The sequence below is a fragment of the Anas platyrhynchos genome, chromosome 35, assembly GCF_047663525.1.
Source record: "Anas platyrhynchos isolate ZD024472 breed Pekin duck chromosome 35, IASCAAS_PekinDuck_T2T, whole genome shotgun sequence".
In the NCBI taxonomy this organism is placed as follows: Eukaryota; Metazoa; Chordata; class Aves; order Anseriformes; family Anatidae; genus Anas; species Anas platyrhynchos.
Window position 1 is genome coordinate 69,867 of NC_092623.1, and position 134,838 is coordinate 204,704.

Sequence of the window (134,838 nt, forward strand, 5' to 3'; positions counted from 1 at the left end):
TCTTGTGCTCAAGGCCACCGGACGCGTTTAGTTTTGACTTTCGAGCGATGCTTACAGCTGACTGTGTAGCACAGTCCACCGAGGGAATAGTTACTGGTTTCCTTGTTGTGTTGATTTCGGAGGGAAGGGTCTGCCAAGGCTGCAAGCGTTTCTTTTGAGGTTGCTTTTCATCCCTGTCCGCAAGGTGTCAAGCGTGAGTCCGCTCTGGCGTGTCAGTGATACCTGAAAAGATGGACCGAAAACGCGGAGGCCTGTTTTCATTGAAATTCGCTTAAAGTTTTACATAGATCACTTGGGGGTGGGGGAGGGGTGGGGAGTAGCAATTTGAGTGTATTTCGAATGCAGACCGTTGATTCATGTTTTGCGTCGTTGGGCCTAACTACCTCCAGTAGTTTGGAGTTCACAGACAAAACCTGCTTTTTGATCCGATGTTGGGAGCTCGGATTTTAAATACATATTTAAAAATAGCTTCTACCTTGAAGTTTTTGCTTGTGACTTTGTAGTTCTCTAGCTCTTTCCTTTGACTCATTTCCTCCTGCCCGTGCTTCTCCCATCTTGCCCTCTTGCTTGCTCAGTTTTCTGTTTTGCTTTTTCTCGCTTTCGTTTCCTTGTTTTATTCCTCCTTAAATACCTTTCGTCTTTCATCCCCAGAACAAGTGTGTTCAAGCTATCTCAGACTGATGACATCAGAAATAAATTACTGTATTGATGCATTTTGTATATAAACTGAGAGTAGGTGGGATTTCTTAGGTGGGAAGAAAACATTTTACCTATATTGAAACAGTTGTGAGTGATATGTACTAGACCAGGACTAAGTACCATCTTTTTTGTTTACTCTGTCAGATTTTAGGGGTTCTTTTTGCAACATTGTTACATTGGGGGAAAAAAACAGGCTGTACTTTAAATGTAGCAGACTCTCTTCTACTTCTTCTACACTCTTCAGTAAGAAGTGGTTGTGAAATGTCACAAGTATTAAGGCTTGTTGCTTGCTTCACCAGTAACCTCAATTTCACGTTTGTAGCCTTGGCCAGTTACAGGAAAAACATTGTTTTCCAAATCCCACATCTTTCAAAAACAAAACTTTGGTTATGAGGAGCGGACTGGAGCTGATAACTAGTTATCAAATTCAGTCTCTCAAAAAGTATCAGAAGGGTCTTCCTATGCAATTACTTTGAAAGTGTTGTACATCTAAAATGTGCTTGTTGTGTGTTTTCCATTCAGAAATCGTTGAAAGGATTCCAGTTCGCTAAGCTGTATTTTGAAATAAAGGAATATGAACTTGCTAAAAGGTAATACGCGTTGCTGTATTCTGCTATTCTGTTCTCTAAAGTACTTTAGAAAAGCTAAGTGAATATGAAGTAGACTGGAGAAATCAAGATCACTATCATGCTGCTTTACAGTAGCAGTAGATGTGGGTATCAAGTGCTGTTTAAATCTTTATAAAACAGCAACTTAGATAATTAGTTACGTGATATTGAAAAACTTGCTGTTTGAAATGGCTTTTATTCCATTGTATTATGAAGCAATTACAGTTACAGTTTCTTTCTCTTTTTTTTTTTTTTTTTTTTTTTAATAAATACCAATACTTGGTGGCAAATAAGTAGCGTCTGTACATGTAAAAATAATGTTCTGTACTTTAAGGTCCAGACCAGGTATCTGGAACCAACCATGACTGCATTTCCTGTATCACATGTTAAATTCCTGCCCCGCTTCCGTGGACACTGGGGGGGGGCGGGGGAGGACAGAGGGACTCGTATTATTGAGGAATATTGATCCTTTTTTTCCTGCTCCATAGGTATATATTTACATACCTCAGTGTGCAAAAGAGAGATGCGAGAGCACACAGATTTCTTGGACAAATTTATGAAGCTGAGGACAACATAGAAGAAGCTTTTGGATGTTACAGGGTAAGTACTCCACCGACCTCCGATGTCCTGCTTTAATCCATTGTAAAGGGACTTTTAAAATCATTCTGTTCTGGACTTTTCTTAAATGCATAGAAGAAAACATGTTTGTGGAAAAAGTGTAATATGTATGCTTTCTGTTGCCAAAGGTGTATATGACGTACTGCAGAGGGGATTCTTCATTTGATGTGTTTTGCTTCATCAGTATTTTTTTTTAAGATGATTCTTTTGTGACCTAGACTGGGTCTTTGTGCTAGCTGCTACTAAATTCTTTCCATATCTTACATTGCCCTTTGGATTAGGGAATTTGACAGCAGTGACAGATTCTTAGCAAGGGCTCAGGTGACAGCAGTAATCTAGTTGCTACTGGAAGACTAGACCTAGGGTGTTTTCTAGTTGTTCGTATTTATTGCTTTTTTGGGGGGTTTTGTTTGGGGGGGTGTGAGATGGGGCAGGGCGAACATAATTGACATTTATTTATATGATTGCCCAATGAAAAATTCACCATCAGAATGCCTTTGTTCAGGTTTTGGGGAGGGAGAGGATGTGCTCAAAAGTTTTGCTGCCAATACATCCCAGCTTGTCGTAGGGTGTGACTTAATTATATATTTCTTCAAAAATGTCTATATGGAGTTAGACTAAAGGTACGTAAGAGTCCAGCTGCCTGCGTATAGCTGGTGGTGGGGGCAGAGTAGCTGGCTTCTGCGTTTTTTCCCTTGGAAATTCTTTCTTTTCTGAATTTTTGCTCTTTTGAGTTGCAGCAGATGTATCTGGGTGCTGTAGACTAGTGATGCATTTAGCAACTGAGGTCTTTCTTAACTCATTCAAAAAGTATTTACTAATAGATCTGTCTAATTTGAATACCTGTGTCTTTTCAATTACTGTTATAATTTTCTTTCCCATTCTGTGTGGATTGCAAGATCAAGTTACCTTTTTTTTCCTGCCTTTTTTTCCGGTGTGCGTGCATGGGGAAAACTAGCGTTCTGTGGAGTTGAACCCAATGCAGAAAGATCTAGTACTGAAGATAGCGGAGTTACTGTGCAATAATGCCGTCACTGATGAAAGAGCAAAATACTGGGTTGAAAAATCTGCTAAGTTGTTTCCTGGAAGCCCTGCTGTTTACAAGTTGAAGGTAAATGCCAATTTCCAACCTCTGTTCTGTGACGTTCAGAAGCTTCTAGCGTCTGACTGGAGGAGCACTTTTCCCGTGTCATCTTCTGTAAAACTTCCTGGCTAAATTATTTTAGAATCTTGAGTATTAAATCTAATGGAATTAATATTCTTTAGATGTAATTCTTCTAGAATTTATTCTATTTTTCTAGATTTCCTATTCTTCTATTTAAAGAAATGTTAATTTCTCTGCCATTTGACACTTCGGTCTAGCTTTCAAGAAAACTGCAACTGCAGGCTTTCGTACACTTGTCAAGGTTTCAGGGTTGACAGTCTTCAAAAATGCAGGAAAATCATGCTAGTAGTCACATCCAAGAAGTTAAGACTAGGTAGGCAGTTCTCTATTTATTGTGTGACTGGCAGGAAGGTATCAGGCCTGAGAACTCAGACTTCCTTGCCCTCTATGCTGCTTGTTTGTTTTCTAAATTTGGATTAAATAGAGCAGAAAGTAAGGAATGCTCTAACTCTCGATTGCTGCGTAAAAGCCTTCAGTTGCACAGTCTGACTTTTGCACAGGTATTAGTTTTGTGTAACACAGCAGCAATGACACTTAGTCTTAAGATGTTTGTTTTAGACAGGCTATTCTGTGGCAGGGTATGCTGCCTTTGAACCAAATGGTTTCACAAGCTGAACATGCCATCCATAAGAGACAAATTCTGATTTTTTTTCCCTATTTTAAATGTTTGAGTGTTTCATTAAGCTTCGTAATAACTGGAAGCTTTTCAGCTTTAATAGTTTAAGTAATGTAGTTTGTGTGGTGGAGGCAAGAGTTGTCTGTTAATGTAGTTGTTGAAAAGGCCCACATGCAAGATGAAATATTAATGTGTTGCCTTCATGTTCAATAGGAGCAGTTGCTGGATTGTAAAGCACCATCGCTAGCGGAACTTCATAAATATGATGTTGGTAAGAGGCGTTACTCTCTGAAACTCAGCATAAACATGACTGTCTGTACCAGAGGTTCTTCTAGAAATACTTCGTATTGCAGTAAGAAGACAGATAGCAACACTGAACAGCTAGTATGGCCCTAATCACTCCAAAAGAGGAGTGAATATGTAAGGAGTTCCAATTTATGCTGTAACATGTTGCTGAGAAGCAGTATTGTTATGCTTGGTTCTTAAGAATCTGTCACATACTTCCCTACTTCTATCCTTTCTGTGTTCTCTAGTCTGTTCTGATCCGTTTTCATTTGCTGCTGCCTGTTTAGCTCTTTGTGTTTGGACATCGGTAAGCGTCAATGGGAAGGCAGGTCTGTCTTCCTATGTGACCTATGAATACAGGCTCCGAATATGTTTCTAACCATCTAAGAATGAATTCAGCTCTGTAATAATGGCAGTGTCGGACTAATACTGGTTTGGAACAATGGGCAGTAATGTTTGTGTTATCGTCATTTGTGCCAAAGATGTACACTTGGGTCTTCAAGACAGAACAAGGGAGGACCAGGAATGACAAAAAGGAATTTGCATTGGGGCTATATGGGTGCTCATGCTCATTGCTAATGTAGTCGGTTAGGTAGGACTAAATATTCGAGCAAGAGGCGTATCTATTAGTATTTTTAGAGTCGAGTGTGAGGCAGCCTTTATCAGAAATGAAAGTGCTCAGGTTCCCTAAATGGTGGACTGGCTTCTCTTTATTCTAAACTAAATTCTTAACAGAGAAACTGTGACTATTGTACATCAATTCTCATTGTATACAACTAAATTCCTCTTAATTTACTCAGTAGCAATTTGTTAAATTGCAGTTCTGAAGTGTTTCACTCAACGGGAAATAGGAGAGGTCCGGGTCTATTCAGCAGTTAATCACTTTCCTGAAGCCATAACAAAAAGGAAACTTTGGCTACCTCATGTTTCAGTCCGTGCATAGATTGATTCAAACAAGTCATGGAACAAAACTTTGAGCATTTCTCCGTAATTCTTTAGGAGATTACTTTTTCATTTCAATATGTCTTGCTTTATGCTGGTCGCTGTAAACGCTTAAAATACACTTTCGCTGGTTTGGATAAGCAGTCTTTATTTATTTAAGACTATATTTTTAATGTAAAGTGTGTTCTTTTTCTCCACAGATAACACCTTACCATCCCATTTAGGTAAAAGTCAGAGTAATAGCGAACTGCAAGTCGCCCGTCAGAATCTCCAGGTAGGAACTGTAATGGCCTCAGACATTTTGTAATGATCAGTAATGTTACAAAGATTCTCACTTTTGACAGAGAATTCAGAAATTACTAACTATATCACTGTCATCATCCACCTCTTCCCCTAAATTAGTTCACTGACTTGGTAATGACATGGGTAGTGGTTAGATCAGATATTTGCTCTGCTGAAGGGAGTTTGAACACAGTGCTATTATTCCAAGAGTTGTGTCTTGTGATGCGGTGTTGGCATGGAGAGAAACACCTGCAAGCACTGCTTTTCCTGACAGCACCTGAAACTATGCTCTTCACTCTGGGCATTCAAGAGCACTTGCCCTCTTGACTTGATCTTCTGTGAAGACCATCCCTTCTGCCTTTACTTTTCTGCTGCTGGTGACTCCCAATAGTTTATCCACCAGCAGGCTTGGGCCACTAACTAAAGAGCTCCCAAACCTGCATTGGTTTTATTCTGTAACAGCTTCTGTGCTTCTGCTAGATTTCCTGCTGGGACTGTCTTTTGCACCATCCAAGATGAAAAGAATTGTGCGTATCTTTTTTCTCACCACTTTCCTAGAGGTGCTTTCCACTAACTGAAGAAACAATACAGCAATCTAGTGTTTAGGGCACTGGACTCTTTTGTCTTACAGATAATAGCATTATCCAAAACTTCTGGAAACAAAATCCTACTTTTAATTGTCTATGCTGTTACTTGAACAGCCATGCAGAGTTGAATTCTGCATTTTGGAAGGCCAAGCAGTCCTGCCGCAAATCCAATTGAATGTAGATGGCCATTAGGATACTTCTAATTAGTCAGCTATTGTGTAACACTATAATTAAAAACAAAACCTAAGCATATCTGCAGAGGAAAGAATTCTAGTTCACTATAAATCGGTAATTTCATGTGTTTCGAAGGCGTTTCAACATTTTTTTTCCTTGGTATAGAGGGAGCGTTCAGCACAGGAGAAATATGCACTGGAACTTGAGAGACGAGAACGTGCTCTAGTTGAGCGAGAAGAATTGCTTCACAGATGTGAAGCAGCTTTCGCTGCAATAAAAGATGCTGATGAAGACGTTTAGGCAGTACTTGGAACTATGAAAAAAGTACAATAACTTACTTAGTGATTCTTATTGCTCCCCATACATTTTAACTTGCTTGTAGTTTTCTTAAGCCATCATATGTTTGCTGGATATAATGCTTATTTCTTTAAAGTGTTTGAAACCCCCAAATGAAAGATTTAGCATAAAAAGTGCCAAACTGTTGTTAGTGAGTTTGGTGTGGTTTCCAGTTCAGAATGGTGCAATGAATTGTGGGATGTGTAGGTACAGATTACTGTTGAAATTTGGGAAAACTAGATTAAAATGAAGCAGTTAACCACTGGGTTAGAGAGGTCAGTAAGACTGGTGCTTCCAGTATTTGCAGGTCTTCGGAACAGACTAGACAAACATTTGGCAGGAATGAAGTGATGCACTTTATTATGATACAGATGGTACCCGATTTGATAATGGAATTGGATGGTTTAGACATCCTGGCACCACCTACAACAGCCCTGTGGTCTGTGAAATTATTGCCAAATCCCTGAAGAACTGTGAAATTATTGTCAAAACCCCAAATATGCAAGCCTTATAAAGCATTGTGTAATGTGGTTTGGAGAAATTGAGAATATTAATTCTTTTTTATTTCCTCTCAAAACCTTTCACTTATAATTCTGCTGTCCCTGACTGTTTTGAAAGTTTATGGTCAATTTCAAGCCACCTTGCTCCTGTTCCATCCCAAGCTGGGCAAGCTTTTCCAAGGCTTGGTTAACTCTAAAGGTTTGGCCTTTTCAATGGAAGTAATTGAGCACTCCGTTTGGAGCCTATCTGTAGCATTTTCTTTGTTGATGAGATCATTTCTATATTTACCGCTTAAGTCCTTTTTGCAGCATGATAACAGTCTGAGAGTGAGGCTTAAGAAAATGTAGTAGATGGTTGAATTCCTAGTGCAGAAGACAACACTTCTGAACAAAAAGCTATTTTCACATAGAAGATTCTCACGGTTTCTGAGAAATGGAATGTTACTTTCTGAAAACATTTGTTTTATACTCGGCTTCAAAGCCTCAGTGTTGTTTTTTTTTTCAGAATCTGCTGGAAAATATTTAATTATATTTCAAATTTCCAGTGAAGGGGAAAAAAGACACATTCCTTGGTTTCTTTTTCAAGGCACGCAGGTTTTTGACTGTTACAAGTAATTGTCGCTTCAATTTTCCTTTGTTGCAGTTTCTTTTGTCTGTTTTTGCTTATATTTTAATGGTATGTACTGGTATTAAATTATATTGTGGACTAATAATAACAACAAATATTAAAAGATTACTATCTTGAGTTTCACAATTATTTTTTTCCAATTCGATGAAATGTAGCACGTATTGGATACATTGCTGGACATTGCAGGACAGGTGTTTAAGTACAGGTGAACTAAAGCGTCTTAACTATCAGCAGTGAATAGTTAGAATATTTGAAAGATTCAAAAAAGGGAGAATTGGGCATATTTGTGGTTAAAATGGATGCTAAAAAAAAAAAAGAGCTAAGTGTAAACAAAAGCTTTGACATTTGTTTTCATTCACAATTCTTTCCCACACCTGACTTAACTGAGGAATGTACAAGAGGATCAATGAGAAGATCTAGGTATTTTCTGGAAAAAAAAAAAAAAAGATCCATAGGCTGTACACCATGGCTCCCATTTTCTTTATATTTCTTCTTAATATGTGGTGTGGATGTTGCTTTCTTCACTACTGGTGGTATGTGCAGATTGGACCATGAAGAATTACAAATTTGATCTTTGAAAGTTTGTCCTGTTTTTTAACACTGAAATGGAACTTAGTTGGGAATTATTTCTAAAAAGACTCTTGTTAATCACGTTTTAAAATTTGATATTTCTCTAGCAGCATGAGACAAAAATGAGCCAACTGAGAGAAACCTTGAGAAAAATGACTGATGAAAATAACGAACTGAGGTCATCGCTTAACTCTCTGAGGGAAAATAACGAATTGCTAAAAACCCAGGCAAGATTAATTATTTCCTGTTACTAGCTTTACGAGTTACAGTCAAGTAGTCAAGCAGTACAGTCAAGTTTATAAGTAGCTTTGCAAGTTACAGTCAACAATTTTAAATGTTTGAACAAGTTGTTTGCAAAATTGCTGATTTTGTTTCTTTAAGACAAGAATTGTGTGAATGGTTGTAAATACTTTCTGCTTCGTTTTCTAGTACATGAAATTTAGTCTCTCAGAGCTTTTGCAGTATTAAAGACTTTAGAGTTAGTTATTTTTGAAAGTGTTAATTAAAGGAGTATTTTCTCTGTTCTTAAAGGCACGCTGAGACAGTGGTTCACAAGAATACAACGTTAAAGTTTTCTTCTCACTTGACTTAAATCTGACCTAAATGCTGACAAGCAAATTGCTGCCTAAACTCTTTTGACCGTTGCTCCTTCAGTGAATTGCAGTTCTGATGGTCTTGAGTATGATTAAAATCATCTGCTTCCTAGTCTCAGTAAAATCTTTCTTTCTCTTTCTCTTTTGTGCAAACTGAAGTATTCATAGAGGACTTACATGATGATCAGGATGCTTGTTGTATCCATAGAGTATGCTACTTATATCTAAATGGCGGTTATAGTTTGCCCCATATTGTTTTCTCACAGGTCATGCTCAGTAACAGTGTTATTTTCTGAAAACATTTGTTTTATACTCAGCTTCAAAGCCTCAGTGTTGTTTTTTTTTTCAGAATCTGCTGGAAAATATTTAATTATATTTCAAATTTCCAGTGAAGGGGAAAAAAGACACATTCCTTGGTTTCTTTTTCAAGGCACGCAGGTTTTTGACTGTTACAAGTAATTGTCGCTTCAATTTTCCTTTGTTGCAGTTTCTTTTGTCTGTTTTTGCTTATATTTTAATGGTATGTACTGGTATTAAATTATACTGTGGACTAATAATAACAACAAATATTAAAAGATTACTATCTTGAGTTTCACAATTATTTTTTTCCAATTCGATGAAATGTAGCACGTATTGGATACATTGCTGGACATTGCAGGACAGGTGTTTAAGTACAGGTGAACTAAAGCGTCTTAACTATCAGCAGTGAATAGTTAGAATATTTGAAAGATTCAAAAAAGGGAGAATTGGGCATATTTGTGGTTAAAATGGATGCTAAAAAAAAAAAAGAGCTAAGTGTAAACAAAAGCTTTGACATTTGTTTTCATTCACAATTCTTTCCCACACCTGACTTAACTGAGGAATGTACAAGAGGATCAATGAGAAGATCTAGGTATTTTCTGGAAAAAAAAAAAAAAGATCCATAGGCTGTACACCATGGCTCCCATTTTCTTTATATTTCTTCTTAATATGTGGTGTGGATGTTGCTTTCTTCACTACTGGTAGTATGTGCAGATTGGACCATGAAGAATTACAAATTTGATCTTTGAAAGTTTGTCCTGTTTTTTAACACTGAAATGGAACTTAGTTGGGAATTATTTCTAAAAAGACTCTCTTGTTAATCACGTTTTAAAATTTGATATTTCTCTAGCAGCATGAGACAAAAATGAGCCAACTGAGAGAAGCCTTGAGAAAAATGACTGATGAAAATAAGCAGCATGAGACAAAAATGAGCCAACTGAGAGAAACCTTGAGAAAAATGACTGATGAAAATAACGAACTGAGGTCATCGCTTAACTCTCTGAGGGAAAATAACGAATTGCTAAAAACCCAGGCAAGATTAATTATTTCCTGTTACTAGCTTTACGAGTTACAGTCAAGTAGTCAAGCAGTACAGTCAAGTTTATAAGTAGCTTTGCAAGTTACAGTCAACAATTTTAAATGTTTGAACAAGTTGTTTGCAAAATTGCTGATTTTGTTTCTTTAAGACAAGAATTGTGTGAATGGTTGTAAATACTTTCTGCTTCGTTTTCTAGTACATGAAATTTAGTCTCTCAGAGCTTTTGCAGTATTAAAGACTTTAGAGTTAGTTATTTTTGAAAGTGTTAATTAAAGGAGTATTTTCTCTGTTCTTAAAGGCACGCTGAGACAGTGGTTCACAAGAATACAACGTTAAAGTTTTCTTCTCACTTGACTTAAATCTGACCTAAATGCTGACAAGCAAATTGCTGCCTAAACTCTTTTGACCGTTGCTCCTTCAGTGAATTGCAGTTCTGATGGTCTTGAGTATGATTAAAATCATCTGCTTCCTAGTCTCAGTAAAATCTTTCTTTCTCTTTCTCTTTTGTGCAAACTGAAGTATTCATAGAGGACTTACATGATGATCAGGATGCTTGTTGTATCCATAGAGTATGCTACTTATATCTAAATGGCGGTTATAGTTTGCCCCATATTGTTTTCTCACAGGTCATGCTCAGTAACAGTGTTATTTTCTGAAAACATTTGTTTTATACTCAGCTTCAAAGCCTCAGTGTTGTTTTTTTTTTCAGAATCTGCTGGAAAATATTTAATTATATTTCAAATTTCCAGTGAAGGGGAAAAAAGACACATTCCTTGGTTTCTTTTTCAAGGCACGCAGGTTTTTGACTGTTACAAGTAATTGTCGCTTCAATTTTCCTTTGTTGCAGTTTCTTTTGTCTGTTTTTGCTTATATTTTAATGGTATGTACTGGTATTAAATTATACTGTGGACTAATAATAACAACAAATATTAAAAGATTACTATCTTGAGTTTCACAATTATTTTTTTCCAATTCGATGAAATGTAGCACGTATTGGATACATTGCTGGACATTGCAGGACAGGTGTTTAAGTACAGGTGAACTAAAGCGTCTTAACTATCAGCAGTGAATAGTTAGAATATTTGAAAGATTCAAAAAAGGGAGAATTGGGCATATTTGTGGTTAAAATGGATGCTAAAAAAAAAAAAAGAGCTAAGTGTAAACAAAAGCTTTGACATTTGTTTTCATTCACAATTCTTTCCCACACCTGACTTAACTGAGGAATGTACAAGAGGATCAATGAGAAGATCTAGGTATTTTCTGGAAAAAAAAAAAAAAAGATCCATAGGCTGTACACCATGGCTCCCATTTTCTTTATATTTCTTCTTAATATGTGGTGTGGATGTTGCTTTCTTCACTACTGGTAGTATGTGCAGATTGGACCATGAAGAATTACAAATTTGATCTTTGAAAGTTTGTCCTGTTTTTTAACACTGAAATGGAACTTAGTTGGGAATTATTTCTAAAAAGACTCTTGTTAATCACGTTTTAAAATTTGATATTTCTCTAGCAGCATGAGACAAAAATGAGCCAACTGAGAGAAACCTTGAGAAAAATGACTGATGAAAATAAGCAGCATGAGACAAAAATGAGCCAACTGAGAGAAACCTTGAGAAAAATGACTGATGAAAATAACGAACTGAGGTCATCGCTTAACTCTCTGAGGGAAAATAACGAATTGCTAAAAACCCAGGCAAGATTAATTATTTCCTGTTACTAGCTTTACGAGTTACAGTCAAGTAGTCAAGCAGTACAGTCAAGTTTATAAGTAGCTTTGCAAGTTACAGTCAACAATTTTAAATGTTTGAACAAGTTGTTTGCAAAATTGCTGATTTTGTTTCTTTAAGACAAGAATTGTGTGAATGGTTGTAAATACTTTCTGCTTCGTTTTCTAGTACATGAAATTTAGTCTCTCAGAGCTTTTGCAGTATTAAAGACTTTAGAGTTAGTTATTTTTGAAAGTGTTAATTAAAGGAGTATTTTCTCTGTTCTTAAAGGCACGCTGAGACAGTGGTTCACAAGAATACAACGTTAAAGTTTTCTTCTCACTTGACTTAAATCTGACCTAAATGCTGACAAGCAAATTGCTGCCTAAACTCTTTTGACCGTTGCTCCTTCAGTGAATTGCAGTTCTGATGGTCTTGAGTATGATTAAAATCATCTGCTTCCTAGTCTCAGTAAAATCTTTCTTTCTCTTTCTCTTTTGTGCAAACTGAAGTATTCATAGAGGACTTACATGATGATCAGGATGCTTGTTGTATCCATAGAGTATGCTACTTATATCTAAATGGCGGTTATAGTTTGCCCCATATTGTTTTCTCACAGGTCATGCTCAGTAACAGTGTTATTTTCTGAAAACATTTGTTTTATACTCAGCTTCAAAGCCTCAGTGTTGTTTTTTTTTTCAGAATCTGCTGGAAAATATTTAATTATATTTCAAATTTCCAGTGAAGGGGAAAAAAGACACATTCCTTGGTTTCTTTTTCAAGGCACGCAGGTTTTTGACTGTTACAAGTAATTGTCGCTTCAATTTTCCTTTGTTGCAGTTTCTTTTGTCTGTTTTTGCTTATATTTTAATGGTATGTACTGGTATTAAATTATACTGTGGACTAATAATAACAACAAATATTAAAAGATTACTATCTTGAGTTTCACAATTATTTTTTTCCAATTCGATGAAATGTAGCACGTATTGGATACATTGCTGGACATTGCAGGACAGGTGTTTAAGTACAGGTGAACTAAAGCGTCTTAACTATCAGCAGTGAATAGTTAGAATATTTGAAAGATTCAAAAAAGGGAGAATTGGGCATATTTGTGGTTAAAATGGATGCTAAAAAAAAAAAAAGAGCTAAGTGTAAACAAAAGCTTTGACATTTGTTTTCATTCACAATTCTTTCCCACACCTGACTTAACTGAGGAATGTACAAGAGGATCAATGAGAAGATCTAGGTATTTTCTGGAAAAAAAAAAAAAAAGATCCATAGGCTGTACACCATGGCTCCCATTTTCTTTATATTTCTTCTTAATATGTGGTGTGGATGTTGCTTTCTTCACTACTGGTAGTATGTGCAGATTGGACCATGAAGAATTACATATTTGATCTTTGAAAGTTTGTCCTGTTTTTTAACACTGAAATGGAACTTAGTTGGGAGTTATTTCTAAAAAGACTCTTGTTAATCACGTTTTAAAATTTGATATTTCTCTAGCAGCATGAGACAAAAATGAGCCAACTGAGAGAAACCTTGAGAAAAATGACTGATGAAAATAAGCAGCATGAGACAAAAATGAGCCAACTGAGAGAAACCTTGAGAAAAATGACTGATGAAAATAACGAACTGAGGTCATCGCTTAACTCTCTGAGGGAAAATAACGAATTGCTAAAAACCCAGGCAAGATTAATTATTTCCTGTTACTAGCTTTACGAGTTACAGTCAAGTAGTCAAGCAGTACAGTCAAGTTTATAAGTAGCTTTGCAAGTTACAGTCAACAATTTTAAATGTTTGAACAAGTTGTTTGCAAAATTGCTGATTTTGTTTCTTTAAGACAAGAATTGTGTGAATGGTTGTAAATACTTTCTGCTTCGTTTTCTAGTACATGAAATTTAGTCTCTCAGAGCTTTTGCAGTATTAAAGACTTTAGAGTTAGTTATTTTTGAAAGTGTTAATTAAAGGAGTATTTTCTCTGTTCTTAAAGGCACGCTGAGACAGTGGTTCACAAGAATACAACGTTAAAGTTTTCTTCTCACTTGACTTAAATCTGACCTAAATGCTGACAAGCAAATTGCTGCCTAAACTCTTTTGACCGTTGCTCCTTCAGTGAATTGCAGTTCTGATGGTCTTGAGTATGATTAAAATCATCTGCTTCCTAGTCTCAGTAAAATCTTTTTCTCTTTCTATTTTGTGCAAACTGAAGTATTCATAGAGGACTTACGTGATGATCAGGATGCTTGTTGTATCCATAGAGTATGCTACTTATATCTAAATGGCGGTTATAGTTTGCCCCATATTGTTTTCTCACAGGTCATGCTCAGTAACAGTGTTATTTTCTGAAAACATTTGTTTTATACTCAGCTTCAAAGCCTCAGTGTTGTTCTTTTTTTCAGAATCTGCTGGAAAATATTTAATTATATTTCAAATTTCCAGTGAAGGGGAAAAAAGACACATTCCTTGGTTTCTTTTTCAAGGCACGCAGGTTTTTGACTGTTACAAGTAATTGTCGCTTCAATTTTCCTTTGTTGCAGTTTCTTTTGTCTGTTTTTGCTTATATTTTAATGGTATGTACTGGTATTAAATTATACTGTGGACTAATAATAACAACAAATATTAAAAGATTACTATCTTGAGTTTCACAATTATTTTTTTCCAATTCGATGAAATGTAGCACGTATTGGATACATTGCTGGACATTGCAGGACAGGTGTTTAAGTACAGGTGAACTAAAGCGTCTTAACTATCAGCAGTGAATAGTTAGAATATTTGAAAGATTCAAAAAAGGGAGAATTGGGCATATTTGTGGTTAAAATGGATGCTAAAAAAAAAAAAGAGCTAAGTGTAAACAAAAGCTTTGACATTTGTTTTCATTCACAATTCTTTCCCACACCTGACTTAACTGAGGAATGTACAAGAGGATCAATGAGAAGATCTAGGTATTTTCTGGAAAAAAAAAAAAAAGATCCATAGGCTGTACACCATGGCTCCCATTTTCTTTATATTTCTTCTTAATATGTGGTGTGGATGTTGCTTTCTTCACTACTGGTGGTATGTGCAGATTGGACCATGAAGAATTACAAATTTGATCTTTGAAAGTTTGTCCTGTTTTTTAACACTGAAATGGAACTTAGTTGAGAATTATTTCTAAAAAGACTCTCTTGTTAATCACGTTTTAAAATTTGATATTTCTCTAGCAGCATGAGACAAAAATGAGCCAACTGAGAGAAGCCTTGAGAAAAATGACTGATGAAAATAAGCAGCATGAGACAAAAATGAGCCAACTGAGAGAAACCTTGAGAAAAATGACTGATGAAAATAACGAACTGAGGTCATCGCTTAACTCTCTGAGGGAAAATAACGAATTGCTAAAAACCCAGGCAAGATTAATTATTTCCTGTTACTAGCTTTACGAGTTACAGTCAAGTAGTCAAGCAGTACAGTCAAGTTTATAAGTAGCTTTGCAAGTTACAGTCAACAATTTTAAATGTTTGAACAAGTTGTTTGCAAAATTGCTGATTTTGTTTCTTTAAGACAAGAATTGTGTGAATGGTTGTAAATACTTTCTGCTTCGTTTTCTAGTACATGAAATTTAGTCTCTCAGAGCTTTTGCAGTATTAAAGACTTTAGAGTTAGTTATTTTTGAAAGTGTTAATTAAAGGAGTATTTTCTCTGTTCTTAAAGGCACGCTGAGACAGTGGTTCACAAGAATACAAAGTTAAAGTTTTCTTCTCACTTGACTTAAATCTGACCTAAATGCTGACAAGCAAATTGCTGCCTAAACTCTTTTGACCGTTGCTCCTTCGGTGAATTGCAGTTCTGATGCTCTTGAGTATGATTAAAATCATCTGCTTCCTAGTCTCAGTAAAATCTTTCTTTCTCTTTCTCTTTTGTGCAAACTGAAGTATTCATAGAGGACTTACATGATGATCAGGATGCTTGTTGTATCCATAGAGTATGCTACTTATATTTAAATGGCGGTTATAGTTTGCCCCATATTGTTTTCTCACAGGTCATGCTCAGTAACAGTGTTATTTTCTGAAAACATTTGTTTTATACTCAGCTTCAAAGCCTCAGTGTTGTTTTTTTTTTCAGAATCTGCTGGAAAATATTTAATTATATTTCAAATTTCCAGTGAAGGGGAAAAAAGACACATTCCTTGGTTTCTTTTTCAAGGCACGCAGGTTTTTGACTGTTACAAGTAATTGTCGCTTCAATTTTCCTTTGTTGCAGTTTCTTTTGTCTGTTTTTGCTTATATTTTAATGGTATGTACTGGTATTAAATTATATTGTGGACTAATAATAACAACAAATATTAAAAGATTACTATCTTGAGTTTCACAATTATTTTTTTCCAATTCGATGAAATGTAGCACGTATTGGATACATTGCTGGACATTGCAGGACAGGTGTTTAAGTACAGGTGAACTAAAGCGTCTTAACTATCAGCAGTGAATAGTTAGAATATTTGAAAGATTCAAAAAAGGGAGAATTGGGCATATTTGTGGTTAAAATGGATGCTAAAAAAAAAAAAAGAGCTAAGTGTAAACAAAAGCTTTGACATTTGTTTTCATTCACAATTCTTTCCCACACCTGACTTAACTGAGGAATGTACAAGAGGATCAATGAGAAGATCTAGGTATTTTCTGGAAAAAAAAAAAAAAGATCCATAGGCTGTACACCATGGCTCCCATTTTCTTTATATTTCTTCTTAATATGTGGTGTGGATGTTGCTTTCTTCACTACTGGTGGTATGTGCAGATTGGACCATGAAGAATTACAAATTTGATCTTTGAAAGTTTGTCCTGTTTTTTAACACTGAAATGGAACTTAGTTGAGAATTATTTCTAAAAAGACTCTCTTGTTAATCACGTTTTAAAATTTGATATTTCTCTAGCAGCATGAGACAAAAATGAGCCAACTGAGAGAAACCTTGAGAAAAATGACTGATGAAAATAAGCAGCATGAGACAAAAATGAGCCAACTGAGAGAAACCTTGAGAAAAATGACTGATGAAAATAACGAACTGAGGTCATCGCTTAACTCTCTGAGGGAAAATAACGAATTGCTAAAAACCCAGGCAAGATTAATTATTTCCTGTTACTAGCTTTACGAGTTACAGTCAAGTAGTCAAGCAGTACAGTCAAGTTTATAAGTAGCTTTGCAAGTTACAGTCAACAATTTTAAATGTTTGAACAAGTTGTTTTTAAAATTGCTGATTTTGTTTCCTTAAGACAAGAATTGTGTGAATGGTTGTAAATACTTTCTGCTTCGTTTTCTAGTACATGAAATTTAGTCTCTCAGAGCTTTTGCAGTATTAAAGACTTTAGAGTTAGTTATTTTTGAAAGTGTTAATTAAAGGAGTATTTTCTCTGTTCTTAAAGGCACGCTGAGACAGTGGTTCACAAGAATACAAAGTTAAAGTTTTCTTCTCACTTGACTTAAATCTGACCTAAATGCTGACAAGCAAATTGCTGCCTAAACTCTTTTGACCGTTGCTCCTTCAGTGAATTGCAGTTCTGATGGTCTTGAGTATGATTAAAATCATCTGCTTCCTAGTCTCAGTAAAATCTTTCTTTCTCTTTCTCTTTTGTGCAAACTGAAGTATTCATAGAGGACTTACGTGATGATCAGGATGCTTGTTGTATCCATAGAGTATGCTACTTATATCTAAATGGCGGTTATAGTTTGCCCCATATTGTTTTCTCACAGGTCATGCTCAGTAACAGTGTTATTTTCTGAAAACATTTGTTTTATACTCAGCTTCAAAGCCTCAGTGTTGTTTTTTTTTTCAGAATCTGCTGGAAAATATTTAATTATATTTCAAATTTCCAGTGAAGGGGAAAAAAGACACATTCCTTGGTTTCTTTTTCAAGGCACGCAGGTTTTTGACTGTTACAAGTAATTGTCGCTTCAATTTTCCTTTGTTGCAGTTTCTTTTGTCTGTTTTTGCTTATATTTTAATGGTATGTACTGGTATTAAATTATATTATGGACTAATAATAACAACAAATATTAAAAGATTACTATCTTGAGTTTCACAATTACTTTTTTCCAATTCGATGAAATGTAGCACGTATTGGATACATTGCTGGACATTGCAGGACAGGTGTTTAAGTACAGGTGAACTAAAGCGTCTTAACTATCAGCAGTGAATAGTTAGAATATTTGAAAGATTCAAAAAAGGGAGAATTGGGCATATTTGTGGTTAAAATGGATGCTAAAAAAAAAAAAGAGCTAAGTGTAAACAAAAGCTTTGACATTTGTTTTCATTCACAATTCTTTCCCACACCTGACTTAACTGAGGAATGTACAAGAGGATCAATGAGAAGATCTAGGTATTTTCTGGAAAAAAAAAAAAAAGATCCATAGGCTGTACACCATGGCTCCCATTTTCTTTATATTTCTTCTTAATATGTGGTGTGGATGTTGCTTTCTTCACTACTGGTGGTATGTGCAGATTGGACCATGAAGAATTACAAATTTGATCTTTGAAAGTTTGTCCTGTTTTTTAACACTGAAATGGAACTTAGTTGAGAATTATTTCTAAAAAGACTCTCTTGTTAATCACGTTTTAAAATTTGATATTTCTCTAGCAGCATGAGACAAAAATGAGCCAACTGAGAGAAACCTTGAGAAAAATGACTGATGAAAATAACGAACTGAGGTCATCGCTTAACTCTCTGAGGGAAAATAACGAATTGCTAAAAACCCAGGCAAGATTAATTATTTCCTGTTACTAGCTTTACGAGTTACAGTCAAGTAGTCAAGCAGTACAGTCAAGTTTATAAGTAGCTTTGCAAGTTACAGTCAACAATTTTAAATGTTTGAACAAGTTGTTTGCAAAATTGCTGATTTTGTTTCTTTAAGACAAGAATTGTGTGAATGGTTGTAAATACTTTCTGCTTCGTTTTCTAGTACATGAAATTTAGTCTCTCAGAGCTTTTGCAGTATTAAAGACTTTAGAGTTAGTTATTTTTGAAAGTGTTAATTAAAGGAGTATTTTCTCTGTTCTTAAAGGCACGCTGAGACAGTGGTTCACAAGAATACAAAGTTAAAGTTTTCTTCTCACTTGACTTAAATCTGACCTAAATGCTGACAAGCAAATTGCTGCCTAAACTCTTTTGACCGTTGCTCCTTCAGTGAATTGCAGTTCTGATGCTCTTGAGTATGATTAAAATCATCTGCTTCCTAGTCTCAGTAAAATCTTTCTTTCTCTTTCTCTTTTGTGCAAACTGAAGTATTCATAGAGGACTTACATGATGATCAGGATGCTTGTTGTATCCATAGAGTATGCTACTTATATTTAAATGGCGGTTATAGTTTGCCCCATATTGTTTTCTCACAGGTCATGCTCAGTAACAGTGTTATTTTCTGAAAACATTTGTTTTATACTCAGCTTCAAAGCCTCAGTGTTGTTTTTTTTTTCAGAATCTGCTGGAAAATATTTAATTATATTTCAAATTTCCAGTGAAGGGGAAAAAAGACACATTCCTTGGTTTCTTTTTCAAGGCACGCAGGTTTTTGACTGTTACAAGTAATTGTCGCTTCAATTTTCCTTTGTTGCAGTTTCTTTTGTCTGTTTTTGCTTATATTTTAATGGTATGTACTGGTATTAAATTATATTGTGGACTAATAATAACAACAAATATTAAAAGATTACTATCTTGAGTTTCACAATTATTTTTTTCCAATTCGATGAAATGTAGCACGTATTGGATACATTGCTGGACATTGCAAGACAGGTGTTTAAGTACAGGTGAACTAAAGCGTCTTAACTATCAGCAGTGAATAGTTAGAATATTTGAAAGATTCAAAAAAGGGAGAATTGGGCATATTTGTGGTTAAAATGGATGCTAAAAAAAAAAAAAGAGCTAAGTGTAAACAAAAGCTTTGACATTTGTTTTCATTCACAATTCTTTCCCACACCTGACTTAACTGAGGAATGTACAAGAGGATCAATGAGAAGATCTAGGTATTTTCTGGAAAAAAAAAAAAAAGATCCATAGGCTGTACACCATGGCTCCCATTTTCTTTATATTTCTTCTTAATATGTGGTGTGGATGTTGCTTTCTTCACTACTGGTGGTATGTGCAGATTGGACCATGAAGAATTACAAATTTGATCTTTGAAAGTTTGTCCTGTTTTTTAACACTGAAATGGAACTTAGTTGAGAATTGTTTCTAAAAAGACTCTCTTGTTAATCACGTTTTAAAATTTGATATTTCTCTAGCAGCATGAGACAAAAATGAGCCAACTGAGAGAAACCTTGAGAAAAATGACTGATGAAAATAAGCAGCATGAGACAAAAATGAGCCAACTGAGAGAAACCTTGAGAAAAATGACTGATGAAAATAACGAACTGAGGTCATCGCTTAACTCTCTGAGGGAAAATAACGAATTGCTAAAAACCCAGGCAAGATTAATTATTTCCTGTTACTAGCTTTACGAGTTACAGTCAAGTAGTCAAGCAGTACAGTCAAGTTTATAAGTAGCTTTGCAAGTTACAGTCAACAATTTTAAATGTTTGAACAAGTTGTTTTTAAAATTGCTGATTTTGTTTCCTTAAGACAAGAATTGTGTGAATGGTTGTAAATACTTTCTGCTTCGTTTTCTAGTACATGAAATTTAGTCTCTCAGAGCTTTTGCAGTATTAAAGACTTTAGAGTTAGTTATTTTTGAAAGTGTTAATTAAAGGAGTATTTTCTCTGTTCTTAAAGGCACGCTGAGACAGTGGTTCACAAGAATACAAAGTTAAAGTTTTCTTCTCACTTGACTTAAATCTGACCTAAATGCTGACAAGCAAATTGCTGCCTAAACTCTTTTGACCGTTGCTCCTTCAGTGAATTGCAGTTCTGATGGTCTTGAGTATGATTAAAATCATCTGCTTCCTAGTCTCAGTAAAATCTTTCTTTCTCTTTCTCTTTTGTGCAAACTGAAGTATTCATAGAGGACTTACGTGATGATCAGGATGCTTGTTGTATCCATAGAGTATGCTACTTATATCTAAATGGCGGTTATAGTTTGCCCCATATTGTTTTCTCACAGGTCATGCTCAGTAACAGTGTTATTTTCTGAAAACATTTGTTTTATACTCAGCTTCAAAGCCTCAGTGTTGTTTTTTTTTTCAGAATCTGCTGGAAAATATTTAATTATATTTCAAATTTCCAGTGAAGGGGAAAAAAGACACATTCCTTGGTTTCTTTTTCAAGGCACGCAGGTTTTTGACTGTTACAAGTAATTGTCGCTTCAATTTTCCTTTGTTGCAGTTTCTTTTGTCTGTTTTTGCTTATATTTTAATGGTATGTACTGGTATTAAATTATATTGTGGACTAATAATAACAACAAATATTAAAAGATTACTATCTTGAGTTTCACAATTATTTTTTTCCAATTCAATGAAATGTAGCACGTATTGGATACATTGCTGGACACTGCAGGACAGGTGTTTAAGTACAGGTGAACTAAAGCATCTTAACTATCAGCAGTGAATAGTTAGAATATTTGAAAGATTCAAAAAAGGGAGAATTGGGCATATTTGTGGTTAAAATGGATGCTAAAAAAAAAAAAGAGCTAAGTGTAAACAAAAGCTTTGACATTTGTTTTCATTCACAATTCTTTCCCACACCTGACTTAACTGAGGAATGTACAAGAGGATCAATGAGAAGATCTAGGTATTTTCTGGAAAAAAAAAAAAAAAGATCCATAGGCTGTACACCATGGCTCCCATTTTCTTTATATTTCTTCTTAATATGTGGTGTGGATGTTGCTTTCTTCACTACTGGTGGTATGTGCAGATTGGACCATGAAGAATTACAAATTTGATCTTTGAAAGTTTGTCCTGTTTTTTAACACTGAAATGGAACTTAGTTGGGAATTATTTCTAAAAAGACTCTCTTGTTAATCACGTTTTAAAATTTGATATTTCTCTAGCAGCATGGGACAAAAAGGAGCCAACTGAGACAACCCTTTAGAAAAATGACTGATGAAAATAATGAACTGAGGTCATCGCTTAACTCTCTGAGGGAAAATAACGAATTGCTAAAAACCCAGGCAAGATTAATTATTTCCTGTTACTAGCTTTACGAGTTACAGTCAAGTAGTCAAGCAGTACAGTCAAGTTTATAAGTAGCTTTGCAAGTTACAGTCAACAATTTTAAATGTTTGAACAAGTTGTTTGCAAAATTGCTGATTTTGTTTCTTTAAGACAAGAATTGTGTGAATGGTTGTAAATACTTTCTGCTTCGTTTTCTAGTACATGAAATTTAGTCTCTCAGAGCTTTTGCAGTATTAAAGACTTTAGAGTTAGTTATTTTTGAAAGTGTTAATTAAAGGAGTATTTTCTCTGTTCTTAAAGGCACGCTGAGACAGTGGTTCACAAGAATACAACGTTAAAGTTTTCTTCTCACTTGACTTAAATCTGACCTAAATGCTGACAAGCAAATTGCTGCCTAAACTCTTTTGACCGTTGCTCCTTCAGTGAATTGCAGTTCTGATGGTCTTGAGTATGATTAAAATCATCTGCTTCCTAGTCTCAGTAAAATCTTTCTTTCTCTTTCTCTTTTGTGCAAACTGAAGTATTCATAGAGGACTTACATGATGATCAGGATGCTTGTTGTATCCATAGAGTATGCTACTTATATCTAAATGGCGGTTATAGTTTGCCCCATATTGTTTTCTCACAGGTCATGCTCAGTAACAGTGTTATTTTCTGAAAACATTTGTTTTATACTCAGCTTCAAAGCCTCAGTGTTGGTTTTTTTTTCAGAATCTGCTGGAAAATATTTAATTATATTTCAAATTTCCAGTGAAGGGGAAAAAAGACACATTCCTTGGTTTCTTTTTCAAGGCACGCAGGTTTTTGACTGTTACAAGTAATTGTCGCTTCAATTTTCCTTTGTTGCAGTTTCTTTTGTCTGTTTTTGCTTATATTTTAATGGTATGTACTGGTATTAAATTATATTGTGGACTAATAATAATAACAAATATTAAAAGATTACTATCTTGAGTTTCACAATTATTTTTTTCCAATTCGATGAAATGTAGCACGTATTGGATACATTGCTGGACATTGCAGGACAGGTGTTTAAGTACAGGTGAACTAAAGCGTCTTAACTATCAGCAGTGAATAGTTAGAATATTTGAAAGATTCAAAAAAGGGAGAATTGGGCATATTTGTGGTTAAAATGGATGCTAAAAAGAAAAAAGAGCTAAGTGTAAACAAAAGCTTTGACATTTGTTTTCATTCACAATTCTTTCCCACACCTGATTTAACTGAGGAATGTACAAGAGGATCAATGAGAAGATCTAGGTATTTTCTGGAAAAAAAAAAAAAAGATCCATAGGCTGTACACCATGGCTCCCATTTTCTTTATATTTCTTCTTAATATGTGGTGTGGATGTTGCTTTCTTCACTACTGGTGGTATGTGCAGATTGGACCATGAAGAATTACAAATTTGATCTTTGAAAGTTTGTCCTGTTTTTTAACACTGAAATGGAACTTAGTTGAGAATTATTTCTAAAAAGACTCTCTTGTTAATCACGTTTTAAAATTTGATATTTCTCTAGCAGCATGAGACAAAAATGAGCCAACTGAGAGAAACCTTGAGAAAAATGACTGATGAAAATAAGCAGCATGAGACAAAAATGAGCCAACTGAGAGAAACCTTGAGAAAAATGACTGATGAAAATAACGAACTGAGGTCATCGCTTAACTCTCTGAGGGAAAATATCGAATTGCTAAAATCCCAGGCAAGATTAATTATTTCCTGTTACTAGCTTTACGAGTTACAGTCAAGTAGTCAAGCAGTACAGTCAAGTTTATAAGTAGCTTTGCAAGTTACAGTCAACAATTTTAAATGTTTGAACAAGTTGTTTGCAAAATTGCTGATTTTGTTTCTTTAAGACAAGAATTGTGTGAATGGTTGTAAATACTTTCTGCTTCGTTTTCTAGTACATGAAATTTAGTCTCTCAGAGCTTTTGCAGTATTAAAGACTTTAGAGTTAGTTATTTTTGAAAGTGTTAATTAGAGTATTTTCTCTGTTCTTAAAGGCACGCTGAGACAGTGGTTCACAAGAATACAACGTTAAAGTTTTCTTCTCACTTGACTTAAATCTGACCTAAATGCTGACAAGCAAATTGCTGCCTAAACTCTTTTGACCGTTGCTCCTTCAGTGAATTGCAGTTCTGATGGTCTTGAGTATGATTAAAATCATCTGCTTCCTAGTCTCAGTAAAATCTTTCTTTCTCTTTCTCTTTTGTGCAAACTGAAGTATTCATAGAGGACTTACATGATGATCAGGATGCTTGTTGTATCCATAGAGTATGCTACTTATATTTAAATGGCGGTTATAGTTTGCCCCATATTGTTTTCTCACAGGTCATGCTCAGTAACAGTGTTATTTTCTGAAAACATTTGTTTTATGCTCAGCTTCAAAGCCTCAGTGTTGGTTTTTTTTTCAGAATCTGCTGGAAAATATTTAATTATATTTCAAATTTCCAGTGAAGGGGAAAAAAGACACATTCCTTTGGTTCTTTTTCAAGGCACGCAGGTTTTTGACTGTTACAAGTAATTGTCGCTTCAATTTTCCTTTGTTGCAGTTTCTTTTGTCTGTTTTTGCTTATATTTTAATGGTATGTACTGGTATTAAATTATATTGTGGACTAATAATAACAACAAATATTAAAAGATTACTATCTTGAGTTTCACAATTTTTTTCCAATTCGATGAAATGTAGCACGTATTGGATACATTGCTGGACATTGCAGGACAGGTGTTTAAGTACAGGTGAACTAAAGCGTCTTAACTATCAGCAGTGAATAGTTAGAATATTTGAAAGATTCAAAAAAGGGAGAATTGGGCATATTTGTGGTTAAAATGGATGCTAAAAGAAAAAAGAGCTAAGTGTAAACAAAAGCTTTGACATTTGTTTTCATTCACAATTCTTTCCCACACCTGACTTAACTGAGGAATGTACAAGAGGATCAATGAGAAGATCTAGGTATTTTCTGGAAAAAAAAAAAAAGATCCATAGGCTGTACACCATGGCTCCCATTTTCTTTATATTTCTTCTTAATATGTGGTGTGGATGTTGCTTTCTTCACTACTGGTGGTATGTGCAGATTGGACCATGAAGAATTACAAATTTGATCTTTGAAAGTTTGTCCTGTTTTTTAACACTGAAATGGAACTTAGTTGAGAATTATTTCTAAAAAGACTCTCTTGTTAATCACGTTTTAAAATTTGATATTTCTCTAGCAGCATGAGACAAAAATGAGCCAACTGAGAGAAACCTTGAGAAAAATGACTGATGAAAATAAGCAGCATGAGACAAAAATGAGCCAACTGAGAGAAACCTTGAGAAAAATGACTGATGAAAATAACGAACTGAGGTCATCGCTTAACTCTCTGAGGGAAAATAACGAATTGCTAAAAACCCAGGCAAGATTAATTATTTCCTGTTACTAGCTTTACGAGTTACAGTCAAGTAGTCAAGCAGTACAGTCAAGTTTATAAGTAGCTTTGCAAGTTGATTCAAAGATCGAAGCTGAAATTCCTTTAAGTGGTATATTCTTTATTGCAGCGCTGGATGCACGGGGGATCTCTCCACCTATCGTGCATACCCAAAGCGGAAAGCAGTCTTGAATTTATACAATCAATCTATCAATATTCTACAAGCGCCTATACATATGCATTACCTATCCCCGCCTTCCCTCGCTTCTCATGCTAATTAGCCTTTTGGCACCTTGCGCCTGCGTAGAGCCTCCCAAGAATTGTGGGCAGGGGTCTTTGGGAGGAAGACCCCGAGTCTTCCTCACAGTGTACTTTTCACCTTTGGTCAGGAATCTGCTGAATTGGCACGTTTCTTAATTGCGAGAGCTGGTTGTTGCCAATTCTTCCGTTTGTTGTATCTTTATAATGAATTCCAATGTCCAATTTTGAGATTTATAGTCCTTACATTTGTTTCTCTGTCCGTCTGCCGCTTCCTTATCATGAGTTCCAGTGTCTTGTTTTGAGATATACTGTCCATGTCTGGGGATTGTCCTTGCCTCCCCAATGCCTCCCCAATACCTCCTTAATCAATCCCCCCTTTTCTTTTCCCATGCAAATTCTTTTGCATCAGATACTTTCATTATTTACAGTAACACAATAAAGCAGGCATCTAAACAACATGCACACAAATATTCCTAACACTACTAATGTGATAAGAGCAATGAACACTTGTTCCAACCATTGGAAGTTGGGCAACCAGGAGGTTAACTTATTCCATATTTCACTAAAACTCCATGAAAGATCATCTTTACTGATCTCATGTAGGACCCTTGTCTGCTTCCATATTTCTTCCAGGTCGGTAGAGATCCTTCCACTCTGATCTACATACATACAACAACTTGTATTTATTACTGTACAGACTCCCCCTTGAGCGGCCAGTAACAAGTCTAGGGCCATCCGATTTTGTAATACTACCTGTGATAAACTAGATATCTCTTCTTGTTGAGCCTTTATAGCATCCAGAGTTTTGTTTTCTAACTTCTCTATAATTGCAGAAATATTAACTATTGCCTTTTCCAATTCATTCACTCCTAACCATGGGATAAACCATCGAACAAAACTATGAAAAGCGGTGTGTCTCTCTATCAATGGATTGTTAATTTTTCGTCTAATTCTCCAGATATGATTTCTCAAGTAACCTCGAGGCACTACATCATGTACTGTCATACTGGGGACTACTGCTCCAAGAGTGCAAGTTCCCTTCCAGTTCTCGGGCAAGACCTTACGAGCTGTATCATTGCATAGCCAATACCACCCTTTTCCTTCTGGAACTGGCCAGCTGGTTGAATTTGCCCAACTGCTAGTTGTACTAATATCAATTGTTTGATTACAAGATGTCTGATTTCCCACATAAGTAGTACCCGTATTTATACAATCCTGTTTTCCCATACCCTTAGGCGGGTTACACCTTTGTACACATACATAGTAAGATTCCAATGGCACGAAGCTACTAACTTCTAGTTCCAAAACTTCTTCATATTTTTGACCCCAAGATGTGTTTTCCCACAAATTAGTCCAAGGTAAGTTTGCAGGCAAGGGAATCCTGATTAACGATACACCCTTATTCCCATGCTGTGGCAGATGGGTGCATACCCAACAGTTCGTCTTATTAATTACTTGAGAAATTGTTTGTATCAGGGACAGGTGTAAGTTCTCATCCCAAACTGCCCACCCCGAATCTGAGAACCACACCCCTGCAATCATTAGGATCTGGAAAACCATAATTTTGTTGGTCCAATTGGGGTCATGGTCCATATCCTTGCCAGGGCCTTCTTCACCCTTGAATCGTGGATCCAAGCTGCTTGCTCCTTAATCTTAATGGCGGTGCGTGTTGTCAGTAATACCTGGTATGGTCCCGTCCACTTTCCTTCCGTTTTTCCTCTAGGGGTTGTCCTGAAAAAGTCTTTATATATATAATCCCTGAGCTTAAAAGGGTGGATTGGTTGATCCAACCATCTAGCCCAGGTCCTGAGAACAAATTTATGTACTTTATTTAATTATTTCTGAAGTTCAGTTATATATGCATATAAATATTCTAATCCTAGCTGCATTAGATCCTCTCCACTAAATATAAATTGATATGGCCTTCCATATAAAATTTCAAAGGGACTCAAATTCCCTTATATTCTAGGTTTAACTCAAATTCTAAGTAATGCTAAAGGGAGGGATTGAGGTCATGACAAATTAGATTCTTGTCCAATTTTAGCTATTTGTTGTTTAATTAAATGTTTCATTTTTTCTACCTGTCCACTTGCCTGCGGTCTATAAAGAGTATGCAGTTGTCTTTAGAATATCTTTAGAATCTTATTTATCTGTTGTACCACTTGCACACAAAAATGTGAAACTCTATCAGAAGACATTGCTACTAGAATCCCAAAGCATGGTATTATTTCATTTAACAAGACTTTAACCACTTCTTCTTGCTTTGTTTGTTTGACAGGGAAAGGCTTCAGGCCTTCCTGAAATCATGTCAGTCAGAACCAGTAAATAACAATACCCCCCTTTTCTAGGGAGTTCTGAAAAATCAATTTGCCACAGTTGCCCCGAATAATTCCCTTTATCAATGACACCAAATGTCACCCTATTTCCTGTATTGGGATTATGACGCATACAGGTGTCACATTGTTGGGTTACCTGCCTTATTGTGGTATACAGATTTCTTGCTACCAAGACTCGATTTAATAGTTTATACAGGGCATCGGCTCCCCAGTGGGTTTTGTTGTGTTCCCCCAAAACCATAGGCCACACCAAATTAGAGGGCATAACAACCCTGTTGTCCTTCAAATGAGCCCACCCATCAACATTCAGCTTCCCTTTTAGATCCTCGATCAACTTTAAATCTTCTTTTGAATATTTAGGAGCCTGTCCTTTCTCTAATGTCTGAATTTTACCGTCTGGTATTAAAGCAAGCACTTCCACTTGACCTCTTTCCGGCTCCCTTCTTGCCTCTTTATCAGCCAATCTGTTCCCAATCTCGAAGTCAGTGGATCCTCTTTGATGCCCTCGGCAATGCATAATAGCCACTTTTTCTGGTTGTTTTACAGCCTCTAACAATTTTAAAATTTCTTCAGCATGTTTTATCTGTTTTCCCTGAGCAGTCAGTAATCCACGTTCTTTCCAAATCGCTCCATGAGCATGTACCATGCCGAATGCATATTTAGAATCTGTCCAAATATTTACCCTTCTTTTTCCAGCTGCCAGTTCCAATGCTCTCGTGAGAGCAACTATCTCCGCCTTTTGAGCTGATGTTCCAGGGGGTAAAGGCTTAGACTCAATTACCTGCTGAGTAGTTGTTATAGCATATCCAGCTTTACGTTGTCCTTGTGTAACAAAACTGCTCCCATCCGTGAACCAAGTTTCTTCTGCATCTTCCATGGGCTCCTCCTTAAGGTCTGGTTGGCTGGAATACACAGTCTCCATAGTTTCTAAACAATCGTGAATCACAGGTTCCGCCGGAGCATCACTAAGAAAAGAGGCTGGATTCACAATATTAGTTATCACAATTTCCACATCGTCCTGTTCTACCAATATTGCTTGATATTTCAAAAATCTCTGAGGAGATAACCAATGAGCCCCCTTTTGTTCTAAAACTGCTGACACAGTGTGTGAGACAAACACTGTTATCTTCTGCCCCATTGTAAATTTCCGGGCTTCTTGTATATTCATAATTACGGCTGCCACTGCTCGCAGGCAGCCTGGCCATCCTTTACTTACTTCATCCAATTGTTTAGAGAAATAAGCCACTGCCCTTTTGTAAGGTCCCAACTTTTGTGCTAGTACCCCTAAGGCCATACCCTGTCTTTCATAGGAGTATAACCAAAAGGGTTTAGACAAATCTGGTAAACCAAGAGCTGGGGCTCGCATCAACTCCATCTTAAACTTCTTAAAGGCTGCTCGGGCTTCTCCTGTCCATATTAGTCTTATGCAGTTATCTTTAATTAAATCATACAAAGGCCTTACAATTAATCCATAATTGTTGATCCATAATCTGCACCAACCTGTCATTCCTAGGAAAGTTCGTAATTCTTTAACAGTCTGTGGTTCTGGGGTACGACAGATTGCTTCCTTGCGTTCCGTCCCCAGTTCACGTTGTCCTCCTGAGATCTCAAATCCTAGGTATGTCACGTGGGTTTGAACCAATTGTGCCTTCTGTTGTGAAACCCGGTATCCATTCATTCCTAGGAAATTAAGGAGGCTCACCGTCCACTGTATGCAGCTTCCCCTGTCTTCGGTAGCAATCAAGAGATCATCAACATATTGCAGCAGGACCCCTGCAGAATTGGGGGCTTCCCAGGATTCAAGTTCCTTTGCAAGTTGATTACCAAAAATCGTAGGGCTATTTTTAAACCCCTGAGGAAGCACTGTCCATGTCAACTGGACTTTTCGTCCTGAGTCAGGATTTTCCCATTCAAAGGCAAAGAGGTTTCGGCTTTCTGGGGCCAAGGTTAAACAAAAGAAGGCATCCTTTAAATCCAGTACGGTAAACCAGACCAACTTGTCCCTTAACTTGGTCAATAGCGTATAAGGGTTTGCTACCACAGGGTGTATGTCTTCAGTGATCCTGTTTATTGCTCTCAAGTCCTGTACTAACCTATAACTCTTCCCATCCGGTTTCTTAATTGGTAAGATGGGAGTATTATATTCTGATTCACACTCGACCAGTAACCCATATTTCAAAAACTTATCTATTGTATCTTTTATTCCTCTTCTATCTTCTATTCTAAGGGGGTACTGCTTAACCTTTACTGGCTTCTCTCCTGGTTTTAATTTTACCATTATTGGTGCAGCATTCTTTGCTTTCCCAGGGACATCAGATTCCCACACCCCTGGATAAACCTGATCCTGGATTTCCGGAAGGGTTTCATTAAAAGAATCAGTTTGGATCAATACCAAACTTAGTGCACTTATAAGTCGGTCTTCTTTTACTCTTAACTCTACCCTTCCCTTTTCAAAAACAATTTCAGCTTCTAATTGCTCTAATAAATCCCGTCCCAATAAAGATCTAGGAGATCCCGGCAAATACAAAAACCTATGTATTCCCATTTGCTTCCCCAATTCATATTCTAATGGCTTTAAAAAGAAAGCTTTTTCGTGTCTACCCATTGCCCCCACCACTGTCACAAAATCTTTATCTTCTGGCATCAACTTCTGATTTAACACTGAATATGTAGCTCCTGTATCTACTAAAAATTCTACTTCCCGACCCAATTTCCCTAGCTTAATTTTAACCAGTGGATCTGCTAGGGTAGAGTCCCCCGGTCTCCTTCATTGTTTTGTAGCCATTAATAGCTTATTTTCCTCTTGCCGCTTCGGGCATTCCCTTTTCCAGTGTCCTATCTCTTTACAATAGGCACACTGTTCAGCCCGCAAGGGGAGTCGAATTACCTTCCCCCCCCCTTCTCCTGCCTCGAAAAGATTCTTCCTGCTTTCGCAGGGCTGCCACAGTGGCTGCTGCAATCGTCTCACCTAACTTTTGCCTTTCATTCCCCTCACGATTTCTAAACACTCTCCAGGCTTCTTCTACTAATCTTTCCAAATCCCTTACGTCTGGTTCTTTCATTTTCTGAAGTTTTCGTCTAATATCTTCCGCCGATTGACCCAAAAATAGAGATACTAATTGAAGTCTACCCCCCCTCAGAGGAAGGGTCTATAGTGGTAAACTTCTGCATTGCTGCCCTCAGCCTTTCAAGAAATTCGGATGGGGTTTCTTTTAGACCTTGTTGGAAGCATATTCTCAATTCCCAATTCATCCAGATTTTAGTATTTACTTAGCCGTTCATAATTTTAGGGATGATTAGGGTCTCAGTGGGGTCGGTCAGGGGAATGCAGTTGTCCACAGTTCCCTGAGCGGTCCCATCGGTAATCTGAGCTCACACATGAATTCAGGTTGTTTTAAGAGTTAACTGTTTTTCTGTTTCCATAACAACTCTCTCTCGGACCCATCATGATCCATTTGCCCCAAAGGGCTAACACCCATGATTTTAAGATCTCTGCCTAGAGCAGAGACAGAACTATTAACATTCCTACATCCTCTTTCCCTGCTCATTCAACTTCAAACACCTTTAACACTTTCAACAACCCTTTTAACACTTCCTTTATCTTTCTCCAGCCTGTACTTCTCTAATGCCAACATCAAAGGCTCAGTCAGGGGCCAACTTAATTCCGTACCTTTTCCCACCAAGATGCTGAAACAACATCAGTATACAACATTTCATCCTATTCTCCTTCTCAAAACCAACATTAACTGTAGCAAAACATTAGAGTTTAAAGTTCCATTTAGGGGCCACTTTTCTCCACATTCCAGCTTACAAAGCGGCCACCATTGATTACAATATTTTATCAATGTTTTCCTGTTCACACTTCCACCGGCAGATCCTCCAATATCCTTCCAGTGACTCAAAACACATCCTAACGCACTTTTCTTAGGAATTTCACTGCTTACTCGCCCCCCCATTTTCCAGTTTACACTTTCAGAATACACGTGTTACTTACAAAAGCGTATCACAAAAACGTATCACTCACAAAATTACAGGCACGCAATATCTTTCAGTAGCGATGTCACAAAGCTACTATTACCAGCAATATTGCTAAAATCACAATAACAATAGTCAGAGTCAAATTCCACATGCGATAAGTCAGAAAACCGAACTGTGTAACACCATAACGATATCTTTCTTATAACAATGCCACGAACCTACTATTACCACCAGAAAAATAGCCAAAATCACAGTAACAATAACCAGAGTTAAATACCGTACTCCATGAGTCAGAAAACCGAAATAAACAACACAATTCCAGATGGACCTTAAAGCGAGCTCTTTCCTTAAGGTCCCCAAATATACTTATGGTGCTTACCACAAAGTATATACCAAACACTGCCTCGCAGAAGATCACCTTCTGACTTACAGACAGTTCCAGATACAGATGGACCTCAAGGTCCCCAGATATACTTGTGGTACTAACCACAAAGTATATACCAAATACTGTCCTGCAGAAGTCACCTTCCGACTTACTGGACAGTCCCAGATGACCGGTCTACCAGAAAACCAAACCAGAATAAAGAATATACTCACTCACAATGATGGGGTCCTTGTCTGCCTCCGCAGTGATCCGGTGAGTCGAGGAGTCCCTCCGGGAAATCCCGGGGGTACCCTAGGGAGTCCTGTCCCCAGCGGGTCCTGCGGACCGGCAGAGAGGTAGTCCCATCTGGGGTGCCAGATTGATTCAAAGATCGAAGCCGAAATTCCTTTAAGTGGTATATTCTTTATTGCAGCGCTGGATGCACGGGGGATCTCTCCACCTATCGTGCATACCCAAAGCGGAAAGCAGTCTTGAATTTATACAATCAATCTATCAATATTCTACAAGCGCCTATACATATGCATTACCTATCCCCGCCTTCCCTCGCTTCTCATGCTAATTAGCCTTTTGGCACCTTGCGCCTGCGTAGAGCCTCCCAAGAATTGTGGGCAGGGGTCTTTGGGACGTGGGCAGGGGTCTTTGGGAGGAAGACCCCGAGTCTTCCTCACAGTGTACTTTTCACCTTTGGTCAGGAATCTGCTGAATTGGCACGTTTCTTAATTGCGAGAGCTGGTTGTTGCCAATTCTTCCGTTTGTTGTATCTTTATAATGAATTCCAATGTCCAATTTTGAGATTTATAGTCCTTACATTTGTTTCTCTGTCCATCTGCCGCTTCCTTATCATGAGTTCCAGTGTCTTGTTTTGAGATATACTGTCCATGTCTGGGGATTGTCCTTGCCTCCCCAATACCTCCCCAATACCTCCTTAATCAAAGTTACAGTCAACAATTTTAAATGTTTGAACAAATTGTTTGCAAAATTGCTGATTTTGTTTCTTTAAGACAAGAATTGTGTGAATGGTTGTAAATACTTTCTGCTTCGTTTTCTAGTACATGAAATTTAGTCTCTCAGAGCTTTTGCAGTATTAAAGACTTTAGAGTTAGTTATTTTTGAAAGTGTTAATTAAAGGAGTTTTTTCTCTGTTCTTAAAGGCACGCTGAGACAGTGGTTCACAAGAATACAAAGTTAAAGTTTTCTTCTCACTTGACTTAAATCTGACCTAAATGCTGACAAGCAAATTGCTGCCTAAACTCTTTTGACCGTTGCTCCTTCAGTGAATTGCAGTTCTGATGGTCTTGAGTATGATTAAAATCATCTGCTTCCTAGTCTCAGTAAAATCTTTCTTTCTCTTTCGTGCAAACTGAAGTATTCATAGAGGACTTACATGATGATCAGGATGCTTGTTGTATCCATAGAGTATGCTACTTATATTTAAATGGCGGTTATAGTTTGCCCCATATTGTTTTCTCACAGGTCATGCTCAGTAACAGTGTTATTTTCTGAAAACATTTGTTTTATGCTCAGCTTCAAAGCCTCAGTGTTGGTTTTTTTTTCAGAATCTGCTGGAAAATATTTAATTATATTACAAATTTCCAGTGAAGGGGAAAAAAGACACATTCCTTTGGTTCTTTTTCAAGGCAGAGAGGTTTTTGACTGTTACAAGTAATTGTCGCTTCAATTTTCCTTTGTTGCAGTTTCTTTTGTCTGTTTTTGCTTATATTTTAATGGTATGTACTGGTATTAAATTATATTATGGACTAATAATAACAACAAATATTAAAAGATTACTATCTTGAGTTTCACAATTATTTTTTTCCAATTCAATGAAATGTAGCACGTATTGGATACATTGCTGGACATTGCAGGACAGGTGTTTAAGTACAGGTGAACTAAAGCGTCTTAACTATCAGTAGTGAATAGTTAGAATATTTGAAAGATTCAAAAAAGGGAGAATTGGGCATATTTGTGGTTAAAATGGATGCTAAAAAAAAAAAAGAGCTAAGTGTAAACAAAAGCTTTGACATTTGTTTTCATTCACAATTCTTTCCCACACCTGACTTAACTGAGGAATGTACAAGAGGATCAATGAGAAGATCTAGGTATTTTCTGGAAAAAAAAAAAAGATCCATAGGCTGTACACCATGGCTCCCATTTTCTTTATATTTCTTCTTAATATGTGGTGTGGATGTTGCTTTCTTCACTACTGGTGGTATGTGCAGATTGGACCATGAAGAATTACAAATTTGATCTTTGAAAGTTTGTCCTGTTTTTTAACACTGAAATGGAACTTAGTTGAGAATTATTTCTAAAAAGACTCTCTTGTTAATCACGTTTTAAAATTTGATATTTCTCTAGCAGCATGAGACAAAAATGAGCCAACTGAGAGAAACCTTGAGAAAAATGACTGATGAAACTAACGAACTGAGGTCATCGCTTAACTCTCTGAGGGAAAATATCGAATTGCTAAAAACCCAGGCAAGATTAATTATTTCCTGTTACTAGCTTTACGAGTTACAGTCAAGTAGTCAAGCAGTACAGTCAAGTTTATAAGTAGCTTTGCAAGTTACAGTCAACAATTTTAAATGTTTGAACAAGTTGTTTGCAAAATTGCTGATTTTGTTTCCTTAAGACAAGAATTGTGTGAATGGTTGTAAATACTTTCTGCTTCGTTTTCTAGTACATGAAATTTAGTCTCTCAGAGCTTTTGCAGTATTAAAGACTTTAGAGTTAGTTATTTTTGAAAGTGTTAATTAAAGGAGTATTTTCTCTGTTCTTAAAGGCACGCTGAGACAGTGGTTCACAAGAATACAAAGTTAAAGTTTTCTTCTCACTTGACTTAAATCTGACCTAAATGCTGACAAGCAAATTGCTGCCTAAACTCTTTTGACCATTGCTCCTTCAGTGAATTGCAGTTCTGATGCTCTTGAGTATGATTAAAATCATCTGCTTCCTAGTCTCAGTAAAATCCTTCTTTCTCTTTTGTGCAAACTGAAGTATTCATAGAGGACTTACATGATGATCAGGATGCTTGTTGTATCCATAGAGTATGCTACTTATATTTAAATGGCGGTTATAGTTTGCCCCATATTGTTTTCTCACAGATCATGCTCAGTAACAGTGTTATTTTCTGAAAACATTTGTTTTATGCTCAGCTTCAAAGCCTCAGTGTTGGCTTTTTTTTTCAGAATCTGCTGGAAAATATTTAATTATATTACAAATTTCCAGTGAAGGGGAAAAAAGACACATTCCTTTGGTTCTTTTTCAAGGCACGCAGGTTTTTGACTGTTACAAGTAATTGTCGCTTCAATTTTCCTTTGTTGCAGTTTCTTTTGTCCGTTTTTGCTTATATTTCAATGGTATGTACTGGTATTAAATTATATTGTGGACTAATAATAATAACAAATATTAAAAGATTACTATCTTGAGTTTCACAATTATTTTTTTCCAATTCAATGAAATGTAGCACGTATTGGATACATTGCTGGACATTGCAGGACAGGTGTTTAAGTACAGGTGAACTAAAGCGTCTTAACTATCAGCAGTGAATAGTTAGAATATTTGAAAGATTCAAAAAAGGGAGAATTGGGCATATTTGTGGTTAAAATGGATGCTAAAAAAAAAAAAAGAGCTAAGTGTAAACAAAAGCTTTGACATTTGTTTTCATTCACAATTCTTTCCCACACCTGACTTAACTGAGGAATGTACAAGAGGATCAATGAGAAGATCTAGGTATTTTCTGGAAAAAAAAAAAAAGATCCATAGGCTGTACACCATGGCTCCCATTTTCTTTATATTTCTTCTTAATATGTGGTGTGGATGTTGCTTTCTTCACTACTGGTGGTATGTGCAGATTGGACCATGAAGAATTACAAATTTGATCTTTGAAAGTTTGTCCTGTTTTTTAACACTGAAATGGAACTTAGTTGAGAATTATTTCTAAAAAGACTCTCTTGTTAATCACGTTTTAAAATTTGATATTTCTCTAGCAGCATGAGACAAAAATGAGCCAACTGAGAGAAACCTTGAGAAAAATGACTGATGAAAATAAGCAGCATGAGACAAAAATGAGCCAACTGAGAGAAACCTTGAGAAAAATGACTGATGAAAATAACGAACTGAGGTCATCGCTTAACTCTCTGAGGGAAAATAACGAATTGCTAAAAACCCAGGCAAGATTAATTATTTCCTGTTACTAGCTTTACGAGTTACAGTCAAGTAGTCAAGCAGTACAGTCAAGTTTATAAGTAGCTTTGCAAGTTACAGTCAACAATTTTAAATGTTTGAACAAGTTGTTTGCAAAATTGCTGATTTTGTTTCTTTAAGACAAGAATTGTGTGAATGGTTGTAAATACTTTCTGCTTCGTTTTCTAGTACATGAAATTTAGTCTCTCAGAGCTTTTGCAGTATTAAAGACTTTAGAGTTAGTTATTTTTGAAAGTGTTAATTAAAGGAGTATTTTCTCTGTTCTTAAAGGCACGCTGAGACAGTGGTTCACACGAATACAAAGTTAAAGTTTTCTTCTCACTTGACTTAAATCTGACCTAAATGCTGACAAGCAAATTGCTGCCTAAACTCTTTTGACCGTTGCTCCTTCAGTGAATTGCAGTTCTGATGCTCTTGAGTATGATTAAAATCATCTGCTTCCTAGTCTCAGTAAAATCTTTCTTTCTCTTTCTCTTTTGTGCAAACTGAAGTATTCATAGAGGACTTACATGATGATCAGGATGCTTGTTGTATCCATAGAGTATGCTACTTATATTTAAATGGCGGTTATAGTTTGCCCCATATTCTTTTCTCACAGTCGCAAGTGATATATGAGCAGTATCAGTAGTTAGAATTCTGAGTGAAGAGAAGAACAGTTGTCTGAAGGTAGATACAAGAAAACTTGTGAAGGTTTTAGAGAGATGTTCGTGTAGTTTGTCTTCAGGAACGTCTGGATACCTTTCACAGAGCTTTTCTGTACAGTTGTAGCAGAGGGACAGAATGACAATTTCACGAAATCTTTATTCTTCCAACAATGCTAGTTACACAGTTAAAATTTAGCCTAAGTAGATTGTATGAAATAAAGCAAAGGAGTGTATTAAATGTATTAAAATGAGGATCATGCACAGATCATTAAATATTTTCTTTCTCCTATGATCCATTTAGTTAGAATTATAAAATAGAGTGATTTTGTATGTGAAAATCTCTTCCCAAGGCTTTCATAAACATTTGTTTAAGCACAAAATAAAGCATGTGCGTATTACTAATGTACTCGTATATTTTAGTCTATTGGTATTGTGGTTTAGAAAATCATAGACTTGAAAACTGAAATAACTGATGTTGTGGATGTGTTACAGTTACTACGGATTTCAAAAGTTTACGACCCCTTAACTATTCTTATGGACTGGATCTCAGACCAACACCTTAGCAAAATAGAAATACAAGAAGAGAGAGAGGGCAGTGAGAAAGCTCAGTGTGCTAAAGAAAACTACACTCTAGAAAATTGTATGAAGGTAAAGGCATTTGAATTTGTTTAGGTTGAAATGTTAAGATTCTTTGTATTATTTCTGAGTGTAACAGGTCTGCCTGTTTTACACACGCTTTGAATACATGAATTAAAAGAAAACAGCAGTTAATCCATCAGTATTAATTCCAACAGTGAGATGTAATAGATAATTTTTCATACAGATATTTATACAGATCATTTTTAAGGAAATGTGTAGTGTGCAGTCTGACCTTGAGATTCCACCTGTCTTTCTATTTTAAGTCACTTTTCTCAGCTGATAATTTATCTCGTGTTTTATCTGTAATACTGTATGTAATTCCTTTTTCCTAAGGAGATACACACGTCTAATTTAAAGTATTTTAGTGCTGATACTAGGTATTAAAAGTTCAAGTTATGTCTTATAAAAGATGATACCGTGCTATACTTGTAACGCTTTTTTGGGATACCGAGGCTTGGAAATCAGTGAAGCGTTCAGGAAATCTGCTTTTTCTGTTTGTTTGTTTGTTTGTTTAATTATTATTCTATCTAAAATTTGTAGCCCTTGGTATTAGACTTCAGAGCTTGAGCTCACACAATGTCTTTCCACTTTTTGTGTAAACCTGTGTAAAATGTAAATTCAGTATATAATTCTGTTACCTGTACCAGATCTGCCCAGTGAGTATTTGTACATGTAGTCTGTTAAACTCCGGGAATACGTTGATTTTAGTTTGGTTTAGTTTTGCTTAGTTTGCTTTTTACTTGTGGTTAGCTTGTACTGTAAGTTCGTATACTGCACGTAACTTTGCCATTCTGTATTTTTACAGCTTTTGCCTATGGTCACTGGACAGCTCCAGTGGATGCCATTTGTGGATCCTAAACTACATATGTCTGTGATTCAATTTATCTACTGGTCTCTAAGGCAGATAGACACTGGTAGTCAGGTAAATTCCCAAGAGATATTTTGTATTATAAATGAGTATGAAAAGTAGATATTTTCAGGGAGTATATATAAAAGAAACTTTGCTGTCTTTGCAAAGCATACATGCCTACCACAGATACATAGCAAATGAAAAACTAATTCTCACCAAATTAACTTTCTCACATTCGTTGTAATATTTTGCACTGTGTCTGTAAACATATTTTTGCACACATATGTGATCTTTGTTGCAGTAGTGTGTAGCATCTCAGAAATGGTATTTTCCATATGTGCTTACAAAACTTGTGAACTAGGAAAAGAAATATATTTTTGTTCGCTTTATGCATGAGATTTGTTGAAATTGATGGCAACGTGTGGCAAAGTAGCAAAGGTATTTTGATTTCTTTGTTCTCTACTCAGTGTCTAACTGAATAGAACTAAGCTGGTGGTTCCAGTGCTAATGAGAAGGTATTTTAAATGAGCTTGTTATTAAGTTTGATTCTGAAGTAATATTTCTGCACCGGTTTTTGAAAAGTCCAATACATCTTACCTGTACAGTATTCTTAAGGGTCATGTTTAGACCTTAGTTCTGTAAACGCTTTTGTAGGACCTAGCTTCAGGCATCTTCACAAAAGAGGGTAGTGTAGTAGGCAGCACTGATTAAAGCTGAGTTTGAACTGACTTTATTCTGGAACCAGAGGCAAATTAAATAATGTCAGCATATCAGGGGCCCTGACTACCTTGTTTCTTTGTGAAGTGTGTGTTGACTAGGCCCTGTGCTAATGTTGTTCAACTGCTTGTGGAACGCAAAGTAGTATCCCATGTACAGACTATATTGCAATACACGGTCACGACATCTGCTATTTAATATTTAATCCTTAGGGGAACATACGTACTTAGCAGACAGGATTTTCATGTATTTTAATGTTTACGCTAAATGTGCACGTTGTTTGAAACAGGATGCAAGCATGACAGCAACAATGGAGAGACTTGCAGAAGTTATTCTCAAAGGCGCAGTACAAAAGGGAAGCATGCAAAAATGGACTAAAAAGTCTACACGGAGTAAACCAAAAGCTGCACATTTCTTTAAAAGCTCCTCTATGCCTTTGAGGTTTCTGTCAACTTTAGTTGTGCTTAGAACAGCAAAACGAAGTAAGTTCTGGTTTTTATTATGTCTTTTTTAAATTATCTTTTTCTTTTTCTTTTTTTTTTTTTTTTTAAATCTTATTTTCAGGTATGTGCCCAGACAAAAAAACAAATGTACAAAATGCAGCAGTTCAATGATACTGTAGCATCTGTAATGCTTTTGTAGTAAAGGATGTTTTATTTGAATTTTACCACCTGATGAAGCATAATATAGGGAAGCAAGTATGAACCTTGCTATTATTCATGTCATAATTTGTGTGGTCATTTTAATATGCTTTATTTATGTCAGTGAGATCAACGTATTTTGTGACAAAGGGGAAAAGAGATGTTGGTAATTCTCTCAAGCAATCACCGTAGCAGTGATTTGTTTGTCAAGATCTGCACTGCATATAATGGTACAGCTAATTGCTCCTCAGTAAACTGAAATCAGTAGCAAATTCAGAACAGTTCTAGAATTTCATTGCTTTGTCAAAGTTTAATGTAAAGCTCATACTCTATCTAGCTCTTACCTCTCTGCTGTCTCCCCTTTTCTCCTACCAAGTCTGTCACTGCAAGTGGCTACCCATAAACATTATCAGCATTGAAGAATGCTACCATATGCTGATGCAGTATAGTAATGTATTTTGTTAACAGGCAAAAGCAAATGAGGTCGTACTTGTCTGGAGATATCGCAGTTCTTAGTGACTTTTGCTTCAGTTCATGAGAGTTACTCCGCTTGTGCAATTTCCAGGATGCCGTAGTATCTCTTCTCAGCAGCAGTTTCTTTAAAAACAAACAGGGCCTGAAAAGACAAAAAACGTTTTCTTTGAAGTGATGACAAAAATACTGACCTGTGCAGTATTTATACTGGTAGTACTTAGAATAAGTAGGATTTAAACATTCTGGAAGACCACCCTGTCACCATTAATAAACAAATACAGTATTTCAGCTGTTGGAGGGAAGAATCAGTGTATTTTCAATTTCAGTATCATATAGTTTCAGTCAGAATATTTTGGTGAAGCATGATTACCCTGAAATTGAAACTCACATTTCTAGAAATGTTTGATGAAAATGATGCAAATGAATTACAATACAAAAAAAGTACTTATTGCAGAGATTAACTATAAGCAGATGAAAGCTGTTGATCAGAATGAATCAGTTTAGCTTCTCATGGTCGGTTTTTACTGCGAGCCTATAGAACATGGAAAAAAATTACCTGTTAAATTTATGTTGAAACTTACCGTGTATGAATTTTCATCACTGACCACATGTCTAATGATCTAGCGATGACAAAGCAGCACATTCAGTTTAAACATATATATCCTGTTCCCTTCAAGATGCTAATATCCAGCAGATGGCACTGTAATTAAACTTTTGCTATGTGATAAATTTTTCCCTTACTCTTAATTTTCTGTGCTCCAGATGATCAATGCTATTCCAAGATATTGAGGAAGATTTGACATCATGAAATTAAGAAAACTGAATTGATTCACTTAATCTAAATTCTCTGAATAATTTAGTGTTCTCCAAAATGGATGCATATATAACGTGGATGCATATATAACTTAAACTACAGCTTTTTATGGAAAGGAATGTGAATAGTTGCTGTCATGGCAGTAATTGCAGTTATTCAGATGAATGAGCCTTTTACTCCTTTATTAGAGGCTTCCCAGATGTTGAAACCAATATAGTCCCAAACTATGCAGCTTGTGATTTCTTTTCTCTCTTAAGGAAGAGATTAGAAAGGTGTTATATTTGCAAATATATTTTGCTCAATTTGTGAGTTGTAACTTGTCTTTTTTTCCACTCACAACAATTTTTGTAAGGAATAAAAATAGGCAGAAGATGCATTTAAACAAATAAGTAAATTAATATTTTCAGCCATTTAATTTTTTTTTTTAATTAGTATATATCTGCAACAGTAACTCTTAGGATAAATATTCATGTATTTGTGATCATCTAATGGAACTGTGATTACATAATTTTTATTCCCTGTTTTCTGTTATCTTTCAGTGGATTACCTGACTCAGGCATTTCATTCCCTTTGCGTGGACTTGAAGACAGATGAAGGAAAGATCTTATTTTTGCAATACCGATGTGTGCCTATCATACTAAGCCACTTAACTATATCCAAAAAATGTCTCCTTTTTATTGCACTTAATACATTAGTTGAGATGGCCATGAACAACGATAAAAGTGAGTAATTGAAAAAAATACATACAAAGTTATGATGAAAGTAGGTGAGGTAAGCATAAATACCAAATCAAAAATAACGTGCTGCTTCTCTATAAATAACCTGATCTAGCATTAGCATTCATTTGTGTCATTTAAATTCATTAGAGATATAAAGTATGTTTCTGAATTGTCCGTCTCTTCTCACTGTCAGCATCCAAGCTTTACATCTTGTCCTGGTTGCTTTCTTAGTGGTGTGATTTTTTTTGATGTTTAGTTTAGCTTTTCTGTTTATTCCACTGGTTTACCTTGCTGATGTTTTGCCAATGAGTAATTTTCTTTTGAAGTAAGGCTGTGCCAGGGCAGCCATTTCATGAAATCCTGTTAGCAGGTGGAGATAAAATAAATAAATAAATAAATAAATAAACTTTTATCTTTTTTTACCCCCCTAATGTGAACAGCTCACCCCTAGCCATTTTTCACTTTAAAGTAATTGGAAATGGCACATCTGTAAGGGATGGTTATGTTTCAATGAGTTGTACTGTGGTGTGGTCCTATAAAAGGGTTAATAGTCTCCTTCACAGTGGTTTTCCAGGTGACACAGGCAAAGAATCAGTTGATAACAATCTGGATGAACACACAAGTAGTGAGCCATTCCAGTGTCATGTGGAACAATCCTTGTTAATTTTCTTAAAATAAAAAGTATTCATTGTTTTTTGGAACAGAAAAGGGAAGGAGAAGGGACTGCTGCTATTTGTGAAATGTATATTGTTGGCTTGGGGTATTTTGTTACCATGTACTATAGGGGCAAAAACAGAAAGCGTGTTTGACTTGGGATGGAACAACGTTGAGTTAGAAGGCATTTTGTAGTGAGATAAGTGGCAGAAAGATTTACCTGATGTTGTTTTCATCCTTTTTAAGACCGTGTGGTTAGTTTATCTATTTGTTTTTTTTACACTAAAGTATTTCTAATCATCATAATTTTGATCGGTATAGTAACTGGGAAAGAAAAACCTAAGCAGGGTTGATGGTATCTGACATTACTTTGAAGAAAAATTCCACTAACAGTACATGTTCTGTTATCTAGTAGTAGTCATTTCGATCTGCTGGATGCCTAGATTTGGAAGAATAATGGAGATAAATTGTGACAAGTTCACATTTTGCCATGTTGCTTGTAACCTTGTTGCATGTCAAATGTAACCGTTCAGGTATTGGTACCATCTGTTTCCTATCTATACGTAGTATCTTAATGACAAATTAGAATTAATAGTCTTATTGCTGTTCATCTTTACTGGCACGCAGCTTTTCATGTACCACATCCCTGTTTGGTTCAGGTGTTTCACATCCAGAATCCTGTCAATCTGTCTTGTTATAAAGGTAGTTCCTGGCTTCCAAGGTGTAGGTTTTTGTTCTGGTCTTTTCTGATCTTTGTAAACTTCTGTTCAGTCCAACTTACTTCTGTGACATAAGGAATCCTGTTCTGTTTTTAACCTTTTTTATTGCTTTTTTTTGTGTGTGTATGTTTGTGATGGTCATTTAAGAATGATGGTGGCCTCCCGTACATCCTGTGTCATAGCTGCGTGAAGGTCTTGCACATCTAGGAAGCTGAAGAACAATTGATACCATCCTGAGGTCAACATGTACTGGGTGATGGGCTGGACCTGTCCTTGGGCTCTCTTAACTCGGGGTCACCCACGAAGGCATCCACACTCGAGGGGCCTTGCACTGACTGTTACCTCGCCTGCCCTCCGTTGTGCTATAACCACTGGCTCTTACCAGGCCCAGCTGTTGACGACGAGAATCAGTTAAACTCAGCAAATGGTTCCAATCTTGCCAGTGACTGTGTAAGAGACAGCAGCTCATCAGCAAGCTGTTCAGTGTAGTTACTGGTTCTTTTTCTGTGGTCCTTATGTAACTTTTCCACGAGCTAACTCTCTATCACTCTGTTGGGTTGGTCCGGTCTCCTGGCAGATCCACATGCAATTAGAAACGAGGCAAAACCGTAATGGTTAATTTGTTAAAACATGAACTTCAAGCTGGTGTTCCTGACAGTCTTCATTTTCTGAGGTGACAGAGCTTTAGCTATAAAACAGAAATTTCTGAATGACAATAGCTGGTGAGACTTGATGCTGTGAGTGACTGATCACTTTGAGGGTAAATTTCAGATGAGTTCTGTCAACAGTGATAAATTGCTCATTGTTCATTACAGTCTACCAATGAAGTTAAGTTAATGTAACTACCAAATGCTGCAATTTTTTATGGCTCCTATGGGAGGCTTTTGCAGATTATTTAAAATTGTGTCAAATCCTGACCGGATAGATTCCAAGTTAGTTTTTCTACAGTAGTTAATAAAAACAAAATCTGTGCAGAGATGATGCAGAAAAATATGTAAAAATACACAGTTTTTATTCTTCTAGTTCATCAGATAGACAGGCATTTAAATTATATGCTTATTTTGTACATTTGTGATGATTTAAAATCTATTCTGCAAAAGCTTATTTGAAATGAATATATAAAATGAATAGATAAACAATGTAGGAAAAATCTCTTTAAATGCATGTCTTTATCAGTTTGCTTTCATGTGATTGAACTTTGTGAAACTTGAGGTATTATTTCCACTTTGGCTCTTCTGCTTTATGGTAAAATTCCCTCAGCGTATTTTTTATATTGTTTTATAAACCTCACAGTTAAAACATTTTACAGTGTATCTGTATGTATATGTGTGTGTATATATATTAATAAAGTTTTCTTCAGATACCTTAAGACCGGTATTTTTAATAATAAAATAATACAGTATTATTGAGACCAGTAAGAACAAGCCAGCAAAGAAATGCCCAAGTAAGCAGAATATGGTATTTGTTTACACCTACAAAAAGGAATTTAAGGCATTTTTAGATATTTATAGGAATAAATTGTAGGACCTCCTTCTTCTACAGTAAAAGTAGAATAATATTACAATAACTATTAATTTAATGGCATATTCTAAGTAACTATATCCTGGGGCATACCAAGTGTGTTTATACGCTAAGGGCAGAGTGCAGTGAATAGTGACTTGTTTTGTTGGATTCCTAACAAATGTGTTCAGTTCTGTGACCTATTAAATCGGTACTTATGTTCTTTATGGTGTTGCTCTAAATCAGTCTGTACTATTAGAATCAAGAGTGAAATAACACAAGGGAACAGATTTTACTTTATTCTGAATTGACTAAGCTTTGGGGAGCAGGATAAATAGAAAAGATTATACTATATGGCCATGTTTAAAAATTATCCAGCATTTTACAGGAATTGTTTTGATATTCAGGTGTTCTTATCCAACTCTGACCTCTCAATTACGATTCTGCCTGTCTTGAAACGGTACGGTGACAGTTTTGATAATGAAAAGCTGTCTAGTCATCAGTGTCTACATGTACTATTTCCGTACGTCATTTTGCAGCAGCTTAAAATATTTCCTTGTCAGTTTTTTTAGCATAGCTTAGTGTTCTCCTCATGTCATCATAAGAAAAGGAGCATTGAATAAACATGTTGAAGATGAGATTTTTTTATCTGAGTTTAAAATTGCTCAGTGTCCTGTTTTCCTTTGTTCTCAAGGGAATAGGCCTTGTTTTAATACCACAAGTGCTGGTAATATCAGAATTCTTAGGAACTTGGGTGAGTTTTGTTCGCGGTTTTACCTGATTTTTGCATCACATGCCTAGAATATACCCAGTTAGTACATTGTTCTCATGGTTGCACAGCATGAGGCGCATATAAAACCCTCAAAAGCTATAAATCAATGATTTAGTTTTCCATGAGCCAAGTGCTGTGATTAAACTTTTTAACTATTTTCTTTTACAGTTTACTTAAAGATTTTCCTGGAAGACTGCAGTAATGAACGCTTTTTCCATACTTTGGCTGCATTGCTTCAGAATCGCGACCTAGACATTTCGATTTTGGAAAGGATTTGTTTTATATTACAGAAAGTCTCTGAAATAAAGTAATCCTTTACTACCGTTTTTCTGTTAATTGCCATTAGATCACTGAACTTGGGGACCTTTCTCTTTTTTTAAAAGCGCATCTCTGTTTTGACGTTCATTTGCTCCAATACAAATAATGCTGGACTTTCATTGTTAGCAATTATGTTTAAAATGTTTGTCACAGATATGTAAGATGAATCTCTCAATTTGCCTATATATCTGTGTAGTTCAGAATATGAACTAAAAAATAACTAGCCTAAAGAACATATATTCCTCATTTATTTAGATGACGAGAATGCTTAGAAGAAAACCCTTCTTTTCTTCCCCCGACCTTCGGTTTTACTGAGTTACTTGGTAAAAATGTCCTCTGAAAATTGTTTTGTATGTGACTTAAATTTCAGTTTTGTCAATTTTCATCTCTATCAAAACAAACAAACAAAACAAACAAAAAAACAACACACGGTTTAAAGTCTTGAGCCATTTAAGACTTTGGGGGAATGTTAACCTTTACAGAATAGGTTTCTGTTGCTTACTGGTTACTAATTTATTATAACAAAGACCTTCAGCATGTCAGTGGTAGAATGCTGCTGAGTTCCGTTGATGTGCATTATTTAATGGGATTGTTTCATTTATAAAAGCAGGTATTTACACTAAACTGTTGCTTACATTAGAGTTAGTTATTTACAAAACTGAGGGTTTTGTTTGATTTTTCTTAGGAACAAAATTGAACTCTGGGGGAAAAAAAAAAAAAACTTCCTGTAAAATACTCTAATTTAAATCATATTTTTCATCGGAAATAAACTAAAAGTGTATTCAGAAATCCAGATTTTTTAATTTGTTTAATTAAAAGACAACCTCACAGGTGGTGCCATAAATCTTAAGAAATGAACCTTGAAATATTCTTTAATTTTTTTATCCTTGGTTTTGTAGTAGTTCATTACTGTATTTGCCTCGATGTTATTGTGGATTTTCTGTACACATCCTGTTTCTGAAATCTTGCTTCTCACTGGGGAAATCCTTTTACAGGTTTTCCTTGATCTTCCACTGTACTACATGTAAATACCATTTAGTCAAGAGAAAGCATAGTTCTTGATGTGAGGAATGTTTTAAGAACTCCAATTCGTGTCCATAAATTCGTGTCCATAAAGAATAATTCTGTTTGAATCCTGTCTGCCTCTGGGCCCTGCACTGGCAATTTAGTTCTTGAACCACAGATGCAGTGTGTCCCAGTCTCCCCCTCATTCCAGTCAATTTATCACGTCTTCAGAAAACACTCCTTAAATTTATGAACCTGTTTGCTTTTGTTATTCCTGACTTCTAGTTCTAACAGTTACAGTTTTTTTTTTCTGTCTTCTTCGAGATTGATTTAACACTGCTATAGATGTTATGTAGATGACTGTAAATAGCTGGGAAAGAATGTTTTAATTGCTCGTGAGTCGTCAACCTGTTTGGGAGTTTCAGAACAACTGATAATAACTGGTGACTGCTGGTGACTGTTATGAGATCCTTGGTATCTGGCCAGGGGGGCCAAGAGATTAAGAGGAAGAGAAAAGAAGCTGAAGGACGGTTGGGAGACAAGACCTGTGGAGAGTGTACAGAGAGTGTTCCATAAACTTGGAATAGTGCCGAGTAAGTACAAAGGGTGAGAGGAAGACTACAAGCCTTCAGCATGAAAGACCCCTAGAGACCCCCAGAGGAGACTGATGCGCATGCTCCAGTAGGAGGAACTGGACCCCGGAAGCTAATTATAATAATCTATTTTTTTTTAGAAGTAGTAATGAATATGTATTAGTCTAGGCGCATGAAAATCAGCTGCTTGATGTAACTGGTGTGCGTCCTGGTGGAGCAGAGACTCCCGGTGCACCCAGCGCTGTTTGCTTACCTCTATTCCTTTATATTCTTTTAATAAATCCTATTTTTTTATTTAATCCTAATTTGAATCCTGAGCCATTTATAACAATTTGGGGGCTCGTCCGGGATGGTTATAGTTCCTGAATTCTGATTTAATCTAGGAGAGGTGCCCCACCATTTGGTGGCTCCTGTTTGAGTCAGATCGGGACTAATGCCATCCTGAACCTGAATAAAGGTAAGCAAAGAATTTGATTTTTTTTGAGCTCCCTTGTTGCCGGCTATTTTTTGCCCGTAATTCTGCGCGCGAAGATTCGGACGAAGACGACAGAGTCGTTTGGATACCGTTCGGTTGGATTCCGGTGCCCGGAATCGAACCGGATGAAGACGACAGTCGTTTGGATACCGTCTGGTTCGATCCCAGACGAAGACAGCAGAGACGCTGGTGGATACCGTCCGATTGGAGTCTGGACGAAGACGACTGATTCGTAAGATACCGTCCGGTTGGGTAAGGGTACGGTTGCCAGTTTTTGTGTGTGAGAGTGTAACTGAGACTTCTAAAGTCAGCGTGGAGGTCTTTTTGTTTTCTCACTGGTTCTAATCTCCTGTCGGGGGGGCTGGACTGGTGAGAAGAGGGATACGTGGGTGGGTGATAGGTCCTAAACCCCCTGCAAGACACTCTCACTGGGCAACCAAGGGCTGTGCCACTAGTAAAATTCCCGGATGGGTCAGATAAAATCGAAGACCAAGGACCAGAAAGGGAGCAAATTACCAGATATATGACCAAAAAGTCCAATATGAATAATGATTAGAAATTGGAACAATAGGGGCCCCAGAAAATTAAAGAGTAAATTAAAAATGATCCAGTATTTTATGACAGAATGACCAAAAGAACCCTTAAGACCCCCTGTATTTTGATCCATGGAGGACGGGGTCTGTCAGGCTTTGAACATTAATAGTAGAATACCCGTGGATCCAGAAAAGAGCAAGCTGAAACATTGGAATTAGAAATTAGAGAGCAATTGATTAAGGATGAATAAGTGCTCCATTTGTGCCTGTGCTGCGCTTATACCACCAGATAACAGGAGCCTCTCGGACCCCGAGAACCAGATCAAAAACAACCTCATGGTTCAGACTTTAACCAAGGGGCCTAAGATAAGGAGGACTGTTCACAAAGGGACAGGTTATGTATATGTATAGGAATGTTTATGTATATGTAACTTTTTACTAAAGCAACGTTAGGCCTGCACGACTTTGGGGGGGACTACCCGCCCCGTGCTGCACGGCACTGAGTAAACATACCTACTTTACAATCCTACTGATTGTGGAGTCAGCTTTCTGAGAGTCATTTTGGTGAGCCAGGCAGGAGACACTCTGCTCGGCTGCGGGATCGGCTGCAGCATGGACGCCCCTAGGTGCACCCTGAGTGTTTTTGCTCGGAGGGGACTCCACTCTCAGCTGCTCACCGCAGGAGCAGAGATCTCCTGAAACTGCAGACAAACGGTATGTTTTCGGCTGCTGGAGGGATACTAACTGGAGTGTTAATAATTGTATGTGTTTTTATGTATGTATTTTGTGTTGAAACTATTTGTGTAAATGTAAGGGTTTGAAACTGATTCAAAGATCGAAGCCGAAATTCCTTTAAGTGGTATATTCTTTATTGCAGCGCTGGATGCACGGGGGATCTCTCCACCTATCGTGCATACCCAAAGCGGAAAGCAGTCTTGAATTTATACAATCAATCTATCAATATTCTACAAGCGCCTATACATATGCATTACCTATCCCCGCCTTCCCTCGCTTCTCATGCTAATTAGCCTTTTGGCACCTTGCGCCTGCGTAGAGCCTCCCAAGAATTGTGGGCAGGGGTCTTTGGGACGTGGGCAGGGGTCTTTGGGAGGAAGACCCCGAGTCTTCCTCACAGTGTACTTTTCACCTTTGGTCAGGAATCTGCTGAATTGGCACGTTTCTTAATTGCGAGAGCTGGTTGTTGCCAATTCTTCCGTTTGTTGTATCTTTATAATGAATTCCAATGTCCAATTTTGAGATTTATAGTCCTTACATTTGTTTCTCTGTCCGTCTGCCGCTTCCTTATCATGAGTTCCAGTGTCTTGTTTTGAGATATATAGTCCATGTCTGGGGATTGTCCTTGCCTCCCCAATGCCTCCCCAATACCTCCTTAATCAATCCCCCCTTTTCTTTTCCCATGCAAATTCTTTTGCATCAGATACTTTCATTATTTACAGTAACAAAACAAAGCAGGCATCTAAACAACATGCACACAAATATTCCTAACACTACTAATGTTATAGACCAATGAACACTTGTTTCAAACATTGGAAATTGGGCAACCAGGAGGTTAACTTATTCCATATTTCACTAAAACTCCATGAAAGATCATCTTTACTGATCTCATGTAGGAACCTTGTCTGCTTCCATATTTCTTCCAGGTCGGTAGAGATCCTTCCACTCTGATCTACATACATACAACAACTTGTATTTATTACTGTACAGACTCCCCCTTGAGCGGCCAGTAACAAGTCTAGGGCCATCGGATTTTGTAATACTACCTGTGATAAACTAGGAATCTCTTCTTGTTGAGCCTTTATAGCATCCAGAGTTTTGTTTTCTAACTTCTCTATAATTGCAGAAATATTAACTATCGCCTTTTCCAATTCACTCACTCCTAACCATGTGATAAACCATCGAACAAAACTATGAAAAGCGGTGTGTCTCTCTATCAATGGATTGTTAATTTTTCGTCTAATTCTCCGGATATGATTTCTCAAATAACCTCGAGGCGCTACATCATGTATGGTCAAATTGGGGACTACTGCTCCAAGAGTGCAAGTTCCCTAGTTCCCTTCCAATTCTCGGGCAAGACCTTACGGGCTGTATCATTGCATAGCCAATACCACCCTTTTCCTTCTGGAACCAGCCAGCTGGTTGAATTTTCCCAACTGCTAATTGTACTAATATCAATTGTTTGATTACAAGATGTCTGATTTCCCACATAAGTAGTACCCGTATTTATACAATCCTGTTTTCCCATACCCTTAGGCGGGTTACACCTTTGTACACATACATAGTAAGATTCCAATGGCACAAAGCTACTAACTTCTAGTTCCAAAACTTCTTCATATTTTTTTGACCCAAGATGTGTTTTCCCACAAATTAGTCCAAGATAAGTTTGCAGGCAAGGGAATCCCAATTATCGATATACCCTTATTCCCATGCTGTGGCAGATGGGTGCATACCCAACAGTTCGTCTTATTAATCACTTGAGATGCAGTTTGTATTAAGGTCAGGTGTAAGTTCTCGTCCCAAGTTGCCCATCCCAAATCTGACAACCATATCCCCACAATCATTAGGATCTGGAAAAACACAATTTTGCTGGTCCAACTGGGGTCATGGTCCATATCCTCGCCGGGGCCTTTTTCACCTTTGAATCGTGGATCCAAGCTGCTTGCTCCTTAATCTTAATGGCGGTGTGTGTTGTCAGTAATACCTGGTATGGTCCCGTCCACTTTCCTTCCATTTTTCCTCTAGGGGTTGTCCTGAAAAAGTCTTTATATATATAATCCCTGAGCTTAAAAGGGTGGATTGGTTGATCCAACCATCTAGCCCAGGTCCTGAGAACAAATTTATGTACTTTATTTAATTATTTCTGAAGTTCAGTTATATATGCATATAAATATTCTAATCCTAACTGCGTTCGATCCTCTCCACTAAATAGAAATGGATACGGCCTTCCATATAAGATTTCAAAGGGACTCAAATTCCCTTTTTATTCTAGGTTTAACTCAAATTCTAAGTAATGCTAAAGGGAGGGATTGAGGTCATGACAAATTAGATTCTTGTCCGATTTTAGCTATTTGTTGTTTAATTGTTTCATTTTTTCTACCTGTCCACTTGCCTGCGGTCTATAAAGAGTATGCAGTTGTCTTTAGAATATCTTTAGAATCCTACTTATCTGTTGTACCACTTGCACACAAAAATGTGAAACTCTATCAGAAGACATTGCTACTAGAATCCCAAAGCATGGTATTATTTCATTTAACAAGACTTTAACCACTTCTTCTTGCTTTGTTTGTTCGACAGGGAAAGGCTTCAGGCCTTCCTGAAATCATGTCAGTCAGAACCAGTAAATAACAATACCCCCCTTTTCTAGGGAGTTCTGAAAAATCAATTTGCCACAGTTGCCCCGAATAATTCCCTTTACTGATTATTCCAAATTTTATTCTATTCTTGGTATTGGGGTTATTGTGTAAGCAAATGCTACATTGTTGAGTTACTTGTTTTATTGTTGTATATAAATTTTGTTCCACTAATGTCTGACTCAGGCTCTTATGCAATGTGTCAGCTCCCCGATGTGTTTTATTGTGTTCTGTAAGAACTATGGGCCATATCAAATTAGAGGGTATTATTACACAGTTATCTTTTAAATATACTCATCTATCTGGTTTCATTTTACCTTTCAAATCTTCAATTAATTTTAAGTCTTCTTTTGTATAATTTGGCTTTTTGGTTCATATATATAGTTTGGATTTTACCGTCTGGTATTAAAGACAATGCCTTCACCTCAGTTATTTCAGCTGCCTGTTTAGCCTCCTGATCTGCCAATCGATTTCCAATTTCAAAATCAGAGTTTCCCTTTTGGTGTCCTTGACAATGCATCATAGCTACCTTTTCTGATTGTTTTACAGCCTGTAATAATTTTAAAATTTCTTCAGCATGTTTTATCTGTTTTCCCTGAGCAGTCAGTAATCCACGTTCTTTCCAAATCGCTCCATGAGCATGTACCACGCCGAATGCATATTTAGAATCTGTCCAAATATTTACCCTTTTTCCAGCTGCCAGTTCCAATGCTCTCGTGAGAGCAACTATCTCCGCCTTTTGAGCTGATGTTCCAGGGGGTAAAGGCTTAGACTCAATTACCTGCTGAGTAGTTGTTATAGCATATCCAGCTTTACGTTGTCCTTGTGTAACAAAACTGCTCCCATCCGTGAACCAAGTTTCTTCTGCATCTTCCATGGGCTCCTCCTTAAGGTCTGGTCAGCTGGAATACACAGTCTCCATAGTTTCTAAACAATCATGAATCACAGGTTCCGCCGGAGCATCACTAAGAAAAGAGGCTGGATTCACAATATTAGTTATCACAATTTCCACATCGTCCTGTTCTACCAATATTGCTTGATATTTCAAAAATCTCTGAGGAGATAACCAATGAGCCCCCTTTTGTTCTAAAACTGCTGACACAGTGTGTGAGACAAACACTGTTATCTTCTGCCCCATTGTAAATTTCCGGGCTTCTTGTATATTCATAATTACGGCTGCCACTGCTCGCAGGCAGCCTGGCCATCCTTTACTTACTTCATCCAATTGTTTAGAGAAATAAGCCACTGCCCTTTTGTAAGGTCCCAACTTTTGTGCTAGTACCCCTAAGGTCATACCCTGTCTTTCATAGGAGTATAACCAAAAGGGTTTAGACAAATCTGGTAAACCAAGAGCTGGGGCTCGCATCAACTCCATCTTAAACTTCTTAAAGGCTGCTCGGGCTTCTCCTGTCCATATTAGTCTTATGCAGTTATCTTTAATTAAATCATACAAAGGCCTTACAATTAATCCATAATTGTTGATCCATAATCTGCACCAACCTGTCATTCCTAGGAAAGTTCGTAATTCTTTAACAGTCTGTGGTTCTGGGGTACGACAGATTGCTTCCTTGCGTTCCGTCCCCAGTTCACGTTGTCCTCCTGAGATCTCAAATCCTAGGTATGTCACGTGGGTTTGAACCAATTGTGCCTTCTGTTGTGAAACCCGGTATCCATTCATTCCTAGGAAATTAAGGAGGCTCACCGTCCACTGTATGCAGCTTCCCCTGTCTTCGGTAGCAATCAAGAGATCATCAACATATTGCAGCAGGACCCCTGCAGAATTGGGGGCTTCCCAGGATTCAAGTTCCTTTGCAAGTTGATTACCAAAAATCGTAGGGCTATTTTTAAACCCCTGAGGAAGCACTGTCCATGTCAACTGGACTTTTCGTCCTGAGTCAGGATTTTCCCATTCAAAGGCAAAGAGGTTTCGGCTTTCTGGGGCCAAGGTTAAACAAAAGAAGGCATCCTTTAAATCCAGTACGGTAAACCAGACCAACTTGTCCCTTAACTTGGTCAATAGCGTATAAGGGCTTGCTACCACAGGGTGTATGTCTTCAGTGATTTTACTTATGTCCCTCAAATCCTGAACTAACCTATAGCTTTTTTTCATCTGCCTTTTTAATTGGCAATATGGGTGTATTGTATTCTGATTCACATTCAATCAATAATCCATACTGTAAAAATTTATCAATTATCTCTTTAATTCCTTTCCTATCTTCTATCCTCAAAGGATATTACTTAACCTTAACGGGTTTCTCTCCTGGCTTTAATTTAATAATTATTAAGGTCACATTTTTGCTCTTCCAGGGACTTCGGTAGCCCAAACTCCTGGACATATTGATCTGTGATCTCTAAAGGTATTTCACTTTTAGGGTCAGTTTGTATTAGTGCCAAGCTTAACACATTTATTAGTTGTTCTTCTCCTATTCTTAATTTCATTTTCCCTTTTTCAACGACAATTTCTGCTCCTAATTGCTCTAATAAATCTCTACCTAAGAGTGCCCATGAGGAGTTAGGCATATATAAAAATCTGTGTATGCCCCATTGTTTCCCTAACTTGTACTTCAAAGGTTCACAAAAATAAGCCTTTTCGGTTACACCTTGTCCTGGTTTCAGTTAGAACAGAATTAATTTTCTTCCTAGTAGCTGGTGGAATGCTGTGTTTTGGCTTAGGATGAGAAGAGTGCTGATAACACCCCGATGCTTTAATTGTTGCAGAGCAGTGCTTATACCAAGCCAAGGACATCTCAGCTTCTTGCTCTGTCCTGCCAACGGGCAGGCTGGGGGTGCAGTAAGAGCTGGGAAGGGACAGACCCAGGACAGGTGACCCAAACTAGCCAAAGGGGTATTCCATACCATCTGACGTCATGCTAAACAATGTATAGGGGTGGCTAGCCAGGGGGAGGGGGCCGGACTGCTCGGGGTTAGGCTGGGCATTGGTCAGCGGGTGGTGAGCAATTGCATTGTGCATCACTTGTTTGTACACATTATTAGTAGTGGTACTATTATCATCATTGTATTATTACTATTATTATTATTATTATTATTATTTTGTCTTATTAAACTGTCTTTATCTCAACTCACGGGCTTCACTTTCCATTTCTCTCCCCCGTCCTAGAGAGGGAGGGGGAGGGTGAGCGAACGGCTGCGTGGTGTTTAACTGCCAGCCGGGTTAAACCACAACACACCTTTTACCCTAACATAATAATTCTGTGAGGGCATTAATGCTTGATTTAGAACTGAATACGTTGCCCCATATCAATAAGAAATTTCACTTCCATTCCTCCCCTAGCTTCATTATAATCAGTGGAGGATCCGCTAGGGTAGATTCCCCAGGTCCCCGTTATTCCTGTTGAAATCAGGGACCAATGATTACCCTAGAAAAAGGCTAGTCAATTTGTCCTCCGAAGCCAGGTCCAAACCATTTTGTTTTATTTATTTATTTATTTATTTTCATTACATTTCAGAGTTGGTCCAAAAATTCCGTAGGGGTTTCTTTTAGACCTTGTTGGAAGCATATTCTCAATTCCCAATTCATCCAGATTTTAGTATTTACTTAGCCATTCATAATTTTAGGGATGATTCGGGTCTCAGTGGGGTCGGTCAGGGGAATGCAGTTGTCCACAGTTCCCTGAGCGGTCCCATCGGTAATCTGAGCTCGCACATGAACTCAGGTTGTTTTAAGAGTTAACTGTTTTTCTGTTTCCATAACAACTCTCTCTCGGACCCATCATGATCCCTTTGCCCCAAAGGGCTAACACCCATGATTTTAAGATCTCTGCCTAGAGCAGAGACAGAACTATTAACATTCCTACATCCTCTTTCCCTGCTCATTCAACTTCAAACACCTTTAACACTTTCAACAACCCTTTTAACACTTCCTTTATCTTTCTCCAGCCTCTACTTCTCTAATGCCAACATCAAAGGCTCAGTCAGGGGCCAACTTAATTCCGTACCTTTTCCCACCAAGATGCTGAAACAACATCAGTATACAACATTTCATCCTATTCTCCTTCTCAAAACCAACATTAACTGTAGCAAAACATTAGAGTTTAAAGTTCCATTTAGGGGCCACTTTTCTCCACATTCCAGCTTATAAAGCGGCCACCATTGATTACAATATTTTATCAATGTTTTCCTGTTCACACTTCCACCGGCAGATCCTCCAATATCCTTCCAGTGACTCAAAACACATCCTAACGCACTTTTCTTAGGAATTTCACTGCTTACTCGCCCCCCCATTTTCCAGTTTACACTTTCAGAATACACGTGTTACTTACAAAAGCGTATCACAAAAACGTATCACTCACAAAATTACAGGCACGCAATATCTTTCAGTAGCGATGTCACAAAGCTACTATTACCAGCAATATTGCTAAAATCACAATAACAATAGTCAGAGTCAAATTCCACATGCGATAAGTCAGAAAACCGAACTGTGTAACACCATAACGATATCTTTCTTATAACAATGCCACGAACCTACTATTACCACCAGAAAAATAGCCAAAATCACAGTAACAATAACCAGAGTTAAATACCATACTCCATGAGTCAGAAAACCGAAATAAACAACACAATTCCAGATGGACCTTAAAGCGAGCTCTTTCCTTAAGGTCCCCAAACATACTTACGGTGCTTACCACAAAGTATATACCAAACACTGCCTCGCAGAAGATCATCTTCCGACTTACAGACAGTTCCAGATACAGATGGACCTCAAGGTCCCCAGATATACTTGTGGTACTAACCACAAAGTATATACCAAATACTGTCCTGCAGAAGTCACCTTCCGACTTACTGGACAGTCCCAGATGACCGGCCTACCAGAAAACCAAACCAGAATAAAGAATATACTCACTTACAATGATGGGGTCCTTGTCTGCCTCCGCAGTGATCCGGTGAGTCGAGGAGTCCCTCCGGGAAATCCCGGGGGTACCCTAGGGAGTCCTGTCCCCAGCGGGTCCTGCGGACCGGCAGAGAGGTAGTCCCATCTGGGGTGCCAGATTGATTCAAAGATCGAAGCCGAAATTCCTTTAAGTGGTATATTCTTTATTGCAGCGCTGGATGCACGGGGGATCTCTCCACCTATCGTGCATACCCAAAGCGGAAAGCAGTCTTGAATTTATACAATCAATCTCTCAATATTCTACAAGCGCCTATACATATGCATTACCTATCCCCGCCTTCCCTCGCTTCTCATGCTAATTAGCCTTTTGGCACCTTGCGCCTGCGTAGAGCCTCCCAAGAATTGTGGGCAGGGGTCTTTGGGAGGAAGACCCCGAGTCTTCCTCACAGTGTACTTTTCACCTTTGGTCAGGAATCTGCTGAATTGGCACGTTTCTTAATTGCGAGAGCTGGTTGTTGCCAATTCTTCCGTTTGTTGTATCTTTATAATGAATTCCAATGTCCAATTTTGAGATTTATAGTCCTTACATTTGTTTCTCTGTCCGTCTGCCGCTTCCTTATCATGAGTTCCAGTGTCTTGTTTTGAGATATACAGTCCATGTCTGGGGATTGTCCTTGCCTCCCCAATGCCTCCCCAATACCTCCTTAATCAAAACAAAGTGTTACAAGTCACTTCACGAAGAACACAGTCAGAGACAATACTTGTTTGGTTAGTTATCATTCTAAATTATATTCCTGTGGTATGAATGAGATGTGCTGGAGGCCTCCATGTGCGATTGTGCTGTGTGAGTGAGACGCAGCGTTGCTGCAAAGCGAGTGCAGAGTTCCGATCTGTTGTTCCGTACTCTCCGCAAGGGGAGTGGGCAGAGACGAACAAAGTGCTTGACAGACTGAAAAGAAGTGCTGTTTTATCCAAGTTTTGAGTGGTGGTGCCTAATATATGGGCCCGGTGTATCTTGTGTATCCTATTTTTGCTCTTAAATGTTTTGACTGTGACAAGAAAAAGGCAGGAGCATGATATGACATGCTTCCTGCAACATATGAGGCCCGCACAGGGCGAGACCTGGACTCGCTGAGACCTGAACAGGCCGAGACCAGAGCAGTGCTGGGAGACCCGAGACACTACGGAGGGACTACCGCTGGACGGAGAGAGCCCTGAGAGACGCTGCGGAGCCACGGACGGCTCTGAGAGACACAGAATAGACCTGACAGAAGCTGCAAAACGCGGGGAAATTGAAGTAATTGCGGAACATCCGAGATCGAGTTGCTACGGGAGACCAGAGGCGTCAGTGGACACCGGTAGCTGACCCTCACCGTGTGGCGAGTCGGCACAGAGCAGAGGGGCGGACATCAGGACCCTGCAGCCTGTCTGACATAACCATGGAGGCAGCGGCAGCAGCGGCTGTGCTGCTTCACTCTGGCATTCTTTTTATAAAAGGTTTATCTTGCAATGCAAAAAAAGACTATTCGTCCCCAGATCGGTGTTATAACTATTACTAATGACGACTTAGCTCTATTGCAGGGCAGGAGTGCAGAGACGCAGATTACACTGCCAAATGACCACCGGCAGGCTCTTTCACAAACCTAAGGTTGCAGCTGGCACTGCCTGCAGCCGTATAGCAGACGTTCCACTCTCTTTCCTAACTAGTAATCATGTGTCTCATCCATTTGTGGTGAATGGTCAGTGGCAAAAAGAAAAGGAGGATGCCACTGACACTAACAGCATGGGTAATAGGAGTAGTATAAGTGACACAGGTGACGGTGCGGGGTGCTGGGTGCTCTGCCTGCTGCTCACCTTCGCCTGACTGTGCACTGCTGCCGACGGTGCTAGAGTAAAATGTGAAGACTGCTCAGATGGCAGTGATGAGAGTGCTTGTGTGAAGAAGATGTGTACTGAATCTGACTTTGTGTGCATAGATATCAATAAAGTGTGTAACCAACAGAGAGACTGCAAGGACTGGGGTGATGAGCCCCTGAAGGAATGCAACAAAAATGAATGTGACTGTCCAGCTGGGAAACTGTGGAGATAGTGATGAATGCCAAAACCCTGGTATCTGTAGTCAAATCTGTATCAACCTGAAAGGCTATCAGATGAATCCTGCTACAGGAACCTGGAAAGGGCCATACGGCAAAGCAAATTAGATAACTGTTATTTAACTTGTCAGAAGATAAAAAAGAAAGTGTTTCAACAAGCAGCCACGGGAGGGAAGAATCACTGAACCCTCGGTGTGAGGGACTGTACCTTGTTTTACTGACTACTGAAACAGCTGTGAGAACCGCAGAAAGGGACCCATGCATCCAGAATAAAAGGACCAGTAACTACTGAAACTCGGAGGGTTGAGTCCGCTCCTGGGAAACTGAAACTCAAGCTAAGGAAGAACTAATATTCTGGCAACGAGGCTCTGCAGGCTCTGCATGAATTAAGGATGCCAAATAAAGGGGACAAGCCTGAAGGGAGGAAAGGGAGAAGGCAAGACCAGGGCAGGACCCTCCACTGTGGTGTGTATGGTCTACCGAGGGAGGCAACCCCTATGGGTATTGACTGCCGAGTGAGAGGGCCTCGACTGGACTTCTCCCACACTAAGGTCAGGTTGTCCTGAGAAAATAACATAAGAACCTTTTTTTTTAACCTATATAAAATTGTGATTCATTTTCCAGGAGCTGGATCACCCTGACAGGCCGAACGGTAACACAAGCCTGAATCAACCCTGAAGGTGTTTGCCTATTATGATCCAGATACGTGGGCAGAAGACAGATCGTGGGACTATAGGACCCCAGTATATATACTTAATAGAATAATTAGGTTATTAGCTGTAATAGAAATAGTTATAAATGATGAGAACTGCTTTGTATCAAAATTGCCTAGCTTTGGATTATTTACTAGCACAAGAAGGAGAAGTCTGTGGAAAATTTAGCTTTAGTAATTGCTGTTTAAAGATTGATAAAAAGGGTGTTTCTTCCTAGTAGCTGATAGAATGTTATGTTCTGGTTTAGGATGAGAAGAATGTTAATAATATGCTGATGTTTTAATTGTTTTTAATTGTTACAGAGCAGTGCTTACACCAAGCCAAGGACCAAGCCAAATTCAGCTTCTCACTGTCCTGCCAGCAGGCAGGCTGGGAGGAGGGCCGGACTGCTCGGGGTTAGGTTGGGCATCGGACAGCAGGTGGTGAGCAGTTGCATTCTGCATCACTTGTTTCGTATACATTATTACTAGTAGTAATATTATCATCATTATTATTGTTATTATTATTATTATTATTTTCTTGTTAACTCATAGGCTTCACTTTCCCATTTCTCTCTCCCATCCCAGAGAAGGAGAGGGGGGAGGTGAGCGAGCAAACACAAACCTGGAAGGATATGGAATGGGATTTATTTTCATGGCTGCCTGGTGGACCATGGGTTAAAAGAGTGTTATTTTTATTGTTATGTGGTGTAATGACGTTATTATTTGTACCTTGTATGATACCTTGTTTTACATTATCAATACGCCGGGTGATAAATAGTACATTGGTAATAACTTCATTAAAAAAGGAAGGGAATATGTCAATTATGATGCTTAAGGATTGGACCCTCCAAGAACAAACTGATGAAATCCAATTATTAATAACAGAAGAGACACGAATTGGGGATAGTAAAAAGAAGATAAGGGATTGTGAGGAATGTTTTAACAATTCCAATTCGTGTCCATAAATTCGTGTCCATAAAGAATAATTCTGTTTGAATCCTGTCTGCCTCTGGGCCCTGCACTGGCAATTTAGTTCTTGAATCCCAGATGCAGTGTGTCCCAGTCTCCCCCTCATTCTAGTCAATTTATCACGTCTTCAGAAAACACTCCTTAAATTTGTGAACCTGTTTGCTTTTGTTATTCCGGACTTCTATTTCTAACAGTTACAGCCTTTTTTCCTGTCTTCTTCGAGATTAACTTAACACTGCTATAGATGTGTCTGTGAATGGCTGGGGAAGAATGTTTTAATTACTCGTGAAGCGTCAAATAAGAAAGCTGTTTGTGTTTGATGTCTGGGAGTTTCAGAACAACTGATAACAACTAGTGACTGTTATGAGATCCTTGGTATCTGGCCAGGGGGTCCAAGAGATTAAGAGGAAGAAAAAAGAAGCTGAAGGACGGTTGGGAGACAAGACCTGTGGAGAGTGTACAGAGAGTGTTCCATAAACTTGGAATAGTGCCGAGTAAGTACAAAGGGTGAGAGGAAGACTACGAGCCTTCAGCATGAAAGACCCCTAGAGACCCCCAGAGGAGACTGGTGCGCATGCTCCAGTAGGAGGAACTGGACCCCGGAAGCTAATTATAATAATCTATTTTTTTTAGAAGTAGTAATGAATATGTATTAGTCTAGGTGCATAAAAATCAGCTGCTTGATGGAACTGGTGTGCGTCCTGGTGGAGCAGAGACTCCCGGTGCACCCAGCGCTGTTTGCTTACCTCTATTCCTTTATATTCTTTTAATAAATCCTATTTTTTTATTTAATCCTAATTTGAATCCTGAGCCATTTATAACAATATTTTCTGCTTTTTAAAAGAAAGTTGCTTGCATAGAACTCTCCTCAAGTTTTCTGTTGATCAATAGCACAAAAGACAGATCTATCAGCTCCTCCAAAGGGGAAAAAAAAAAAAAAAAACGCATCAGATTTTGAAGGACAGGTTTTGGTCAGGAAAAAAGGTGTTCCTGAAGCCAAACGCTATTCCTCTTCAAAGAGAAGTTACCTTCTGTCCTGTATTTCAGTTATTTACAAACTGATTTTTTTTTTTTTTAAATAAATGCCTTTAGAGGTTGATGGTACTTTACATTCAGACGTCTGGTGCTTAGCTTAACAGCTGCATGCAGAAACATCCTCAAGTCTGTTTCCTGTGGCAGCCAGCACCTTCTGTTCTCCCTAGATCAGCAGGAGCTAGAGGCCTGCAGCACTTACAGAATCAGATCTTTAAGATAGCAGGGACTAACAGTCATAATTAGAACACGCAATCTATTATGTCAAACAATAAAAAAGGATCAGGAAGCAAATCATTGATACATCACTACAATATGGCAGTTAAACCTTAGTCATTTAGTGAGAATTAGAAGTTAAAAGCAAGTGTCACCCAGTAACACCTTCAAGTGTGGATGTTTACACCCATTTTCCAACTGGCAGGGTTTGTGGCTGGTAAAGTGCTGAACAATTTCCAATTAGCAATTCAGTAGTATTGCCTTACCCTGATGCTTTAATGCATTCTTCTCCATGGCTCATACAATTTGTATACAAGGGAAAATGCAAAGGAAAATTTTACAAAAAACAAACAATAAAAACCAGACTTTATAAAGAACAAATCGAGATGCTAAGTTCCCACTCTTACCTTTTGTACAAGACTACACCGGTTATCAAAATCACATTCTTCTTTGCAAAAGAAGCCCTTAGGGGAAAAAACAAACACACAGAGTTTTACCTTTGCTGATGGTAGGTATGTGGTACCAGCAGGTAAGGCGGTTTGACCTCTGATACAGTAATGCCCTGTACGATCAGTAGATATAAGACTCCAAATATGTGGCAGCTCTAGGGAGAGAACCCACGGGGAGAACAAGGCCCTGCAAACCCCTAACGAAATAGTCAAGCAAAAAATAGCAGCAGCTCCTGTGTGCTCCTCCATGGAGCGCCACCCAGTTCCTACAGTCCAGGTATCAGCAGAAGCTGAAAACTTGTAGATGATGGACCACCTAAGGAACATTTCCATTCTGGTATCTATACTGAAAATATTTGCTCTTCCTTATGATTTTGTCTGTCTCGTTGCATCATGCCACATTTTGCACAGTTACGTAGTTAAGTATTAAAACAAAACAAAACAAAACAAAACAAAACAAAACAAAAAAACTTTCTAAAAAGCAGCAGTATTAAAAAACAGGTATGTGAATGAATGACAGATACCGGTATCTTTACAGATTAAAGCTTTAGAAACACATCCCACTGGTGACAACTGCCAATCACCCAATCACAGGATACTGGCATGGGATCAGATCCAATTTTTTCAAATACCACACTACCCCCATGACATTTTGGGTGAATTACAAATAATACATTTGTATTTGTAATTTGGGGTGAAATACAATAATTCCACTTAAACATTTTTAACTTATGATATAACGTAAGTTTAAGTAACTTGTCTTTAAGTAACTTTATGTTTGTGACCAAACCTAAAGTAGTGATAGAATAAAACACGTAAACCTGTTTCAGTTCCTTGCTCTGACCATTATAATGCCTCTTGAAAGAAGTAAAAGCTGCTCAGTAAAGAAAACAAAGCGAGCTCCCTACAGTACAGACAGCTCCCCACTTGCCCTAAGATTCTCCATGTAGTTATGTACAAACTACTATGTGTTGATCACAGAAGACAGCTTTGTGATCTTGGTTCTGTTCAAGGAGATGCATTGCTACCCTTACCAATGTAGAGAGACATTACTTTGAGATAAAGTACATGCATTCCAGATTTCCTGACACTTACTAAAGCTACTGAAGGGTCCAAATTCATGATCTTCATTCTATGTGGGGCTTCCTGGCAGTGGAAACTCTCATCGTCAACCGTGCCATTTTCTTCTGAATCTACAAAGCTTTGAGTGGTGTGAGGGTCCAGATAGATCAGCTCATTGCCTGGATGGGTAAAAGCCGTATGTTAAAAATAAGCAAGTGACATTAATAAGCACTTGGTCCAGAACTGTAAAATAGAAATTAGATTGCCATCGCAGTCAGTATAATCTAGACTTTCCAGCTAGGGATTCTTTAAGAGAATCGGAAGGTTTAGACACAACGTTTCCCACAGGGTATTTAGTATAACTTCCTATTGTGACCTATTACTGTAATTTTTTGGTTGGTTATGTTCTATCTTTGTCACATACTTTTATTTTTCCATGTGAGATCCAGTACTTTTTTTTTTTTTTTTTTTTTTAAATCTCAAGTGTTGTAAACACTAACATTTGACAGATTAAAAGGTACAGGATGTTCACAGATGCAATCTGTAATCCCATTAGGCATTTATTCAGAAATTGGAACAAAAAAGCCTAACTAAAACAGGTTAGGTTTTACAAAAGGACAAAATAGGGTTGCAAAATTTTGGCCCAAAGTGGGGTGAAATCTGAAGGAATGCATTTTAAATTAATTAGAGCAATACTTAATAACAGAAGGTATGCAAAAGGTGAAAAAGATACTGCTATCAGAAACAGTTTTGAAATACAAGAAAATAAAAGTGACATTTGACCAATACACTTGTCAAATGCTATCAGCTATTCTTAGTATGCTGCTCTTGTTGATGTCATCACTTATTTTTACACCTAGCTTTGCTGTTAACTTTCTGCTCCTGTTAAGGATCATCTCATACTGTTTCTAAACTCTTTTAGATATGCTTCTTCATTTATTTTATTCTATTCTCATCTTTCTTTACTTCTAGAGGTTCACGCTTAGACTCCTTACTATTTCCCCTTCAAAAAATGTTCTCTTTTGATCATCTGCACATTTGGAATAAGTTTCTTTTTTCCTTACCTAAAAATCCTATGGAATAATAGGCATTATTTGGTTTCCCTCCTAATGCTCCCAAAGACTGTGGCATCTTAAAGCATTCCTAGGAGTTCAAAAGGAATAAAGGAAATTGTAATTCATTTCTTTACTGACATCACAGATACCCAAACTTATTTGACAGTAACGAGCAATGAATCGAAAGAAAACCTTACTTTAAATGCATCAATATATACGGGATTTATGTGATTTATCCCTAGTCGTAGAGGTATAATAAGCAAGAGGGGTTTCCAGCCTGTGCAGAGTCCTCCTGCGTTCTTGCTTCGGCCAAGAGCACTTCCGTGCAAATGTGCACTGCTGTGGGACGCGCTGCTGCTCTGAGGAGGGCACCAGCACATTTTTTCTGCGGGAATAAAACTAGAAATCAGTCAACGCACAGAGGAACACAAAGCAGATCTTCCTCTCAGTAGTGAATTAAGCTAGTTTGCCTGGGATCTTTATAGGGCACCCAAGACAAAACGAGCCGGGCATGGCAATTACAGCTATTTAGTAGAAGTGATTCTAGCAGACAGTATGTGCTGGCACGTCCAAGTGAGACGTTAGATAAATGATTGGGGGATGACAATTTAAGACTGCAGTGACATGTACTATTAATGTTATTAATAGTGTCAAGCTTTGCCTATAAAACGGCAGAGAAATGAAATGGCAGCAATGATGACAGTAGAAATTCTTCAAGGAGCTCTTCACATCCAGTGATGTGAGCACGAAGTTGGCATCAGGGATCAAAAAAACACAACTGAGTTTGTATGTCCTTCTTCCCTCTTCTTACCCTTGCAAGACAGAGCCATGGCCCCCCAAGTATTTGTTCATGTTTAGATACATGCTGGCAAATGGAGTCAAATCAGAAACTGTTACCAGAAAACTGATGAGGTGTCACTTCCTGATGTCTTCAATGACCACCGTATTGCCCATAGATACATAAACTGCTAATGAATTCCATTCATCAAATAAAGCAAGCTTCCTAGAAAACATTAAGGTACTAATTAATATAAACTAGTTGGATCAAAAGGGTAGCTTTACACTCAGAACCATTTGATTTATTTATTTTTTTTTCTTAAAAAAAAATTTCTTTCTGCATTTTTTAAAGTCTCCATGTAAGAAAAAGAAAACTTTAAACATTAAATGTTTAATATCTTTAGAAAAATAGGTACTGAGTGGTACCAGGAAAAACATATGCGCTGCACCATGTGCAAACTGTTTTGTCTTACTGCTAAGTGCAGTGACAGTAACAGTCCAACTACATCAAGTTTATTACTTTTTATTGCACTCGACAGTCTCTGCAATGGGTTCTTGCCCAGTTGTGTCTTTTCTCATCTGGAAAAGAAAAAAATTCCTATGCCAGTTTTGCAGATTACTTTTTGCTTAAGAAATTCCACTGAATTCAGTGGAATTACTTCTGCCTGAGCCTGCGTGCACAGCAGAAATGGGGCATTAAAAGCTAAATCAGCTAAGGGTTTGGGGCACCAAAACTTCAGTGGGAGACAGCAGCACACAGTTTTATGTCCACTTCTGCAAAATCCAAACCTTTGGGGAAGGGAGCTACACTCTTAAGCTGCACTGGCAGAATTAGCTGTTTCAAATAAGCCAGAAAGAAATGGGGGTGAGCGTTTCACCATGAAAAACTTGGCCATGAAAGATCTGGAGTCCAGGGCATGCTTCAGCTCCCCTCCCTCTTCAGATCATGTGCCTGTTCCAGGGTGTCAAAGACTTGCTGCTGAGCTCGCAGGACCTGTAGCCTAGCCCCTGCCTGAGGTAAGACACCTCCACGTACCCCTGGAGAACTGAGCAGCCTCAGTTCCTTTAAGTGTGGCTCCCAGACTATGAGGAGCTGCCCATCTTTATCCAGTAGCCTTGCTGGCAGAACTGCTGCTCAGAAAGGGAGGAATTGCAGCTCAGTTCCCTCCTCAGCCGAGATGGCTTCTCTCTGATGTTTCACACCACCACTCCGACCTACACGGTGGCACTCTCGACCTGCCAGAGCTGTGCCACTGTGCAGAAAGGAATATACATCTGTGGTGTGACTGGTGAGGGCATGCAGACGGCATAGCAGGAGACTTTCCTGCAGTTTCTTCTCCTCAGGCTCTTCCTTTATTAAAATTTAGAGGTCACCCATTCCCAACTCAGTACCTGCACACCGAGCTGTGGCATGACATTCCATGCTGCACTTGTAAATAGATGGCAAGTACATTCCTGACTGTGGGACAGGGGGAGATGCAGCCTTCAAAACTCTGCCTGGGCCTTCTCTTGGCTGCCCCAGGGGAGTACGTTCTGAATGAGACTGGTATGATCTCACTTACTTTAGTACTTGAGCAACTGTATTTGGTCCAAACCATTCTCCAATTGACTTCCCCTCTCCAACACACACCTGTGCTGTTTTCACAGTGAAAAAAAGACACACGTACACAAAATCAAAGAAAAATGAGACCATAAAGAATGTGGGAACAATATACAGTAAATACCGTGACTGTCAAACATTCTAGAGTAACTGCAATCTGTATTTAGCAATAACAATTATTTTCTCAATCTATGCTCTTTTCAAAACTTAGGGAGTGCCAGTTTCTTTAATAAACAAAAGGCTTCTAAACTATAATGAGAATTACAAGTTAACAAATGTTAGTGCCCCTTATTACAAATTACAGCAATAAGCTACAAGACTGTCTATTCTAGCATTACTGACTCTGGTACCCAAGGCTTACAGAGTTTATCAAGAGCTAGATTCTAGTACATGGCTTTATTTAGGTCTCAGGGAATGTTTCTGTACTACTAGTCTTTGCGCCCATCTGCATACCTTTTTATTTTTGTATAAGCATACACATTGTCTTCACATCCACTTCTTAAAATTATGAATTAACATACTGCAAATTAGTGATTCAACACAGTAGAAATTTCAGTGGAAAAAACCTGAAAGTTTATGTTTGTTCTTACCCATCTGGTGGATTGAATAACAGCAAGCCTTCCTGTCGAGAAAGCATCGTAGGATTCTGTGATATTCTTCTGGTTGTTTTTTGTGTTTTTCCCATTGCCAATCTGAAAGGAAAAATTGATATAGAATAAAAAATGGTGACGTTTTCATTACACTGATCAAATGTCTAGACAGCAGAAAGCTTTATAATGAGATGTTAAAAGACATTTCAATTCATCTCGAATATTTACATTTTGTGTAGAGCTCCTAGAATTCCAAGCTTGTTATTTATCATCAAGCTGCACTTTATCATCATAGGCTAGATTGTAAAAACAGGGAAAATAAAACAAAACAAAAACATCAACTGCAAACATATTCTGACGGATCATGCTGCGTGTTGATAGCCATTCCAGTATCTCTGAGCTTCCAAGATTATTTAAAACTACAGGCTGTGTTTAGACCTTGTTGGATTTCTAAGCACCCATTAAATAACAACATAAGATCCATACAGAAAGTCCAAACACTCCACTGGCAGCATCCTGGGATGTGACATGCATGCTTAAGAGCTTGCACCAGGGGGGTTTGGACCTCGTGCTGCTGACAAGTGAGTAGTGAAGAGAAGGGTAAGAGCACTGTCCCACGGTGGCAGGTTTTCCCTTGGCCTCAACTTGGGTGTTACACTAAAAGGTTTATAAAATAATGGCGACAGGATTCCCCATTTGTTCTCCTTCTATGCCTATTTCTCTGCTTCAGGCTGGGATGATTACACCCAGCTGAATATGAATCGATTCATTAGGAACTGTTACCAGGGCATCAAAGAAAGTCTCACTAATAAATTCAGGGTTTGTGCTTTTAATGGAGTACTTACGAAGAAGCGTCTGCAGACAATACCGAAGTTCCCTCAGGACCAGCACTCACCTCTCCCTAAGTGTCTGCAGATCAGTGCTTGGGCCAGCATCATCTGCCCGCATCGCAGCATACATCCCCAGCCAGCGTCTGACGAAGGACCCGTGCCTCCTGTTAGGAAAGTTCAGCACAATCAGTGCAGGCTTTCAACTGGGTGCAGCACCACAGAGGACATTTCAGAGTGCTAGAAAACAGATAGGGCTGCTGAAGCCTCCATGAACTGTCCTACAGATAAAAGGCACAGAGCAAGACTTTGGTTCCATGCTGTTGGTCTAATTCTAATCTCTGCATTGCACAAATGAACAAAATTCATTTATTCCTTGTGGAGCTGACTTACTCTTCATTCTTCAAGCAGCATTCACAAACCATTTACTGCATGCTATACAACATGATCACCTGTTTACATACAGACCTAAATAAACACTGATTTTAATAATCTTCATGTTTGCATAAACAGTTAAAATGATGCTCAAAATGCGCTAATACTCTAGAAATATTTTCCCAGCCTACGATGCCATCACTTATCTTGCTATTTAATTTAGAACAATGCAGCAAATCTGCAGTATACTCACCAATAGGCGAAAACTTTCTTCTATACGTAAACCACACGTAAACCACAGTAAACCACACGTGAACACACCTTGGCTTATTGTCTGACTTTGGCTTATGGTGCGTCTGTTGCTGTGTCCAGCACAGTGCAGCCCCTAAATTGCTACCAAAACCTTGCCACAAACCTCAATCCCCCTGTTAAAAGAGACCCTCTTGTTTGTTGCCCTTCTTTCGACACTCTCTAACAGTTTTATGTCTTCATACATAAATATACAACAAAACATCAAAGAGCTCAGCAAGGTCCACCAAGGAGAGGAAGCAATGCAGGAGAAAGAAGACAGGACAACAGGGAGAATGGGCAGCATAAGGGAGGAGGCAGCCAGTGGCCTTAAAAACAAAGCCTAAAAAATAACTTCCACTAGTGGGACATAGTGAATTGGAGCTCTGGGGTCTGCATCTAGAGATGTCTTTTCTATTTATCGTGTTGTTGCGGAGATGGGTCCTCTGGCTTTGGTTGTGTTTTTTCATGTTGGGCAATTATCTCCCAAGAAGAACCCCCTGTTGGACAGAAAGGTAGAGGTGTGCTCCAGAAACACAGTGATGGCAAGGAGTCCTCCACTTCATTCTGGCATTTTTTTCCAGCTGGAAGCATTCCCAGTTGTCAACGGAATTGGTTTTGAGGAGTAGGAAAGACAGCATTGCTGGATTTCTGCTTTCTCCTCCATCCTATCAGACCACATCATGAGAGTTGTCTTTGTTTGATGTTCTTATGTCGCGTTCTGTTATTCTATATTTTTTTCTCTCTTATGTGATTTTATGTTCTTCTGTTATGTTATGTTCTTATGTTCACAACAGGACTCCTTGCCAACACCGCCTCACAGACACCTGGGCCAAAGAGCAGGGCCTTGAGCGGCTAGCTCACCATGACAGAGCTCATTTCCTTCCCAGTAGCTGCCAGGTGCCCTCTGGGGGCATTTCGGGGCTACAGCATGGGAAGACTTCCTTGGGGTGGGAAGCCATTGGGCTAGGAAATGGGCAATGTTCCCTAGGAAGGAAATCCCTGGGAAGCAAAAGCCTTGGGATGGGAAGTCTTGAATGGGGTGGGTACCATTCCCTGGGGAAGGAAGTGCTTGGAGAAGTCCTCCAAGAGAGAGGACTCTCTTTGGGACGAGGTCTCTTTGGCTGAAGAAACGCTTCGTGTTGATGGGGCAGATTTCGTCTGGGTTGCTGGGAATGTGCCATGCGGTGAAATGGCAAGGATGGGCACTGCCGCTGAGGCCGAGAAGCTGGTCCTGGGCTGGGCAAGCCTTGGGCCGGGCAAGTGGTGGTGTGGAAGCGTCCTGGGCATGGCAAGTGCTGCGTGGGAGGGAAAGCCTGCTGGGGATGGCCAAGTCTTGCGCTGGGCAGCCTGCTTGGCTCCAAAGCCTGCAGTCCTCCCCAAGATGTCGGCGAGGGGCTGGTCAGCCGTTGGGACGGAACCCCCGTTGCCCGCGTTCCCCAAGCAACCGCCCCACTCTCCAGCCACCATGGCAGGTCCAGCAGCCGGCTCCCGCTCCTCCCGGGGCTGCGGCCCTGCTGGCGAGCCCAGCGCCCCAGAGCTCAGCCCAGCGCCCTTTTTCCCACAGAGGGTTTCCCCAGACGGCTTCTGCGGGTTGCGCAGACGCAAAACTCCCCCTTCGTCGTCCCAGCCGTGCCGCCAACGGTGGCTGCCTGGCTGCTTCCCTCCCTCCCCGGAGCGATGGCGCTGCCCTTGCAGCCCCCCCAGGTACCCACCCTCCCCTCCGCACTGCCCCAGGCCACCGTCTGGCACGTGGTGCCGGGGGTCCAGGGGCAGGTGCTGCAGCTCCCCGCCAGGGTGCAGCTGCCACCTGGGGGGCACCTCCCAGCCCAGGGGCACCACCTGCAGCTTAGGCAGCTCCCCGCCGGCAGCTCCCTGCTGTGGGGCAGCTCCCCCACAGCGCTCCTGTGGGTGCCCCCAGTGTCTCCCAGCCCCTGCTGATGTGGACGGGGACGCTGGTGCCCCAGGATGGTGCTCCCCTCTGCTTGGGGCCCAGGGCCGTGCTCCATGGGGAGCTCCTGCACCCCGCAGGCACCTGCCTGCTGCAGGCCCCTGCCTACCCCGGCCCCCCACCACTCCTCATGACAGGGCCTCCGCTGCGGGGGCAGGCGCTCCCCGCGCCCCGCACCCTCAGCAGCAGCCGGGGGCAGCTGCCGGAGCCCTGCTTGCATGCCGTGGGGCTCAGCGAGGACCAGGGGCCCCCGCTGCCCGGCCCCACTCCCCCCGAGCCTGCCCAGGCTCCAGCGACTGCCAGCACCCAGACGGCGACGCCCGACGGTGAGTTTGGGGCTGGCCCAGCCGGCCGCTGGGCGCCCCACACCCAGGAGCCATGGCAAAGCTGGCAGCGGGGGATGCTTGGGGGATTGCATTGGCTTGCTTTTTCCTCAGCGGCGACACTTGCAGAGGTACCTGAGGAGCCCCTGGAGCTGCTGGAGCTGGGCCCCGATGCCTTCGCCGAGGCCTTTCCCCAGCTGGCAGGGGACAGCCAGCAGCTGCAGCACCTGCAGGACCAGCTCCCGGCCGACCTGGACAGCTCCGGCTTGGAGGAGCTGCTCAGCTGCCTCGATGCCGTGGATGCCTTCGCCGCTGTCCCCAGCAGTCCTGTCCTCAAGCGCTTCCTCTCGCAGCTGCCCGACCTCTGCGAGGACATCGAGGAGCCCAGCACACAGGGACTGGCAGCCACCAGAGCGCTGGGTGAGGTCCCCTCAAGCCCTGGGCTGCACCCCGACAAGGTGCAGGCTGGGCGGGCGCTGCAGCCCCCTGCAGCTGCTGTGCCGCCACTCAGCTCCCCCCTCAAGCCTGCAGCCCGGCCCCAGCTCAGGAGAGCCCTGCCCAAAAGGCCCCCCTGCAGGAATTCATCCCTGCCCGCAGAAGAACCCTGCCCCAGCCTCCCTTGGCTCCCCTCAAGAGGCGCCCCGACCCTGACTGCCTCCCTGCCCGCAAGAGACCCCTGCCCCAGCCTCCCCAGGCTCCCGTCCAGAGCCCCCCCGACCCTGACTTCCTCACTGCCCTCAGGAGAGCCCTGCCCAAGCCTCGCCTGAGTCCCCTCCAGAGCCCCCCCGACCCTGCCCGCAGGAGACCCATGCCCAAGCCTCTCCCCAAAAGGCCCCCCCAGCAGGAATTCATCCCTGCCCACAAGAGAACCCTGCCCCAGCCTCCCTTGGCTCCCCTCAAGAGGCCTCAACTTCTCCCAGCCCTCAGGAGAGCCCTGCCCAGTCCCCCTCGCAGTCCCCTCCAGAGCCCCCCGCTCTGGAGGGGACTGCCCACGGCTCTGCCCACGCAGCCGCGCACGCTGCAGCGTCCGGCGCAGCCCCGCGGGGACTACGTGCCCTGCGTGGGGCCCTGGGCGGGCGGCGACGCAGCGCCCACACCGCTGGAGGAGCAGGAGTCGTCGGTGCCCATCACGCCGCAGCAGCGTCCCGAGCGGGAGCGCCTCAAGAAGCTGGCCCAGGAGGAGCGGCAGCGGGCGACCCACCACATGAGGATCGGCCCCGGGCAATTCTTCGAGCAGCGGCAGAAGGACCACGCCAGAGCCTACTCTTACGGCTACCCGTGACCGACCTCAGGCTTCTCCTCGACGGCCCCCGCAGCACCCAGGCCCGCTCAGCACGCAGGCAGGCACAGAGACCTCTGCAGGCGCCTGCTCCAGCTTCAGCCACGCTCCTCAGCCCTTGCCCCTCTCGCTTGCCCTCTCCCCTCTCTCGTGCTGGACCTACGCACTGCTTGCCACTCTCAGGGATGGGCAACGGCAAATGCCAATGGCAAATGCGCGCGCGCCTCACCCAGGAAGGTGGCAATGGCAAGCTGGGGGGATGCTGGCAGCAGCTGGGCTGGGAAAGCTTGCCCATGGCAACTGCTGCTTGGGACACCAAAGGGCTGAGAGACAAGACTTAGCTCTTCTTTCGGGGCATTGCTCTTCTTTGCTGCCTTCTGGATTACATTCCTCTCCTTAGGTGCTCACTCAGCAAGGCCTCTGCCTGCAGCTCTTCTTGCACTGGGACACCGAGGGGATCAGAACTGGGACGTTGTTGGGATAGGAAATGATCAGTGGGATGGGAAGTGATGATGGGGATAGGAACTCATTGGCACGGGAAAAATGGGTTTTATTTGTATTAAATTTACATTTTTAAATTTTATTTAATTTACTGGGTTTTATTTGTATTAAATTTACATTTTTAAATTTTATTTAAATTACTGAGTTTTATTTTTATTAAATTTAAATTTTCAAATTTTATTTAATGTACTGGTTGTATTATTTATTTCATGAAATCCACTTTATTGACTGTGTTGTACAGTATGGCATTGTTTCATTATTAGAAAATGATAAGTATTTACTATTATTAATTAAACAATATTTACATATTTTATACATTATAAATTATCAATATTCTCATTTCTAATTTTGTTTGTTTTTATTCCTTTTCTACCCTATTAAACTCTCTTTATCCCAGTGCACTGCTTTGGACTTTAGTTTTCCTTCCGAGTCGTTGTGGATTCACTCCGGATGGGGGGACATTAGCGAACGCCTGTGTGCTTCAGATCCAAGGTCACCTTTGCCCTCAACTCAAGATCCATGTTTGCATCTGTTGTCATGAAGCAATGTTAACAACAGCAACAATTAAGTTACCTTATTTATTATTTCATGTTATTTCATAATTTCATGTTCAGTTATTTCATGCAGCCCGCTTCCGCTGCCCATGCTCAGGCCGGGCATGGATGTGGGCATGGCCAGCACGGACGGCAGAAAATGGGTGCATGGCTGGATGGATGGCTGGGTGGGAGTTGGGAATTCAGCCTTGGGATCAGAACTGGGAGGTTATTGGGATAGGAAATGATCAGTGGGATGGGAAGTGATGATGGGGATAGGAACTCATTGGGATGGGAAAAATGGGTTTTATTTGTATTAAATTTACATTTTTAAATTTTATTTAATTTCCTGGGTTTTATTATTTATTTAATTAAATCCACTTTATTGACTGTGTTGTACAGTATGGCATTGTTTCATTATTATAAAATGATAAGTATTTAATATTATTAATTAAACAATATTTATATATTTTATACTCGTAAGGGGGTGTCGAGAGGCAGGAGACCTTTTCTCCATTAACACCAGCGACAGGACCCACGGGAACGGGGTTAAGCTGAGGCAGGGGAAATTTAGGCTTGACATAAGGAGGGGGTTCTTCACAGAGAGGGTGGTTGCACACTGGAACGGGCTCCCCAGGGAAGTGGTCACTGCACCGAGCCTGTCTGAATTTAAGAAGAGATTGGACTGTGCACTTAGTCACATGGGCTGAACTTTTGGGTAGACCTGTGCGGTGTCAAGAGTTGGACTTGATGATCCTTAAGGGTCCCTTCCAACTCAGGATATTCTATGCTTCTATGATTCTATGATACATTATAAATTATCAATATTCTCATTTCTTATTTTGTTTGTTTTTATTCCTTTTGTACCCTATTAAACTCTCTTTATCACAGTGCACTGGTTTGTTCTTATACTTTTTCTTATACTGTGGAGCCCAAAACTGCACTCAGTACTCAGTACATGGAATAACAAGACAGACTGCCTGTCATTTTCTCTTCTCTGCAGAAGCCCTGTTGCTAACACTGTCCAGAAATCACCACTGTCACAGACAGTAGTAGCATTCCCTCCTCCCACAGTTGGTTCTTCCCCCCCAAGACTTAGACACCATCCAGAAAAATAAGAAGAATAATAGTAATAAAGTAAATAAAATAAAATAAAATAAAATAAAATAAAATAAAATAAAATAAAATAAAATAATAAAATTAATTAAAATAGTCAAAAGCCGTCAGGAAGGCAGTGGTGCAGACTGTGGAGAGCCTGGCTTCAAATCCTTCTTCTGTGAGGCTCTGAACCTATGTCTCTGCTAATTTATGGCAGGGAAAGGAGGAAGAAAGAACATATCTCCTGCACTTTCCATTTATTGTTGACTGACAATTCTGTAGAGTTATAAAGCCTCAATCAGTGAGATACAGGGTTCTTCTCACATTGTCTCACTGTGCCCTAAGCGGAACAGCTCTCATTTAATAGATGCTTCACCACAAAATCATGAGTCATCTGCAGTTTTGAACTTTTCTGGGATCAAGTCCCTTCAGATGGTTGAGGAATCTGCTCCAGCACCTATGTAAACTGGTGCTCTACTAAGCTAGTGAGTGAACAAGAGAGAAATCCTCTGCTAGATGGCTTTACAAATTGGGTCTGAAAATAGTGTTGAGGCAGAATAGTCCACGATTTTTGCCTTGGGTGCACAGAGGGATTGGGTGTTGTAGACTTCTTTTATTCTTCATTAAGATAAACATTTTCAAAAATGTGCTTGTTCAACCTTGCTCCCACTGTGTGCATGGGAGGGAGATAACTGAAGGTGGGGAGCGTTGCTTGGATCCTGCAAGTGGCTGAGGTCCAGTGGGGTTGGAGGCTTTCTTCCTCCTTTTGGAAATGCAAAGCAACCCTGCACCTCCCCTGCACTTGCAGGAGGATCATGACAGCCCAAAGCACAGCGGCTTTGTAATTGCTGCATACACTTCGATCGGATTTACGTGGCAAGGGTTTGGTAGCAGGGGCCTGCAGGGATGGCATCTGTGAGAACAGTCCAGACAACAGCCAGCTCCAGATAGCTCCAAAAGGGCCCCGGCGCCCTTTTGTTCTGTCTGTCTGTCTGTCTGTCTCTCTTTCTCTGGGAGAAAAGCTCTTTTTTCTTTAGGAAGGCTGGGTTTCACTAGAACATTACTAGCCTGTAAGCCTCATGGCATCACCTTCCATCTTGACTGCTAAACCTCCTTGCTCCCTACTATCTTCTTTGCCAAGATACAGCTGTCCACGTTTACTTTTCCTACTTGGCTGGACTGAATATAAGAAGCGATCTTGCAACTCTTCCTCTTGTTGGACACTTAATCATCACACCAAATGAAAACTATTTGCCTTTCACCTCTTTATTTCAGGCCTTCTTTCCTAGTGGTCATGCAAAACTGGGAAAAAAATAGTCTACCAAGTCGGGTTTTTTTTGGATTTGATAATAAACCTGCAGACTGTTAAGTCATCAAGCACTTCAAGACTGTTTGAAATAATCTCTACATTAATAGAAAAGGAGTACTCCAAACTTCTGCTCAGGAAGAAAATCACGGAAAATGTAAACTTTGATTTTAGATGTTGAATTTGTTGCAGATACATCTTCCTCATCGCATGATTCTATTTGGATTTAAACCATAGTATCTATGGACAGACCAAGAGTAGGACAAGAACAGCACAGAGTTCAGCATGAAGCCCATCAGGAGCTCAAGTTTGTATTCTTTGTATTCAAGTTGATCCTTCTCTTGCTGGAAGGACCTGCTTTTTGACTCTCCTTCTCTTCACTAGGAGCATGTTCCCTCTTGCTTTGGTAATGCTCTTTCTCAGTGTTTTTAGTCTTGTCCTTTCTACCTTGGCATCTCTCTGCAATAGATGAGGAGGAAAGCTTTTTAGAGCTACATTCAGTGTCACACTTGAGAGAGGAAGTTTGCCGCAATTTCTCACCAGGCTCAGAAGACTCTTTGCCGTACAAAACGTTTTCTTTTGAAATGAGGTCACTTTCTTTTGATCTTCTTGGTTTCTCCTTGTCTCCACCGTCATCAAATCGGTACTCTGCGAGGTATTCATCATTCCCAGTAGATTTCAGAGGGTCCGTGACACTGCACAAAATAAAATCACATTTCTCACTTCTGCTGAAGGACGTGAAGATTAACAGTAAAACCTTCCAAAGGCAAACAAACAAACAAAAACCTCCGGACTACAGGAACACTCGCAAAGAAAGATATGCCATGTAGAAACCTCTCCTGCGATTAGGACACCTTCTCCAGCTCCCAGAGAAAGTGTTTTTTCCCCTCTTGCTTCTGAAGCCATTGCACTAAAAAAGCAAACGCATCTGTCTCCCTCCACATGCTGCTGCTCTGAATAAGAGCCAGAAGATTCAAAACCACCCTATTTGGTCTCCCAACATAGCCGAAAAAGACACCAGTTGAAACAGAGTTTTCTACCTCTCTCCCAAGAATTTACATTCACATATCCTGTGACTGCAAAAATAGAAGGCGGGGCTCAGGAAGAACAGCCAGTGTTGGAAATGAAAAAAAGCAGCCTCTTTCTTCAGAGTCTTAAGCCTATGCTACTAGGAAAACAGAACAAAACAAAACAAGAGGAGAGGAGAACAACAGCGGGAAATTTACCTATTCTCCAGGTGTTCAATTGCAAAGCCTCCTCTGGAGGATCAACAGCTGTGAATTCAGCGTGCTTAGGAGAAATCAGATCTACGTCTGAACCACAACTATTTCAGTAGCATCACTAACTTATGTTACTCTGAAGAAGCAGTCAGCACCCTTTCTATGTTAGGAAATAGCTGAACAGAGTCTGTTATTCACAGGAATTATTCAGGCAGGCTTCTTTAGGAAGGCTGGGTTTCACTAGAACATTACTAGCCTGTAAGCCTCATGGCATCACCTTCCATCTTGACTGCTAAACCTCCTTGCTCCCTACTATCTTCTTTGCCAAGATACAGCTGTCCACGTTTACTTTTCCTACTTGGCTGGACTGAATTTAAGAAGGGATCCTGCAACTCTTCCTCTTGTTTGCCACTTAATCATCACACCAAATGAAAACTATTTGCCTTTCACCTCTTTATTTCAGGCCTTCTTTCCTAGTGGTCATTTAAAAACGGAAAGAAAAAGTCCATCAACTTTTTTTTTTTTTTAATATTCAGCAGACTCTTAAGTCATCAAGCACTTCAAGACTGTTTGAAATAATCTCTACATTAATAGAAAAGGAATTCCTCAGACACACTGCGGCCGCTTACCTTTAATACACTCGTTGGATGAGACGGAGCTGTATTTTTTGCTTTCGCCTGCACTGGAAGGCTTCCCTTCCTTGTAAGGTTGTTTACTGCTCTCACTTGTGCATTGCTCACATGAAGAGCCATCTGGAGGATGGGATTCTTCCTTCTTCTCCCGCGTTATCTTCTGGAAACGAGGATCTAAGTGTTCCAAGGAGCCCTTCACTTTCCTGGTGTTTCTCTTTTTTCTTCTTTTTCTTCTCCTTTTTCTTCTTTTTTTACGCTTGCGTTTGGCACTGTCAAAGTGGAGCGCACAGAAACACAAATCGTGAAGTCTGAAAGAAACATGCAAGTTTAAAAGAGAAAAAAAGATGTGGCACTTGTTGCCTATATGAAACTTTATTTATTTTACCACAGGTGATGATTTGCAGCATGTCAGCTATTTTGTGGTGCTTTGTGCACACGCAACTTACTTTAGATGTAGCAAACTTAAGCCCTCAGATTGAAGGACCATAGGTCCTGGTTTGTACACAGATCATTAACAATGGCTAGCTCTGGAATACGTGCAAGCAGAAAAAAACTTTTAACCTAATCCAGAATGGTGTACGGATGTGTTTCCAACTATGTGGTCCAAAGCTAGTGCTCTGACACAATTCAGCAATAGCTTTCCTATCTTCACCGATCAACCTAACAACATGATCCCCAGCCAGCTGATGCTATCTAAGTAACTTAGAAACTACCAGAACAAAAAAAAAAAAAAAAAAAAAAAGAAGAAGAAAATAGAGAAGAAAAAAAAAGGAGAAAAAAAAAAGGAGAAAAAAAAAAAGGAATACATGAGAAGCACCCAGAAAAGAATTAGGATAAAAAATGCGGAGTATGCTGGAATCCTTGCTTACTTGGAATCCTTCTCTCCATGTTTATCCTTAGACTTCTTTTTCTTCTAGAACCTGTGATATTTTTGCATTTTTTTCACCACCTAAAAGCTCCTTTTCTATCTTTCTGTCTTTCCTTTCTATTTCACTTTCACTACCTTCTGCACGGGTACATTTTCTTTTTCTGTTTCCTTCTGTTTCATTTTTCTGGCGACAGTTCTCCAAATGAGCTGACACAGGTGGAAGCGCATGTCTTTCACGAGAATGTCTTCCAGAATGTTGCTGAGATACCGAGCAACGATGCAAGTCTGCTCGGGGTGTGCTAAAGCGACGTACATCTTCATCTCTCAAGAGGGAACCGTGAGGCCATCCACTTTTGTAATGATAATGCTTATGTGACCTGCCGTAGTAAGTTGCAGTCCATTTGTCAAAGGCTGCATCGCCGTGAGAGAACTTTCTCTCTCTACTGTCTCCTGTCGCATGAGGTGAATAGTAATCATTGGAATAGCTACATCTTTCCCATCTCCGTGCTTCATCTCGATAGTATCTTTCTCTGCTCCAACTTCTTTCCCCTTTGGATCGGTAATATCTATTGCTACCTTGTTCTGATCTTCCTCCGCTGCCAGATCTGGACTTTGAATATTTGACTGCTCTTCTGCCATTCTCAGGGCTGTTTCTTTCACCAGGGAAAGATCTGCACCTGCTTCCCTCCCAGTGCTCCTGCTTGTGACGCTTTTGCTCAACAACTTCCACGCTCTGAGAACACCTCCTCTTGCTGGAAGGACCTGCTTTTTGACTCTCCTTCTCTTCACTAGGAGCATGTTCCCTCTTGCTTTGGTAATGCTCTTTCTCAGTGTTTTTAGTCTTGTCCTTTCTACCTTGGCATCTCTCTGCAATAGATGAGGAGGAAAGCTTTTTAGAGCTACATTCAGTGTCACACTTGAGAGAGGAAGTTTGCCGCAATTTCTCACCACGCTCTTTGGCGTACAAAACGTTTTCTTTTGAAATGAGGTCACTTTCTTTTGATCTTCTTGGTTTCTCCTTGTCTCCACCGTCATCAAATCGGTACTCTGCGAGGTATTCATCATTCCCAGTAGATTTCGGAGGGTCCGCGACACTGCACAAAATAAAATCACATTTCTCACTTCTGCTGAAGGATGTGAAGATTAACAGTAAAACCTTCCAAAGGCAAACAAACAAACAAAAACCTCCGGACTACAGGAACACTTGCAAAGATATGCCATTTAGAAACCTCTCCTGTGATTAGGACACCTTCTCCAGCTCCCAGAGAAAGTGTTTTTTCCCCTCGTGCTTCTGAAGCCATTGCACTAAAAAAGCAAATACATCTGTCTCCCTCCACATGCTGCTGCTCTGAATAAGAGCCAGAAGGTTCAAAACCACTCGATTTGGTCTCCCCACATAGCCGAAAAAACCACCAGTTGAAACAGAGTTTTCTACCTCTCTCCCACAAATTTACATTCACATATCCTATGACTGCAAAAATAGAAGGCGGGGCTCAGGAAGAACAGCCAGTGTTGGAAATGAAAAAAAGCAGCCTCTTTCTTCAGAGTCTTAAGCCCTCGCAAAGATATGCCATTTAGAAACCTCTCCTGCGATTAGGACACCTTCTCCAGCTCCCAGAGAAAGTGCTTTTTCCCCTCTTGCTTCTGAAGCCATTGCACTAAAAAAGCAAACACATCCGTCTCCTTATACCTGCTGCTCTGAGAAAAAAGGCATAGGGGCAAGCGGGGAACAGCCAATGTTTCTCTAGACAGTGGAGAAAAATGGAAAAACATTCTATGAAGGAACACGAGTTCTCCTTGAGGCACCAACCTGCATCAGAGTGATATGCTCAGTGCTGATCATTAGTTCTGTTCGTAACGCTGGACATACAGTATGGAATTGTACTAATTTCAATCCTTCCATTAAATACTATTAGTAGACAGATAAAACCGTAACGAACTTCCAAAAGGTCTTGTCTTAATCAGACTGTGCTCATTTTACCTCGTTTCCTCTGACAAGCTGTTCAGCTGGCTGGCTGTGAGGGACTCCGTGATGACTTCTCGATTGACTGAAGGCATAGCTCCAGGCATCTGCGATCAAAACGCACAAGTCAGCAGACAAAAAAATACTATTTGTAGTAGTACTGAGGACCAGTCTTGTCAGAATTTCTCCATTAAATGGTAAGCAAGACCGTTTTGAGTTGTATGCATTATCTACACTTCAAAGATAACCCCAACTCACCTCCCAAAATCTACTTTATGAAACTTAGGAATTTTTATCTCAGCTGAGCTTAAGTTGGCAAGTTCTAATGTAAGCTCAGGTCTGCAAATTCTAATGGGATAATACCACAAAGTCTTACAATCACATTTGTGCTGTGTTTTCTCAGTATTTCACCTGAATTAGGAACACACTAAACACTCCCGAATACATCATAGGTGAGAAATTCTCGATGGAGCGAATCTATGTTTCAAGCAATCCGTTTGTTTTGGAAAAGAACATCTCAGAAGGTTTAACAGGTTCAACTCGGCAAGTGGAATCATCAAGTTTCAGTGCGTTTTCTTTAGATTCATTAACTAACCTAATAGCACCATTTAGTGAATTGGTTTTTGGCAGCTCATGCTGGGATCTTCCTTCGTCAGCATTCTGACAGGAAGAACTGGAATGCTGCAATGTACGGACTACCTTTCCAACCAAAATTCCATTAGAGGACATTGCATTGCAATTCCTTTTAAATAAGCCCTTTGACTCCTCCTCAGATTTTCCTGAAGATTCTGCACCGTAAGGGACTGTGTTATCAGAGCTGAGTTTAGGATTTTCATTCACTGTTGGCTCCACAAAAATCTCATCAGAAACTTTTTTGCTTGTTTGCATTTGCTTCATTTGCATTACCGAATTTGTAATTGTGGATGAAGGAACAGCCTGGTAGAGATCTTCGTCCTCCGCAGCACTGCTAAGACAGTCAGGCTGTGACACAGTCCGACGAGCAGGCAATTTATTGTGAATACTGGTGGTGATCTTCTGTTTTCTTGACGGATCAGTAATTGAAGGCCTGGTAATTGTCTGGTTTTGAACACAGGCCATTGGTGGTGCTGAAGATGGCCTTTTTAGGGTGACACCAGTGGTCTTTGCGTCCTCTTTTATGGATCCATTTCCATTTAAACGGCTTGAATTCTGTATTTAAAAAGAAGAAATGGCAAGATGGATTAACGCAAACACTGCATTTAACATTTTGAAACACACAACTCTCCTACTGAGTATTTCTACAAATGGTCTTAACACCTACAAAGAAAAACACACTGCCCTTTAAAGATAAATGCAAGTCCAATAAGCGTATTCAATTCCTGCTTTTGGTTTACAGCCGATTGGAATCAAATTAACATCATCTTTGAAAACCAGCCAAACAACTTAACATTACCTGCTGCTATTCCCAAATATATTTATTTTCCCCTTTAAACATACCCTGAAAAGCTTGAAGTAATTGTTCTGGTGCTCAGGAATAAGACAATTAGTTTTCCCTGTCTTAGCTAAAGTGACAACGATAGGAAAAACAAGTCCTCTTTTAAATGATTCGAGGATTAGTACACTCTGCTTAAATTGTCAAAGAGCGTAGCTCTCTGTGCTTTAGAAAGCTGTCTTGGAGGTATTAAGTAATGGAGTCGCATGGCTGCACAATTTAGCAGTAACCACTGTTTGAATGACTCTGGCTGTAGCATGAGGGCTGTGGAGAAAGCTGCAGCATGGGAAGGAAAACAAAACTAAGATGCCGAAAACCAAACTAAAAACCCCACACCAAACCCCAAACCCACTAGCAGTTTGGTGCCGTTACCTGCCCTCCCACTTCCCTGAATTACCTTAATCATATGAGAAAGAAGTCGTGGTCCCATAAATCCAGCCTGCTTACTATTAGCCCCCTGCTGACCAGGAGGGAATGAACAGGGATAAGATGGTGCTGGCAAGTAAAACGCACGTTCTCCAAGTGTCAAATCATAGCGCCTTCAGAAAAGAGCAGTGATCGGAGTTTAGTTTTTCTTTCAGCCTACTCTTGGATTAAATCCCATCCTATAATTTTAGAGGAACAGTTCATACGATATGGAAGCCTTCTCTACAGAAGGCTTCGCCAAGACTACAAACTGAAAAGGAGAGAACAGTCTTCCTACTAAGACTATCACTTTCAGAGCAATAATTCATTCTTACACCACAGATGACCTTCATTTCTCTCCTTCTCTAAATTAGCCAGCTACAGGTAACACATAGATAGCAATTTACACAAGTGCTGCAGTTTCAGGCCAAGCAACAAAAGATAATAAATGACACAGAGAATTTCAGGTTAGACAGAACTGAATTAGACAAATAATAATCTTTCCCTGGGATAGCAAGAAAAACACTTGCAAAACAGAAAAATATCAATAACAAGAAAGTAAATCTCTTCTGAACACATGTTAAGATTTGTTATTACCTGATATAAAAAAGTATGTAAGCTTGCTGACCAAGAACTCTCTTAATGTCAGTACGGACTACTTTAGCATCATTCATCTGATACCAAAGTCCATTACCAGCCTGCAAATAAAGACAACCATTTCTTTAGGTGAATTGCACGTGTTCCAAATGAAATCACGGATAGGAACAAAATACACACGTGTCAAATAAAAATATAATGAAATCTTTTTCCCTAGAAACAGTAGCTGCTAGTCACGCTTTCATTGGTTTGCCAGCACAACCTTTACCCTGTTAGAAATGCTGTTGACTTCTACCTTTACATAGCATATATAGTGTCCTGAGTGACAGCTGACACCGTGATGTACCAGCACCGCGTATAAGGCATAGAGCACTGGTTCTCCCATTGACTGTAACATGTAGGCTCTCAGGTCCAAATACTCCGGGTATTTCACCTCCTAAAGAGAGACCAAGAAGATAGAAAAATTATCCCAGAGTACTTCGTGGACTAGCCAGAGAAAAACACTTCCAAAAAACACAGACTAGAATTTATTTCTAGAATATATTTCTAGAAGATATTTCTTGATTCACTACAAATAAGTCTTCCCATAAACAATGTTGAAGACTAGAAGTTGCAGAGAACTGTTTCCTGATGAATCAGCCTTCTCAGAGGAAAGCATATGCTTCTTGTCAAGCGGGAACTTTATTGATAGTAAGAGAAAGAATAAGCCATAGTCGTTAGTCTACAATTATTGTCTGAAAATATTAACAACTTTCAGCTTTGGGGGATGTCCCATTACACGATGATATAGTTGCATTACAGTGGTAAATATACCTTGTTGATCTTTCCACCTGTGAAATCTGCAAATCTTTTCAGTGATATTGTGAGAACCTTGGAAGAACGGTGTATGGTAAATCTCTTGGATGCAGGAACCATCTTTTTACACCTTAAAAACAAGCAGAGATAAGTGTTTGAAGGCATCTTCTTTTTTCGCCCCCAAAACAAACTCGTTTTAATGTCTCACGCATGCCTATGCTATTTGAATGACATTTACTTGCATAATAGGTTGGTCTTTTTTCTTTTCATAAACCCATGCACTGCGTGTCAGGTTTGTTAATACAGTGAAGAAGGTAAATTCTCCCAAAACCCCGGGCATAGCGGGAACAGGAATCTCTCACGAAAGGGTATTACCAGGTTGGATGGCAAGGTACCATTTCTTGGTCTACAAAAGTGGCTATTTGAACTCCAATCCTGAATACATTCTTTCAGCTTTCAAGGGAAATACAAATAATGAAAGTGGAACAAGAAGGCCTTGGTCCCCAGGACTAGAAATTGCAAATAATCTCCAACATGGGTCGTCTATCAACATCAAAAATACAACAGAAGCACGTGGTCATTCTACAGGAGGGAGACATTTAACAGTAGGAAGTCTTCATGTACTGAGCTTGTCTGGAAAGACACTGAAACTGTCTGCCATCCTTTGAAACACAATAGTTCAGTTTGATACATTGCCCGCTCCAAGGTAGGACCTACAGCGTAAGCAGTGAAAATTAGCCGCTAGCCCAGAGAACAACGGAAACTGGGCAGTTTACATCAAGAAAAGTACTGTCGAGAGCTAATAAATAGAAAGAACAAAAGTATCTCTTTTTGAATTCTGATGGCAAAATACGAGCCAGAGAATTGCAAACCCATAGGGAATGCCTCTGAACAAGACTTCCCCCCTCCAAAGAAACAAAAATCCAAGTGTTTTATAAACTTCCACAAAACTCGTAAGTAGATCCAAAGTTTAGAGGTAGTCCAACAGAGTCATGCAACATATAAAACTGACATCTAGGATTAAGACCTAATTCGTCAAAATCTTACTCGCTACATTTATAGCAATTCTCTCCACCCAGCTCTTCAGGTTTCACAAAGAGTTCCAGAGCTCTGGTAACAGATGAAACCGCCTAGAGGAGCGAGAAAGAAGAGCGTAAAGTCACCGTAAATTCAAAATTCCAGAGACGTACTAGTGGTTTATAAGAGAATCTTACTAACATACTCAAGCGATCTACTATGAGCACTGTGAAGAAGGAGGCAGAAAGAGCATGCTCAGCATTGACCTCACCTGGAAGTCATTTGACTTCGGAACAAATACTTTTCCAGTAGCCTAGACAGCATCTATAGTGTGCTTTGTCATCAATACTGGGGACAAATTCATCAGTCTAACAATTAGATGTACATTGGGGTAGAACAACAGAGAAGTATGACAGCATTATAATTTTTGCAGAAAGAGAATTCTTTGCCCTTAAACCCAATGCAAATGTGGAGACTATTTACATGGGTTCCACAGACGGACAAAGTCCAATCCACTTCCTTAGCACCACCAAGCTCTTACGTTTTAACATTATATGTGGTTTGGTTTTTTAAGGTAAACAAGTTTAATTTAGAAAGTTATGCATGTACTTAAACATCATGAATTATATTTAGAAAACATCTTACCTTTATATCCAAAGCGATATCAAGAAATGCCTCATACGTATCCGAAACTGCTTTGCAATTCAAGCACTTCACTGGAAGCAAAATATAAATGCTTAACCTTATGTGAAGGAGACTAACTGTCCAAATTCAAGTTGTTGACAGATACTACTTTAGACAAACTACAGACTGCTTTACTACCGACAAAAGACACAGATCAGTTCTAAGGACAGGAATATTTTTTAAAGTACCTCTCGATCTTAGAAATCCTCCAAATATTTGATGAATGATGGTGGTAGCTTGAGAAGATCTGTCCAATCTGGAAATAAATTAGAATCAGACCTCAGAAGATTTAAGGCGCACAGTTAACTCTTCAAAGAGTTTTATGAAAACTAAGGATGATGTAGACTTTCGTTGCTGATTGTAAATAAGGCACTAAAAGGTGCTAGAGATCATTTTTGATAGTAAATAAAGGACTAGAAGGTGCTAGAGAATGTATGAAAGTGAACTTGTTTATGCTTACTCGGTGCTTCCATTCAAGCACGCTTCCTGCATAGCATCAACAGTATAGCGCAAGAACTCGTGTGCGTCTTCTTGACTGCCAAAACGGAAATGTTGTCCTATTCCTAAAGAAGAAGATGATAGTATTCACCTCATTTAAAAATGAAATCATTCTTCTATTTCTAAAATCTCTCTTCTTTCTAGTGTTAAAACCACTTATACACATCAAATAAGTATTTGAAGATTACAAGCTATCGAAAAGAAACACATCTGAAGCCACTTACGACTGAGATTACTGATAACATGCGTAGGCTCGATGGCATCAACAGTGCAACGCAGGGCCTGGTTAATCTGAGTCTCCATTGTGCACATCATGCACAAATCTTGTTCACGACCTGAAGAGTGAAAGAAGAAAGCATCCCAGTCCAGCAAAATATCCATAACTACAAACAAACATCTAAGTAAAATTTAAACTATAGATACGATATCCACTCTCCTTGCTACATTCTATTCTCCCAAGATGCCAATGTCCCAACAGTCTTGTAACATTTCATTTCACACAACTTTACAGAATAAAAATATCCACTAAGCCTGTATTCAAATGCATTTTGTGATGAGAAATCTAAAAGACTACTGCAAAGTCACATTTGTAAAGGCTGACAGGAATGTGAACTCCACAGGCTGAAAAATGTATTACTCTCTAAAATTACTACTAAATGCATTACTGTCCAATGCACTTCATTATTCCCACGAAGCAATAAATGATCCTTTAATAAATACATAAATAAATAAATACATAAATAAATTCATTAAACAAACATAGTGCATTAATTGCACTCCATATGCTATTCGGAGCCCACTGCTAATACAGTGCTCAAAGCCAGCTTCTACAGGTAAAATCAGGCAAACAAGTTTGTCTCAGAATCACTGCTGTTCTTTCACCTTCACAGCTGTCCAACAGATTCGAAATACTGTTAGAAAGTACTCACATGACTGGCCGTGCTCGAGAGAAAGCATGTAATTGGCAAGTGGGGGTGTGTAGGTCAAACACTGTAGAGTAGCATTAAGAAAACATGTGTTGCCAAGATTGTACAGGCCAACTCCAACACTTTGTGTTTCTCGCCAATCCATACAAATCTTCTCAGGTGGAAAAAGAATGCTCTGTGGTGGAGCAATTCCATCATTAACGACTGCAAGAAAGTTAAATTTAAAAAGAGATTTTGTTTGTTTGTTTCTAAGAAAGGTATTTAAAAAAATACTATTCTGCAGGAGCACCTAGAGGAGCTAGCTACAATCGCAGCCAGAAAAACTTATTGCAGACAGCTTTAATACCGCCAAATTCAAATTGGCTGGTCAACACAATGTTTTGGGGAAAAAAAAACAAAACAAACAACTTTCGTCAACCATTTTAATTTTTCTAAGGCAAGGCTAACTGCCATTCTGTTTGTAGTACCTAATGCCAAGTTCCTCTCCATCTATAATCTTTAACCTGATTAACTCAACTACTGTTTTTTTCCTTATTATAACTTAAACCACAAGCTTAGACTTGAAATTATACGGAAAAAAGGTAAAAAGTAGTAACTAGGAATGACGGTACCCCTACAGATACCAGATCTTTTCCTGAGCAATGTTATCATTCAAAAAACGTGTGAAAAATGGAAGCTGTGAATAGCAACAATCAAACACTTTTCTTTGCAAAACGGAAAAGACATGGATGAATCTGTGCATTACACAAAGCTCCCCAGATTTCTCTGTTGACTGTAAATATATCAAAATTAATTTCTGTAACATCAGTCACTTCAGCTGCCTCAGGGGATTTGCTTTTGAAGTCTTTGTTCACACTAGTCCCCTTCTCTATCAGTGCAACAAGTAAGAACTGCATTTTCTACTTTTGCTTTGAAGAAAATGGAGTCAGGATAAAGCTCACACTTACTTAGATCTCTTGGGGCAAAAGCCTTAGATTTTTCAGATGATCTACAGTAAAAAGCACCTCCACGTCCTTGGGCCACAGAGACTTGGCTTGAATCTTCTGCAGGCGGTATCTGGCCCCAGTTTGCGGTGCGTGACATCAGTATTTTAGTACTTGGTTTCTTGGATTTGCCAGACCGCCTTGAAGAGGGCTTTTTAGACTTTGAAGATTTGGGCTTCTTAACTACGGTCATTGTTGACATCTGCGACAGAGACAGAAGTTCTGGTTGACGTAAGAATATCAAGAAGCATTCCAAGAAGAAAAGAGTAGCAGAAGTCCTGTCACTTAATCTCAAAGAAACAGCCTTAAGAACTAAATCGCTGGTATGAATGATTTAAAAAGAATCCCCAAACTAAACACACAAAGTGAAAATTTCCATCTAAACTCTATCGGTATTACTTTTAGCTTCTGCAGAACTAGTGGCTGATGCCATTTCTTTCACTTCCGTAGGATTTTAATCCATTACAACTCTGGAGTCTTTTTAATATAAAAATGTAGAAGACATTCTCTGAGGGGAATCAGTTATTTATTGATTTCCAGAGTTGCACAATTATCTGTTAATTATTACCTATGATCTAATAGATAATTGTTGCAATTATCTATTGCTGGCGTTAGTAACGGAACACTATTACTTCACTGCCTGCGTTTTTCTGTTTCGTGTGCACAAAGGTACCCAGAACTCACTGCTCCTTTTCTTCTGTCTTTCCAGGGATCGCCCTCTACCTCACTGTCTACTGCACCAATCATGAGGGGGTTGTTGTTATTCTATAATGAGCCTAGCTTTTAAATACACCTTTTCTGGGCGTCACTTTGTGATAGCAAGTTAATTTGTGAGAGCTCCTCAGTCTACATCATGTGGTCGCTTTTTCCAGGTGAAAAAGCGGAGCCGTAAGTGGCAGTACACTAAAGCCCTGGCATGTTGAGATCCAAGAAGAGAGATGTTTGGCCTTCCTTCTCACTCCTGGGAACCATATACCTCAAAACCCACAGAGGATGGGCTATATCTCAGAGAAATCTTGGGAAAGGAGAGCATGAAGAGCACGTTTGCAAATTTATTTCTCCCTGGGCTTCTTCTGCTTCTCCAAGAAATACAAGTTTGAATAGAACTTTGGCAGCAGTACTTCTGGTGTTTTACTCCTACCACATTTAAAACTCCTACAAAAAACTGAAACGTTAGACTAAAAAGCAGCTCTTTCCGTTCTGCTTTCTAAAGTTGCACGTTTTCCTCATGCAAAACAACAGGGGAATGTAAGCTAGAAACGGAAATGCTGAATGTAAAACAAAACAAAACAAACCTCAGCCCTCCAGGACAAAAGCCAATAACTGCTACAAAGTCCTTTTTAAAATGCTGATTAGGTTTCAAGGTGATACCGCTTTAAATAAGCATAATTGTGTGTCCGTAGGCAGAAGCTGAATAATGACAGGATGAACTTCTATACTTCATGTTTTGTTACTGTCTTACTGTAGCACACAGGGACTTGTTACCTGTAGGGAAACCACTAACCTAATGGAGGGTTTAAAACATAAGCTAGTTTGTTATACCAAAATGACTGAGAGAACAAAGCATAAAGTGCTTTCAGATTTCTAGCACGCCTTGATTGCTATCCATTAAACTTCACACACGTTAAACAAAACACAGTAAATAAGAAAACTCCTAGTCCCACAGCTGGCAAATTGTGTGCAGAGGTTGTAACTAGAACTTTTTTCCCTTGACATTTTACATTTAAGATTGATTTTAAATCCATTCTATACACACTTCCCGTTCCTGAAAAAACAATACGCAAACCTGAAAAATGCATTTACACGAGAAATGAAGTCGTCCTTGTCCGATTGGAAGACTAAGGTGACAGCTCCTGGGCTCAGGGATTTTCAGATAAGCTCCGATCTTCACCAGTGACAGCTCCTTTTTTCGGATTGAAAGAGAAAATGTTTCAGCAACACACTGAAAACACATTTAAGGGACAAGAAACAAAATCAAGACTGCAGTGAGAAGGAGAAAAGAAAAACAATACTGGGGAAGAAGAAAGGAAAAGGAAAAGGAAAAGGAAAAGGAAAAGGAAAAGGAAAAGGAAAAGGAAAAGGAAAAGGAAAAGGAAAAGGAAAAGGAAAAGGAAAAGGAAAAGGAAAAGGAAAAGGAAAAGGAAAAGGAAAAGGAAAAGGAAAAGGAAAAGGAAGAGGTAAAGGAAGAGGAAAAGGAAGAGGAAAAGGAAAAGGAAAAGGAAGAGGAAAAGGAAAAGGAAAAGGAAAAGGAAAAGGAAAAGGAAAAGGAAAAGGAAAAGGAAAAGGAAAAGGAAAAGGAAAAGGAAAAGGAAAAGGAAAAGGAAAAGGAAAAGGAAAAGGAAAAGGAAAAAAGGAAAGGCCTTGATCTTTATACTGACCAATGAGATAAGCCTTACACATTTTTAAGTTTATTTTTGACAACTGATTGAGGCATTACCAGGTATTAAGTACGATTCAAGAGCAAATATTAACACTAGAAAGAAGAAATCCGATCCACCACCACTTTTTCAAAATACATCCATTTCTAATGTGGAGATAACGTCTCTCTGACAAGGTAGTAGAAAAACTGTAAATACCGACAGAGCTTCCTCTCCCGATGTTCCATATACATACCGATGCTGTTCCTACACCTACGCTCTGAGCATAAATTTATGTTGACATGAGTATCGGGTGTTACTCCTCTCTTTGTTTGTCTTGAGAGACACACCTCTTGTCCACTGAAAAGTAAACTCAAGATTCCAGATCAGTTAAGACAGTTGCTATCCCCCCATTCAGAGTTCTGCAGCAGCACTGTTCAGATGTGTTTAGCAGTCTCTTTAGAAAACGTTATCACTTAGGACCTGCTTCTCAGTAGGTACGCGTTTGGCCTCCGCTTAGCGGAGAGTCAATCCCAGCTTAAGCTTTCGTACAAGAGCCCCTTCACGAAACGGACTTGGGCCCTGACATAACTGAGCTTAACCTTTAACCTTGAAGCTTCCTTAAAGAAGGAAGCAGCACCCAGGCCAGGAAATAGAAATTAATCGTCACTTTACCCTGAAACGCAGTGAGCTATTCTGTGCTGGCAGGATTGCTGCCGGGCTGGCCGACGAGGCGGCGGGCAGCTCCCCGGGGCCACAGGGCCTGTCACAGGGAGCCACCGGGGGTCTCCAAGGTCCGGGAACAGTGGCAACAGCGGGGACAGAGGGGACAGCAGCGACAGCAGCAGCCACCTCAGCCAGGGCCGTCTCCACAACCGCCACAACGGCCTCGGAACGCCGCCGAACTCGGAGCTCCAGCGTGACGCCTTTTGAACCTGGCCGCTGGAAGGACCTGCTTTTTGACTCTCCTTCTCTTCACTAGGAGCATGTTCCCTCTTGCTTTGGTAATGCTCTTTCTCAGTGTTTTTAGTCTTGTCCTTTCTACCTTGGCATCTCTCTGCAATAGATGAGGAGGAAAGCTTTTTAGAGCTACATTCAGTGTCACACTTGAGAGAGGAAGTTTGCCGCAATTTCTCACCAGGCTCAGAAGACTCTTTGCCGTACAAAACGTTTTCTTTTGAAATGAGGTCACGTTCTTTTGATCTTCTTGGTTTCTCCTTGTCTCCACCGTCATCACATTGGTACTGTGCGAGGTATTCATCCTTCCCAGTAGATTTCAGAGGGTCCGTGACACTGCACAAAATAAAATCACATTTCTCACTTCTGCTGAAGGATGTGAAGATTAACAGTAAAACCTTCCAAAGGCAAACAAACAAACAAAAACCTCCGGACTACAGGAACACTCGCAAAGATATGCCATTTAGAAACCTCTCCTGTGATTAGGACACCTTCTCCAGCTCCCAGAGAAAGTGTTTTTTCCCCTCGTGCTTCTGAACCCATTGCACTAAAAATGCAAACGCATCTGTCTCCCTCCACATGCTGCTGCTCTGAATAAGAGCCAGAAGGTTCAAAACCACTCGATTTGGTCTCCCCACATAGCCGAAAAAAACACCAGTTGAAACAGAGTTTTCTACCTCTCTCCCAAGAATTTACATTCACATATCCTGTGACTGCAAAAATAGAAGGCGGGGCTCAGGAAGAACAGCCAGTGTTGGAAATGAAAAAAAGCAGCCTCTTTCTTCAGAGTCTTAAGCCTATGCTACTAAGAAAAACAAAACAAAACAAAACAAAACAAAACAAAACAAAACAAAACAAGAGGAGAGGAGAACAGCAGTGGGAAATTTACCTGTTCTCCAGGTGTTCAATTGCAAAGCCTCCTCTGGAGGATCAACAGCTGTGAATTCAGCGTGCTTAGGAGAAATTAGATCTACGTCTGAACCACAACTATTTCAGTAGCATCACTAACTTATGTTACTCTGAAGAAGCAGTCAGCACCCTTTCTATGTTAGGAAATAGCTGAACACAGTCTGTTATTCACAGGAATTATTCAGGCAGGCTTCTTTAGGAAGGCTGGGTTTCACTAGAACATTGCTCCGCAAGTCCCTTCTATTCCTTTTCCCCTTAGAATCTGGGGATGTTTCAGCTAAAAAGGAGGGCAGAAACACTCTCCGTAGGTCTCCACCATGTAGTAAAACAGCGCTGCGTACCTGGTTAACCTCTGCAGCCAGCAAAGCATTGCTATTTGCAGCAGTGCCCTGACCCCAGCCTCTTGCTGAGCTCCGTCCTGTGCTGCTCGGATGCTCCCGCTGCTCAGACACGGGGGCTTAGAGAGCCACCGGGCCAGCACAAGCCCCCGAGCTCACTGTCAAACTTCACTTTTGGCATCTTTCACTTCACCAGCGCCGCCGGACGAGGAGCCCAGCAATGCCTGACGCCGCTCCGGGCTCACCTAAACGCGGGGCAGGAAATTCGGATTCAAAGCTGCGAAGGTTTTTCTTAGTGAAAGCATGGAATGAGTGGCCATCGGTGACTAACCTTACAGGAAGGCATTCACTTTGTGAATGCTGCAGTGAGTGAAGACTGAAGGCGTTTTCTGAGTGACCTAAGGAGAGCCCTCCCCGAAAAGCAGGACGTTTTATTGTCTATGTAACATCTCCTTTGAAGGCTCGAGCACGAGATCCACCAGGTTTAAAGTCTCAAGACACGGATCTGCCACCACAGAAGCAATACATTTCATCTATGTGAGGAATGTTTTAACAATTCCAATTCGTGTCCATAAATTTGTGTCCATAAAGAATAATTCTGTTTGAATCCTGTCTGCCTCTGGGCCCTGCACTGGCAATTTAATTCTTGAACCACAGATGCAGTGTGTCCCAGCCTCCCCCTCATTCCAGTCAATTTATCACGTCTTCAGAAAACACTCCTTAAATTTATGAATCTGTTTGCTTTTGTTATTCCTGACTTCTAGTTCTAACAGTTACAGGGTTTTTTTTCTGTCTTCTTCGAGATTGATTTAACACTGCTATAGATGTTATGTAGATGACTGTAAATAGCTGGGAAAGAATGTTTTAATTGCTCGTGGTCGTCAACCTGTTTGGGAGTTTCAGAACAACTGATAATAACTGGTGACTGCTGGTGACTGTTATGAGATACTATGTGGATCCTTGGTATCTGGCCAGGGGGGGCCAAGAGATTAAGAGGAAGGAAAAAGAAGCTGAAGGACGGTTGGGAGACAAGACCTGTGGAGAGTGTACAGAGAGTGTTCCATAAACTTGGAATAGTGCCGAGTAAGTACAAAGGGTGAGAGGAAGACTACGAGCCTTCAGCATGAAAGACCCCTAGAGACCCCCAGAGGAGACTGATGCGCATGCTCCAGTAGGAGGAACTGGACCCCGGAAGCTAATTATAATAATCTACTTTTTTAGAAGTAGTAATGAATATGTATTAGTCTAGGCGCATAAAAATAAGCTGCTTGATGGAACTGGTGTGCGTCCTGGTGGAGCAGAGACTCCCGGTGCACCCAGCGCTGTTTGCTTACCTCTATTCCTTTATATTCTTTTAATAAATCCTATTTTTTTATTTAATCCTAATTTGAATCCTGAGCCATTTATAACATCTACTAAGCCTAAATACCGTATTTTGCCTCCTCTGTAGGTTTAAAAAAACACGGCCACGCTTGAAGGAATGCATTCTCAGATATTCTACGTATTTACAGTGCTTTAATTAATACCACAGACATGTTGTGCTGTTTAGGGGAATTTGCAATTACATTTGCATTTCCAACCAAACGCAGCCTGACACAAATTGGGAGCAACAGGAACTAATCATCTGGAAGCCGGGATATGCATCATTCGCCATTTTCTAAGAAAATGACAAAAATATAAAACCCCAGCAGTCTGAGAACGTGAGCACTGAGGTAAAGGCCTGATCAAACAAACGCGCACAACTATGATTTGTCCTTTTAACTCAGCAAAAGTCTGCAAACTGCCATGGTAGCAAATGAGGAGAAGGAGCTGGTATTTACAGAAGTTGCAGCTGAAGATTCAGATAAACCATTCGGGTCGATGCTCCCTTCCTGCAGGTTTAAGCTGCGGTCACATCACCTATTTCAAACCCTTTTGATTTCTACCAGTCACCCCACCTATTTTGCACGTTTTCCAATCAATGAATTCGCTACATGATTTATGGGGCACAAGAGCAGGCCTGGTGAAGAGGAGCATGCCTGGGGCCATCATTCAATCAAATCAAAAGCGTCCAGGAGAAGCCCGGGGTGTGGTACTCACAGGGAATGTTTGCGAGCGGCCAAGTTCAGCAGAAGAGAAAAGGCAGGACTGGAAGCCCAGGGGAACGAGATGCATCTGTTGCTGCAGGCAGCCCCAGCAAAATGTTACAGCTTCACTAGCCTGGGGCATGATTCCCCCCTTCCCTTTTCGCAGCCAAGTACAATATTAGCTTGCCTTTTCTTTTTTTTTTTTTTTTATTATTATTATTTTTATTTCTTTTTGCCATCGTCAGGCTGAGGCCGGCTGAGAATATTCTGTGTCTAGACTAATAAATGTTTGTGCGGATTTTGCAAGAGCGGCTTATGGGAACAGAATCCACTTTTTGTTTTCTGCTGGAGGAAAAAAAATAAAATAAAAATAAAGGAGGAGCATTAAAAGCAACCAAGCACCCCCGTGCATTTGTTTGAAATTGCATATTACGGTGCTTCTATTTTATGTGCAATCAATACATAATTTGGAAGAAAAAAATGCTTTTAAAATTCAGAGCTATCCCTGAGCAGCTAAGGTTCTCTTGGAAACTGAAGGAGGAGTCTGAAATGATTGTTCTTGTGTTTGCATCCCCCAGTGGGAAAGGCAGCACACAAGTAGAAGCCACTGTGCTTTGAGGCGGCATGAATCATTAAGAATAAAGATCCCCCCCCATTTAAACATGAGATATTAAAACTGAATCTAGGACAAAGGTAAACTAAACAGACTCCTTCCTTCCCGGGCAGTCAGTGGGTTAAATCAAATATCAAAGGGGCAACATCAACCTTATAACTTCCTCTGCCGAAATTAAAAAAAAAAATAAAGGTAACTTCTATTTTGCCTGCCCCGACCCCAATCGCATCGCCCAAATGGGTGCAAACTGCTGGGATATGTGAGGGCCCAAGCCTACATTTTCCCTTTTTCGTATTTGTTGGAGGAGGGCGGGGTATCTCCAGATGAAATGGCTGACCGAGTTTTTTATTTCCTCGCTTTGGGTGGAAATGACTGAATCTTTCCAGGCAGCGGAGCAGTGCTCGACCGACTCCCTCGGCCTCCCCGCGTGGGAAGAGCCCTGCCGGGAGCAGCCCGCGTAACCCTCAGATGCCAGCCCCATCAGGATTAGGTCCGGCAATGGGATGTTGGCTCCTCTAAGTGAGGACGCATCCTCTCGAAACACATACACAGAGATTTAAATGAGATATTCCCAAGAACACCTGCCTATTCTTTCAGCACATGTGCAAAGAGTAAATTCATTTTACTTCATTCCTCTTTTTCTCAACTCTCCCCTCCTTCCTCCGGAAGGAAACAGCCAAGCAATATTAGCAGGGCCTTCCTTTTCCCCTGGTGGAGTCCAAGAACGCGAGAATTGAGAAAAGCGACTTGTCAGGAATCAAGTTTAAGAAGAGTGTTTGTGGACTGCGAGGTAAAATACCGGAAGCTGTAATCAGAAACACAACTTTTAACTAAAAAAAGCTTCTTTCCATTGTAAATTATTCCAGTTATTGAAATAACAAATTAGTTCTCTGCTCAGCCACAGCCTCCTCCACCAAATTTAAGTAGAACCTGCAAAGAAGTTGAAGTTGTAAAACATTTGTCAGATGCAAGGGGCAGCGCTGCGTGGGTTAGCATCACGCTCAGATGCCCACAGTACCAACAGGTGCTTTCTTTCCAGAGGCACCAGCTCCTCCAAGAGTTCCCCGCACGAAGAACTGAAGAAGCTGCAGGCAGGGTGAGCCTTCCTCAGTCCTCATCCTCACAGCGAGGAGTACTGGGGACGGGGAGCTGTGTTTCGGCTTGCTAATGTGAGGAATGTTTTAACAATTCCAATTCGTGTCCATAAATTCGTGTCCATAAAGAATAATTCTGTTTGAATCCTGTCTGCCTGGGCCCTGCACTGGCAATTTAGTTCTTGAACCACAGATGCAGTGTGTCCCAGTCTCCCCCTCATTCCAGTCAATTTATCACGTCTTCAGAAAACACTCCTTAAATTTATGAACCTGTTTGCTTTTGTTATTCCTGACTTCTAGTTCTAACAGTTACAATTTTTCTTTTCTGTCTTCTTCGAGATTGATTTAACACTGCTATAGATGTTATGTAGATGACTGTGAATAGCTGGGAAAGAATGTTTTAATTGCTCGTGAGTCGCCAACCTGTTTGGGAGTTTCAGAACAACTGATAATAACCGGTGACTGCTGGTGACTGTTATGGGATCCTTGGTATCTGGCCAGGGGGGCCAAGAGATTAAGAGGAAGAGAAAAGAAGCTGAAGGACGGTTGGGAGACAAGACCTGTGGAGAGTGTACAGAGAGTGTTCCATAAACTTGGAATAGTGCCGAGTAAGTACAAAGGGTGAGAGGAAGACTACGAGCCTTCAGCATGAAAGACCCCTAGAGACCCCCAGAGGAGACTGATGCGCATGCTCCAGTAGGAGGAACTGGACCCCGGAAGCTAATTATAATAATCTACTTTTTTAGAAGTAGTAATGAATATGTATTAGTCTAGGTGCATAAAAATCAGCTGCTTGATGGAACTGGTGTGCGTCCTGGTGGAGCGGAGACTCCCAGTGCAACCAGCGCTGTTTGCTTACCTCTATTCCTTTATATTCTTCTAATAAATCCTATTTTTTTTATTTAATCCTAATTTGAATCCTGAGCCATTTATAACACTAAGAAGCAGTAACCCCCCGAGTTTTCAGGCGGGCTCCGCTCAGCTCCCCTTGTGACTGCTGCTCGGGACACGACCCTGCCTTGCTCAGCACCCTCGACTCCAGCAGGTGCTGCTGCTGGCAGCTGCCCTATGTATACAAAAAAAAAAGAAACCAACACAGTATTTTCCTGCTTTTAAAGTATATCCCGAAGATTTACTAGGCATTGTGACGTTCTGCAGAAGCCCACAGCTGTAACTAAGGTTTGTGGGGTGTAGAGGGGCTGGGGGCTAAACAAGGCCAACAAGAGCCACATCTCCTCCCCGGTTGTCTCCCCTGTACTCTTTTTAGGACATCCAACATTCCCAGATCTCGTTTTGTCCCAGTGACCAAACAGGAGCCTGGCACTCATGCACTACGCCTTAAAACCTCTACAAACCGTGCGCCTAAGTCACAGCACTCATTATAAGCCTGTTGAGGGATTTCTTGAAACAGCAAAAATCCCATGGCTTGCTGTAGCTGAGCAAACCAAGCTACCAGGGCAACTATGAGAAGTTCCCATGACAGTGTTCCCACATCGCCCAATTGAGGAATTCAGAAAAATATTGTTACCAGTAGCTGGCTTCAAGGACAAGGTCTATGTGACTGCTAATCACAAGGGGGTTGTTTTCTTGCAGGTGGGGTTGTTTTCTTGCAGTTGTTTGTCTGAGTGCTTTTGACCAATAATCTTGTGTGAAACACTGTCCACCCCTGTTAAGTTCTCTATAAAAGTTAGGCTATTCGGGCAATAAAATGGAGCATGATCTGACTCTACTGTGTGTCTGTCGTGCTTTCGGCCGTGCTTCCTGCAACATAAGCCGGCAGCTCTTTCTGGTCTCACAAACTATATGTGGCTTGAGAGATGCTCTCCAGATTCAGGGCGCTGAACACCTGCAGCCTTTGCCATAACCATGACAAAGTTCAGGAGCTCCCTGCTGGCTCCAAGGCTGGCTCCAGCAGCGGCTTCAAGCTGTGGGTCAAGAAGGCCAAGACACCCAACGAGAACCTGCAACACCAAGTGGCTTTCTGGAACGGCTCCAAACACAACTGGAAGCCTGTTGGTTTTTTTGGAAGTGAGCTCTTCTGGACCTGTTAGGTGCAAGCAGAAGTCAAACTTTCAAAGCATGTTTGCATCATTAAGCTCTCCATGATCCATCTCCAAGGTCTTCTAAGAGCTAGTAGCAACGTGGTCAGAGTTCTTGCCTGTTTTTCCCTTCACGTTCTCCCACGTCAGCAGCCGTGTGCTCCCTTTGGGCTGACTTCCAGAGCTGGGTAGAAAGGATCCCCTGGAAGCAGAGATGCTGCTTTATGCAACACCTTGCAGCTCACTGCACTCTGAAGGGTACACGAAAAGAGGTGAGTGGTCCTGGTGTGGTTCCTTCCAGCTCTCAGAAAGGCAAGAGAACTGGAAATGAACCATCAGCCAAAGGGAGGCACGGCGCAGCGTTACGAAATGCCATCTGGCTGCTACAGGATAAGGAAAGGAGGCATTTTTGGTGGCTCCCATCTCCACAGAAAAAGAAACAACTATTTATGCAGCAGAGTGGTTGGAGTATTTCAGGAGGCCCTGAGCTACCCCAAAAACCAACAACGAAACCACAAACCAAACCGAAACCAAACCAAACTAACATGATGGACTGCAATAAAAGATGAACATCAGAATTAATACTACCAATGACAATAAAGATGTTGAAAACTTGAGTCATCACATCCCTTGTGTAGACTGCAGGAGGAAGCACCTTTAGTGCCTGATGTGACAGTGTCAGAAAGTTAATTAACAACACCACAAAACTGGATTCCTGTGAGCACACACTCGGCAAAGGTGATACAACCGACAGCCGGACTTGAACACTGATACTGGTACCTGACTGGGAAATAGCGAGGAAACAAAGGGAGGAGGGGAAACCGTGCTATCCTGAAAATTGCATCACTTGTTTACAAGTCACCGGCAACTCCGAGGCAAACCATCTCGGGCATTTATGGATCAGTGACCTCACGTCTCTGGCACAGGACGGAGAGGGAATACCGACCGTGAGTTCACAGAAGGGAACAGCGCGTCCAGGCCCTCCTGCACTGCGCCAAATGTGGTCAGAATGTCCCCTCCCCTCATCACCCCAAAACTTATCACGTAGGACTTCTATTAAACAGACCCCAAAGAGCTCGTTCTGTCAATTTTGCAACAGGCTCAGGATTTCTCAGAATTAGAGAGGCTAATTTCATAATATACAAAAAGACTGCATCTGGCACAGGGGAATTCTCAGCTAGACTTCAGCCTTGAGACACAAAGCGAAACTGACCATAGAAATAGAGATTGGCCAGAGCTCAGCCACAAGAGAGTATGCCTCGGTTATATTTATTACCTGCAAGCAGAACTAGAAAAACAGTTTACACTGACTTGCTGCTTTAGAAGTTAGTTCCATAAAGACGGAAGAAATTCTCAACTCAAACTTGAAGAAAGCATCAGACTTCAAAACCAGTCGTAGATCTTTGAAGTAAGACTGTTATGAATTCAGAAGTCACATCCAAACAAAAAGATCATTTATATTAATGGTAACTAGATTAAAAAAAAATTAATCCTGTCCCTCAGGCTTTGTAAGTGACTGGGGAGAAAACAGCGCAAGGATAGTAATAAGCCTAAGTGAAACACCACAAACTGCTAAGGGAAGCAAAAGACCCAAGGAAACAGCCTTTTTGGTACATTAGGAACAAAAGGAATCCTAACAACAGCACAAAGTCCATCACTTGACAGAAATTCTTCAGCGTAGAGAAATTTACAAAAGGCAGAACCGTTCAAAAGCCAGCTCTAACAGGCTCCAGGGACGCGTGGACACGCAGCGATAAACATCGGTTTTCCCAGTAATAACCAGCAGAGATAAATGACGACAATTACGGCTAGCAAACGGAGCGCTGGATGCAGCTAAAGCAGGCACAGGTCATCGAGGGCTTGGCAAGAGAAGAGAGAGCCCAGGAGAGCCACAAGAAGCATTCAAGGAGTAGGAAAGCCTCACAAAGAGAATGCGTGCCCTACCTCCAAGTGTTATGTCTCAAACTTGTCTTTGTTAAACAAGCACAGTGCACAGGTGCTTTACGGAAATGCAGAGGGCTTTTTGGCTGAGGAAAGCTAGTAGGACTGCCAGCCTGAAGTTAGCAGTCACCTCGTTTAGAAAAAATGGCACCTCCTTCTAACGAGCTCCGGGGAACCCAATTAACAGCGTAACTGGAAGAGGCTGCCTTGCTGGCAATGTTTCAAGACGGTAACAAATGGGTTTTCTACTTAATGTCTGCTTGTTCGGGGAGGTTTGGACTTACAGCCTATGGCATTTGGGTCCTGGGGTTTGCCTCATACAGGTTGTTCTCCACAGCTGGACCAGGTTCCTCAGAGCACCCACCAGCTCCTCGTGCGTGAAACCCCTCTGAGCAAACACCAACACAGCACAGGCTGCTGCTTAACACCAGCAGCGCAGCTTTCCAAACTCCCCTCTCCTTTCCCCCTCCAGCGGGCTGCTCGTGTTCACCTCAGGCCTTCCACAACAAAGCCCCCTTTGCACGGATCGCCGTGCACTTTGACAGCCCCAAGGCGCTCTCTGGGGCGCCTGTCCCGGCTGGGACCGCCACCTCAGCCTTGACTCACCCTTCAACGAAGCCAAACTCCTCCGTCAAGCCTGACAGGGAGCCCCAGCACCTACCGGGCAGCGCTGACAGCCGCAGCCTCTCCGCTCCCTCAGCGCCCCGCCGCCGCCTCCATTAGGTGCCTCGCCCCGCCGGCTGCCGATCTCCAGCGCCACGCAGCACCTGGGGGTCAGCCGGGCGTCAGGGCGGCCCCTGGTACCGCAAAAGCCCCCGGCACCGCAAAACCCCCCGGCAGGGCTGGGGACATGGCCCCGCTCCCCTCCCACCGCCACACCGAGCGCGTGTGTGTATATATAGAGGGGGGGGAGCCCGGTCTCGGCTGGCTCCGTCCCGGTTCAAGGCACGGAAAGCGAAGTTGCTCGCCCTGCCCGAGTGCCCCCCATACCCCCGGCTCTGTCACAGCCCAACCGCGCCCCGTTCCCCCCTCACAGAGCCGGGGAAGGGGTGCTCGCAGCCGCCCCTCTCCTCAGGGCCGGCCGGGGGAGCGCCTCGCCTTCTCCCCGGGGGTCTCCCGTGGCCGCTTGGGGTCGCCTCCCGCAGCCGCCTCGCCCCCCTCTCCTCTCAGCCCCGCCACCTGCCTCCTCCTCCGCCGCCGCCGTTTTGTGTCTCTGGGAGTCGTCCGCTGCCGGCGGGGCGGGCGCTGAGCCGTCGCCGAGTCCCAGCTCCGCCGGCCGCCCGGGCCCTCGCCTCGCAGCCCGCGGCGCCCACTCGCATCCTCCCGGCGCCTCGCAGCCTCCCCGCCCCGTCCCCGGGAGGGTTTGAGAGCCGGGCAGGGCCGGGCAGGGCCGGGCAGCGGCGGGCAGCGGCGGGCCGCGGTGCCTCAGCCTCCCCCGGCAGGGAGCGGGGCGGAGCCGCTCCGCCCGGCAGGCGGCGGCCGGCCCGGCCCGGCTCGGCTCGCCTCGGCTCAGGGCATAAAGGCGCTGAGGGCGCCCGGCTCCCCGACCTCGGCTTCTTCTCCAGCCCCGAGTTCCCCTCAGGTGCCCGGTGCTGAGGGAGGAATGCCCTCCGGGGCTGGCTGGGACACCCCCAAAACCTTTGGAGAAAAAACAAACAAACAGCGAACAAACAAAAAACCCACCCCCAACCCCCTTTTTTTCCACCTCCAAGTTGAATAAAGAGGAGCTCTTCCTTCAGTACGTGTCCAGATATCTTAGTCTACGTTTTAACTCCCACTACGTACTTCTCTTCAATACGCTGTGTTTCCACATACCGCTGCTTTTAGCAATGTTTTTACCTCAGACGCTAAAAGTTGATCTTTTCCCCAAGTCAGAAAAAACAGAATGGGGCTTCTGGGAACCCTTAGTTGTGACAGCTGTTCATGTACAACCGAGATTTACGCCTTTATATATATTTAACTGTGAAGGTCTTCTTCTCTCCCGACTAATAACGGGGAGAAGTTTGCCCAAAACTTCGAAGAGCAAAAGTTTTGATGCCAGGAACGCTCCTGCTTCCTCGTTGCCTGTCATTCCCTTTTAAGTATGAAATTTTCCAGTTGCAATGCAATGAGCTGACTGTGGTTCCATAGGTAAAGATGCATTTAGGATACCAGGTTTTCAACATCGTCTTGAAGTGGATAAGAAGAAACACATTTTTGCCTCAGTGATATGTTTTTTTCCTCTCCTTTGCCTGGAGATGCAATGAAAGCTTCCTGTTGTCCGCTCAACACAGGCATCTTCTTCACGGTAGCTTTTTAAATACAGTGCTAACAACACAGCTCTTTGTTCCCTTCTGTACGTCTACTGAAACGCAGATTAGGTGCCAGGCGTAGGTCAGTCTTGGAAAAAGCTGCCACCCCTAATGTTATAAGTTAGACCACACAATTTTCTGGTCTATTGAAATTATTTTGTTAATCAAGTAAGCAGACACAAGCAAAACAGTGCTGGGTGGCTGGGGAGTCTCCGCTCCACCACAGCACGCAACTTCCCCTTTCCAGTGTCGCTGTTTTAGAGCATTCAAGTTCTGGCTTGTCGAGACTTGACCTGTCGACTTGTCGACTTGTCGAGACTTGTTCTGAGGCTGCGCAGTCTGTTGTTGGGGGTCGTTATTCTTCCTCCGGTGATCATGCGTTGTGCTTGTGTTCAGGTGGGGGCAAAATAGGATGTCTTGAGGTGGGTGGGTGGTATCTTACAAAATCCTTGTTTTAACAAGGATGTTTACCCAACCCCCCTTCCCCATTTGTCCCCATGTTACAATGCTGTGAGTTGTGAAACCTTATCTCCTCAGTAGATTCTTTAAATTCTCAAGGACAATGAACAAGCCCCTACTAATTTATCACAATCCCTCCTTTTTCTTTTTCTAACATATTTTGTTCATTGAATTTTTGCAATATTTTCTTGCTGAGCATCAAAGTTTCTGCGTCGTCCTCCTCCTGCTCAAGAGATTCATACTTAGCATACACAAGCATAAGATGAGCAGCTTCCAATTGTCTTTTCACAATTGCAATTACTCGATTGAATATACATGGTCCAAAAGTCAGTGTTAATATAAGTAACAACAAGGGCCCCGCTATGGTTGTTAGCAGTGTAGTAAGCTAAGGTGAGTAATTAAACCAGGATTCATACCAATTCTGAGGAGCCTCATTTTCCCTTTTGCGTTTTTCTGATCCTTCCCGCAATTTAGTCATTGTATCTCTTACCACCCCAGTATGATGTTTACCAGATGGTATTCAGCCACTGTGTGATGGGTATACATATACTCTTCAGTGTGGTATAGAATCCTTGGTATAATGACCACCTGTACACAAAAATTGTGAGATGTGTTAAACAATTTTAAAGATAGGCAAGGAGTGACTCTCAACAATGAACATACCCACCTAGTGTTATTTGCAGGAATTAATCATTTGTGTGTTTGGTACTTTTTTTTTTTTTTTCAGTGGCATGGCACAGATCATTTTTATCTCTTGGAACTGTGCCGATACATCTACCTTTTCCCATAACTTGAGTCAAAGTTATCCCAGTTTCCTGACCCCAACTGCACTTGGAAGGATTTGACTCGTTTGAATATTCAGACCTCCCCATATCTCCTATAGCTTCATAATATGGGGGCTTAACACTTACACATAGCCAGCACCCTTCAGTTATCTCAAGATTAGTTCGATTTAGTACCTGGAAACTAGCATTTATAACTTTCCACATACTACTCTCGGGTACAACCCCTTTCTTTTTTTTTTTTTTTTTTTTTTTCACAATGCTTGGAAGCAGTGTGGGTAAGGATAACTCTGTTGACTTATTAGAAAACACTGTAGTAGGTTGGGCAGTCCCAGGTATCTTTACAGTCTGGACAACCAAACCTTCCCCTAATAACTCTTTATTAGGCCCGACTACCTTGGAAGTCTCGGGTTTTTCCTTCTTTATTGGTATGAGTCCTCCCCTATCTGTTCCATGTTAGTAAAATCTGACATTTTTCCCTAGTACCCAGCTAGTATCGTCTGAGTTTGTTATATTTATATACAGAACCTTGCAAATTTCTTTATTTCCGTGGAAGGTTCCTGTATACCCTATACCATGCCCTCGCCACCTGTAACAAGGATCCAATTGTCGGTTACAACCTTGCAGCCCATATCCCACTTGTAAGAATTTATCCTGACCAGCCCCGAGTGTCCAGTCTGTAGCAATGGTTTCACACCCCCGGTATGCACAATAATACACATTCAGGCATTTACAGTACCCCTTTCCCAGGTTAGAACTTGGGCAGAAATAAAATCCCATATATTCCCAGCATCAGGGCCTCGAGATCAGCTGACATAGTGTAGAAGTAAAGCTTGGCCCCCCCCCGATGTTATCTGGGTTGCAATAACCTGTTGATCTTCGAATCGACTTAAAGTCCATTAAAAGGTTGGTGGGGGTGGTGTTGAGTCACTATGCAGGATGAAATCACTGCGAGAACCCCCAAATACCGATAGGAATGGCTGAGGCCCATTTCTTTCCCCACTTATTCACTCCTCTGCCTCACTCGTCAGTTGGGTTGCAGCCAACTACGAGGTTTTAGTTCTTCTCGGCAGCAGTAGTGTTCTTCAGGGGAGAGCCTCTACCTTAACCCACGGTACCTATCGAGTTCGTCGCAATGTGAGCTTCAGGTCTTTGTTTCCTGGAGCGATCTCCCACTTCTTGTCACAGATGGGTCCTTTAACACGGATGGCATGTGTCCATCCTTTCTCTGCAGTCCGGACGACTGTTTCTGTAGTAAGCAAAACAACATAGGGGCCTTCCCCATCGTGGTGTTAAAAAAAGTCTCTTTCCAAGTCTTAATTAGAATTGAGGGTGATCAAGTGGCAATTCCAAGTCATAGGGCATACCATACAGCATTTCAAAAGGAGAAATTCCTACATCAGTTCTGGGCTGTGTCCATATGTTTAACAGTGCAAGGGGTAAACATTTTACCCAAGAAGACTTAGTTTCCAGCATAAGTTTTGTTAGTTGTTTCTTAATTTCACCATTCATTCGCTCTACATTTCCAGAAGAGAAGGGGTGCCAGGGGCTGTGAAAATCCCACTCAATCTCTAAGGCCTGCTTTAATCCTTGCAGTAAAGCTTTACACCCATTCAGTCACGTGGTCAATTAGGACAAACAAGTAACTCAGTAAAGTCTACCTGTATACTTAGGAAAGGTCAAAGCCCTGGCTCCCGTCCCCCTCTAGATGGGTTACAGAAGACCTTTTTATTTACCTTTTGACATATAGTACATCCTCTGCATGTGTGTTTCCCTAAAGTATATATTCCTACACAGACATGCTTTCTTAGAACAACATCACACATTGCTTGCACCTCCCAATGACTCTTCTGATGTAAAACAGTTAATATTTGCCTCATTATCACTTTATTCAGCATTTCTCTCCCATCAGGGAGTATCGATTTTCCTTAAAATGATCCACATATTTGTAACATTAATACCTCCTTGGGAGGTTGTAATTGCTCCAAAATCTTTTTTTAGAATTTACCCAAATAGATAGGTGGCCCTGTATAGCCCTGAGGTAAAATTGTCCACCTATATTGTTGCTTCTGCCCCCATTTCAGGGTCTTTCCAGTCAGAGGTGAATATACATGTATGTTTGCTCTCAGGGCCAGAGAGCACTCCATTAATAACACTGTTATTCCAGTCTAACAATTTACTATTTGAATGCCCAATTTAATCATCAAATCCCTTCCCATCAAGTTAGTCCCTGCCTTGGATACATACAATAATTGTCCAGTGATCATTTTATCCCCTGGTCTCAGCTTAGTATTCCCCAAAAGTGGCACTGTTATCCCAGTCCCTTCTACCCCCATCACATTTAGGGTTTCATTAGTTAATTTAATCCCTGATACTTTACAAGTCAGTAATCACTTAGCTGCTCCAGTGTATTGGGTTTGATGGCAAGGTTCTGGGGGGGGGGGGGGGGTGATGGGTGTGGGGGTGGGAAACTGCAGTGGCAGCCCCCGTGAGAAAAACCCAGAAACCTCCCCGTGATAGATAAGGGACAATTTCATCTGGCCCCAAAGGGGCCCACTGCTGCCCAGAGCCAAGCCATAAGCAACACAGTCCGTGCCTCTGTGAGAGCACATCCACGAAAACAAACAAAGAAACAAACAAAAGCCTGCTGCTCAACAGCAGTTGGGAGAGCGAGAAACCCTCCCGCAGACACCAAAGTCAGTGCAGAAGGAGGGGGAGGAGGCGCTCCAGGCGCTGGAGCCGAAGCCCCCCTGCGGCCGCTGGAGAGGCCCCTGGTGGAGCAGGCTGTTCCCCCCTCCCCAATGCTTGGGAAACTGAACAAACACCACAGCAAATATACCAAAACTTCTAGACTGTTACTTTTTATAATGCCTACATCACCTTTCCCTGCTCATTCAATTTCAAATAGCTCTGTTAAATACTGCATGCCACACCTTTAACACCTTCAGCAACCCTTTTAACACTTCCTTTATCTTTCTCCAGCCTGTACTTTTCTAATACCAGCACCAAAGGCTCAGTCAGAGTCCAACTTAATTCCATACCTTTTCCCTCCAAGATACTGAAACAACATATCAATCAATATACCATATTTCATCCCATTTTTCTTCTTTCCACAAAAACAACATTGACTGTAATATGGTGTTATAATTAATAGTTCCATTTAGGGGCCACTCTGCTCCATCCTCTAGTTTATAAAGTGGCCACCACTGATTACAATATTTGATAAGAGTTCTTTTACTTTCTGTACCCTTTCACCCCACTATATCCCTCCAATGTGTTAGTATACATCCTAGAGGGCTTTTCCTCGGGATTTCTTTGCTTTGAACTTTTCCTATTGTAATCTACAGTGGTCAATATTCCACTGTTTTCCTAGAAGCTCTTTAGTAGTCAATCCCAATCCCTCCAAAATCCACAATATATAGATACACAAGTAAAATCAGACCACTGTAAATTAACTGCCTCTTGACAATTACACTGAGGACATTTAAACCTGATGAGCCGATAATATGCCTGGGCAAATTTTGTTCCCTTAGACATACACCTCAATGGCAGTCCTTATATTTACATATTTACATATTAACATATGTATAAAAGTGTACTTTAACAAAAATGCCCGGGCTTTTATATATATACAATATACAATGTACAGTTATTATTCCAGTTAGAATTATTCCTCAGCAGCTGCAAACATGCCAGTTGCCATTAAAGCTCGCTTACCCTCCTCCTGTCCTTTTCTTAAAATCTCAGACATCCCCAGAGTTAATGGGGATGGCCACATATTCCATTCCTGGCTGGGATCCCCCCATCACTATTTCTCGTAGGGGATATAATCCCTCCCTTAAAGCAGATTTCTGATTTCTTGCCCTGCTTCTGGTTACCGGCCCCTGTGTTTCATGATCCGATTCCGATTCTCCTGGATTAGCTAATTCGGGGAGTCCATTAAGGACAGGAGCTGTTAGTGCGGGCGGTGGAATGTAGAGTGGGGGCGGTGTTAGGACTTCTAAGTCCTTTCTCTTTTTATCCTGCCCTCCTTTTTCTTTTAGAGATGTAGATGCGTCCTCATATCTGAATTTATCCAGAGGTGCGCATACTCACTTTCGGACAATCTTTTCTACAAATTTCGGACAATCTTTTACTACTAACCAATCTATCACATCAATGGTTGTAATTGCAAGTCGACTGCTCCCAAAGCAGCAGGGAATGACACGATCCTCTTTGTAGGACAGCTGCTGCCACAGCAAAGCCACTGTTGCATTTCATTAGAGAAGCATTGCAGCAGCGCGGGGCACTGTAAAAAGGCTGCAGATCTTGTAGATACAGCTGTGCCAGCTGGAAAAGGAAGCACCCTTAGGTGATTACCTTTACCCACGTGTGCCATGCCTACAACTCTGCTGGCAGAACAGATTGCTCAAACGCCCAGAGCAAAGGTGGATTAGTTTGCTCAATCCTACCTTTAAATTCAGGGGTGGGTAAATAGCAAAGCGACTGCTTGTAGCAATCACCTCTCTCTCACACAGTCATTTCTATTACCAAAGATGCAGAGATGATAATCTCTGGCACAGCAACAGTGACAAGCTAGTGGCAGCACCTTCTTCCACTGCCACAGCTGTCCATTACCTGTGTGAGCCTGCAAGCATGTAGCTTTAGGGAGCAGCCATACCAAATGGAAATACTGCTGCCCCCTGGAAATAATGCTGCTTATCATCTTATCAGCAAACTCTGCCTCCCTCATGTATATATATATATATATACACACACACACACAATATAAGAAATTCTAATACTGCACTTTCAAGGAATTTCAGAAAAGTAGTCACTTCTCCATGGCTAGCTAGTTTACGTCAACCTGCTAACTTCAGGTTTAATATCATCACTGCAAGAAATAAAGATCCTTTTCAGGTTCTTAATACATCAAAGCATGAAAAAAAATCCCCAAATAAAAGCCCTCAAACCCATCATAAGAATTATGAATCATTAAAATGATATCCATAATAGTACTAGCAGGTTGTCAGTGTGGTATTTTAAAATTCAGCAAGGCCTTTTGTCTTAAACATTAGGCAAAGAATCTGTCTCCTAAACTACAGATGACCAGAAGCAAATGGTAGCCTACAGAAATCTCCATGAGGTGTGGAAACTAAACAGTCACAGTGCATTACAGGCTGAATTATTTCACTATCTGTATGTCCTTCCAATTAATTGTTTTAATTGGCATTGGTGAACAATGGGCTTAATTTGCAATTTTACATGACGCAGGAATATGTCCTATTTGAGCATTAAAAAAAAGCTGAAATTAGACATACTTTGAGCTCATAGCGATCCACAATAACTATGTAGTCTGTCTCTGTAGGGACTTGTACAGTGTTCTCATCACTTACCTGTTGTTGGTCTTCTTCCCAAGAACGTTCAGGAGTCACCGCTTGAAATGCCCAGGAATCTGGAAGGACACAGATTTCTTCAGTCAGGTTTTCTGTTTATCTAGAATACAGTCTCAGTGAAGTATCCTGTACCTGCCAAACAGTCTCTTTCTACAAATACAGAGACAGAATTGTTATCGTCTTCACTGAGAAATACTTGGCTTCTCCCTTCTTTCCAGCTAAAGTCACTGCTCCATAAAAATCAGAAACTAAGACAAAAAAAGCAAACAAAAATACCCACAAACAAACCAAAAGCACTAATGAAAAGCTTAATATTGGAAAAAAATAGTCATGTTGCCAATTCAGGGCTCAGAGTCTCAGAGCGCGTGGTGAAAGGTGACCCCCAGCTGGCTGCTGGAGGAAGCTGAGGCAGCGTTCAGCTCTAACCTTTGCCTTCTTGGCTGGCATCTTTGCACTCCTGCTGTCAGTGGGTGTTGAGTGTCCTTCCCCCCAGCCTCAGCACGTGCCCTCAGATGTAGGCAGCGTTTAGCAGCTAGAATTCACTCCAATATAAAGAGTACAAATCATGCGTTTTCTGCTTTTGCTTTGGAACTCTTAGCTTGAGGTTTTCCTGCAGGCCATGAGGTTTCTTGCAGCAGCAGGGATGAGTTCTGTTAGCAAGAGGCTGTTCTGTGCTTCGACTGTGGGAAGACAAATGGTTACCTGTGCACCGTGAAATAGAACTTGACACCTAGCACACCGCACTTGCAGCCTGTGGGGTGCTTTAACAAGCAGGTAAATCAGCAGAGGCTGTTTTGCAGCCGGGGTGATGCTGGGTGATTAAAAAGCAGGGGCAGAACAAGGAGTTTCTAGTGTTTGTTCTTGCTTGTCATCCGACTCTCCACTTCCACTGTTCGTTAGAAAAAAAAACAAAAAACAAACAACAAAAAACAAGGGGTAAGCATCTTAATATCTTTATTGTAAATGGAAGGCACAAAACAGACCAGCAACAGAGACTGTCCAAGAGAAATACTTGGTGCTTTATAAACAAACAAGGAAGTACCCTTAGGTAGGTGTGATAATCCTCCTCTAACGCGTTTTTGGAGTGCAAAAATAGATTTGTTCCTTTCTTGCTCTTCTCTCCAGGACAAAGGCAGAATAGCCAACTGCAAAGTTAGACCAGGGAGGTCAGTTTGTTCCATACTGAGAAAGACAAGCCTGTAAAACAAACTAGACAGATTTTCTTTGTGTTATTTGTCTTCCTTCAGCAAAGGCAAAGCTTATGCCACTTCTTGGTGTGTATTTCCAGAATTTGGGAAAAAGGCTTTGCTCTCTTTGAGAGACTGATAACTTGATTTGATTAACTGAAGAAAGCTGGAAAACTGTTCGTTCCTCATTATTTTTCACTTGTTACTTTCTTTAGGGTTACTTTTAAAAAGAAGATTTCACTGATCACAAGCCAGTAGAAGACTTTCAGCCCAAGCAAGGGTGAAGACAGCTCTCTCCAAGAGCAGAGGAAGTCCCTGTGGAGAGAAGCCGAGCTTGTTAGCAGAACTCGTCGGCATGTCTAAACAAGGAGACGATTGCTACTTCTATTTCTATTCTACCTGTACCAAGGTATGGCTGGCTTTCCTTTGCTTTGCTTTTTTTTCCCATTTTTTTCAGGAAGGAGTAGATTAGGAGGAGGAAGCATGCTGGTCTTTGGTTAACTTGAGAACCAGATAGATTCTGAATTCAGTTGTAGCAACATTAGGCAGCAGCATGGCCATTTTTGAGGCTGTACTCTGTTTTCCTTGTTGGTTTCCTTTTGGTTCCAGGGAGACAAATGTGCCTACCGCCACTGCGAAGCTGCTCTGGGCAATGAGACGGTCTGCAAGCTGTGGCAGGAGGGTCGTTGTTTCAGGAACGTCTGCCGATTCAGACACATGGAAATTGACGTGAGTGCCTAACGATGTGTTCTCAAAATCAATCAACAAAAGCATTTTTCAGTGCCGTAGGTGTACTGATTGTGCTTTTGCAGGATAGATTCGTTTGCTTCAAAATCATACTGGTTTCTGTTACCAAGAGAGGGGGTGGGAGGAAGCAGAGGGAAATAAAATCAATGCCTTAGGTGTGTCTTAGCAAGATATATATATATATATATTTTTATTAGATGCTGACAGTTTTCTCAACAGATGCAGAATAGCTGTTAAATAGACTGCTAAAACCTGCTGGAGCAGGGGGGTAATAAACAGGCTGTTCTATCGTCATGGGAGCAGGCTTGATAATGAACTCTCAGGTCTCTTCTGACCCACAGTCCTTCCGATAACGCTGTTCTAGCTGCCTGGGGTAGGAAGTGGGGAAAGTTAAAGGTGCAGAAGAACTAAGTCTCCAAGAAGTAGTTCTAGACAGGGTTAACCTAGGCAATTTCAGATGTTCTTTTTCCCTCTGAATAATGCTAGTATAATCCTAGGTGTATTAGTTTAACCCACCCTCAACTGGTGTCTGAGAGTGCCTGTCTTCTCTAACTGAATGATGACAAATCTAAATGTGCATAGTGGTTGCAGCTTATGCAAACTTTGTGAATATGCCCAGAAATACTCCACTGAACTGAGAACCTGATCTTTGGAATGATGTTTCAGCACTGTGTTGTGACAGCTGTCATGATCTGGAGCTGTGCATCTCTTTGCAAGCCTCACGTGCATGTTATCACGAGCTTTTCTTTCTTTCTGTCTTCAGAAAAAGCGCAGTGAGATTCCTTGCTACTGGGAGAAGCAGCCGGGAGGCTGTCAGAAAGCCAACTGTGCTTTTCATCATGCAAAGGGATGTTACATCGATGGACAATTCTTCCCACCAAGCAAGAGTGAGTTTAGGTCCTTTTTCTTGAAGCGCTGAAGACTTAATTTGGAGTATTACTTAGTGGGTGCCAATCCTGTAGGGGCCATCAGGTAACTGTTCATTTGTGAGTGCAGGAAAAGGTCTGCAGTCATAGGTGTACTGCACCGAGTGTACTGCTGGTGTTTGTTTTCTGCTTTCGTGCTCAGCTTCTCTTGGCTTTGTGTGATGTTTGCCTTGCAGTTTGCTTCCTGTTGTTTCATCTTTTGCTGGGTGGTAGGGAGATGTGTTGCTGTTCGAAGGGAAGTCATTGTTGACGGTGTAAACAGTGATGGGATGGGCAAAAGGAGATGATGAATTCATTGTCTATGCGGGTTATCTGCCTTTCCTACCACCTCTTTGCTAAATTGTGGTCAAAGTTTTAAACTGCCATATTACCGATGATCCTCCTCTTCCTCTAGCTACACTGCCAAGTCCGCCTGAGTCCGCGGACGATGATTTGAAAGTGGCTCAGATGTCACTGCAGCAAAAGAAACTTTCTGTCCAGTCAAATCCCTCTCCACAGCTAAGGGGGTGATGAAAGTGGAAAACTCTGAAAATGTCCCAAGCCCTACACACCCTTCAGTTGTAATCAATGCTGCAGATGATGATGAAGATGATGATGGTGAGCATGTTTTGGTTCTTGGAAGGAATTTGTGCTGTAAATGATTGTGTAGATCTTTGGTTCTTGAAGGAATCTGTGCTGTAAAGGAATGTAGAAATCACAGATGACCCGAGGTCTGACTAGCGATAGGGCAGGCAGTGTGGCCAGGTCACTGGTGGCTTTGTCCGGCAGTCAGTGGACAGAACCTGAAACGTTGGAGGAAAGCTTAGAACCACTCCTGGCTTTAGCTGGTCTGTTGTGTAAAGTTCTATGTGAAACTAGGAAGGAAATTTCTTTTTTCTGTCTGAAGAGCAATGTGTTGTGTAATAGTTAAAGCTGCAGAGAGAATCTAGAGAGTCCTAGATGTTTTGTCCTAGTGTATTCTACTTAGGAGTCCATCAGGTCAATGTAGCTCTTTAAAAAACAAAACAAAACAAAAGAGCAACAAAGTTTTTTATATGAAGCATGGGCTGAAGTGTCACTGCATGAGCTACGTAATCATGAACAATCTTGTCTATGCATAACTGAATAGATTTTTCCCCTTCAGACCAACTTTCTGAGGAAAAAGAAACTAAAACTCCCGTCCAGCAACCAGCTGCGGAAGGCAAAAATGGATTACGGGTGATTTCCACTCGCAAAGGCAGTTCTACTGCTACTAAACAAGGTATTCCAGCACCTTAGTAGGATAAATCAGAAGACCTTGACAGTTAACTCAAAAGCAGTGTGGTGTAAAAACACAACAAAATGTAGGGGTGCTGAATGGACTCGGTTATTTCCATGATCTCATTTCTGCCATGAATACCATCATGTGCCCATTGGGTCAGAAAGGTGAACTCCTTTTCTTTACTTTTGGAGAACAAAACAGGGCCACAGCATGGAGTTGAAATGGCTGCACGTGCAGCCTTGCAACCACTGTTGATAAGCCATATCTAACGATAGAGGGATCTAATATCGTGTAAATGGATTAAAATTAAAACTACATTTTTAAGCCTGAAGGATGAAAGGAGGGGCAAAATGCCCTTGGTTCTCTGGCTCTTTCACTTGTGAGGAGTGTTGACACGCTTTATTCTAAATACTTCAGAAAGTTGCTGAGCGCTAAGAAGCCTGAGGAGCTGTGGTCCTCAGTGAGTGCCTCTAAGCCAGTCTCATGAACTGTTTCCTATTTTCAGAGGGCAATCTGAATTTTGGAATAAAAACACTTGAGGAAATCAAATCTCAGAAGATGAAGGAAAAAAATAAGAGACACAGTGGTGAGTTAGTACAGTCAGTACTTTAGGTGTTAGCTGAGCATGTGTTTCGATGATAGATGGTGGCAAATAAGCATGTTAGTAATAGACACAAGGAGACAGCGTGTGGGAAGATGCTCTTTTCAAAGTTCTTGGAAATCTGTGGCTTTATTAGTTTAGTTGAAGATGGAAGTGGTTCAAGAGGAACTGAGTTGTGTTTTTGGGCTATTCAGCGTATTTTCCTTGAAACAGTAGATCACCGTATTTAAAGCTATGTGGTTATTCCACAAATGCTTGAAAGTCTGCTCCTAATGTCAGCCTAGAGTCCTAAATTGTGATGTGCTGCTCATTTCTTTGTGGTGTTTGAACATTTGCCAGTTAACTGTAAATTCATGCATGTATACAAAGTTGTACGCAGACCAGGAAGCTGCTGATGCTCCAACTGAGTTTCTGGGTGTGCATTACGCTCCTCTTAACATGTGTGTTGGGGGCTTACAGCAGTGCTTACAGTAGAGCTATTTGACCTGCAGTGTGGGTTAAGGTGGGTAACATAGAAAAGGGATTCGGTGTTACTGAAACACTGGATATGTTACTTTTATCATAGTTAGCTTTGTTACATCATGTCTAAAACTAGACTGAAGCTCTTCAGGGCATTGTCCTGTCTTCTGTTTCTGAGAAGTACTTAAATGCTTTAGGGAACTGAAGCTAGAAATACACCCTTTTGTTTCAGTCATTTCACAGTTTAGCTTTCTAAATGTCTCTTTGTTTATCAAGTCTTTAGGGTGGAGTAAGCTCTGTGTACTTACAAATTGCTGCATCAGACATGCTAAAGCAGTGTTCCATGTCATTAGTGGGACCGACTTGTCTTATCTGTTGTTTTAATATAAAAATCTGAAATAATCCATTCACGTATGCTGACATGGTTTGTAGAAAAGCATGACCTACAAATGAGTAAAGCACTAAATAAATAAATAAATAAATTACTACTTGCTAGAAATAACCATTGCTATAATGTTTCCTTAAAATTATATGGTACATGTATATAATGCTCATCTTCTGTTGGTGATGCATGAATCTGAGTAACAGGTACTTTTGGCTGCAGGAGCTGTGTTCACAACTCTTACTGCTTGGAGCAGACTGCACAGAGAGTTGCACTAACAGCCTGCTAGTGATATGCAGATCAGAACGTTTGGGAACTGGGTCATTTATGGGAGCTGTCAATCCATGCCATGATGGTGTTGCAAGTTGGATTATTGAGGGATCTTTTTGTAACGGGGTTACTTACTTCCTTGACACATTAGTGAAAGCCTTCTCTCAAGACTATGGCTCTTGCTAATACATGACACAAATGGAAACAATTTCAAATACTTGCCAGCAGGCTTTGCTTCCTTTTACCTTCATGCGGATTTTTCCTGTAGCCTATGTAGTAGGGAATATTGTGTTCAGATAAATAGGGTTTGGGCAACAGGCTGTTATTTACTTCCAATATTTTACCGCACTTCAAAACTCTTCCTTGAAAACTACTGTAGAAGTTGAAATGATGCTTCAGGTCATAGTTTGATCTGTGGAATTATGAAACTCCTTGTGGTATTTGATTAAGGAGGCATTGGGGAGGCATTGGGGAGGCAAGGACAATCCCCAGACAAGGACTGTATATCTCGAAACAAGACGCTGCAACTCAGGATAAGGAAGCGGTAGACAGACAGAGAAACAAATGGAAGGACTATGAATCTCAAAACTGGACATTGGAATTCATTATAAAGATACAACAACTGGAAGAATTAGCAACAACCAGCGCTTGCAATTAAGAAAAATGCCAACTCAGCAGATTCCTGACCAAAGGTGAAAAGTACACTGTGAGGAAGACTCGGGGTCTTCCTCCCAAAGACCCCTGCCCACATCCCAAAGACCCCTGCCCACAATTCTTGCGAGGCTCTACGCAGGTGCAAGGTGCCAAAAGGCTAATTAGCATGAGAAGCGAGGGAAGGCGGGGATAGGTAAGGAATATGTATAGGCGCTTGTAGAATATTGAGAGATTGATTGTATAAATTCAAGACTGCTTTCCGCCTTGGGTATGCACGATAGGTGGAGAGATCCCCTGTGCATCATCCAGCGCTGCAATAAAGACTATACCACTTAAAGGAATTCCGGCTTTGATCTTTGAATCATATTTGAACACTTTCTTTCTGTGATCAAAAAGCTTCCTTAAACACAGCCTCAAGCTCAATTACACCAGTGTGTTTTTAATTTTCTACGGCTGGTTATTTCTATAGCAATACAGAATAACACTGCTCATAATTCCTGAGGTGGGGGGAACTATACCAGCCTCTGAAAGGGTGCTAGCAAGCACCTCTAATTAGCTGAAAGCTTTTGAGGTATCAGCCCATTGTTTTTTCAGGGAGGGGGGAATGGGAGCCATACTTTGAAACTGAAGTGCTAGGTGCTTAATAAAATGGGTCTGCCAGAATTGTAGGTGTGGTGCTAAAATATGAAGCCTGGCATGGTGGTAGGCCTTGGTGAATCACTGGATCCATCTTTAGGTGTTGCAGAAGTGGGATAATTTGATCCTGCTGTAATATGAATAATATTGAAATGTCCTACCAACTGAATTAGCAATGTTAACAACTATCTGCGACTCAACTAGAAAATAACCTGCAATCTCATGTATTTGCAATTCACTTTATAAACTCATTGCCATCCATGATGATGATGATGATGTAGAAACACCGAATTCAGGAATAAGGTTTTGTAAATTGATATCATGTTGTCACTGTAGTATTTCAGTGAATTGGAACAGCAGAATTCCATGGGTAGTACTTGTTAAATGTACTTGTCAGCTGGGCTCTTAATTGCATGCCAACTACGATAAGACAGCAAAGGTATACTTACTGGTGTATTTATATTGGTGTATTTATAGACGAAAGAAGGGAGTTTGCAGCCACTTTATGTACCTGTGTAGAGGTTCAGCTACGTGTAATTGTTTTCAGATTGTATGTGCAAAAAGAAGGATTTGGCAGCATTAGCCACTGCTGCCACTGTACAAATAAAGACTGTTGTGCCGTTGTACTGTTTACATTAACTATAAATACACCACAGTAGAGAGAGACTAGAAATTCCAAGCTTTTACTGAAGAGTCATACTATAGTTCTTTTTTTTTTTTTCTTAAGCCAAGCACAGCAGGGAGTCTGCAGACAAAACTTTGAGTGTTGTCTGCTTTAGAGCAACATCCAGCATCATAAGTTCTTGTGGAACATGACTGAGCACTTTTATCTGGTGCTTTTTCTTGCTGTAAAGATGCACCTGTAATCTTTTCTCTGAGCTTCAAGTTTCAACATATTTCGTGTCCAGCTAGTAAGAGCATGAAGTCTCTCAACTTTAACTGATTTCCTCAGCTGGTTAACTATATAGTTATTTAGCATTAAAATATTTGTCAATGTATGCACACGTGTGCATATGTGCACAGTCTTGTCTGCACAAAGATCCAAATGTATCCTGTTCTGTCATTTAAAGAGTGACAAATATGAATTACTTATGATGTAGATATGATTGACCTGTATTTTCTAGATACATAGTTGTGGTCTGATCAGCTAATCTGAATATCAGCATCAAGTAGATTCACAGCTCAATGGCCGTTTTCTCCTAAGATGACCAGCTTCATTTTCTCTTCTTTTGAGAGAAATGGAGTTGAGTAACTTTGTGTGACGAGAATGCTCTTTTCTGTAACCTTTTTGTCTCCTGTAAACTTAAGAGTAGAGCATGGTTCTTTCATCTCTGAAAAGTGAAATGACATATTCCTTTTAAATCATTATTTTGGGGAATGGTCTCTGCCATGCTATTGTTGCATGTTGACATACCTGAGTATATATGGAGCACCTATACAATTTTGGACTGGAGAAATTCTGGAGTTAAGTGGTAAAGAGAGCCTGTGGAAACTTCTGCAGAGTCTCATGTTCTTTTGTAATAGTACTTAATAAGGAACAGATTTGTAGGTTATCTAAGCAGATAACTCAAGAACTTGTTTCAAACTCTAAAGATTCCTTTTGAACAGTAATTTCAAGAAGTATGTATTATCTCACTACACCTCTGTCATAATATGTCAGCATATCTAGATGTCTGTTTTCTATGAAATTTGTAATCAGAGATGGATATCATCACTTTCAATACTCTGCTAACTGACCAAACTCTGCATGGAAAAACTGCAGTTGGACAAACATAGATATACCCAGGATCTAGCTTTAATGTTAGGTAAATGATTTGATCTTTAGAATGGTGTCCCAGGGATGTACATGTTGCTTTTAGCTACAGGCAACAACAGAAGGCATAAGTGTTGCTTAGTTCCGTCTCCCCCCAGCGTATCCTCTGTGTCTTGCTGTAAGAACAGGTGAACTTGATGTTTGTGGACGGTACCAGCTGAAATGCTGGGTTCACCTCCCTGTGGAGAAAACTGCTTGCTGAATCTCCAGTGCATTGCAAACAAAATTAAACTCCTTGTAAAAGAAGAGATAAGGCTGCTTACCCCAAACTGGAGCTTGCGTATGTGTATTATCTACTTCATTTTTAAATTGTGTTTGTCAGGCTCTGGGGATGGCATCTGAAATAGTTTTTAAGCACTAAATTATTCTATTCTATTCTATTGTGTCTTTTTCCGCCCAGAACATGAAGACCAGCTTCTTTTAGAGCCACCTTTTTTTTCCACAAAATCTCTCAAGAGCGAATGTATTAGCCTAAAATGTGTTTGGTAGATTGTTTTTTTTTTTTTTTTTTTTTATGTAATTCTTCTTTATTTACCTAAGGTAATACAGTGTAGTCAGTTACAATATAAATAAATTATACTGTATCTTTTTGATTTCTCCCTCATTCCCCCAATTCCAGCCCTGTCTTATGCTTTTTGAGCCAAAAAAAAAAAACACTTCTGTGGTTTAATGATATGAATTATTGCTTGTTTGATCAAACAATGTTTTCATTCTACCTTCTGTGCTACTTTCCCAGGAAACTGATAATTAAAAGAAGCCAGCTCAGTAGTATTTCAGACATGGCAATGGAATCTGCTCTAATCAGTTCAGTCCCTACCACTGCATCTCGTTTTGCCTTACTACAACTGGAAAGTGATACGGATTCAGAGCCTGGAAAAGGCAGAAGTGGCCGACGTGCTGGTAAATCTCTAGCTTCAGAGTGTAGATCTATAAATGTGAAGAAAAGAGAGAAAAGAAGAAAAAAGAGAGAACAGCAGCAGAGTGAGGCCAATGATGTAAAGGGATTATATTTTCAACAGTGAGTAAGGTTGTTGTCTCATCAAGAGTTTTTGCTGTCCCTGAAAAGTCATTGGTTTTGGTTTTCCCTGTGAAAGAAGAACTACTTAATCGCAGATTACATCTTTACATTGTCCTGTCTTATGTTTCTGAGAAGTACTTACACGCTTTAGGGAACTGAAGCTGGAAATACACCCTTTTGTTTCAGTCATTTCACAGCTTAGCTTTCTAAATGTCTCTTTGTTTATCAAGTCTTTAGGGTGGAGTAAGCTCTGTGCACTTACAAATTGCTAAAGCAGTGTTCCATGTCATGAATGGGACCGACTTGGTCTTATCTGTTGTTTTTCATATACAAATCGGACAGAATCCGTTCGTGTTTTGCTCCTTGAGCTCTGTCGGCATTGTGTCTACAGATGTGTCTGTGTGTGGACGTGTGCCTGGGCACTCCCGGCGGCTGCTGGGCCAGCAGCTGCGAGCAGTTGTGAGCGTGGCTCGCCTACTTGGAGACCGCTTGTGTTTGAGGGAAAACTCAGCCTTTACCGCTGAGCTCCACCGGAGCCGTGAGGAGACGCTCTCCTCCATGACGAGCGCGGCGATGGAAGCCGCATTTCGCACCCCTGCTTTGACCACAAGCAGACGGCCCCCTCCACCCTCCCCAGGACTCGAGGGCGAGCTGTGCGCGTCCCTGGGGGCCGGGGGCTGCCCCCCGGTGTCCCCTCACACCCACCCCTCAACCCCCGCTCCGCCCGCGCCCTCCTGCCGCAGGGGGCCGCTGTGCGCGGCGGGGCGGCGCCGCCGAAGGTTGCGGCCGTTGCCTAGCGAGGCGCTGTCACCAGCAGCGCGGGCGGCCCAGGCGCGGCCCGCCGGCCCCTCAGCCCGCCCGGAGGCTGCCTCCCGCCGCCCGGAGCAGGTTTGGAGCGGGGAGCGACGGGGCCGGGGCCGGGGCTGGGGCTGGGGGGAGCCGCCCCACAGCGCCGCTGAGCCGGCATTTTGCTTGGTGTTTGTTTGAGGAAGTAGGAAATGGGATCTCTCCCCTCCTCCGCCCCTCCCCTCCCGCGACTGGTTTGGGTGTCATTTTGGGAGGTGGGGGGGAGTCAGTAAGTTTTCAGTATGTGCTCGTGATTGCCGTGCCCTTTCTGAAATGAGCAGGATTTCAGGCTCTTGCAAAGCCTCCTTGACTGAGAATCAGCAAGAGAAGAGCAGAAGATGTGTTTGGGATCCGGCAGCATTTGATACCCATCGAGGCTTTGGAGTGTTTCTGGTAGACATTTGTAAAGAAATCCTATTCGATGCTTCTTCTTGTGCTTCAGAATTAATCCGTGGGGGGCAGTATAAGGAGCCATGGTTGCTGAAATATATAACTAATAAAAAATAGTTCCATATGGGCATAAACAGACGGATTAAAATCAGAGGAATGCTTGGTGTGTAGTAATCACAACTATTTAAAATCATACCCCCCATGTAAGCAACACGACAGCTTTCTGTGCTTCTGAAATTCTAAATACTTGGCCCTTGTAAGCAGAAGATGGCTTTCAAGCACGTGTGTGTCTATAGGTATTAATTCCGGATAAAAAGGTTTTTTTGAATAATTTCTGTTGCCTATGCATCGGTACTGTAGCAGTGAGAAAATAAGGTTCATTGTAAGTCTATGCTTTATCAAGAGTTCATTAACAAGATCTTACAATATTGTTGCTTCATCCGGCAGTATAACGTCCAAACAGAAAGTCTGACCACTTTCAGACCAAAGGTTAAGTCTGCTAGCTTAGAAGGTAATAGAAGCAAAATTAGTTTCTGCACTGGTTTAACAGTTGTTAACATATCTGCTTTTTTATCACAGTTCCTTTCCAGGGTGTAATGTTGCTTATGTGCATCACTCTTCATGCTGATAAATATTTTAAATTACAAACAAACTTTGATTATCATACTTATCCACTTATCCAAAGCATAGAGAAGCATAACTAGAAACATGGGAAAATGATATGCATAAAAGCAACAGACAAATGCAGCAAGCATAATTTAGGTGATTTAAAATGTAAGGATTTGGACCTAAGAAATATTCTGCCAAAAGTCTGTAAAAGTTGGTTTTATTATTTACTGAACTATAAAATACAAAGTTTAGAAATGTAAATTTTGCACAGTGCAGATGACACACGATGTGAAAGTAAGCAAGTCACTATCACATTCCTTCAGAGACTGATGACGTCTAGTTGCATGATAAATGTGCCTTAGGGAGGCTGTGGTAAGCTCTCATAGGACTAACATGAAGATCAGTGTTTGCCTTGTGGCAAGCAGGTGTTGGAATAATTCGTTAAGTTTTCCTTTAAGAGCACTGTGTAAAAACAATAAGGCTATGCAAAGGAATAGTAAATGTTGTGAAATAAAAGGAAGCTGATTATGCTAGGTGAAAGGCCACAATCTCCTTTAAGCACCTGCAAGAACAACTGCAAAAATGCTGATGTTTATAAAGTAGCCTGCTGGGACTATAATGAAGATGTCAAAACCTCAGGCGGGCAGCCTTTCTTTAGTCCCCTTAAACCATCTGTGGATAATGTGTGGAGGGGGGGATGATCTCACAAACCATGTAATCACAAATTTCGTGTCTTTTAGTCTCTTAAAACAAATATAAAAACAAAGATCAAAGCCACCATCTAGACTGTGCTGATTGACTTTTTGAAGAACAGCCCAAAGCTAGCATAAGCAAGCATTCAGAGTTCTAAACAATCAGTATCAAAAAAGACTAAACAAGAACATGTTTATCTACCAAATATCTTCTTGTATCCTTTTTCTGTTTAAATCTTCAGCCAGCTGGACATTCAATTTATTGAAAGCATGCCTTCATTTACTAAGAACATGAGTATATTCTTATGGATATGAAAATATATATTTATAGACAAAGTAGAGAGAAAATACATATTAAGCTGTACATAAAATGAGGCAAATGGCTGAGAAAATATGTACTCAGGCAATGCATCAGCTGGTTATCTTTATTTTTTCTTTTTTTTCTTTCTTTTTTTTTTTTTTTAAATGGGAAGTTTTTATTACAACTTATTACATAGCTTGTAAAGTAATGTAAAATCTCTGATGTAAAGTCTTATATTTCATATTGAAATGCAAAGAACCTGGAATTAAAACTACCACTTAAAGATGATATTTTTATGGAAACTTGAATCCTATCACTGTTTTTGATTCGAAGTGTTCTGAATCATTATTTCTCATAATTACATGCAAATTAACATCTCATATGAACACATGGATTTCTATTTTATTTCATTAAGAGACAGAAAATAGCAATCACAAACAAAAAGTAACTGAACTCTTTCCAAAGTCTGAAAGTCTACAGACAAAATTTGCTTTGGTCTTTCAATAACCCAAGCACTTGCCCAAATTTTTAATCTTTCTGGATCCTGCTTCTCTGCAAGTCTTCCAATGTTTTTGCTAGACATAGCCTGATTTCATATGGCAATAAATATTTAAAACAAGAACAGACCCAAAAGCACAGATTTCCTGCAACAGACACCGAGATTTAACTCTGAGTTTTTCACTAATCCAGGAGCTCCAATCGTCAAAAATAATTTACAGCCTTTTTTGTCTTGGTCCCTCATTAGCTATGCTAAATGTCCTTGGCATCAAGAAATGAAGTAGCCATTTGCTCACTGTAGTATCCTTTGAATGGCTGTAAACCAGTAACATCAGGAAAGGTACTGCTTTGCCTCATTAGATTTATTGAACTAGCAGGGAACCATTCTGTTGCATGACTGAAGTCACTATTTGACTAAGTAAACATTTAATGTATTTTAACTAATGTTTCATGCCTACTCACAGCTTACAACTATTGCAACTATATATTTCAGCCATTTTCCTTTTTTTTCCATAACTGCCTCTGATTTTCTTCAGTCTAAACAAGACAAACTATAAAAAGGTCTTGCTCTGCCAAACTGCCAACCTGCATTGGTAATTTACATATTAATAATTACATACATAAAAGAGTAAAGCATTACTTAGCACAATTCATTAACAAAAAGCAGTTTGCATGTTGCCAGAGTTGAACATCACACAAGAATTGCAAGACCTGTCGCCTTTACATTAATATGCAATGCAGGACTTCAGCAGGTGCTCTACCTCCTGAAATCATTTTCATGAACAATTCGTCATGAAAAGTATTCTGATGGAAATATAATTTGCAATAGAGACCAGTGAAAAAATCAGATGTTGTCTCTGGCAACTGTACCAAAATTTCCAGTCACTTGTATGGGTCAAAAAAAAAATTAAATCCAGTTCCATACCCTCACGTCAAATAAAAAGATAAACTTATTAAGTACTGTCCATAAGGATATGAGTGTTTTTATCTGCTTTTCATGAAAAACAAAGAAAGAAAAACACACGCACCCTATCCCAAAGTATCACCTCTCCTAAGGCTTGAAATTTGCTTTTAATTGAAGTTTTAACACATCTGTGCTCCATTCCTACCTCATCTCTGTGTGCCAATGGTGTCCATACAGAAATACATACTTCATAAGAGAAAAAGAAAGATGATGACAGTTCCCTTGATCAATTTTTAGCAGGCTCCTCTAGGCAGCTGTAGCTTTAATCCCAGAGTCAGAAATTAAGACTAAATCTGTGAAGAAGTGCATTAAACAAATTTCACCCACTATGAGGGTGGTGAGGCAGTGGTACAGGCTGCCCAGAGGAGCTGTGGGTGCCCCATCCCTGGAAGTGCCCAAGGCCAGGCTGGATGGGACTTTGAGCAACCTGGTCTGGTGGGAGGTATCCCTGCCCATGGCAGAAGGGGTGGAACCAGGTGGTTTTAAGGGCCCTTCCAATGCAAACCATTCTGTGATTCTATGAATTGTTGGAACTGTACTGTAGCATTCCAGCCAAGCTTTGTGTACTGGGTACACATGGTAAGGGTTTGGCTGCAGGGGTGAGCAGAGCCCAGCAGCTGCCTCATGTCAGAGCAGAGCTAGCTCCGGCCGGCTCCAAAAGGTTCTGGCTGCTGGCCAGAGCTGAGCCAGAAAGTTTAAATCACGAATTTAAACTTTCCACTTACCACAGCAAACTTCTATGTATGTCACCTCTTGGTTGCTTAGATCTCTTCCTGATGCACAGTAGCGCAAGGCTCAATTTTAAAAAGTCCCTTATTAGGAAACCAGGATGAATGTGACAAGGAGGGAACAGTTTATCACTTCATTCTTTCTCTAACTATCTCCCATTCTTCACTTCTAGGGCAGGACGCTCAATTCACTATAAGCAGTAAAAAAAAAAAAAAAAAAAAAAGGCAACAGGCTGTAGCCACCAGGAAAAAAACAGCTATGATGGAAAGCCTTCAAGGTAAATCATTAGCTCCTAGACCTTTTTAAGTCCAGTCAACTGATCTCGTCATAAAATGAAGATGAAAGACATGGTCAATACAAATTCAGAAAATGGTAGAACAATCTGTTTCTTCAGACACAGAACATCTGCATCCAGCTAGTTTGCAAGTAATCCGATGTGCACAGGAGGATCAGGTGGAGCAGTCAGTTTACTGCAATACCACTTTTCTCAACTTATAACTTTGTAAGTGCCTTGTTTTATCTCTGCTTGTCAAGCCTTTTGTACCAGGTATGTTTTTGTACCGTGCCTTCTGCCTATTCAGGAGAAAGCAGAATGATAAGGACAATATGCTTGCTTGCCTACTGCATGCTACAGTAGACAAATCATGGAAACCTTAAACATGGAAGTTAAAATTTTCATGAACGTCTTAAAAACAATAATAGGAAACTTCTTTAATAGTTGCTATGATCAATCTAAGCACAACTTTTAATTTCCAGACCACTTGTTTTCAATTTTTCATTTCTAGACTATGTCTTTCTAACTGTGGGATGGGAAGTGGACAATAAAATTAAAAAGAATCATGGATGGATTGAAGATAAATTAATACTGATGAAGATATATTTGTATTAACAGGCTATGAGCTGTGTCTATTTTCAGATTAAAGTTTGCTATAAAAATACGAAGCCAGCATAAGTTTAAAGCCTTCAAATATATTTTGGGTATTTGCATAATTACACTTGCAAATTAAAATTCCACTATTAAATACATATATATACAAGCACACCTTTTTATTACTTTTTTTTTTTTTTAATGGATTGGCACTGGACATTTTCTGTAACAAATCTTTAAATGACGTTTAGATGTAGAGCTTAGTGATATGGTTTAGTGGAGGACTTGTTAGTGTTAGGTCAGAGGTTGGAATAGGTGATACTGGAGTCCTCTTCCAACCTAGATGATTCTGTGATTTTGTAAAATATGAATGACCGTGATTTTACCACACTTATTACAAACAATTAAATATCATGCCAAGTTTATTACATCAAGGCACATATCTTTGTTGAAGAAGATAACCACAATGCAATTTTAACATTTAAATGATAGTACCCAGCACCTCAATTAACCTAGTGCTCATGGCACTGAAAGGAAAAAAAAAAGACAAAGAACTCCATATGCATCTGCACATTTCTTAGCAAACAGCAAATTAATTATGAGTGAGCAGTTTTGAAGTTAGATACATCATGCATTTGTGTCTCTTGGTAAGAAGTCAGTTTCTCTCGTATGCACGGTTGAGCTACAAAATAAGGAATTACCAAGCACCTGACCTGTTGTATGTCCACACAGATATGGAAATCAAGCTGAATTGTTTGCAGTTTCTATCTTTTCTAGAAACCCTAACAGAACGCAATGAGGATAACACAGGTTTAATTCCTATTTTCCAGACAAATGGCAGTCCTCCCTCTAACATAGTCTATACTTACGGGTTTAGCTTTAGACAAGTGTACTTCAGAGAACTGAAAGGATTGGCCATCTTAATGGTAACAAAGGAATTTCTCAGAATTACTGACCACAGAGATTCATAGGAGCAAAGAGTAAGAAAAGATTTTGTAAAGGTTTGTGTACTCTAGGAGACCACAATCTCTTTGTCCCCTCCCCCCCCCCCACCGCTATAGCCAGAATTGCAAATGGCTCTGTAAATGTTATGGAGAGCTTTTCTGAAATCAATTCTAATAGCTTTGAATATAACTATAATCAGATTTTGTTTAAAGCTCTTGATATGTTCTTTGCACAGGATGGCTATCGGGCACATATAATTGAACATTATATAATAAAGAAAAAATACATTGGCTTTTTGTTCTAGGCACTAGTTTCCATGGACTACTTCTCATTGTATATTACCATTTTCATAAAAGCAGCTCCAAACAGTTGCAAAGACTTATATATGTAGTCATTTTTTTGCAACGCCCACAAGCTTTAACATTTCAGTTGTTCAGAATCTTACTGGCCTATGCCCCTTTCCCCAACAAAGGAAATAAGGGCACAAAAATAATTTCTCTTCTTGTTTTCTAATGTCTTAGAACAACACATATTCTACCTACACCTGAAGAGGCAACAAGTCACCAAATTTCAGGAAGCATAAAGCATTTAAGCAGGGAAGTCATGCATACACTATTTGGCATGTGTGAAAACCATTCAATTTCAAACATTCTTATCTGTATGGAGAATTTAGGCACTTCAGCAATTCCATGCAAATGGTCCAATACTGCTTTCACCATGTTCTCTCTTAAATAATGTTAACCTCATTCATCTCCAGAATCACAAAATTGGTGCAGTTTACTAAAATTTTGAATGAATTCTCCACCTATTTCCAACACTTGCTTGGAAACAGAGCTGAGAGTGACACCTTACCAAATATGTTTCATTTAGAAAAGATTAGAAGACAAAACGTAAGTTTACTGCAAGGAAGTACATAAATTTTAAATTAGTTAGAAATATTAGTACACACAAAAAGCAATATACTATTTTGAATAAATTCCTGGTGCATTACTAAGTAACTTTAGGTAAAATAATGTTTATCTAAGAGAAACACGGAATTGCTTTACAGGCAAGGAGTAACCTAAAGAGGGGAGGCTTAGTTTAGATATAAAGAAGAAATTATTTGCTCTGAGGGTGGAGAGGTACAGCAACAGGTTGCCCAGAGAAGCTGTGGATGCACTTACCCACAGAGAAGATGTGGAACACTTCCCCACCCCTGGAAGTATTCAAGGCCAGGCTGGATGGGTCCTTGGGCAACCTGGTCCTTGGGCACCAGGGAGGTGTCCCTGCCCTTGTCAGGGGGCTTGGAACTCAATTATCTTTAAGGTACCTTCCAAACCAAACCATTCTATGATTCTGGGATTCTCACATCCTCTTTCCTTACTACCCTTTTGGAAGTCAGTACTCTTCAGACAGCTGCAGGCCCTCTTTCAACTTACATTTCTGGGAACAAAAACAAATTTTCATGTTGAATTTATGTCTCACTTTTGAGTATTTGGGCTCCTCAGTGTTGTATTTGTAAATATTTCATTTCTCTGAGTTTGCCCTTTAAAAACCAAGGGCATTAAAGATCTCTTCCTGTTTACCCATTTAAGTTAAAGCAAATCAATGAAGAATCATAGGATCTAAAGTTCTTTTGTTTTTTCCTAAATTTTTTCTTAATCCTCAATATCAGATTTGTCATGGCAAAGAAATCAATGAAGATACTGGTTGAATGTCAGTACCTAGGCTCTTGGATTATTACTACCATTTTTTTCCCCATAATCCATATTTAGAAAGCTAAAATGTCATATATGACTAGAGTGAACACTCCTATCTACTTTTTTCCCTTTAATACTGTTAGAGAGATCTACAGTTTCCAAAAACTACCTCATCAGAAATTCCTTAGTATCTCTTCCAGACTTCACTGACTCAAGAAACAATGTTATTGACCACACATCTTAGCTTCCTTTCTATTTTCTCTGAACATCATCTTAATTTTTGTAATTACTTTCGTTAGTTAACCTATAGAGCTGGGGTTCAAGCAGATCAAGTTCCTATGTCTAGACATATGTTCCTATGTCTATGAGACTTCCCCCATTCCACACAAACACCTCTATAGTGGCATGCTGACCACAACTAATTAATAATCAAATCCATTCTTCAATGGAGTTACATATCTGGTTATCCCTATTATCAGTATTTATATCTTCCTTTTTCCCTTGCCACTTCTCCTATTACTCTTTTGCTATTTTTACTACATTTGCCATTTTCTTTTTTTAATTCTTCTTAAGTACTAAGTTAGTTTAAAAGAATTCATTACTTCTTCCGAAGTCTCATTTTTGACACTTTCTTTTACTATTTTTCCACTCTCAATTTGAAGATTACACTATTGCAGTGGAATCTATCCATCATGAAGAGCTTGATTTCGTTGAATGTTACCTTGTAGTCAGGTATTCTAAATGAATCTTGAAGTGATTTTTGTTTCTTTTTTAACTTTTATTTATTTATTTATTTATTAAGGGGATTAAAATAATTTCACCCATATAGCCCCAGCACCTTTCCTAATCTTGGGCAATTACTCGTTACAGCAAATAATTGTCATTTGTTCCAAGTACCAGTCTTTGCTAGTAGTGACATTGTTACCAGCTTACCGTCCCCCTCCATACTAGACACCCAAAATTTTCTTTTTAAGTGAAAGAATGTCCTTCTAGAGAATGGAAGTTTTTACCCTGACATCTTTTAAGGCACTGATCCTTTATTTCCGTCTTACTATTCTAATCTTACTAATTACTATTTAACCCCCAAACTACTCTTTCCCATTATGTTTTTGTTTGTTTGTTTGTTTGTTTTTAACATAATTTGCAAATTGCTTTCAGCAAGACATTAAAGATAATGTTATTTCATTAATTTAAAATTAGTCAAGGTGATTCTCATGATATTTTCTGTTGTTCTTATGCACAAATTGCAAAACACAACTTTTATTAGCCTCACACTGAATTACTTAATTACAGGATGAAATCATATTCAGTAATAACAACTAAAGCACTTAGCCGTGTTCAAGAATGAAGTGAAAATCATTTAGATTCTTGCAAGTGGGTTCTCAGAGTTCCAATACATTTTTAAAGATACTTTTATATCACATAAAATGCATTCTTTTATATGATAGGACAATCCATAACAGAAGAAAATGAAGATCTTCATCCACTACAGCACTCTTTACTCTGAAAGAGAATGTCATGCTATAACCATTACAAAGAATTTCATTATTCTCTCAACCACAGCAGCCACCCAGTGGCTACTCTTTTTAATACTCAGACACGCATAAAACCAGGAATTTAGGAGATGGTCAGAACTTGCAATTTTCAGTGATAGCCTCTTGCATTAAATATTCCTTTTATGTGAAAGAGGAAATAAAGCCATCAACATTTTTTCTTTGGAAGCAGACTCTACACAAACATTCAGAAGAAGAGGAAGAAGAAAAAAACAAAGATATGGATGTAAATGTTGTGAGGCTCTTTTGTCATTACTGTTTATATATATATATATATAAACATATATATAAACATATATAGTGTCTGTTTGCTTTTCTTTAAATAAGAGACTGTTAATAAGAAGATATATTGTTAATAAAGTTTTAATAGGAAAATATTTCTGTGTGATAGGCTATTTTTTTTCTTTAAACTATAAATCTAGAGAGAAAAAAAAAGTTATTAAATGGAAAAAAAGTTATTAATGGATGTTAAAAGTATCAAGAAATTTAGACCAACAGCACTGACAGATGTTTCTGAACTACATTATAACTCGTTATGAAAGTTTTGCAACAGTTCTCAATCTTGCAGGAACATAAGAGAATTTATTTCATGCCTTATTTAAGTGTCTTTTTGCGTAGGTGCCAGAAAATGGCTTCATATCCAAAAGCTTGCCTGTTTTTTTTTTAACTGTATTGGTCTAGCTAAAAATGTTACTCTCCCTGCCATTTTTGCCTTGAAGATATCCGTAAACCTTCACAGTTTCAATATTAGTGATTATTAGACACTTTAATATTTATAAAGCAATTATATACAGCCAAAGAGGAACTTAAATAATAAAATTCATTTAAGATGACAAGAAGCATGAAGTTCTTCATCCACATTCTTATGATCTTCCAAATACTCTACTTGAAACCACTTCTTTCCATTTTCTAAGTTCCAAGTTTAACAAAATCTGTGTACATAATGTTTCAATAATGAGGAAAACCTCTATAAAATTCAAAAACTATAACAAATATAAATTATTATCAATGAATAATGCATGTTACTACCAGACAAGAAGTGACAGACGATTACAAAGAAAAGAACCAATACACTTTGTTGTAAATGGCATCGGTTTCTGCTGTGCATACCTAAGTATGTTGGAAGATATATACTTATTGTTACAGGAGTTCCCTCCAGCAATCTTAATATTTGGAAACTGCTATAGTGCACTCTCATTTCAATTGAATGAATGCCATTCTTTGATATTCCTGTATAAGAAACAGAATCAGGAATGATTCTTTGAAATATAAACTTGTGTAATAATTTTGCGTTCTTTCACGTTATTACTAGCCTCTACAACTGTATTACTTGTGCTTTCAGTAAACTGATAAAAATTTTTGCCATTTCATCTATAATGATAATGATCTCTAGGAAACAAAATACATAATTAAAAAATCATAAGCTGACCTTCAATGTATGTTTGACCAAAGTCTGGAATTTCTCTTTGAACTGAATCTGATAATTGTGTTCTGTGCTAGAGACGATCACGTACAGTCAGGACTATGCTGCAGCTTCCTTGACACAAAGCTACACAGTCAGTGTCACCAGTCTTCCATACATGTGTAGGACAAGCCCACTTTCTGCATCAAGCTGAGTGAAGGTCTACATGAAGTCTTTTAGCAGCACCTACAGATTCCTGTTTTTTTTTTTTGTTTGTTTTGTTTTGTTTTTCTCTCAGAGATAGCCACTTCTTTTTGTCACATTTTCTGCTTACTTAAATTTCTTTTTCTTCTCCATCATTATTAGCCCCCAACTTCAAGATGACCCATTTATTTCTGCCCATTTTTCTTTGTAGAGGGTTCAGAACCTCTAACTGAGAACCCAGGAATCAAACATTTTGACACATCTACTTGTTGGTTTGACACCTGGAATTTGATATATAAGTTCAGGTTGAGGAACTGGTATGTTCTCCAAAGCAGACTGCAGGCAACACACAAAAAGTTAATGGAAATATGTAATTTCTTCATACATCATCCCTTCTCATGGAGGAAAGTAGTTACTAACTTATCTTTGTTCAACTCCTTAACCTGAAACTACTTGCTCTCAATAATTTATATTTGACTTTAATTACGTTTCAGTTCTAAGTTCCAATGAATTCTGATAGACCATATTACTGAAAACATTTGCTTAGTGTTTGCATCATTTAACCAAGGCTAGGGTCGATAAATATTAGCTAGCAGTAGGCCTACAGTCCTAATTTTTATTTTTTTTTAAATTCCTTCTGCTGGACTACAGTACTACCTGAAGCTATGACTTCAGTTTTTCCACTGCAACATGCTTAGCCACTGACAGACTAGGCTGTTGTATGGATAATACCCTTGCCAGAATTTTAAACCCTGCCCAGTGAGATTCAATTTTTATTGGACATTGGAATTAATAATGAAATCAGTTCTTAACTGAATTTAGCAAATCCCAAAGACCTTAAATTCTCTAATACTTGATTTTTTATTTTCCACTTGGAGTTTCTGAAACAAAATGAGAATAATATTAATAAAGTAGTGGAAGTAAACAAAACCAAGCATTAATATTGGATTAATATTAATGATCCAATTAATGGAGCAGTTTGTCATTCACTGATGGATCATCAGATTAGCCATAAAACATGCAACATGTTACAAAGAAGGGTTCAACATATCCACTATATAGAATAAACAACTGATGTAGTGTATGCCTCTGTACCTGATGTACGTAGTGTATAAGTGAATGAGAAATTTGGAAGAAGCAATAAAGTAGAGTGAGCCAGAGCACAAGACGGTATGAGAGATGAAGAGGGACAATGTGACTGTGTAAGAAAAAGACTTGGGCAACACACAAGACTAAGCATGAAGAAGCACGTGTGAGAAAGACAGAGCAAGAGAGCACGTGCCCATGACTGAACACAAAGGAGCATACAGAAGACTGACGAACAGCAAGTGAAAGGGCAAGAGCCAAGACAATGAGAGACAGCAAGTGAGCCAGAGGTAAAATGAAGAGAGTGCGTAACAGAGGGCACACGGGGGAAGGGGTGCACACCCAATGATGGCATGAGAGCACAACAGAGATACAGAGCACAAGGTCTCTTCTCTGGTATCTCTTTCAAAAATCAGCACATTATAGCATCCAGATATTTTCTCATATTAGGAAAAATCAGGCAATGTTACCCACATGAGTGATCACCACTCAAACACTGTAACTTCACATAGCATTTGGCATGAAAGGCAAATTACTGGTTTGGAAGGTGGGGGGGTTAAATCTGACAGGGAGCTAACACACACACAAGTGAAAGAGGAACTCTTCACACGCTACTTTCGTGTACAAACAAGAATTTCATCACAGTGGAGCAAAAACATATAGTAGCAATAGCACAGGTGTCCTATGATCAGCAATATCAACAATAAAACCACAATCTTACCAAAGACAGGAGAGAATATTTAAGGTTTTAAAAACAGAGTCAAAAGTTAGTAATTATTTAAAAAAAAAAGACTCACCCACTCACCTAGTGCATTTTAAATTGGAGAGCAAAGTTAGGAGAAAGACAGCAGCTGTCTCTTTCACCAATTGCCTGCCAGTGCTAAAGTACTACATTTGCATCCACAAAATGCAATGCAAAACTAAATTTTACTGCATTAAGAGAACTGCTTAGTCTATCGCTTCACAGTTCAGAGAAAACATAGAAGACCCAGAACAGAATCTTGATGCACTTCTGTTTTAAAATGCAAGTCCTGACAACCTGACAATGTTTCATGTAGCCCCTTTATCTCAAAAAATATATAATAATAATAAAAATTAAAATTAAAAATCTCTCTCTCATATGAAACTTGAGCTATCCCAGAATGTATTGTTTCATTTCCAGCACACATGAAATGTAACAAGATATTGCACTTTGGTTGCCTTTTAAAAACAGAAGCACAGCAGAACTCAACATTATCCATAATCCTTTCATTCACATATTTCCTCTCACCTCTTTCATTTTTTAATCAGAGAATTGAATTATTATTGGCCTTAAAAGGCTGATACTTTACCACATCTTGCAAAGTACAAAAGCAACTTTACCTTTTCCCTGCTGCAGCCTGCCTTTTGTTCTTCTTAGATTAGTCATTTTTAAAATCTTCTCCACTGTGAAATCAAACAGGTCGCGCAGGCAGGGCGAGCAGGAAGGGAGGAGAGCAACCCCCGCCCACACGAACGCCTCTTAACGACGGTCTTTAGCTAGGCGATAATGGTCTCCACAAGGCACGGAGCGCTCTGCAGGAGGTCGGTACACACCCAGACCGACTGCCCGTTAAAGAATGCAGCGGTTCAGGTCACCGGATGCAGGGAGTGTCAGAGCCTGCTGCTGCCGTCGGCGGGAGGCAGAGACGCTGCGTGCGTGAGATGTGAGCAAGTGGATGACCTGATCCGCATGGTGGCGGAGCTCAAGGAGGAGGTGGAGAGGCTGAGGGCCATCAGGGAATGTGAGCGGGAGATAGACTTCTGGAGCAACTCCCTGCAGGGCCTCAAGGAGACGTACCGGGGTGAGACACCCCAAATGGGGGTGGACCCCCTGCCCTGTCGCCGTCGGGCAGAGGGAGGGGATCTGGGAGTTGAGGAGGAGTGGAGACAGGTCCCTGCGCGACATGGCAGGCGATGCCCTCCCCTTCCGGCCCCACCTTCCCAGGTGCCCTTACAAAACAGGTTTGAGGCCCTGGAGCTTGAGAGACCAGCAACTGAGGAAGAGATAGAAAGTGTTCCCAGGAGGATGCCTAGGGCGAGGAGGTCGACTCCACGCATCAGGACTGCCTCCACCAAGAAAGAAAGAAGGGTGATTGTCGTGGGAGACTCTATCCTTAGGGGGACAGAGGGCCCTATTTGTCGGCCTGACCCTACCCGTAGGGAAGTCTGCTGCCTCCCTGGGGCCAGGGTCAGGGATGTTGCCAGGAAGCTCCCCAACCTGGTACGCCCCTCAGACTATTATCCTCTCCTGATAGTCCAGGCGGGCAGTGATGACATTGATGACAGAAGCCTGAAGGCTATCAAAAGAGACTTTAGGGGGCTGGGACGGTTAGTGGACGGAGCAGGAGTGCAGGTAGTATTTTCGTCCATCCCTACGTTGATAGGGAGGGGTACGGAGAGGACAAGGAAAGCCCACCTGTTAAACACGTGGCTCCGGGGCTGGTGCCTACGCAGAAATCTTGGGTTTTTTGACCATGGGGCAGTTTACTCAGCACCTGGCCTGAGTAGACGGGTCCCTATCCTCTAGGGGAAAAAGGATCCTGGGCCAGGAGCTGGCGGGGCTCATTGATAGGGCTTTAAACTAGGTAAGAAGGGGGATGGGGTTGAAGCAAGGACTGTTGGGGCTGTGCCAGGGGGAGCAATGGCAAGGCCGGAGGATAAGGCAATGGCCCAGCTGAAGTGCATCTACACCAATGCACGCAGCATGGGTAACAAACAGGAGGAGCTGGAAGCCATCGTGCAGCGGGCAGGCTACGACTTGGTTGCCATCACGGAAACGTGGTGGGACCAGTCCCACGACTGGAGTGCTGCGATGCCTGGCTATAGGCTCTTCAGAAGGGACAGGCAGCACAGAAGGGGTGGCGGTGTGGCTCTCTATATTAGAGAGTCTTTCGATGTTGTAGAACTCGAGGCTAGGAATGACAAGATCGAGTCCCTTTGGGTTAGGATCGGCAGGGACAACAAGGCTAGTGTCCTGGTCGGGGTCTGCTATAGACCGCCGAACCAGGATGAGGAGACGGATGAGGAGTTCTACAGGCAGCTGACAGAAGTTGCGAAATCGTCGGCGCTTGTACTCGTGGGGGACTTCAACTTCCCTGACATATCCTGGAAGCACAACACAGCCCAGAGGAAGCAGTCTAGGAGGTTTCTGGAGAAAGTGGAAGATAGCTTCCTGACGCAGCTGATTAGTGAACCTACCAGGGGTGGTGCCCTGCTAGACCTTCTCTTCACAAACAGAGAAGGACTGGTGGAGGATGTGATTGTCGG

General features: G+C 40.4%; 5 protein-coding genes and 2 long non-coding RNA genes across 12 annotated transcripts in view; 5 read left to right on the forward strand and 2 right to left on the reverse strand.

Moving 5' to 3' along the window:
- The window catches only part of LOC140000953 (RANBP2-like and GRIP domain-containing protein 8), an 8,402-nt gene extending 1,095 nt beyond the window's left edge, over positions 1-7,307 (forward strand). Inside the window, exons 2-6 of one of the 2 annotated variants that reach the window (XM_072032056.1) lie at positions 1,222-1,289; positions 1,796-1,907; positions 2,884-3,036; positions 3,920-3,977; positions 5,134-7,307. In XM_072032056.1, coding sequence (XP_071888157.1) covers positions 1,222-1,289; positions 1,796-1,907; positions 2,884-3,036; positions 3,920-3,977; positions 5,134-5,240 — 498 coding nt within the window. In that variant the 3' untranslated portion in view covers positions 5,241-7,307. Of the gene's footprint in view, positions 1-1,221; positions 1,290-1,795; positions 1,908-2,883; positions 3,037-3,919; positions 5,031-5,133 lie in introns of those variants that run through there. The other variant, XM_072032055.1, reaches the window with a different exon arrangement.
- Positions 7,308-34,421: 27,114 nt separating this feature from the next.
- On the forward strand, positions 34,422-45,738 carry LOC140000943 (coiled-coil domain-containing protein 138-like). 2 transcript variants are annotated; one of them, XM_072032045.1, is made up of 7 exons: positions 34,422-34,541; positions 36,053-36,235; positions 37,406-37,561; positions 38,358-38,474; positions 39,409-39,601; positions 41,588-41,770; positions 45,581-45,738. In XM_072032045.1, exons 1-7 carry the CDS (start codon positions 34,437-34,439, stop codon positions 45,721-45,723), a joined length of 1,080 nt encoding a protein of 359 aa, XP_071888146.1. In that variant the 5' UTR covers positions 34,422-34,436; the 3' UTR covers positions 45,724-45,738. The 2 variants fall into 2 exon arrangements, with proteins under 2 accessions (XP_071888146.1, XP_071888147.1); XM_072032046.1 differs by having other exon boundaries at positions 36,056-36,235.
- Positions 45,739-61,923: 16,185 nt separating this feature from the next.
- On the reverse strand, positions 61,924-68,135 carry LOC140000956 (cysteine protease ATG4A-like). Of its 2 annotated transcripts, XM_072032057.1 has the most exons (8): positions 67,986-68,135; positions 67,091-67,192; positions 66,463-66,535; positions 65,021-65,126; positions 64,321-64,508; positions 64,133-64,211; positions 63,102-63,247; positions 61,924-62,021 (listed from the first exon to the last, which is right to left on the reverse strand). In XM_072032057.1, the coding sequence occupies exons 5-8, from the start codon at positions 64,501-64,503 to the stop codon at positions 61,947-61,949; spliced, it is 483 nt and encodes a 160-aa protein (XP_071888158.1). In that variant the 5' UTR covers positions 64,504-64,508; positions 65,021-65,126; positions 66,463-66,535; positions 67,091-67,192; positions 67,986-68,135; the 3' UTR covers positions 61,924-61,946. The 2 variants fall into 2 exon arrangements, with proteins under 2 accessions (XP_071888158.1, XP_071888159.1); XM_072032058.1 differs by lacking the exons at positions 66,463-66,535; positions 67,091-67,192; positions 67,986-68,135 and adding an exon at positions 65,421-65,542.
- Positions 68,136-68,625: 490 nt separating this feature from the next.
- Positions 68,626-71,413, forward strand: LOC140000959 (uncharacterized). Its single transcript, XM_072032059.1, has 2 exons — positions 68,626-70,857; positions 70,969-71,413. The coding sequence occupies exons 1-2, from the start codon at positions 69,773-69,775 to the stop codon at positions 70,991-70,993; spliced, it is 1,110 nt and encodes a 369-aa protein (XP_071888160.1). The 5' UTR covers positions 68,626-69,772; the 3' UTR covers positions 70,994-71,413.
- Positions 71,414-74,505: 3,092 nt separating this feature from the next.
- Positions 74,506-100,835, reverse strand: LOC140000944 (ubiquitin carboxyl-terminal hydrolase 42-like). Of its 3 annotated transcripts, none has more exons than XM_072032049.1 (19): positions 100,606-100,835; positions 89,417-91,280; positions 87,595-87,832; positions 86,651-86,851; positions 85,946-86,056; positions 85,684-85,786; positions 85,412-85,479; positions 85,185-85,255; positions 84,570-84,652; positions 83,541-83,652; positions 83,023-83,163; positions 82,728-82,828; positions 82,123-82,264; positions 81,161-81,442; positions 80,273-80,361; positions 78,293-79,385; positions 77,421-77,731; positions 76,112-76,266; positions 74,506-76,030 (listed from the first exon to the last, which is right to left on the reverse strand). In XM_072032049.1, the coding sequence occupies exons 2-16, from the start codon at positions 89,582-89,584 to the stop codon at positions 78,320-78,322; spliced, it is 2,976 nt and encodes a 991-aa protein (XP_071888150.1). In that variant the 5' UTR covers positions 89,585-91,280; positions 100,606-100,835; the 3' UTR covers positions 74,506-76,030; positions 76,112-76,266; positions 77,421-77,731; positions 78,293-78,319. The 3 variants fall into 3 exon arrangements, with proteins under 3 accessions (XP_071888150.1, XP_071888149.1, XP_071888151.1); XM_072032048.1 differs by having other exon boundaries at positions 77,421-77,692; positions 100,606-100,830; XM_072032050.1 differs by lacking the exon at positions 100,606-100,835 and having other exon boundaries at positions 78,427-79,385; positions 89,417-89,533; positions 90,663-90,958.
- An 8,369-nt stretch (positions 100,836-109,204) lies between these two features.
- Positions 109,205-112,930, forward strand: LOC140000942 (uncharacterized). The gene is made up of 3 exons (XR_011806134.1): positions 109,205-110,447; positions 110,648-111,672; positions 112,106-112,930. It is a non-coding gene; the product is annotated as an uncharacterized lncRNA (long non-coding RNA).
- A 6,612-nt stretch (positions 112,931-119,542) lies between these two features.
- Positions 119,543-121,162, forward strand: LOC140000945 (uncharacterized). Its single transcript, XR_011806135.1, has 2 exons — positions 119,543-119,672; positions 119,912-121,162. It is a non-coding gene; the product is annotated as an uncharacterized lncRNA (long non-coding RNA).
- Positions 121,163-134,838: the final 13,676 nt, after the last annotated feature.

Bases quoted from the DNA above. Each gene is read 5' to 3' on its own strand.
- LOC140000956 (XM_072032057.1), bottom strand. From the start codon at position 64,503: ATGTGCTGGTGCCCTCCTCAGAGCAGCAGCGCGTCCCACAGCAGTGCA. The intron at 63,248-64,132 runs GTAAGGAAAAAA...TTACCCATCCAG, and splicing joins TTATTCCATAGGATTTTTAG to GCAATGAGCTGATCTATCTG. The intron at 62,022-63,101 runs GTAAGTGTCAGG...TTTTCCCCTAAG, and splicing joins TGGACCCTTCAGTAGCTTTA to GGCTTCTTTTGCAAAGAAGA.
- LOC140000943 (XM_072032045.1), top strand. From the start codon at position 34,437: ATGAGCCAACTGAGAGAAACCTTGAGAAAAATGACTGATGAAACTAAC. The intron at 36,236-37,405 runs GCAAGATTAATT...GATGTGTTACAG, and splicing joins ACGAATTGCTAAAAACCCAG to TTACTACGGATTTCAAAAGT. The intron at 41,771-45,580 runs GTGAGTAATTGA...TTTCTTTTACAG, and splicing joins GGCCATGAACAACGATAAAA to TTTACTTAAAGATTTTCCTG.
- LOC140000944 (XM_072032049.1), bottom strand. From the start codon at position 89,584: ATGTGTTTTCAGTGTGTTGCTGAAACATTTTCTCTTTCAATCCGAAAA. The intron at 84,653-85,184 runs GTAAGATGTTTT...TCGCTCCTCTAG, and splicing joins ATATCGCTTTGGATATAAAG to GCGGTTTCATCTGTTACCAG. The intron at 83,653-84,569 runs GTAAGATTTTGA...CTTGTTTTTAAG, and splicing joins AATTGCTATAAATGTAGCGA to GTGTAAAAAGATGGTTCCTG.
- LOC140000959 (XM_072032059.1), top strand. From the start codon at position 69,773: ATGGCAAGGATGGGCACTGCCGCTGAGGCCGAGAAGCTGGTCCTGGGC. The intron at 70,858-70,968 runs GTGAGTTTGGGG...CTTTTTCCTCAG, and splicing joins CCAGACGGCGACGCCCGACG to CGGCGACACTTGCAGAGGTA.